Here is a 142,812-nt window from a genome sequence, read left to right as displayed (position 1 = left end):
CCTGGACCTCTTAGCAGCTTCCTCCTAAGTGCATAAACTTAGAGAATACTTGTCAAGTATCTGCCTAGGAATTGAGTGCAGAGCAGTGGGGACCCTGGCCAACTCCAGGATCTCAATTTCCTGACCCTTTGGAAAATTTTCAGAGTGTGGGAGGAGGGATTGAAGGAGAAGGATGTCCTCCAAGGTTGGGAGCAGGGTGGCTGGTCGTGGGAAAAAGCACAGGTCTAGGCCTTTGCAAGACGGTGGCACCAAAATGAGGGGGCGCCCATGTGATTTTTTTTTAAAGCATAAAGCAGTTATTGTTGGTAAAAAGGAGTGTTCTGCTGGACTTTTCCATTTACTTTACGATGTTGTAAATAGGGACACGTTGGGGTGGGAAGTACCACCAGTGTTTTAGCCCAGGGCCTCCCAAGGGTGAGCCTGGCCCTGGGGTCAGGGGTGGTGCAGGTTGGTGGCAGGGCCCCTGCCACCTAGCTGCCCACCCAGGGTCCTGCCGTCAGCCCCCAGCAGCTACAGTGGTGAGTGACTGATAGGCTTTCCTCCTGATGCTCTTCACACCCATGCTGTCCCTGGTCCTGTGGGCTACCACAGAGGCCTTTCACCCATTTCATATGTATTTCATGGGGCTTGTGACTAAGGGGCCAGCAAAGCATCTACATCCAACAGGGCAGCCATGATCGGGCCATAAAAAGTTGTTTTTTCACCTTATCACGAAATGTTTAAAAAATGAGAATTCAGTTTTTAGAGCTATAGGTGCTGATGGAGGCTCCCCTGCCACTTCTCAAGGGCAGGGAGTTTTGACAGTAGTTGGCTGCCTGAACAGAGCTGAGCTGGGCTGAGAACAGAGGCCCTGGGGTGGAAGGGGGTAGGGCCCTCTCTGTGCTATAGGGCAGGCTGGGGACGCTGGGAGCAGCCACACTCCATGCTCCACAGCAGCTTGTGGATGGAGGCCCAGGGATGCTGCTACACGTCCTGCGATGCACGGGACAGCCCCATAACAAAGAAATCTGGCCCCAAATGCCAAGAGTGCCAAAGTTCAGAGGCCTTGCCGTAGGCAGAGGGACAAGAGAATGCTAGCATCTACTGCATAAGAGGGGCCACAGGTGACCCTGCTGTGGCTGGAAGAGGTGTGGACGAGGTGGGGTTGGCAGAAGATGAGACCACAGAGGAAGGCCTGCTCCCTCCCTCCCTCCGTTCCTCCCTTCCTGCCTGCCTTCTTTTACTCAATACTTAGAGGGCTCATTCGACTGCAGGCAGTGCTGGGCCAGGGCTGGCTCACACAGGCCCACGGATGGATCTCTTCCCAACTCCACATCCCGTGACAGCCTGCCGGTCACTGAAATTGGCCACAATAGGAGTATTTACACCACGGAAATTGGCAAGCAAATGCTAAAACCAGTGTACCTCTTGAAAATATAAGAGCCAGTTGTTAAATGTGGCTGGGCCCTTGCTAGGGACTGGAGGTGTCTAGGGAGCAAAACCAGGCCCAGTGCCTGCTCATGTGCAGTTTATGGTCTGGTGGGAGACACAGACTTTCATCGAATATTACACAACTGTTCGTTTCAGCTGTGAGAGGTGTCATGCAGGAAAGGTTCCGGGAATTAATGACAGCGTGTGTGTGTGTGGGGGAGGGGGGGGGTTGTAGGGTACCCACACTAGGTGACCAGGAAAGGAGTCCCTGAAATAATCAGTATTGAAACAGAGCCCTGAGCCTGTGTAAGGTTCGCCAAGCAGAGAGGAAAGCGACAGGCCGCTGTTCAGGCCAAGGGAACAGCAGGTGCAGGGATTGGAGAGGGGGAATTAGGGGCATCGGGGAAATGCAGGAAGCCCAGGGTGCCAAGGGCAGGGGTGAGAAGCTAACGATGAGGCTGACAAGGTCGGCCTGTGAGTCACAGCAAGGACTGTGGACTTTACCAGGGAGCCACTGAAGGATGATGAGCAGAAGAGGTCCCTGGGAAGATACCATTTTTTTAAAAAATTTCCTCTGGGCTTGAAGAGGATGGAATGAAAGAGAAAGAGGGAGGTAGGGTGTTGAGATACAGCTGAAGCGCTCCGGATAGGAGACGGTGGAGCCAACTGAGACAGGGGACAGGTGATGGAGACTCAGGAGTGATGGAATTCAGCAGGGGACCTTTCAACCTTAGCCTGCCCTCACCAAGCTCACTGCCTCAACTCTGCCTCAGTGGCAGCCCAGGTCCAAGTGCTCAGCCCCCCTATCTGAGGTCTGAGACCCTATGGGGCAGCACCAGGTCCAGCCAGGTGCGGGGACACATTCAGCCACCTCACGTGATCTCCAGGGAAGCCTGGTTCCCTGCGCCACCTCCGACCCAGACACACAGGACACATTTACAACTAAAGCTTTTCCATCAGGCTCCAGGGAGCTCTGCGTCCAGGCACACATTTGACCCCAGGGATGCAGATGCCAGGGAGGTGCCAATGTGCTTGATGCTGCAGACATGAAAAGAGGCTCAGAAGCCCAGGGCATGGGTCACTCAGCCACAGGCTGGGTATAGACTCAAAATTTTAAATAGTAAAAGAAGAAAAAAATTAATTAAAATGCTAGAGCACTAAGTCTTTCCCATAGCTGCTGCCAAGGGTGTCTGTCAATGGCACTCTGAGGTCAGGGGCGTGGGGGACCAGGATGAAGAAGGCCACCTCCCTGGGGTTGGGAGATCAGGAGTGAGGGCTGCCCTCTCACTCTCCATGCAGAGAGGGCATAGGAGAATTTACGAGGCCTTTACCTCTAAGCCTCTGCGGTTTTTTTGTTTGGTTTTGTTTGTTCTGTTTTGTTTTGTTTGAGACGGAGTCTCGCTCTGTCGCTCAGGCTAGAGTGCAGTGGCATGATCTCAACTCACTGCAACCTCCACCTCCCAGATTCAAGTGATTCTCGTGCCTCAGCCTCCCAAGTGCTGGGATTACAGGTGCGTGCCACCATCCTGGCTAATTTTTGTATTTTTAGGAGAGACAGGGTTTCATGTTGGCTAGGCTGGTCTCCAACTCCTGACCTCAAGTGATCCACCTCTGCATTTGTAACCAGCTCCCTGGTAGCTGATGTCCCTGGTCTAAAGACCACTCTAGGAGCAGTCTCCCTCCTCTAAGTGCCAGCCCTACTGCAAGACTGTGGGATGAACCACATGACCTTGAGGGCACCTTTTAGCCCTAGAATTCTGAATCCCACTGGGTGAGAGGCCCAGGTGACCCCATTCAAGATGCCATTTGAGCAGCAAGTACCAGGGTGCTCCAAACGCTTCGGAGGTAGGCACCTTTCCTCGCTCTGAATGGATCCTAGACAGGCATGTGGACTCAAGCCTGTTCAGCCCCTTTTAGTTGCAAATGTCAACCTCAGGCTAGGTGGAGGAGGGACTGTTTCAGGGCAAAAATGGTGGAAAGTAGTACATAGCAAAAGCTTCTCAAAGCTTCTACCAGACACTGGTGAATGATGCACTGGGCCTGTCCGGCCATCAGCTCTGGCTCCAGGCTGCCTGTGTCACTCCAGCCCAGGGCTCACCCCCGCCAAAGTCTACCATCCTTCCATCCCGCCTTTCCATGCCACCTGTCCCCGGTAGCTTAGTAAGCATTAGGCATGAGTGTCCCTGGTCATAGAATGAATATCCAGGAGCTGTAGGGTTTGGTAGAGCAGCCCAAAGCCTGGACAGACACAAAGAGCCCCAAGTTCAGTGGCAACACCCATGTCCACATCGGCCTGTCTTTCCCCATCACAGGCCTTCAGATCCCATCAAGTCTGTCTTGGTGCTTAGGCCTGTCTCTCTGTCTCTCTCTGTGTCTGACTCTCACTCTGAGTCATGGCTGGCTTCAAGTTCCCCAGCCTGGCAGGCAGGGCCAGGAGCCATTTCCCAGCCTTTGAGAGTATCTTCCCACACCCCACACACCATCCCGCTTCTTGCCAGTTTGAGCAATCCTTGCCAATGTTCTGTAACCAAGCACAGGCGTCCAAGAACAGGCGAGAGGGCTGCTCACATAGGTTCTTCTACCTTGGGAGGTGGGGAATTCGGGGTTGAAGCAGAGCTCCCACGCTAGCCTGCTGGAAACATCGGGGGACCCCTCTGAGCCTTCACTTCCCATCTGAAATGTGCCCTTTGCCCCTTTATTCCTGGGGGAAGGCAAGAGAAACTGAGGCTTCCCAAAGGAATATCCAAGTGAATAATGGTCTCATCTTCCTTGGATGTCAAAACGAGTAGAACAGGGAAGGGCTGAGCTGGGGGAAAAGGCAAAGAAATGGCATTTCCCATAACCTGGACTTTTCCCATCACTGATGACATTGGACATCTCCATATACCAGGCCCTGGTAATACAAATATGGAAAGACTTGGCTGATGACCTAGGCAATCACTTTGTGGCAGGGCAGATGGACAGGCCATGCACAGTAGTGCCAGCAGGAAGCAGTGTGCTGGGTGGACAGTGTACACAGCCAGAGGGATGGCCACTCAGGGCAGCTTGGGGGAAGACATATTCAGAAGGGCCACCCTCTACGAAACCAATAAATCTGGAATGAAACATACTTTTTAATGCATTCCTGGTCTCACAGAAAATAAGGAAAATCCCCAAGACATCTACACACAAAAACTGAAAGCTGTAAGCTTACACCAGAACGGGAGCAATGAGTGATCACTAAAGGCAAAAGCTGAGGTTGTCCTAGAGGCAAATGCTGCTATCAGGACTGTTATCAGGGGGTTAAATTTTGGGATATGGCAAAGTGGAAGAACAGAGCCAGAGACTCTGTCATTCAACCAGAGTCTCTCAAAGGGGCATGAAGTGGCCCCTGGACCCAGGTCTCATCCCCACTCCTCTTGTCTTCTCCACCCCAGTAGAAGTTAATATAAATCCTCTCTGGAGAAAGGCATCTGCTATTTAGACCCTAAAGATTCCCGTAAATTAAGATCAAATATGTGTTCAGCATGAGTGAAAGTCAGCAAAAACAAATAACAAATTTAGACCCTCTAAGGTCTTTTCAGATATAGTAATTATCAATACCAAATACAAAATACAAAATACTATGCATAAAATACTTAAGGAAATGTTAGATGAAATCACAGACAGGAGCAAACAACAGGAAACTGTCTGACAAGACCAGGAAAACTTGAAAGAGAAAACAAATAAAACGTTTTAGAAATGAAAAAAATATAGCTGATAACATTAAAAATAAATAAAAGAGTGGATTAAACAGCAGACTAAATAGGTGAAGAGATAATTTTTAAAATGGAAAAAAAGACCTAAGGAAATTACCAAGAATGCAATGCACAGAGATGAGATGAAAACTAAAGGAGAAATTGCTGTATCGAATACAGTAGCCACTAGCCCACATGTTGTTCTTAGATTTATATTTGAATTAATTAAAATTAAATACAACTAAAACTCAGGTCTTCAGTTGTACCAGCAACATTTTACCTCTGCAATTTTTTTTTTTTTTTTTTTTTGAGATGGAGTTTCACTCTGTCACCCAGGCTAGAGTGCAGTGGCACAATCTCGGCTCACTGCAACCTCCACCTCCCAGGTACAAGCGATTCTCCTGCCTCAGCCTCCCGAGTAGCTGGGATTACAGGCACCTGCCACCACACCCAGCTAATTTTTGTATTTTTAGTAGAGATGGGGTTTCGCCATGTTGCCCAGGCTGGTCTCAAACTCCTAGGCTCAAGCAAGCCTCCCGCCTCAGCCTCCCAAAGTGCTGGGATTACAGGCATGAGCCACCACGCACCACCCACTAGCCACATTTATTAGCTCATCACCACTTGTGGTTAATGGCTATCCTATTGGTCAGTGAAGGTTATAGCAGATTTTCATCAACACAGAAAGTTCTGTTGGACACCACTAGGTCACAAGATAGGAAAAAATAGAATTAGAAAGTCCAACTTTTGTCTAACTGGAATCCCAGAAGGAGAGAACCGAGAGAATGGAAAAGAGGTAATATTGTAAGAGATAATGGTTCAGAATATTCAAAAAAAGGAGTCCAGAGATATAGGAAGCACAATTATATCATTCAGAATAAATTTTAAATATCCACATCTAGCCACATTGTAATGAAACTTCAGAACACCATGGACAAAAAGAAAAAAAATTTTTTTGAGGCAGAGTTTTGCTCTTGTTGCCCAGGCTGGAGTGCAGTGGTGCGATCTCGGCTCACTGCAACCTCTGCCTCCTGGGTTCAAGCGATTTTCCTGCCTCAGCCTCCTGAGTAGCTGGGATTACAGGCGCCCCCACCACGCCGGGCTAATTTTTGTATTTTTAGTAGAGACGGGGTTTCACCATGTTGGCCAGGGTGATCTCGAACTCGTGAAATCAGGTAATCCACCCGCATCGGCCTCCCAAAGTGCTGGGATTACAGGCATGAGCCACCATGCCCAGCTGACAAAGAGAAAATTTTAAAAGTAGCTAATGAAAGAACAATTAGGCTTGCAGTGGACTTCTCTTTAGCAGAAATGAAGACCCACGATCATGAAACAATGTCTTCAAAGCGCTAAAACAAAAGGCAAACTCTCAACCTAAAACCGTGTTCCCAGCAAAACCCTTTGAAGCACAAGGGTAAAATAGACTTTCTTCAGATAGGCAAAAGTTGTAAAAGCTAACTACCAAAACACTTTTAATCGAAAAATCTTCTAAACCATGTTCTTCAGGAATAAGAAAAGTTATTCCAGAAGGAAGGTCTAAGGTACAAGAAGACATGATGAACAAAGAAATTGGTAAACATGTAAGTCAATTATTTTAAGCAAATGTTATCAGTATAAAATAATCATCGTGACAATGTCTAAATTATGGGGTTTTAAAAGAGGACAGAATTAAAATCCTGGATGCGGTAGCATGGAAGTCAGGAGGAGTGATCAGAATTAACATATTTTAAATAATTCTTACTATTTAGGATGGCATTAGGATATTGAACAACCCTAGGTTTTATTAAGGTAAATAAGTATAGTGACTTTTCAAGGGTAATCATTAAGGCAGTGGTTCTAGAACTTGAGAATACCTCAGAATTATCTGGTGGGTTTTGAAGCAGACCACTGGGCTCCACCCCCAGAGTTTCTGTTCCAGGAGATCTGGGGTACAGTTCTAGAATTTTCATTTCTACCAAATTCCCAGATGTTGCTGATGCTACTAGTCCAGGGACCACACTTTGAGAACTACAACTACTATGCTAAAATCAGAAACAGAGAAAGCTTAACTTCCAAACCAACAGAGGGAGGCGGGGAAATGGAATGAGAAAACAAACCGAAGAAAAAATAATCTTCCATCCAGACCAGCTCTGTCCAATAGAAACGAATGCAAGCCACATGTGTAACTTTATACCTTCTATTAGCCACATTTGAAGTAAAAAGAAATAGGTGACATGACTTTTAATAGTATACTTTATTTAAACTGGTATACCCAAAAGATGATCAATATGTTATCAATTTTAAAATGATTATGAGATACATTCTTTTTTTTTTCTACCGTCTTCAAACTCCAGTATGTGTTTTATGCTTAAAGCACTTTTTTTTTTTTTTTTTTTTGACAGGGTCTTATTCTTTATTCTGCAGGAGTGCAGTGGCGTGATCTCAGCTCACTGCAACCCCCACCTCCTGGGTTCAAGCAATTCTCCTGCCTCAGCCTCCCGAGTATGTGGGATTACAGGCATGCGCCACCACGCCCAGCTAATTTTTTTGTATTTTTAGTAGAGACGGGGTTTCACCATGTTGGCCAGGGTGGTCTTGAACTCCTGACCTCAGGTGAATCACCCACCTCCTTGTCCCAAAGTGCTGGGATTACAGGCATGAGCCACCACACCCAACCCTTAAGGCACTTCTCAATGTGAGCTAGCCACATTACATGTTCAGCAGGCACACGTGGCTTGTAGCTGCTGTACTGGACACAGCAGTCTGGACAGTAAGTGACATGAGCCCGCAGGGGACAGAGGTGTCCACTCAGTCACTGAGTATCCATTCTATGTCAGACACAAGGCTGAACACTTTGCACACATCATTTCATTTCATCCTCACACCATCCTGTGAGATTAAGCGTTCTTATCATCCCCATTTTACAGAGGAGAAAACCGAGGTTGAGAAAATGTAAAACACTCCATGAGACCTTTTGGTTGATAAGCCACGGAGCTGGAATTCAAACCGAGGGCTCCCATATTCCAGTGCCAACCTCTGAACCTCTAGGCCAGGCGTTTCTCTATGTGGTCTTTTGCACTGGGCCAAAAAACTTTGTGGGCTTTAGGCTTTAGGCTTTGTGGGCCTGTCTCAACGTCTCAACTCTGCCATTGTAGCATGAAAGCAGATTTAGACAATAAATAAACAAATGGGCATGGCCGTGATCTAATAAAAACTTTATTTAGAGAAATAGGAGGGAGGGCTGGATTCGGCCTGGGGGGCCGTAGTCTGCTGACCTCTATGCTGGGCCAACACAATTGCCTCTGTAAGGCCTCATTTACGGGAGACCTCAATGGTCACACTCAGTAGTACTAACATTCTGTGGGGGGTGTGTGTGCATGCGTGCATATGTGTTGGGGTGGGTGGAAGGATGCAGAGCCTCTCATTCCAAAGTCCACAGTCTTTCTAGTTTCTGGAAGGATCCAGAGTGGCTGCCTTTTAGTGGTAGCTTCTCAGACTCCACCAGGGACTCAGCCAGCACCCCCGACTCAGCAGCCCCTCCGCTGAGCAGCCTGGCCATCAACATGAGTTATTCCCGCTCTCAAGACTGAGAAGGAGGGAAATAAAAGCCAGGATTGATGGAATCCGGACGTAAAATCTGGCCCCATAATGCCTGCATTTTGGAAACTGCCTTTAATTAATGGTTTATGACCCCAAGGCCCCCCTAGACTCCTCCCAAGCCCTTCTGTCATGTCCTCTCCTTGGCGCTCAGTCCTCAGGGGTGGGGCAGAAGGAGGCGGTGGTGAATAGGGGCGGTGAATAGCTGTCTTGCAGAAACCAAAATGTGTGGTTTGTGCACATGAACCCAGCCTGGCCTCGGGCATTCCTAGGGCCTGGACTCCATAAATAATGCGAGCTGTAAAGCCAGCTCCCCTCACAGCCCTGAGGCCTGCTCACTACAGAAAATAACTCAAATAACCCACACACACTCACAAAGACACACAGGCACACGCACACACACACTCACATTTGCACACCAGACGTTTGCCTTTTCTGTTTGTCCACGTATCTGTTATCCCCTCTCTGACCTGGACTCCCTCTCTCCCTCTCCGCCTTTCAATTTACCTTCACATCTTTATTGCATCTGGACACCCTTTCTCTCCCCAAACCCTCTTCTTTGAACCTTCCCCTCTTCTGGGGGACTCAGGAGCAGCTGCCAACTTCTGCTCCCATCTCCTTTCTCTCCTTCCCATGCTCCTTTAGCTCCCTTTCTTGGGGAGACGTAGCCAAGGGCTGCAGACACCCCCCACCCACCCACCTGGGCACAGAACGGACAGATCCACCCTCACCTCACTGAGAGCCCCACCCCTCAAACCTTGACCAGGCAAGTGTCCAGCAGGGACAGTGAATTTCTGCCCTGCCAGGCCGGACAACCAGGAGGACTTGTTCCCTCTGAAGGCACTGAAGCTGTAGCCAGGAATGTAGTTGGAAGGAGGCGGCTGCAGCTGAACTCTAGGTGTGGCCGAACAGTGCCCAAGCCCCAGGAGAGGGGCCCCTTATTTGCCAACAATAGCCAGCCTTGACTAAGTGCCTACTGTCAGCCTGAAAAAAGAGACATCAGAAAAAAATATCTCCTATATGATGAATGTATTTGGGAGTAAGCAAAATGGATTAGACTCTGGAAACATAGCTGTGGCAAGCCATAGGTGCATCTGGAGAGCGGACAGGAAAGGGAAGCTTTTATTGGCAAAAAAAAAAAAAAAGAGAGAGAGAAGTTCACATAAGCTGCTTGGAAACAGACTTCACTGGCTGCAGAGGCTCAAAGGCAGAGCTGGCGTCAGTTCATTGGTGGAGACGTCGTTACTGGGCAGTGTTCTTTAGAGAACATCTTATCTGAATTGCTGCAGTCCTGAAGAAGGAATTTCTTGGGGGCTATTTTAGAAAGTCCTTGAGACGGTCCTTATCTCAGACATGCAAGCACGAGTTCCCCTCCTTCATGCTTTCCCGGCTCTAATTCTTCTGGTTCTGACAAAAGTGATTTCATCCTGGTATCTGCAACTTTCACACTCCCATAGCTTCGCATTCAGAGTTTATAACATTCATTTCAAGCTACGAGACAGATATTCTCATTATTCGCATTTTATATATGGAGAAACGGAGACTTCAAGGAATCTGCCTGAAGCTGAGGTCTGTTCAACTCCAAAGCCTGGTCCAAATGGATGACAGGGGCCGTGTCTTGGAACTTTGGGTAACCAGATTTGGCCACATATCACCTCTCCTCTTCCCAGAAGCACATAACAGAGGTGAGACTCAGCTAGTGGAATAAAACAGAGTGAAGCCAGCGAGGCTGGAGGCCTCCCGGGGGCTCTCAGCTCTTTCCCGTCCAGGAAGGATGCTGTGTTTCAGTGCCTGTTCCAATCCCTATAGAACTCGGGGTCCTGTGCCTGATCTGAAAGACTTCCCTGCAAGCCATGCCTGTCTGTGGGAGCCGGGCACCAGCACTGGGCGCGGGCCTGCACCCCGGCCTGACAGCCCTGTCACCTGGCAGGAATCTGGGGCCCCAGCGGGGCTGCAGAGGCAGCTGCTGCCGTTTCCGCATTCCTGGGCACCATAGCAACAGGAGGCTACTCAGACGGGTGACCTGCACAGAGCTCTCTGCAACCTCTGCCATTTCCTTGGGAAAAACAAAGGGCTTGGGCCCACTGAGAAGGGAAATGTGATAATGTTGGCAGTGACCTCTCAACCCGTACTTGTCCCAGCACGGAAACCCCGTCACACTCACCCACGCTGAGTCCTCACAGCAGCCCACAGAGGAGGCAGGCAGCAGAGAACAGTACTGGGTTAGCTTTACAGAGGAGGAAACTGAGGCACAAGGTGTTTTGGGAGACAGGTTTTGGTGGAGATGGGGATGATGGATGAGTGTGTGGTCACCAGTGGACACAGTCCTTTTCAAAGAGTCCCTCAAGGAGTTTAAAATGGAGAGAGGGAAGGCCTTGTGGGGAGGGGGTTTGTAACTTGAAAAAGTGAGATTTCCAGGCTTTTTTCTCCATGTCAAACATAATATAGTCAATGCGGAAAACTTGGGAGACAGAAAAGTACGCACAGTCACAAATACTCTCGCACACTCACACGTGCACATTCACACACACATCCACACAATTACCTATCACTGCTTTCCAGAGACAGACTTTTCATGTTGATCCATCTAGTACTTTACATATTTTTTATATACTAGATTTTCTCCATCTAGTATATTGTATACACATACATGTGTATGTAATAATTATACACTTTACATCTACATATAATTTTTAAACCACAGTCAGGGTTACACTGTGCCTGCTGTGTTTTGTTGTTTTGTTGTTTTGTTGTTTTTTGCGATGGAGTCTTGTTCTGTCGCCCAGACTGGAGTGCAGTGGCACGATCTCAACTTACTGCAACCTCTGCCTCCCAGGTTCAAGCGATTCTCCTGCCTCAGCCTCCCAAGTAGCTGGGACTACAGGCATGTGCCACCACGCCCACGCCGGGATAATTTTTTGTAATTTTAGTAGAGATGGGATTTCACCGTGTTAGCCAGGACGGTCACGGTCTCCATCTCCTGACCTCGTGGTCTACCTGCCTCCCAAAGTGCTGGGATTACAGGCGTGAGCCACCGCGCCCGGCCGTGTTTTCCTTTTTCATTTGGCAATAGGTAGTGGACGTTTTCCTGTTACAGGACTTTTTATTCATTGTACATATTCCAGCATGTGAGTGGAGCGTCATTCCTTCAAACAAACTCTCATCAATAACCATTCATATTGCTTCCTAGTATTTAATTTTTCCAAAGTTTTTACTACAAAACTCTACATGTTTACTAGGGAACTTTGAAAATACAGAGACATACAACAAGAAGAAAATAACCATATTCTCCCCAGCACACAAAGGCAGTAACTATGAACATTTGTGTAGACTTATTATCTATTGTTTTAATTTTGTGTCCTGTCTCTATGGATGGATAAGCATTTTTTTTACATCCTTGTAATGATTTATAATATTGAATTTCAGCAGGGTCATTTCTAATCAGAGGTGTTTTTTTTTTTGTTTTTTTTTTTTGGAGACGGAGTTTCACTCTTGTTGCCCAGGCTGGAGTGCAATGGCGCAATCTCGTCTCACCTCAACCTCCGCCTCCTGGGTTCAAGCAATTCTCCTGCCTCAGCCTCCTGAGTAGCTGGGATTACAGGCACCCGACACCACCCAGGCTAATTTTGTATTTTTAGTAGAGATGGGGTTTCTCCATGTTGGTTAGGCTGGTCTTGAACTCCCAGCCTCAGGTGATCTACCCACCTCGGCCTCCCAAAGTGCTGGGATTACAGGCATGAGCCACTGTGCCCAGCCAGTCAGAGGTATATTTAAATACTTGTTGTTTCTCATGGTATTGAGTTTGTCTGTTTGGGGGTGTGTGTGTGTGTGTGTTTTTATTTGTTTTGTTTTGTTTTGAGATGGGGTCTCAGTCTGTCACCCAGGCTGGAGTACAGTGGTATGATCTTGGCTCACTGTAACCTCCGCCTCCCTGGCTGAAAAGATCCTCCTACCTCAGCCTCCTGAGCAGCTGGGACCCCAGGCACACGCCACCACGTCCAGCTAATTTTTTTGTATTTTTGGTAGAGATGGGGTTTCACCATGTTTCCCAGGCTGATCTCAAACTCCTGAAGCTCAAGCATTCTGCCCACCTTGTCCCCGCAAAGTGCTGAGATTACAGGCGTGAGCTATAGCACCCGGGCTGTTTAGGTTTTTATTGAACCCTGTTTTAGAGAGATTCTTTGCCCCTCTCAATTGAGTCTCTGTAACCTGAACTTTTCGTATTTACCAGGCATTGATGCGACCAACCATATATAGAAGAGTGGGGTTAGAAAATGTTGGTGGATGAACTTTTTTTTTTGGTCTGTGAGGGCCATTCCAGAAACAGCTTTCAGTGTATTAAGGAATGGAGCTGGGTTCCATTTACCCTACGAAAATAAATCACCCAGTTGCCCAAAGACAACTGCCGCTGTGTTGTTTACAATAGTGAAAAATTGGAAACAACCGCCATGCCCATCAGTAGGAGGTGAAATAAATTACGGAGCCTCCTTCTGATGAATCCTGCACAGTCAAAAGGTACCGCAGGTCTCTATGGAGATGGAACAGTCTCCTCCACAGCGAAAGTGAACAGGCATATCACAAATGCACACACCTCAAATGCATGCACCCTGTAAGCAAGCGGGTCTGTGTGTGTTTGTAAGTGTGGCTTTTCTGTATCCCAAAGAGTATTTAGCAGCCGCTGTCTCTAGGTGGTGTCAATCGAGAAGAATGATGAGACAGGTCTCAGTCATTTTAGGAGGTGTATATGTCAAAGTTAAAAACGCACGCCCGGGAGACAGGTCTGTGCCTTTCTCCGAAGATGATTTTGAGGGCTCCAAATTTAAAGGGGAAAGGATATTGAGAAGTACACAGTTTCATGTAAGAAGGGGATGGGGGAAAATAATCATTCACGCCTTTGTCTGGCTCAGTGAATCTGCATTTTTACATAAGGTAACATAGACAGATGGGGAACATGCAGGAAATCGACATTTTTACATAAGATAAAGACAAATGGGGCAGGGAACAATCAGATATGCATTTGTGCCAGGTGAGCAGAGGGGTGAATACTGTGTAAAGATAAGCTATCCATTTACATTGCCATGGTGAATTTTAACAGAAATGCTTTAGGGTAAATATCTCAAAGCTCACCAGGAATTTCCTTGTGGGCAAAATATGAGGGAGGTGTGTAGGGGTTCATCTTATTTAGGAATCAAAACGGGGAGGCAGGTTTGCATGACCCAGTTCCCAGCTTGACTTTTCTCTTTGGCTTAATGAGTTTGGGGTCCCAAGATTTATTTTCCTTTCACAGTCATGTGGGGTGATCTTCATTTTCTGTTTTATTTTTTTCTGGGATAAGCTTTTCTTCTTTTCTTTTCATAGATTACTTTTGTGATGGGGGCAAGGGCAGAAAAACAAAAACACCAAAAGCCACTTTGATTTTGAAGAGAAGAAATGCATGGTGGGGAGGATGTCTGCACCACCCTCTGCCTCCCGGGGGTACGGCCTGGCCAGCCCCTGCCCCCGGCAACCTCATCCCCCAGCAAGGCCTGCACTTGTGTGTTGCAGACTCGGACAGCCAGTGCAGCCCCACGCGGCAGAGCCTCAGCCTGTCGGAAGGCGAGGAGCAGATGGACCGGCTGCAGCAGGTGGAGCTGGTGAGGACCACCCCTATGTCCCACTGGAAGGCAGGCACCGTCCAGGCCTGGCTGGAGGTGGTGATGGCCATGCCCATGTACGTCAAGGCCTGCACGGAGAACGTGAAGAGCGGGAAGGTAGGCAACTCCGGGCCCCCTATGGGATGCCACCCATGCCCTCCGTGAGCTTTACGCACCCAGAAGCTGGCCTGCCCCCTACTCCTACCCTGGAGTCAGGAGAAGGTGCAATCTAGGAGCTAGCCAATGCAATCAGCCTCTGATGTACCTGCTCATTGTGCCTCCCGGGCAAGGCAGAGAGCCCTTCTGAGCCTCAGCTGCCTCATCCTGACAATGGACCCAAGTTTCCTTTACCTGCCGAAGGGAAAGGGCTCCTTCTGCCTGAACAGGGATTCCGCCCCACGTCAGAGTTGCAGAGGTTTCCATGTGCCCTGACCCCACTGTTTGAAAGGTGGGTAGGAGATGGGGAAGGAGCCCCAGCCAGCAGACCCCCTGTAGGGCAGGAACCCTGCTGGCAGCTGTCTCAGCCCCCATATGACACTCCTTCCCGGGGGCAGGTGCTGCTGAGCCTGAGTGACGAGGACCTGCAGCTGGGCCTGGGGGTGTGCAGCTCCCTGCACCGGCGCAAGCTGCGCCTGGCCATCGAGGACTACCGTGACGCCGAGGCAGGCCGCAGGTGAGCCCACCACGAGGGGCCCCGGGGGGGAGGAGAGAGAAAAGTCATCCTGAGGCCTTTGGTCACACAGGTGGGGTGAGCGGGGCACTGTGGGTTGAACCAGGTGGTGGGGGACATCAGGGTGTGACTAAGATGGTCCGGGGATGCCCCTGATGAGGGGGCTTGGGCATACCCCAGCCCTGCTCTGGGCCAGCCCCCTCCGTAGAAAGACAGACACATGGGGAAGACGAGAGGCCCCAAAGGCCCTAGTACACCCCCAACCAATGCGGGAACCTCACGAGCCCCCCAGCACTCCTCTGCCTCCCGGGACCAGCCCGAGCGGCTCTGCACACTGGGCCGCAATGGTGCCTGCTCCTGGCTCTTAACCATTCCAGGGTGAGGAAAGACAGTGCAAGGCAGGGCCGAGGCCGGCAGAGACCAAGTAGGCATGCGCGGGCTTGGTGAACCCCCTCCCATAGAGGAGCGCGCCGGGCGGAGGGGGCTTCTCGTAGCGAGCATACCTGGGAGTGGCCGCAGGGCCTTCCCATCAGGTGTACCCCCGCAGGCCACCCACCCCCACCTCTCATACCACTCCTGCTCTGCCTCCCACCTGCCTGCCTCTCTCGTGACTTTCTGTGAGCAAAATTTGTTGAGCAGGGGCAGCTACAGGGTAAAGGGAAGGAACCCCCACCCCCACCCCGCCCCACCCCGTTCTGAGAATGTGGAGAGGGGAAGAACTCGCTTTGTAAATCTGACACTTCTGTTTTGCATAATTATGTCCTTCACTGGTTTCTCCATCATTTTTGTGTAGTTAATTAATCAAACCTGGTGGTGTGTGCTGTAATTTGCAGAAGCAGCTTAGGGGATTTTTTTTAGAAGCAGGGTTTGGGGTGGAAAATCGGCTGGTTTGGAAGCAGGAAAACCAAATCCATATGTGTGCAGGAGAGGGGCCCTTGGTATGACTCTAGGGTGGCAGGAAGTACTGAGGTGAGACTGGATCAGAAACTTAGGGAGCGACTCAGAGCAAGAAGGTGCCAGGCTTCATTGGCACCATCAGGATGCTGGCTCATCTGAGACAGGGCTAGGCTGAGGGATGGGGAGGGGGGCCATGAGGGTAACACCTGCTGGGCTTTCCTTCCTGAGGATCCCAAAAGCACCTTACACCCAGCATCCACCTCCTAACCAGTTCCATCCCGGAATCTCCTAAAGCCATCCCCGAAACCCCTCACCATCTTTGGTCACCCAAGTTGGAAATCCCTCCTGCCCCCTTACCCCACACCCAGCAGGGTCCATAAACACTGCCTGCGTTCATTGAACAGGGTGGGGATGACTGCTTCACCTTTCGAAAACTTGAGGAGTCTGGGCTACTGCCTGGGTTCCCCCTAAATGGGGATAAGCTTTTCTTCTTTTCTTTTCATAGATTACTTTTGTAATGGGGGTAAGGGCAGAAAAACAAAAACACCAAAAGCCACTTTGATTTTGAAGAGAAGAAATGCATGGGGGGAGGACGTCCCCACCGTCCTCTGCCTCCCAGGGTGCGGCCTGCCCAGCCCCTGCCCCCGGCAGCCTCGTCCCCCAGCATGGCCTGCACTTGTGTGTTGCACAACACAGCCCCTAAATGGGGCTATCTTAGTCTGCTTGGGCTGCCATAACAAAATGCCACCACCTGGGTTGCTTAGACAACAATAACTTACGTCTCACAGTTCTGGAGGCTGGAAGTCCAAGATCGGGATGCCAGCATGGTTGGGACCTGGGGAGGGCTCTCTTCCTGGCTTGCAGAAGGCAACCTTCTTGCTGTGTCCTCACATGAGGAAGAAGGAAGAGGGAGGGGGAGAGAGTGATGTCTCTGCTCTCTTCCTGTAAGGACAATAATCCCATCATGAAAAGCACCCCTATGACCTCATCCAATCAGCTCCCAAAGGCCCCAGCCCCAAATACCATCACACTGAAGGTTAGGATTTCAGCATATGAATTGGGTGGGGGGTGTGGCAGAGGGAAACATTTAATCCCTAACAGTGGCACCATGTTAACCTCCAGGAACTAGGAGTCTGTGGTCCCAGGGATCATGGAGCCCCGCACTTAGACACCCCCAGGGCTTCCTGGAGGAGGCAGAGGACTTATTTCGAGTTTTCTACTCCCAGTGGGAATCTGGCCTGTCTCCAGTTTGCCACATGATCTTGCCCTCTTTGGGACTGTTTCCCACCTGAGAAGTGAAGGGAGTTAAATTAGGACAGTGGTTTTTAAACTTTTGAGGATCATGACCACTTTAAGAATCTAATAAGAGCTTTTGACACTTTCTCTAGAAAAAATACACAAAACTTCACAACTTTTCACTGCACTGGGTTGGTGGGTGGGACTCTCTGGCCCACCCACTTTCAGGTCTCCATGGACTCAGGGCTAAGAACTCTAAATGAGTTCATCTTCGAGAACATTTTCAGCCATGACATCTTGTGGGACCATGGGCATGATGGTGTCCTCTCTGGGACTGGTCACCTTATCTACAAAATACCAATGACAAAACCCACCAACCCCTTACCAACCCATCATCACCTTATGGATATCATTTTATTTACCCTCACAACATCAATGCAGGATAGACATGCTTACTCCCATTTTAAAGACGGAGAAGGCCAGGTACAATGGCTCATGCCTGTAATCTCAGCACTTTGGGAGGCCAAGGCAGGTGGATCACCTGACATCAGAAGTTCGAGACCAGCCTAACCAACATGGTGAAACCCCGTCTCTACTAAAAATACAAAAATTAGCAGGCGTGGTGGTGGGCGCCTGTAATCCCAGCTACTCAGGAGGCCGAGAGGTAGGAGAATTGCTTGAACCCAGGAGGCGGAGTTTGCAGTGAGCCGAGATTGTGTCATTGCACTCCAGCCTGGGCGACAAGAATGAAACTCCGTCTCAAAAATAAAGTCGGAGAAAATTAGATGCAGAGAAATCAGGAGCATAAAGTCACACTACAGAAAACCTGACTTCAAAGTCAGTTGCCTTTCCAGTATCGCATGCTGCCTTTGTGTTAAAAACAAGAACAGTGACAGCTTCTACTACTACTATTAATGGAACACTAGGTGTGTCCCAGACCCCGTGTTAGGGGTTTTGCATTCTCCTCTCTTTTAGTCGCTACAACTCCATGAGGCAAGCACGATTCTCCCCATTTTACAGAGGAGAAAACGGAGACCCAGAGGTTCAAGGTCCCAGAGCTAAAAAGTAATAGAACCAGAACAGCCTCCCGTTTTCCGTGCTGTGCCGTGACCCAGACAATATCTAAATTTTGTGCCTGTCCTCAGGTTTCAGAGTCTAATCTGGCTCCAGTTCAGGGACGGGGCAGTGACAGATTTTATAAAATGTCTGAATTCCTTTTAAAATCATGCTGTTTTATTCAACTTGGGCTCTTAACAATAAATAGCTCAAACCAACAGCTGGGAACGTATCGCCAAGCTGAGGCCCCATGGGGACACCGTTAATGAAAAGAGAACATTTCTGAAGGGCAGGAGCACAGTAATTGTGGGCACGCAGATGGAGATTGCTGATTATGGATGGGCCCCTCTCGAGTAGGTTAAGTGGGGTGCCCCCTCCCCAGCGCTCCACCCCAACTCTTGTTGCACCATTGATTTGCTGACCAAACTCTTGCTTCAGAGAGGAGAGGAGGCCATTCTAGTCTCCATCAGTGACAAATCTGGCCCAGTCGCATCTGACTCAGAAGGCTGTGGGCTCCAGCTCCTGCCCGAGAGAACGGTCCTGTAACAAGGCTGAGGCCGGCCCTTGAGGGACTGGGAGGGGGACTGCCCCAGGAGCTTTTCATCCTAGAAGGGAGGTTGTCTTGGGCCAGAAGTTTCCAGTTCAGGAGCTCCAGCTGGGCAGCCTCCAGGTGGACTGGGGCAAATGGCCCACTCACCCAGCCCTGCTCTGTCATCCACACATTCGACTATGAGACAAACACTGGTGAGTGTGAACTCTGAGCCTGAAGGGGCCCTGGACATTCACAGATAAGCCACACCCCGTCCTGCCCCCCAGGAGCTGACCGTCCAGTGAGGCAGCTGGCCAGATGCATAACCATGAACCACAATGTGACTGGTGCAGAGATGGGGACTCCCAGGGGCTTTGGGCACAGAGAAGGGCTCCTGACCCAGCATGACGTCTTGGAAGGCTTCCAGGAGACCAGACGTCTCTGCAGAGTCCATAGGAGTTCACCAGGGGAAGAGGGTGGGGTAGAGGACAGGCCCAGAGACAAGGGGGGCCTGGTGGACCCAAGTGGTTCTGGGAGGCTGATGGGCAGAGGGAAGGAGAGTGAAGCCAAGCTGCAAGCCCATCCTTCTCTTAGCCATTCTTCCAGCAAGCATTCAATCAGTGTCTACTGTGCACGTAGCACTGTGCTGTTTGGCAGTGAACACAGAACACAGTTTCTGTCCTGACAGAGCTTATCTGCTAAGGTGGGGAAGAGAGAAAATAAACTAGTGGACAAACCAGTTAATTGCTAAGATTCAATATGTGTTTAGAGCTTTGAAGGAAAGCACTAGGGACAGTGAGCAGACTTGGAGGCAACTTTAGACAGCAAATTCAGAGAAAAGGGAGATTTGATGCCCAAGGGATGAGGAGGGGTGAGCCCTGGGCAGGGCTGCAAGGAGCCGGCTGGGGAGAGGAACAGGGGGTGAAGAGCTCAGTGCCTCCAGGAAATGGTCCCCAGGAGCCCAAGCCCCATGTGCGTTGGGGGAGGGGAAGTCAGCCAGGGCCAGTGCAGGCGACTCTTGCGGACCACTCAAAGGACTTGCGATTTTACTCCTGCAAAGGGAAGCCACAGGGAGTTAAGCAAGGGAGTGCATGATCAGACTGACATTTTAAAAGGACCCCCTGGTGGTCCTGGGGGATGTGGAATAGAAGGGAAGCAAAGGCAGGAAACGGGGAGCAGCTGGGGACAGTGGCAGAAACCCACACCAGAGATGCCTGCAGCTTAGAGCTGGGAAAGGAGAGAAGTAGACAGAGGATGTACTGACCAGAGTGACTGATAGACAAAGACGGGCTATCAGCTTGGGAGCTGGGTGACAGAGAAGGGCCCCTGGGTGATAGTGACAGTGAAGGGGAACAACTGAGCCATTAAGTATGACACGTCTGTGACAGCCAGGCAGTGTTAAGAGGACAGCTAGAGGCTGAGAGAGGAAAGAGGAGCTCAGAAAAGAGCTCAGAGCTTAGATGCTCAGAAGAGAGTGGAGAATTTGGGAGCCCTCCCTCAAGGGTGCCTTCCAGAGCCCTGAAGATGGGTAATACAGAGACAGGAGTGCCTGGAGAAAGAGGGGAGGGGGTTAGGAGGGAAGAGGAGCCCATTGTATGGCAGCATGTACCCCAGCAGGGTGGTCACGGGATGCTGAATGCATATCCAGGCATGAAGGCAGGAAGGACAGAGAGGACCCACCCAGGACCCTCAGCAGGAGGGTGGCATGACCAGCTGTCTCTGGCTGCTGCCCCAGGAGCAGGGTTGAGTGGCTTTGCAAGCCCACCACTCTCCGTTTCACATACTGATGGCTTCGTGGCCCCCTGCACCTCCCACTTAGACCAGCGCTCTCCCACCTGTCAGACCTGGGGCATTTTGCAAAGTCCCTTGCAGGTGGGATGCGGTGATCCTCGTTCCTTCTGCAAGGCTGCCACTCTGTGGCGAGCAGAGGAATGACAGCCAGGCACAGTCACACATTCACCGGCTTGAAAATTCAAGCACTCGTGCACCTGCTGTATGCGTGGTACAGGGGTCATTTCTATGTGGGGCACAAGGAAATCTGAGACCCGGCAGTGCCGTGGTAAGAGAGAGGGTTTGTAATCAGTCAAACATGGACTTTAATTCTGACTCCAAGATGGGCCACTGTGTGGCTCTAGGCAAAGTTGGAGCATCCATCTGTAGAGTGAGGACGGCAGCTTTGCCTTCTTCGCGCATGATTAGGACCTGCCTGGCACCCCTGAGTGGACATCCAACATCCCTGAAACAGGAAAACAGACCTCAGAGCACTGGGGAGGGATGCGCCGATCAGGTGGGCCAAGCCCAGGCTTTGTGGGTCTCGGGGATGCTGTGGAGGCCCCCAGGGAAATGAGGGGGGCTTAGGTGGAGGGGCAGGGTCCCCAGAGGTGCTGCCTCCCACCACACATGGCCCTTCCACTCCCCACCCCTGCGCCTTCTCACCCTCACTGCGTCTGAGTGCGGGATTCTCTCTTCCTGTTCCCTTCGGTTTGTTTCTCTGTTGATCCCTTTCTGTTCTTGAGTCTTGGTCTCTCTCTCTCTCTCTCTCTGCCTCTTCCTCTTTGTTCTTCTCTGCTCCTCTCCCTCTGCTCCTTTCTCTCAATGTCTCTCCCTCTCTTTCTCTGTCTCTTTCTCTCTTTGTTCTCTCTGTGTCCCTTTCTCTCTCTGTCTCCCTCCTCCATCCACCTCTTTCCCCATCTCTGCCCTTTCTGTCTCCTTTTTTCCCTTTTTTCCTCTTGATCTCTGGGCTCCATCCCTGTCCATGTCTGTTTCTGTGGCTCTCTTGGTCCTCCCCCAACCCCATTGCTTTTCCTCTCCCTGCATCTCCACCCATTTCTGCCCGTCCCTCTATTTCTACTGCCTTTCCCGACGCATCCACTCTGTGGCTGTGTCTCCTCCCCAGCCTGTCCAAAGCTGCCGAGCTGGACCATCACTGGGTGGCCAAGGCCTGGCTGAATGACATTGGCCTGTCCCAGTACTCCCAGGCCTTTCAGAACCACCTGGTTGATGGGCGGATGCTGAATTCCCTGATGAAGCGAGACCTGGAGAAGCACCTGAATGTGTCCAAGAAGTTCCACCAGGTCAGCATCCTGCTGGGGATCGAGCTGCTGTACCAAGTGAACTTCAGCAGGGAGGTGAGGACCAGGACACAGGGTGGGGGCGCCTTCCACTGCCCACTTCTCCCCCCTTGGCATCTACTCTCTGTTCATCTGTCCACCCACCACCCATCTATCCATCTGTCCACCCATCCATCCATCATCCAGCCATCCATTTATTGATCATCCGTCCATCCATCTACCTACCTATCCATCCATCATCCAGCCAGCCAGCCAGCCATCTTCTCTTCCTCCTTCTTTCCAACAACCCCCTATTGGGCACGCGCCAGGCGCTGTGCTCAGTGCAGGGGAAATGGGAGCCCTCATCCTTGGAGAGCTCACTGCTTACCAGAGAGAACCACAAGGAAGCTGGTGGTGCCAATATTGTGGGAGATTGTCCCAGTGAGGGAAGCCCAGGGTTTTATGAATACCCAGAGAAGATATACCTACTATGTATACCCACAAAAATTAAAATAAAAATTTTTAAGTGTTTGCTATTTAAAAAAAAGAAAAAAAGAAAACCCAGAGAAATCTCCAGGGGGCTCAGGGATGGCTCCCCAGAGACAGCAACGACTAAATTGAGACCTGAAGGAGGAACCCCAGGGATCAGTAGAAGACATGAGGGGAAAAGCAACCCAGCAGAGGGAACAGCGTGGTGAAGGCCCAGAGGACTGATCCATGGCAGCAGAGTTGCTGAGAGTCCTGTTGGGTGGGGTGCTGGCTTTGAAGTGGGAGGTGGTGGGGGGTTGCTGCAGAGGTCACCAGGGGCCTGAGCTGCTGGGCACTATGGGGCTGAGTCCAGGTAGCTGACTTTTCTTAGAGTGATGTCAGAACCCAACAATTCAGGGTCAGAAGAGGGACAGAAGAGGGCGCCATCCAGCCTTTTGTCCCCCTTCTCAAACACCCACTGAAAAGCATTCACTGTGTGCCTACTGTGAAAACTGGGGTCAGTCCCTGTGGGACCCAGGGAAGCCTGCGATACGGTGGCGAGGTGGTGAGAGAGGACTTGGAATCAGCCAAACATGGGTTTTCATTCCAACTCCAAGACGTGCCACTGTGTGGCTCTGGGCAAAGTCAGAGCTCCCTGTTAGTGGAGTGAGGACAGCAGCAGTGCCTTCCCCATGCCACGCCAAGGACAGGGAGTGACAAGGACAGAGACCCTGGCCCCAGTCCCCAGTCTGCCAAGGAGGCACATGTGGGAGATCACAGCAGTTACACGTAAAAAGAGGTGCAAGGGCCAGGCCTGGTGGCTCACGCCTGTAATCCCAGCACTTTGGGAGGCCAGGGTGGGTGGATCACAAACAAGGTCAGGAGTTCGAGACCAGCCTAGCCAACATGGTGAAACCCCGTCTCTACTAAAAATACAAAAAGAAAGTAGCCCGGTGTGATGGCAGGTGCCTGTAATCCCAGCTACTCGGGAGGCTGAGGCAGGAGAATTGCTTGAACCTGGGAGGCGGAGGTTGCAGTGAGCACAGATCGCACCACTGCACTCCTGCCTGGGCAGCAGAGAGAGACCATGTCTCGGGGGGAAAAAGAGATGCGGGGCGCCCCCACTCCACACTTGGCCGCTGCGTGCCCCTTGTCCCTCCGAGTGACCCACTGTCTCCCCACAAGGCCCTCCAGGAGCGCCGGGCCCGCTGCGAGACGCAGAACATTGACCCTGTGGTGTGGACCAACCAGCGGGTGCTCAAGTGGGTTCGAGACATCGACCTGAAGGTGAGGGTGATAGCAGAGGTCGGGGTGACTCTCGGGCATACGCAAACCCCATGCAAATCTACATGCAAATAAATATGCAAATCCCATGCAAATTAATATGCAGATCTCATGCAAATCAATGGGCAAATCCCACACAAATTAATATCCCCTTTGTGTGGGCTGGAGCATCTTAACTCAGGCCCAGCAAGAATTACCTGCCTCCTGTTACTCAGGAGGAGGGAACTGCTTACCTTCCAAATAGGAGCCCCATGTCATGATGCTTTGCTCACATGGGGTAGGGAGGCTGAGCCAGGCCCACTCTCCTAAGCAAGTGTGGGGTTGAGATTCATTTAACAAATATTGATGATTTCCTGCCAGGGTCAGGGGCCAACTCAGTAACAGGAGGTCCCTGCCCTCGTGGTTCTAAAAAATTGGGGAGGGGTTCCTCTTCACCGTCAAATTAACTGGTCCCCAGGGGGTCAAGCCCTTGCTGTTGGAACTTGGAACTGGGGCCCCCTTAGGCCAGCAGCATGGCCCCTGCAGGCTAACAAGCCCCCTGCCTTTGCCCCCAGGAGTATGCAGACAACCTGACCAACAGCGGCGTCCATGGTGCTGTGCTGGTGCTGGAGCCCACATTCAATGCCGAGGCCATGGCCACTGCCCTGGGCATCCCCAGTGGGAAACACATCCTCCGGAGACACCTGGCAGAGGAGATGAGCGCCGTCTTCCACCCAGCCAAGTGAGCACGGGCTGGGATCCAGTCGTGTGGGCTGCTGGGTACAGTACAGCTCAGGGCTTTGGAAGCAGATGGTCCAGCTCCCCATCCTGGCCCATCACTTACTGCCTCCCACTCGCTCTTTGCACCATGGTGGTCTCCTTTTACAGATCAGGAAACCAAGGCTCAGAGAAGCAAAGTGCTTTAGCCTGAAGGTCATAGACTAGAAAGAGGTAGAGGAGCAATCAGGTCTTGAATTAAGTGTATATTAAATCAAAAAACACCCAGGTGTTTAGAGAAGAGATAGCAAGCAGTGCATGTGTAAGGAAAGGCCACGTGCAGGTGGAGTGTAGCTGGGAGGACTTGCATTGGCCTAATAGGTTGAGTTGGTTGGTCCAGGTGGGGCAACTGTGGGGACAAAGTCTTGGAGTCAGGAATGAGCATATTAATGATGCTCATGGACCAGGTAAGCAGACCACATCAGCCCACCTGTCCTAGTATCCTCATCTGAAAAGTGACCAGAGAATGAACACCTGGGCATAAACCAGTCCCCCTCCCAGTGGATTCTCTTCTTAAAATCATGCACTTAGGGTTAGATGACGATTTATTGAATACTTGCTGTGTGAACTATCTAATTTCATCCTCCTGGCAATGTCAAGAGATCAGTAGCACTATCCCTCCTTTATAGACGGAGAAACTTCTTCAAAGGTACCAAGCTATGTGCCCAAGATACACAGCTAGTAAGTGGAAAATCCTAGATTTGTCCTTTATTCTATCAATATGGTGTATTATATTGATTGATTGAATTTCATATGTCAAACCAACCTTGCATTCCCGGGATAAATCTCACTTGGTCACAGTGTATAATCCTTTTTATATATTGCTGGATTAAATTTGTTAGTACTTTGTTGAAAAAATCTGCATCTATATTTATAAGGGATATTGGTCTATAGTTTTCCCTCCTTGTGATGTTTTTGTCTGATTTTGGTATCAGGGTAATATAGGCCTCATAGCATGAATTGGGAAGTATTCTCTCCTCTTCTGGTTTTTGGAAAAGCTTGGAAGGATTGGTGTTTGTTATTCTTTAGACATTTGGTAGAATTCACCAGCGAAGCCATCTGGTCTTAGGCTTTTCTTTCTGGGAAGCTTTTTGACTTCTAATTCAATCTCTTCACTTGTTAGAGGTCTGTTCAGATATTCTATTTCTTCTTGAGGCAGTTTCAGTAGCTTATATCTTTCTAGGAATTTGTCCATTTCATCTAGGTTAGCTAATCTGGTGGCATGCAGTTGATCATATAATTTTTATCTTATAATGCCTCTTATATATAAAGTTGGTAGTCATATTCTCTCACTCATTCACTCACTCCTGGTTTTAGTGATCTGAGTTTGAGTTTTTTTCTTTTTTTTTTTTTAATCAGCCTATCTAAAGGTTTGTTGATTTTGTCGACAGACCCCAGATTTGACCTTGGGGCTCTCTAACTCAGGCCTGAGTGCTAAACCCCCAAACCACATGGAGCCTTAGGGAGCAGCTGGGTCACTCCCCATGTTATACAGGTGGGGAAACTGAGGCTTAAGGAAAAATTGTGCATGTATGGCAGGGTCCAGGTGTCCTGGGCTGCTCTTCCCTGTTGGCAGGCTGACACCCAAGCTGTTCTCAAAGTGAGGCCCACAGACCCCTGCAGCGGAATCATTGAAGCTATTTTAAAATGCAGATTCCCTGATCCTGCCTCAGACTTGCAGGGCAAGTATCTGCTGGCAGAGCACAGGAATCTACATTTTTAGCATTTTGGGGTGGTTCTTAAGGAGACAATGTTTGATAAGAACTCTGTTTTAGGCCAGGCATGGTGGCTCATGCCTGCAATCTCAGCACTTTGGGAGGCCAAGGCAGGAGGATTGCTTGAGTCCAGGAGTTCAAGATCAGCCTGGGCAACATAGCGAGACCTTGTCTCTACTAAAAATTTAAAAAATTCCCTGGAGGTGGTGGAGTGCACCATATAATCCCAGCTACTCAGGAGGCTGAGGCTGGGTATGACTTGAGCCCTGGAGTGTGAGGCTGCAGTGAGCTATGATTATGCCACTGCACTCCAGCCTGGGTAACAGAGCAAGGGTCCATCTCTACAAAACAGAAAAACAAAACAAAACCCTCTTCCAGGACCCATGAATCAAAAGACACAGGAAAAAGCCTTTCCTCCTCAGAATTATCCCCTTTCCCTGACCTCCCTTCTGGAGCCACATGATCTGTAACAAACTTTTTTCTGAGCCCTGGAGAGACGGCTCTAGCTAAATATTAGCAGGCATTCGTAAATCTGATTAAACCCTTGACCACCCATGAGGTGACAGGTGTGTTCAGGACTAAGACTAGTCAGGGAGCACCAGATAAGGGACTGGTGAGGACAAATAGGGTGGGTTCTTATGTTGTGGTGGGGCAGGGACTTCTTCAAGAATGAGATGAAAGCAATGAACCTCCCAATGATGAGATACAGAGGGAAATGACTCTGTCCAGGCTCCACATTCACCAAGAGCTTATGGGTCCCAATATGACATCATCTCTAGTCTCCTCCCACAACTTTGACAACGCACATGACCCAAAGGCGCCAAGGAGAAGTCTCTGCCATGGTCTCATGGTGTCTGCTTTGACACACACTGACTTCCTGCATCTCCCGATAAACCTTGGTCCGGCGCCAACAGTGTGTTAGTCATAGGACTGTTCTTTAAGGACCTGGAGAATAAAACCAGTGGCAGGAAGGATGCAGCAAGGAGCAGAGGTGACCCAAAGGCACCTGCCAGGGGATCGGAGGAGTCAAAAAAAAAAAATATGCCTTGAAGGCGATATGGCCTGTCACTAAAACAGAGTCAGGGACAGGACACACAAAGGAGCAGGACTGGAACCAGAGCAGGACTGGAACCCAGGTCTCTACTCCTAGTCAGAAGCTGTTTCTGGAATTGATCTCTCTCCCCTGGGATCTAGGCTAGAATAGTGCCCCTTTTGCCATAAAAGCCACCCTCCGCAGTCATTGAACACCTGCTGTGCACAGGCACTTGAGTGATCCATGTCCTGCCTTCGCGAAGCTTACAGAGATGGGAGAAGACCTCATAGGTGGATGGTGTGGAGTTCCAGCCCAGGGCCTGCTTCCACTCCAGGTTTTCTCTCTTTCCCTTTTTTAATAGATCTCTGAGGGTCTCTGCTCATCCAAGAAAGGCTTTGGCTCCCATCCAGGCAAGAAACTGGTTTCATAGACATCTAAGTGAAGACATAAGCCCATCCAGAACGCTTTGTGGCACTCTAGCCCCAGGCAACCCAAGTTCAAATCCCAGCAGCACCAATCCTGGCTGTGTGGCCCTGGGCAAGTTACTTAACCTCTCTGAACTGTACTCTCCTCATTTGCAAAATGAGTATGGTAATCAGTATCTGCCACCCAAAGAGTTGATGGCAAGATGAGGTAAGGCAATGCATAAAGCAACTGGCAAAGGAACCGGTACATCGTAAGACACCCAATAATATAAATATTAGTGATTTATTCCAAACCCACCCCTAGCCCCACCACCGCTGCCTCCCATTCCTCCTCTGCAGGGCAATGCTGCAATGTGGGTTCAAGCCCCAGCATCACTGCTTTCTTGCTGTGTTGAACATGAGCTAGTGGTTTTAGGTTTTACTTCTCTGAGCCTCAGTTTCGTCCTCTGTAATATGGGAATATGACTCATACCGACTTTGTAGCTTTGTTCCAAAGGTTCAGTGAGGCAAATTGTATGCAGCCTGCTTGATACCTAGATGCCCGGCAGTAACTGAGAGCTGCCCCTGCCTTCATCTGGAGGCAGAAGAAGCTCCATGCAGTCAACAATTTCCTCTGGAGTAGCTGCATAGGAGTCCCCTTCTGTCAGTTTGCTCCAGCGTTCTCATTAGCATTTCAACGGAGAAGAACAGTTCCATTACAAACTCAAATAGACTTGACCCTCAAACACATAGAATGAGAGAACCTTGTCACGTGTCCCACCTCCTCGGCTGACAGGCTTCCCAAGACATTGGCGATGGAAAACATTTATTCTCTGGTCACTGAGCAGGCCACTCGAATGGGGGTGGAAGGACACATTGAACTTAGATGAGATTCTGCCCCACCCCACCCTCAAACCATCCCTGAAATGTGAGCCCAAACTCCAGGCACTGGGTCAGCTCAGTGCCCAGAGGCGTGGGCCTGTGTGCGATGGGGCCCAGCGGGGCCTTTGAGCATTCTGGCTCCTCCACCATCATCAGTGTGATTTTAGATAAGAAGTTTACACTCTCTGAGCCACGGTTTTTTCAGCTTGCAATGGGGGTGATCACTCCTTCTTCCCAGGGCTTTGCAGAGGGTTTGCTGAGCCACCGTGGCGAGGAGCTGACAGTGTGCCCAGCACATAGTGGGTGGCCCTCGAGTACTCTTTCCTTGCCATTCATCTTCTCCGGCACAGCATCTTGTGCCTCTCCAGCCTTGTAAATCCTTGGTTAATGGGTTGAAACTCAATGCTCAGGCTGGCCCAGCTGGTGGAGGCTGACTCCCAACCCCCAACCTTCCTTCCTGTACCATGATGCCTATTTAGTGCCCGGGGTGCCCTACATTGACTCAGGAGATTCCAGTGAGATGCCCCATTCTCCACAACGTTCCCTCATCAAAGCTCTCCTTCTAACGTACCATTTCCTCCAGGTCTAAGTGACTAGAAATACTTAATAGGTTGGTTCAAAGCTTCCAAAGACCTTGGCCCTGTGCGTGGCTTATCCCCTGGAGTTTTCGTGTTTTCATCTAATCCAAAGGCCTAGATGGGGGGATTGCAGCCACTGTGGAAAAAATAAGGAGGGAGGATACTTTGGCACAGTGGAGGCCAAGGTCACCCCGTATTCCTTTGTCTACAGAAAGACAACCACTTTGTGTGCATAGGGTAGCTTGTTAAGACCAGGGCTGGCCAGGCACAGTGGCTCACACTTGTAATCCCAGCACTTTGGGAGGTCGAGGCCAGTAGGTCACTTGAGCCCAGGAGCTGGAGACTAGCCTGGGCAACATGGCAAAACCCCGTCTCTACCAAAAATACAAAAATTAGCTGGGTGTGGTGGCGTGCACCTGTAGTCCCAACTGTTTGTGAGGCTGAGGTGGGAGGATCACCTTAGCCCAGTAAGCCGAGATTGCACCACTGCACTCCAGCCTGGGCAACAGAGCGAGACCCTTGCTCAGAGAAAAAAAAGATCAGGGGTGCTTACTGGACTTTATCATACAGATGAGGAAACTGAGGCCCAGTAAGGTGTTCTACTCGCACCAGAACATATGGAGGGAATAGCTGAGCAGGAACTCCAACCACATCTGTGTCCCCAAAGCCTTTGTTGGCCACAGTAAGATGTAATTGTAGCAATTACTCTTGCTATTGTTACTCAGAGCTTAATGTTTATGTGTGTGTATATGTATGGGTATGTGTGTGTGTGTATGTGGTGTTTGTGTATGTTTGTGTATTTGTGTATGTGCATGTATATATGTGTGTATGTGCATGTGTGTGCTTGTGTGTATGTGTGTTTGTGTATGTTTGTGTATGGGTGTGTGTATTTGTGTGTTTGTGTTTGTGTATGTGTTTTTGTGTATATGTGTGTTTGCATGTTTGTATGTTTATGTGTGTATATGTGTGTTGTGTATGTGTAGATGGTGTTTATGTTTGTGTGTGTTTGTATGTTTGTGTGTATGTATGTGTGTGTGTATATGTATGTTGTGTATGTGTAGATGGTGTTTGTGCATGTGTGTGCCTGTGTGTATGTGTGTATATGTATGTGTGTATTTGTGTATGTTTGTATTTGTGTATGTGTGTGCATATGTGTTTGTGTGTGTATATGTGTGTTGTGTATATATGTTTAGGTGGTGTTTGTGTATGTTGTGTATGTGTTGTGTATGTGTATATATGTATATGTGTATGTGCACTTGTGTGTGTGTATATGTGTGTATGTTTGTGTGTATATGTATGTGTGTATTTGTTGTGTGTATTTGTGTGTATGTTTGTATTTGTGTGTGCATATTGTATATGTGTGTATGTGTGCATATGTAGTGTGTAATTGTGTGTGTTTGTCTGTGTGTTTGTGTATGTGTGTGCGCATGTGTTCATGTGTATTTGCGTATGTTTGTATGTTTGTGTATTTGTGTATGTGTGCATGTGTATGTATGTGTGTATGTGTATTTGTGTGTGTGTGTGTGTGCATATGTGTTTGTGTGTGTGTGTGTGTGTGTGTGTATCCTCTCATTTAGTCCTCACAATGACCTGACGAGGAAGTTCTGTTATTAACCCCACTCTGCTTAGCACATGACCCAGGCCATGCCAACGCTAAGGCACTGAGCCAGGCTGCTGATGTGCAGCCCACACGTGCTTCCACTGTCCTACCCTAAATCCCAAGGTTGGAAGGCCCTGGTCTAGACCTTGAACCCAGAGGCCCAAGTTCAATTTCCATCCCTGCCACTGGGTGTCTTGTGTATCTTTGGACAAGACACACCCCCTCTTTGGTCTTCTGTCTCTTCTTCAGTGAAAATAAGAGATGGGACCCTGAGGCTCTCCCAGGCTCATTTGAGTGCTAGTGTTCCATGAGCTGGGGGATCCAGCACCCCTCTATGCCAGAGAGCAAACAGCCAGCTGCCTGAGTTTACATTTTGTGGCTTCTGCAATTACAGCTGCTTCCCCACTGGACCTGGGGAATTTCGCCTCCAGGTGGAGGAGAGGGGCCATTCATGAAGACATTTCCTGACCCACCACTGAGCAAGGGCCTCCCTGTTATGTGGAAGCCTGTGGAACCCGTGAGTTTGAGAACGTAGCTCATTTGCCATTCAATCAGTGCTGTCTCCTACACACCACTCCCCTCCCTTGAACTTTCTCAGCAAAATTTGCCCCAGAAGAACTTCTCTGAGGCAGCTTAAAAGATGCTAGAAGGTCCTTTTTTTTTTTTTTTTTTTTTTTTTAAACAGAGACTTCTGCTGGAGTGCAGTGTTACGATCTCGGCTCACTGCAACCTCCATCTCCCAGGTTCAAGTGATTCTCCTGAGGTTCAATCTTAGCCTCCGAGAAACTGGGATTACAGGTGTGCACCACCATGCCCAGCTAATTCTTTTTGTACTTTTAGTAGAGATGGGTTTTGCCATGTTGATCAGGCTGGTCTCGAACTCCCGGCCTCAAGTGATCCACACGCCTTGGCCTCCCACAGTGCTGGGATTACAGGTGTGAGCCACCATGCCCGGCCTAGAAGTTTCATTTCTTTTAATGAGTCTACCTCCGTGGTGACTTCTGGCTCCAGGCTGGGCCTCTTGCCCCAATTCTGTTTATCCACAGCATCGATATGCAGACTCTTTTCTGTAAAAGGCCAGATAGTGAATATGTTAGGATCTGGGAGCCATATGATCTCTGTCAAAAGTCTACAACTCTGTCCTTATAGCAAGACAGAAAGGTCTATAGCAAGGTTGCCTATGGGCAGCCATAGACAACACGTAAGCAAACGGGCACAGCTGAGTTCCAATAAAACTTTATTTATAAAATCAGTCGGCCAGCTGGATTTGACCTGCAGGCAGGCTGTAGTTGGCCAAATCCTAACAGAAGCTTTGATGCATTTGCACAAAGAAGGGAGTCATGGGGGAAGCTTCAGGCAGAAAGCCAGGTGGGGGACACAGACGGCAAATTCAGAGCAGGGGAGACTCCTCATGCTTCTCCAAGCACAACTAATTAGCTACCATGCTGAGATTCTCATCTCGAGTCTGTTGCAGTAAGGTTCACAGTACACTGAAGAGTTAAGATCAAGACTTTGGAGTGTCAGAAGCCTGAGTTCAGATCTTGATTCTGCCGCTTACAGCTGTGTCGTCTTGGGCAAATTGCTAGCTGTCTCTGGCCTCCTTTCCCTCGTCTGTAACGCTGGGCTGGCAGTCCCAAGCCCCAGGCATGCTGTGAGAATCACACTTATAAAGTGCTGAGCACAAGGATGGCACGTGGGAGGTAATCAGTCGGTCTCAGCAGCTGTGGTCATTGTCACCAGTGTGCGTGTGTGTCTCTGGGGAGGTGACTGAGCCTCCCCTGCTGACTCGAAATGGTCCTCTCTTCAGCTCCGCAGGCATCCGGGAGGCTGAGCGTTTTGGAACACCCCCTGGCAGGGCCTCCAGCGTCACGCGGGCAGGAAAGGAGGAGAATAGCAGCGGTCTCAAGTACAAGGCTGGCCGGGTAAGTCTCTCAATGGATTTGCCTGTGAGTCCTGCAGACCCGGGAAAGGTCTTTTTTTCTCCTCCCAGGAGCTCTGTGGCTCCTGTGTTGGCCTATGAAGGTGGAGTGCCAGGCCGGGTCACGGGGGCATCCAGGACAGATGCACTGGATGTACCTTCAAGGAACCTTCACGATGCTTTGGGTACAGTGCACAAAGCCCCCGCAGGGCTTCCAGTAGCTCCTGGATCTCAAAGTGCAGGTCTCACCTGCCTGCATCAGAATCACCTGGGGCTATTACTGAAGGTGCAGATTCTGAGACCCACCTTGGTCTCCTGGAAAAGGAGTTCTCTCTGGGGCGAGGGGGATCCTGCATTCAGCTAGGCTGCCCAGAGGGTTCCAGCGCAGCCCCAAACTCTGAGCCCCAATCACTGATTTCGATTTGAGACTTCGGTGACCTGACCAATAGCAAAGATGAACCTCTGGTGGCTCCAACCAAACAGTATGAAAACATGTGCAGTTCAGGTCTGATTGCACAGACTCCAACTGACACAGATTCCTCAATGGAAATGCACAGACACAGATGGCAGAACTGGGTAATCCAAAATGTCTTCCATTTGAAGAAGGCATGATCCCCATTCATTCATAAACATGAATACATTGCCACTTTACCCTTAAGAAGCTCCATTCTAGAACATGCATTCTGGTAATTGGGGCTGATATTGCCCCCAAAGGAGTGAAAATTTGTTTTGGCGGTGGTAGGGGGTAGGGGCGGTGGCAAAAATTCTTATTCTTTCTATGTAAAAGCACAAATGTACATATGGTATATAAGCAGAGGTGTAGTATGTCTGTGGCATTACAATTTCACAGCAGGGGTGCAATTAGGAAAAAACTGTCTAAAAAGTCTCCTTAGGGAGCAATAATAATAAAAAAAGATCGGGAAACACTGGTCTGGAAAGAAAGGCAGTCAAATAGTTACAAAGCACTAACGTGACTACTTTAACACAGAGATGTGTGCAATAAGAGAGAAGTATTTTTGAAGGCCTACTGTGTGTGATAATAATAGTTAAGAGAGAGGTATTTTGAAGGCCTACTGTGTGTGATAAATAATAGTTACTATTCATCAAGTACATCAAGTGCTTACTCGGTGCAAGCACTTGCTATGTGCTTTGCAGATGGGACTTGACTGTTTTTTTTTTTTTGAGACAAGGTCTCACTCTGTCTTTCAGGCTGGAGTGCAGTGGCGTGATCTCAGCTCACTGCAACCTCTGCTTCCTGGGTTCAAGTGATTCTCGTGCATCAGCCTCCTGAGTAGCAGGGACTACAGGAGCTCGCCACCACGCCCGGCTAATTTTTGTATTTTCAGGAGAGGCGGGGTTTCACCATGTTGGCCAGACTGGTGGGACTTTACTTTTTATAACAAACCTGGGAGTTGGAAACTACTATTCCCATTTTGTAGCTGAGAAAATGGGCTCAGAGAGGGGAAGTGACTTGTCCAAGGTCACACAGCTGGGAAGTGGCAGAGCAGGGATCTGAACCTGGGTCTATGAGTCTCCAAAACTCGCATTCTTTCTGCCACACCAGGCCTTCTAGAATATTCCTCCTTGACTTGGGAGTGCAGTCAGACCTCACGGGCCTGCTCAGATATTCTCACAGGTAGTCTCCAGGACATACTTCCTCAACTCTCCACCCACCAAGGAGGGAAGAAGGAGGCTTTTGTGAATCAGGAATAATCAGATCGATGATATTTGTCCTCACCCTTGGTAACCAACTGAATCCTTCCAGGGGCGGGGGACACAAAGCTCTCCCCTAATGGTCATTCACAAACTCCCCTCAGCCTCCCTGAGCAGGGAGTATTATTACTAATAGGAGGAGCACACAGAGGTTAAGTAAGTTACTCAATCACAGAGCAATTAGAATTGGAGACATTTCCCAGACCTTCATTCTTAATTCTTGTTTCTCTTCTTCCTGTCCTTTGATCATATTCTTGTCTCCTCAGCTGCCCCTGGGGAAGATAGGAAGGGGCTTCAGCAGCAAAGATCCCGATTTCCATGATGACTACGGCTCTCTTCAAAACGAAGATTGCGGAGACGATGACCCACAGAGCAGGCTGGAACAGTGCCGTCTGGAAGGCTACAACAGCCTGGAGGTCACCAACGTGTAAGGAACCGGTGGCTCCACCAGACCCAACGTGAGAGACCCAGGAAGGCAGAGAAGTCAGATGGCCCCAGGTGTCGTTCTCACTGTACATAGCAGCTGCAGGCTGAGGATGTCCCCTGCTCCTGGGCAAAATCCCGACGGACTCTGCAGTTTCAGCTCCACAGCGCCCAGGAGAGAGAAGACACCAGCCCACCTGTCTTGGGTGGGCCATGGACTTTCCTGTTCAGCTGGAGATTGGCCCAGAGGACCTGTCACAATGTCCGGCCCTGCCTCCATCCAGGATACGCAGGCTCCACCTCAGAGTGACCGTCACTGTGGAGCAGCCAAGCAGTCCCTGGAGCCTTACCCTGAGCTGCCAATGTGGGAAGAGGCCCACGGTTTCCCAAAACACCCTTCCGGTGGGAGCAGGGGGGGACCCCAACCCCACACCCCAGCGCCCAGTGCACTGGCAGAGCCGAGTACAGGAAGTGCTGCCTCTTGCCCAGACATCGGACAGGGCGGGGGTTGGGGGACTCTCGGCTGCAGCATCCTTACCCTTGACTAAGAACTTGGGTCCTGACTTGGCTCACTGAATCTCTCTTGGGAGAATGCAAAATCCTTCCACCTGAAAAGCTCTGTGATACATGGGGGTGGACATATTGAAGAGCTGTTTGCCGATCCACCCAGGAGTGGCTACGCTGAGTGGGGAGCCGGTGAATGATCCGTGCAGGAGTGGGGCTTCGCAGCCACATTTCTAGGAGATGCAGATGTCCTATCACCAGAATGAAAGCTATTGGGACAACAGGATCGGGGATGACCGATGGCCCCATATGGTGAATCTCTGGCCTGTGGTTTGGCTTTACTGAGATTCCAAACCCCACTATCTGCACTCAGTGACAATGGTATGGAGTGTGGCGATGAGTTTGGGGTCTGGGGCAGGGAAATGCTTGACATTGTTAACTCAACAAACCTTTGTTGTGATGTCCCTGTCACCTGAAACGTAGGTGACATAGCTCACCAATGTCCTAACCAAGACACAAACCCCACAGAGCAAAATCATTTGGTATTGGTGGGGAGAACCCCAGCCCTTTTCTTGACCTGCCACTGTTATGCTGTGTGGCTTCTTCCCAGTGGCCTCACCTCTCTGTGCCTCAATGTTTTCATCTATGATACTTCTGGTTCCCTCCCAGGGACATCGTGAGGATTAACACTTGCTAATATCTGTAACACACTTTGTAACCTCTCAGGAGACAATGGGAAGTTATGGGGTAGCTAATTTCCCATTTACAACACAGAAATGACATGGAGCTAGTTCGCTCCAACTCTTTTGGTTGGAGCAGTGTGTAAAAGGAAGAAAAGAAATGTTTAATGTTCAGACCCGCCAAGAGCCTCCAACAGGGCTCAAGAAACATATAAATCCCATGAGCACAGCCTCGAAAACCAGTTTGACTCAAGGCTTTGGGCCTCAGTTCATTGACCAGATGACAGCGACGTGAGGATTAGGGAAGGATGGATGCATTGCGATTCTGCTTACACATCGGGTCAACAAAGTGAGTCACTTGTTGGAACCATGATGCTCGACCTCCTTCAAGGCTGTTTGCACTGGGGCTTGAGTTTCCAAGATTCACAACAGGTGTCAGCCTCTGAGAACCCTCAAAGCGTGTGTTCTTCAACCTGGCAAATTGTTTCTTCTCATGGGGGAAGCCAAGCTCTGACGAACTTGAGAATTACACCTCTCTCATGCCGAAGACCGTGGTGTTCCCCCTAATGACATAAACACAGCCTTTCTTGCTGTCTGAGACCAAATGTCTAGTTGGTAGACAGGTGGATGTTTGGCCTCCTAAGGGCACACTTCTGATCCTGGGCCCCAGGTGGTGAATCTCTGGCATGGGGCTTGGCTTTGTTGAGATTCCAAATTCCATTATCTTCATGACATTCAGCCTCATCCATAGGGTCCTGAAGCTGCAGTCCACAGCTCAGAAAGGAGAGGTGAGACCGCCCTCCAACCTGGTGCCACAGGTCTCTCCCAAACCACATCCAGCCTGGATGAACTGGGACCCCAGAAACTGCCTTTTGGGAGGCAGCAACGGCAACGTGCCCAGGCAGGCAGTTATTCCCACAGAGTGAGCCAGAATTTTAGCAGGGCACTTGAATGCAGAGCTGATGATTTGAAACCAACATTCACCCAAGTTGTCAGAAATGGCACTTACATGGTTCGATCTTGCTGGAGACAAGTGGACAATTGGGGGTCACTGGCAGAGATGGTATTGCCCAAAACGTTCACAGCAGGAGGCCAGCAGGCCCGGGGCAACATGGGCAACCGCAAATGTCTCTTTTGGTTTAAAATATGCCATCACATCCCTCTTTCACCCATGAGGCTCCCCATCCCTGACAGCCAGGTGAGCATTTGGAGCTGGTTTCTCAACATGAGGACGGGTTGGTTGTTAAATTAACAACCTCCACAGTGTCGGATGGGGTGAGCTTTGTCTGCTGGAAAAACCCGAAACGTCAACTCTGCTTTAAGGTGGGCAGTAAGAACAGAAGGCGGAGACTTGGCAGAGAAACTCGAGCTGATTGTCACAGGCTACAGAGGGGCCAGCTCCAGAACAGTGACCCGCTACATCCTGTCCAAGCAGCCTGAGTGTGGTCTTGGTCCCTGCAGGGCGATGTGGGCATCTGGACCTGGGGACGATGTGGATGTGCTTCTTGGAAAGCTGTTGTAGCTTGTGCCTGTGGGTGCAGAAGGCACCTGCCCGGTAGACTCTCAGCTTTCTGACCCCCAGGAGCCTCTGCAAGGCCCCTTTGTCCTTGGCTGAGCAGGACCTTTCTTTTGGAAATCTGTCTGTCTGTCAGCATCACTGTTTTCAGACCCCAGGCTGCAGAGGAGGGGAGAAGACACACAACAATCTGGACCCAATAAAGTGGAGAGAAGGGCGTCTCTACACAGCCCGACCAGTGTGGAGGGCCCCAGGACAGGGACCCAAAAGCTTGACATCACTGAACAGGGCTGGGTACGGGCAGAACAGGAAGATTTGGCCAGAGGTGACCTCAGCGTTCCCTCCAGGAGCACCCAGGTCCCTCTGACCCTGGGAGAAGAAGGCCCACGCTCAGGTCCACCCTCCCCCTTCCCATCAGAGCCCATGCGTCCTGGGCACCACCACTTCCACTCTGCTTTCCAAGGCTCCAGAGGGCTCTTCCTGCTGTGAAAGGAGAGGAGAAGAAACCCTGTGGGCAATGGCAACCTCTGAGTCTGGCATTCTTGCCGATGGCTGGCCAGCGAGGAGAGTCTCCCGAGCCCTGACAAACAAAGGCATTTTGTGGCTGCAGAGGAAATGGGTTGGCTCTGAACAAAGATGCAGTTTCTAGGGCCGTGACCCCAAATCACTTCCCCGAGAGTGAATTTTAACACTGTAACAATAAATACTACTGCACAGCACTTTATGGCGGAGGGGGCTTTTTTCTGTGTTTTCTCATTTAGTGTTCCCAGCAGACTCTTTGTGAGATTATGAACCCATTTCACAGATGGAGAAGCTGCGGTCGGAAAGGTGGAGGGGCTTGCCCAGCTCTGTAAAGCTAAGACATCCCAGGACAGGGACTCAAACCCAGTCCATCTGCCTCCGAATCCCAGGCTCATCCTCACAATTACACACTCTCCCAACCCTCGCCCCCCTGCAATGTTGGCAAACCCCCCTCCCCCCACCTCCCAGCATAGGATTTACCTTAGCAGGTAGCATCACTCAAAATGCAATTCAGGTGCACTCGGAGTGTCTAGAAAAGTCCCTGTGGGGGCATTGCCTTCTGCCCCAGAAACTTGCAGTCAGGAGGGGACACCTGACAAGTCTCCTCCCCTTGTGTCATTTGTGTCACTCTGTCACTCCTCCTGGGGGCACTTACATCTTCAGATTGCCAGACTGGATCTCTAGCGGTGGGACACCCCAGCACAGTGCCCCTCAGACTGCCCCACGGCCTCGGATCATCTGGTGGGGAGGTACTTTGGGAGTGCAGGTGCAGATGTGGGAAATCTGGAGTCCCACCTGAGATCAGCATTTCCAACAAGCTTTCAGGTGCTGCTGCCGGTCCAGGGATCTCACGTCGAGTTCCAAGGTCATGGCGCACAGATGGTGGGCCTTCCTAGCAAAGCCCTAACCACACAAGGTGGGGGCTGGTCTGTGGGCTCCACCCAGGTATCCAAAGAGCCCTGATGGAGCCCCACCTCCCCAAACCAGGCTGTGTGCTTCTCATGGGGCAGGAACCCAGCGGGACGCGCTGCCCATTGCTCATGTCGGCAGGGGCTGAGCACTCTGGAAGAGTGTATTAAATGGGGAGGAGACAAGATAAGTTAGAAGATGCTGAGAGATAGACTGGGGATGGCCAGTTTCTCTAGGCCGACCACAGATACTGTATTATTCAATCCGCCTGAGAGCCAGGGCTGGTCCTTGGTGGTGGGGATCCAGTGGCAGAACTTAACACAGGTCATGAAAGGAGATAAGAAACACACCAGTGGCCAGGGTGATTGATTTCAGGTAGTGACAAGTGTGATCGGGACTTCAAGTAGAGCGCAGGGGATCCTTGAGGATTTTTGAGCTGAGACCTAAATTCTGAGGAGCCAGCCCTGCAAAGATCTGGGGGAAGATCATCCCAGGCAGGCAGGCAGTCCCTGAGCTAGATGCTGAGGATGTAATGGTGAAAAAATCCTGCCCAACCAACCACCCTCTTGGTGGGAAAGACAGACATGAATTAAATACTCCGCCAAGTGTCATTGTGGTCTGTCTTTTTTTTTTTCTTTTTTTTTTTTTTTTGAGATGAAGTCTTGCTCTGTCGCCCAGGCTGGAGTGCAGTGGCAGGATCGTAGCTCACCGCAGCCTCAATCTCCTGGGCTCAAGCAATCCTCCCACCTCAGCCTCCCAAGTAGCTGGGACTACAGTCATGTCACCACACCTGATTAATTTTTTTTTGTAGAGGTTTCATTATGTTGCCAGGCTGATCTTGAACTCCTGAGCTCAAGCGATCCCCCTCAACATTGGCCTCCCAGAGTGCTGGGGTTACAGGTGTGAGCCACCACACCCAGCCAACTGTAGTAAGTCTTCACAGCAGTGGTAGCTGGTAGTCAGAGGGCTTTTCATATCTTTTCACATGGGGGATTTAATGTAGAAAAGAGAAGGTGAGGCCTGGTGGAGGGGAGTTCAGCAGGTGGAGAGGATTCTAGACAGGATGAACAGTGTGCAAAGGTCCTGTGGCAGGAGGGGCAGAGCCCCACGGCTACAAAGGACCCCCTGAGGCTGGAGTGCTGGGGGTGACGGGCACATCTCCTGAGGGTAAAGAAGGGGCGCCAGGCAGCAGATCCTCTGCTGGGCCTCTGCCTCCTCCCAGGACCCTCGATCAGGCTCCCATGCATCTGTGTCATCCTGGATGCAATTTGTGCTTCCTAAGTGCTACACCTGGACATGAGGCCCCGCCTTCTGCAAACGGTTCGCTCTTTCCCTTTGCTCTGGCTCATGGCTAAATCAGATTTATCAGGCTACAGCCCAATGCAATGGACCCATGAGGTGGCACTAGGGTAGCCAGGGCACAGCTGATTGGCTGCCAACTAAGGTGTCAGATAGAATCTGCCCAAGATGCCTGTTTTCAGCCATGCTGGTTGCAAGGTGTGCCACTGATTCCCAGTGGCAGTGAATGAAGCTGGAGAGGAGCTTCATCAAACCGGTGGGAAATGCCCAGCTCCCCTCGATTCACTTGAACCAAGCAGGGCTTCTTTCTGTGGTTGATCTCCGGCACCCCAGGCAGCCCTGGCATTGAGGGGAGTCAAGAAAGGAAGGCCCAACCCCCAAGGAAGGGTAGAGCCTCATGTGGGATGGAGGTGAGGGGCTGGGTCTCCCTGAGTCTAAGCCTCACAGTGCCCCCACCAGGAGGAGAGGGCTGAGTCCTCCTAATAATTGGCAGCTAAGAGTCTATGCATATGTTTGTTCCAACCACTTACTGTATGCTGAGGCTTTGCACAAGTATCTCTTTTAATCCTAAAACCATCTGGAGGGGTTCATGCTATTACTATTTTACTGATGAGAGTCGGTGAGTGAAGGAGCTCTCCCAAGAGTTCACTGCTAATAGAGCCAGAACTTGAACTTTGGCTGCATTAACCCTATTCTGCCGGGCCCTGTCCCCTCCAGCTGCCTCTCGGATGAGGACTTACATCCCAGAAGGGCTCCTCAGCAGAGCGCAGACAGATCAGTTCATCTCAGTGTTTGACTAATCGCCCTTGAGGAGTCTTACGCAGTCCCGCCCACCTCCCCACAACATCTCTCTGGACCACGAGAGAGATCCGCTGAATTCCAGAGGCTGCAATCTGGGTCTCCTCTGAGATGTTCCACATTCTCACCTTTGCATTACGGTAACTTGTGGGAGGTCTGTAGGGACTGTGACTGCTCCTGGACCACATTTCCCAGTGTCCAGCACACTCTTGTTGTCTGTTAAGCAAATGAACAGAAAAATATATAAAAATTCACAGAGCAATAGCTGCCCATGCATAGACGCTACCCTGCTGTGCCGGCCAATATGGCAGCCACAGGCCACATGTATTTACTCAAATTATGAATTGAAATTAAATTAGGATTTAAAACTCCATTCCTCAGTCACACTAGCCACATTTCAGGTGCTCTATAGCTACATGTGGCTAGTGGGTGGCTGCTGTACCAGACAGCACAGATACAGAACATCCTCATTGTCACAGAAAGTTCCACTGAACTGTGCTGCCTCGTAGCATCCAGAGGGGATTGAGTTTACTATACAAGCCCTGCCCTCAAGAAACTTCCAATCTGGCTAAGGAGGAAAAAAAAATTAAGGCTCCAGGAAAACATAGATAGAAAAACAAAAGACCGTAGGGCAGGTAGAACTTCTATATGAGCCAGTGATATAGTTCAAATATTTGTCCCTGCCCAAATCTCATGTAGAATTGTAATCCCCAATGTTGGAGGTGAGGTCTGCTGGGAAGTGATTGGATCACGGAGGCCAATTTCTTTCTCTTTTTTTTTTTTTTTTTTTTTTTTTTTGAGACAGAGTCTCGCTCTGTTGCCCAGGCTGGAGTGCAGTGGCATGATCTCGGCTCACTGCAAGCTCCGCAAGGAGGCCGATTTCCAATGAGTGGTTTAGCACCATCATCTTGGTGCTAGCCTCGTGACAGTGAGTGAGTTCTCACGCGATCTGGTTGTTGTAAATGCTGGCATCTTCTTCCTACTTTCTCTCTCTTGCTCCTGCTTTTACCATGTGACGTGCCTTCCACCACATTACATCGTAAAAGCTGGAGCAAGAGAGAGAAAGTAGGAAGAAGCCATTTTCTTTTGCCTTCCACCATGATTGGAAGCTTCTTGAGGCCTCCCTAGAAGGGGATGCTGGCACCATGCTTCCTGTACAGCCTGCAGAACCATGAGCCAATTAGACTTCTTTTCTTATAAGTTACCCAGTGTCAGGGATTTCTTTATAGCAATGCAAGAATGGCCTAATACAGCCAGTGACCAGTGACTGAAACCCCACTCAAAGAATGGTTTGAAAATACAGTAAATGGGAATGAAGCGGCATATGTAAAGAACAGTCAAGGTCAACAGCTGGCTTTGGACACAGCTGGCGCCAGGGTGTCCAATGATGCTTTCAAGACACTCAGCCTTCTTCACCTCTTGGGTTTGCTGTCCTCTATACCAGTTAATTCTCAGACAGATTGTCCCCATTTGTTGGCAAAATGGTCACAAGACAAACACTGTCTCAGCCAGCAACCCCTGCACAAGAGAGAACCTCTTGCCAGGCGGCTCTAGCAAAGTCTCAGGGTGGAATCCCATTGGCTTGGATAGGATTGCAAACTCACCAAGGGTGGAGTCAGCCCACCCAGGCCTCATGGCCTGAGGACACAATGCATGCACGGATTTTGCAGCTCTTAAGAGGTAAGAGAACAGCAGCCCAAGAGTGCCCTGTGGCTCTTAGGACTTGCGAAGCCAGTGGATCCTCTAAAGTGACCTGGCAGGAGCCTCCTCTTTCCCAATGCAGGCTTCTTCTCCCCTGCAGGTGGGGCTGGGCAGGCAGACTCCAGGGGAGAGGAGCCCCCTGATATTCAGACAGGGGAAAAAACTTAAGACCAAGCACCCAGCAGCTCACGTAAGTGCCAGAAACAGAACTGAGAATTCAGGGACATCCAACCTTGAACTGAGGACTAATAAGCACAAATACTGATGGGCCCATCACACTGTCCTTTATGCCAGCATTTCTCAGTGAGCACTACTGACATTCTGGGCCAGTTTTTGTTTTGTTTTAATTTTTGTAGAGACAGGATCTCTCTTTGTTGCCCAGGTTGGTCTCGAACTCCTGCACTCAGGCAATCTTCCCACTTGGGCTTCTCAAAGTGCTGGGATTACAGGCATGAGCCACCGCACCAAGCCCGGATCATTCTTACAGGATGTTTAGCAGTATCCCTGGGCTCTGCTCACTAGATGCCAGTAACAACATCCGTCTACCCAGTCGGGACAACTCAAAATTTCTCCAGACATTGCCAAATGTCCCCGGGGGAACAAAATCATCCCTGATTGAGAACCACAGCTGTGTGTGTTTTTGCTCATTTAGTCTCCACAACAATCTTGGGTAAGCGTTGTTTTCCTCATTGGTCAGATGGGAAACTGAGGCACGGAGCGCTCCATAGATTTCCCAGTGTCCCACCCTAGTGAGTGGCATCTAGGACCTCAGCCTCAGCAGACTGGCTCTCTGTGGAGTCTGGGCTCAAACCCACTGGGCCATTACAGCCTTGGCCCTAAAGCTGGCTGGTCACACCCAGCTGTTTACAGTAAAATTTCCTGAAGCTAGATGTCCCCAGGGTGGAAAAGACCTCCTCATTATTAAGTACTGCCCGGTTGGAAGCTGCATCCACCCCCTCTGCCTGGAAGAATATTGCTCTGTAAATTATAGGTTTAAAGGGTAAAGACAGCCCCATCAGCCCTGTGAGCTCCTGACTTAAAACAAGGTAATAATTTAGGGACTTAGAAAGGTCTGGTTCGGTGAGTACTTATAATAGCTAATCTTGCACCACACCTGCATCATCACCACCTTTTTTTTAATTTCTAAATTTTATTTATTTTATTTTTTGAGACAGAGTCTTGTTCTGGCGCCCAGGCTGGAGTGCAGTGGCTCAGTCTCAGCTCACTGCAACCTCCGCCTCCCAGGTTCAAGCAATTCTCCTGTCTCAGCCTCCCAAGTAGCTGTGACTACAAATGCGCGACACCACGCCCAGCTAGTTTTTGTATTTTTAGTAGAGACAGGGTTTCACCATATTGATCAGGCTGCTCTTGAACTCATGACCTCAGGTGATCTACCCGCCTCGGCCTCCCAAAGTGCTGGGATTACAGGCCATCATTTTTAAAAAATAGACAATAGGAAACAACCAGGACATTTTGGAAACTTGCACACGTCCAAATTGGGCAAGTGATTCGGGCCCGGCCACTAACACAGCACATTAGCCGCGGTGTCTGGCAGCAGCTGGGTGTGCCAGCCTTCCTCCCCTTCTAACCAAGGTTGGAGCTGAAAGACCTGGTGGGGCTGACTGTCTGTCACCAGGCTCTGCCACATACACCAGGCTGTATGACGTGGGGCCAACTCCTTACCCTGTCTGAGCCTCGGTGGAGTCGGAGCGGATGTTCTCTGAGGTCTTTCCCTGGCTTTGAAGTGGTAGGTTGGGTGAGGAATGGAGGTCTGGGCCTGGTGGACAAACCAGGAGGGGTCCCTGTTCTTCCATGTCCCACCTCAAGTCCTAGAGAAGGAAGAAAAAGAATGGACACCCTCCCATCACCATGTCGCCACATGGCCGTCACCAGCCACCACCACTCCACACACTCACAGGGACCTGCCTGCCTGCGCCGCGGCCGGGACCTCCCCGTGGGGGAGCGGCCTCGCGCCTTGTGGTTTGGATTTCATGGGAAATTCCTGGGTGGGAACCAATCAGGATGGAGAGGGGAAAGCATCTCTGCTGAGACCTCCCGATTGACTGGCTGGCCTTGGGGAACTGCTCCGCCCCCACTCCGTGAAGTCCTTGGAGGTGGGGGTGCTGCTGATCTTAGTGCCCTTAGGATCCTGCTGCCCCCACCTCACGCCCAACCCCGCCTTCAGGGAGGTCTCAGGATCCTGGCTGGACCAATCCAGCCCTGCAGCCCTGGCCCATGATGAAAGGCCCGGGAGTAGACTCCAAACCTGAGAGGTGAAAATCAGAACCCTTTCCAACAGGGCTCCGAATTGCAGATGGCGGCGAGCTGCCGCTTTCTTTTGGATCTTAAGCTGTACCACGAGTCCCAGAGATGCAGGCTGCCGCATCCCACCCACAAGGAGATGCCTAGAGAACGGGGCCCAGCCACAGTCGTATGCCTAGATGGGGGAGGGGGGCAAGGACAACTGATCTATTCTCAGATCCAGTCGTCTCCAAGGCCACGTCCACCCCTGCTTTCTGCGGTTTGGTTGTGATGCACTAACCACCACCACCCTACCGTTCCCATTTCTCTGTGTCTTAGTTTGCTAGGGCTGCCATAATCGAGTGCCACAGGCCACGGTGCTTGCACAACAGACATGGACTCGCCTATGGTCCTGGAGGCTGGAAATCCGACCTCAGGGTGCCAGCAGGGTTGGCTTCTTCTGAGGCCTCTCTCCTTGGCTTGCAAACGGCCATCTTCTCCTCGTGGTCCATCCAGGGTTGCCTCTCTACGTATGTGTGTGTCCAAATCGCCTCTTCTTACAGGGCAGTAGTCATGTTGGATTAGGGCCCACCCATCTGACCTCATTTAAACTTAATTACCTCTTTAAAGCTCTGATCTCCAAATACACCCTTAGGTACTCCACATCTGAATTTTGAGGGTATGCAATTCAGCGCGTAAGAGTCTCACACACTACCCCCATCACCAGCTAAAGACAACTAGAATTGGATTCCACATGCCTGACTGGAGAAGATTCCCAGGTAAATGACCCACCGTCCACTGGCTTTGACACTGAGGTGACTCCCACCCTTTCTCCCAGCAACTACATACCACACACATGCACACACACAACTCTCGCCTGCATTTTAAGGACTCTATCTGCATTACACAGAACAACTTGGAAGCATGAAAGAATCCTAAATTCTTCTGTTTTTTTAATTGACCCAGTCTTGCTGCTAGAGATGAGTAACCAAGTGCCCCCATTTTTCCAGGATAAAGACAAGGAGTTACTATTATTCTTTATTATTTTCTCTTCTTTTTTCCATTTCTCCCTGTTCTCCACTTCCTACTTAGCTCTTTAGAAATGCAGTTATAGCCTTTTACCTCCTCTTCACCACACACTCCCTACAGGGCGAGTTCACCCAACCATGTGCTTAGAAGCTCCAAAGCAAAACTCTCACCCACCAGGAGGTTTCCTTGATAGATAACAGTTGATTGATGACCCAAAGTATGCCCATGAAGATGCCAACTCGAGTCCCAGTAAATAAGGCATCAAGGTAGCATGTGAAACCCCCCTGCTCACTTCCATCCTTGTGAGGCCCCTTTTAAAAACACTCCCCTTCTGCTCCAAAGGCAAGGTGGAACCCTTAAGGCAGGAAGCCTGTACTTCTTTCCCTATGTTAGCTTTGGAATAAAAAGTCACTTTCTTTATACCAGACCTAGCTCTTGTTAATTAGACTCTGCAAGTGGCAAGGAACTGAATCCGCATTTTGGTTACAATGTCGTCCCCTTGAGCCTGTGAGAGTTGCAGAGTCAGAAGCCAGGCTGCTTTTGTGGGCAAGTTATGGCTCTGGGTCTCCTCACTGCCATGCCACCATCTGGACACCCCAGGACCATCGCCCCTCTTTTGGTTTCTTCACAGGTTTTCCACTGGGGTCTTTTCTGGCCAGGCTCCTCCCCAGGACCACTCCGGTTCTAGCTCAGGATAGAGATCAACCCAAAGCCAAGAGGATGGAGCCAACACCACCCTGACAGCACAGAGCCCTGGTACACTTGCTGCAAGATGCTCTTCCAGGAGCCTCTCAGAGATAGATGGGCATGCAACTGGCATCCCCAAACAACTGGAGCAAGTCTTATCAAAGTTGCTTCCATCATTTATTCACTCAACAAACACTTGCTGGGTGTGTGGGCCTTATGCCAGCACTATGTGAAATAGATCTACTGACAAAACAGTCTCTGGCCTGAAATAATGCACACATACATATATATCATGTCAGCAGGTGCTATGAAGAAAAGAAACACAAAGCAAGAGTGAAAGACTACAGGAGACGCATGTTAGGTGGGCAGGTTCATTTGGTTTTGTGGTCACTTAACCCAACAAACTCCAGCATCGAGGTCACCAGAGGCTTCAGACTGGCTTGCTAAAAATGGCAACTTTGCAGATGCCCTCTTGGTGACACAAGAGTGAAGGCCCTGGGGTGGGGTCCTCACTCACAGGAAAGCCAGTCCATGTCACTGATATCAGTCTCCAAACCCAAGCAGAAAGTTCCTCTATGGCTGGGTTCCCCAAGACCACCCTGACTATTCCAACCACATCCACAACCAGCTCTACTATTATTGGCATAATAGCTGCCTATTTTAAATCGGGCCAGACCTGACATCACTGCCTGTGTCTGTGTAACCACAGGCCTAAGACGCTGGCTCTTTTTTCTAATACATAGATGTAGGTACGGATATGTGTGCCTCTATGTGCCAAGTATGCACATAAATATACAAATAAATATTCCTGCAAATGCTCATCTGCATGTCCCCCAAATCAGGTCACACTCCACGAGGGACATAAGTGCCACAGTTGGGAACCACTGCTTTATGACACCTAGCAGATTTCTCATGCAGCATCGGCCTGCAGGCTCCTGTGGCTGTGAGCTCACTGTACTATGAGTCTGCCTGTGCCCTTCTTAGTTCCAGTTGCTCATGGGGACTTCCTATCACTCTGCCTCCTGGTTCCTCTTCCACGTTGACCCTCTGTTATTTGTTTTGTTTTGGGGAGACAGAGTCTCGCTCTGTCGCCCAGGCTGGAGTGCAGTGGCACGATCTCGGCTCACTGCAACCTCCGCCTCCTGGGTTCAAGTGATTCTCATGCCTCAGCCTCCTGAGTAGCTGGGACTACAGGAGCCTGCCACCATGCCCGGCTGATTTTTGTAATTTTAGTAGAGACAGGGTTTCACCATGTTGGCCAGGCTGGTCTCAAACTCCTGACCTCAGGTGATCTGCCCGCCTCGGCCTCCCAAAGTGCTGGGATTACAGGCGTGAGCCACCGCGCCTGGCCCGTTATTTTTTTTAAGCAGCATAAATGCCTCCCTCCCAAAACATCTCCTTCCCCCAACCCCATTACAGACCCTCAAGCCTTCTCCATGCCCCTTGTCCTTCTTCCACGGTCTCCCCTTCCATCTCCTCCTTCTCTGGACAATCCTCTCATAAATACATCCCTGAAATAAGGACACCGTGCTCCCAAATAGACCCAAGCAGTGGAATTGTAACACAGGGCCCAGTGCTCAAGGGTCAGGCCCTGTGCCCTTTACATGCGATCTAATTGAGTCCTTGCTGTAATCCTGGCAGACAGGTACACTTATCCCTACTTTACAGAGGCAGGAAAAAGTGAAGACACTGGCCCTGGGTTACATAACTAGTAGTATCAAAAGTAGGATTTGAACTCAGATGTTTTTAACCGCTATCCTCCCTTAACCTGGACTTTATGCTTCTAGTAATATGATCAAATATTGTATCAGCTTTTAAAATAATCCACATCCCACAGTTGCCTCATTTATCTTGTGGGCAGCTGAATCGGTGGTGTTCAAGTCAAGCTGCTCACGACAGTCACTGGAGTACTCTTGTTAAAAGTTCCGATTTCTAGGTCCTACTCCAAAGCCTATAATTTAGGGTTTTGAGATAGGGCCCAGGGAATCTACACGCTAAAGCTAAAATGTTTATTTCCAGGCCTCGGGATTTCTGATTCACTAGGTGTGGGGTAAGTCTGGAGCCTACATAGTTTTTAAACTTCCTTTGGTGATTCTGTGACATGACCAGGGGCCTGGGACCAACTGTCCTGGGATATACGGCTTCACTACAGGCAGCGCCTGGGCCATTATAGCTCGCAGTCCCAGAACTCGCCACTAGATGGCAGGACAATACGCCCCTCACCAGCCTAGCTCAGCTCAGCTCAAAAAGGACCAAAGCAGCCTAGGCCACTCAGAGATCCAGGCCCAGTAGACAGTTTCAGGTGGGCAGGGCCCCCCACCATCCCTGCCGGCTCTCTGCAATCCCAAAGGGTGGCTTTTGGTGGGGAAATGGCTTTTGTTTTGTTTCCTCCACAGGACGCCAGAAACATCAGTGGGGTTGGCAAAATTTGAAAGCTGGCCTCAGGACAAATAACACCTGTTAAGCCACCCAGATTCCCTTCCAGCCAGGAGGCCCGGATCCTGAGCCCAGCACGCTGTGAGGATGACAGACCACCCAGCAGGAGACGAGCTGAGGAATGGCCTGATCCCGGGCACTAGGTCTTCCTCTGTGTGTGCAGCTCCAATGTGAAACGGCAGCTTTTTCCCTTCCTCTGAGGGTTGGCAGGCAGGTGACCTCCTGGAGTAAAACCACAGGACCCAGGACCACGTGGGCAGCCCCAGGGAGTCAGACACACACGTGGGAACCTCGAAGCAAGACCCTGAACATCACTTTGTCCAGCCGCCTGCCTCCTCTTCATGTTCCTACACAATTAATGAGCCTTCCTCCTGGCCCCTGGGCATCTGAGGAGCGCCTCCTCCTCTGGGTGCCAGGACCCCCCCTGCCAGGGACAATCAGGCAGCCAGGTGTGGCCTGTGGGAAAGGGGAGGCCCTTGGGTCACACGAAAACTGATTCAAGGAAGGACTCCATGGTCACCAGAATGATGGGTACCCAGAGGCCCATACTCTGGTTCCTAGAACCCGTAACTGTGATACTTTACATGGCAGAGGGAGCTAAGTTGCAGGTGAGATGAGTGCTGCTCATCAGAATATCTAGATTAGATTATCCAGGGGGCCCTATGTAGCCACAGGGATCCTTAACACTGGGTGAAGGAGGAAAAAGAAGTGGGTCAGAGGTAAGTGTGGCTACTGAAAACGTCAGAACGATGCAAGATAAGAAAGACTCAACTTCCATTCCTGGCTGTGAAGATGGAGGAAGGCGCCACAGACCAAGGAGTGCTGGCAGCCTCTCAGTGCTGGAAAGGACAAGGAATTGGATTCTCCCTAGAGCCTCCCGAAAGGGACACAGCCCTGCTGACACCTTGATTTTAGCCCAGTGAGTCCCATGTCATATTTCTGGCCACAGAACCATGCAAGAATAAGCCACCAAGTTTGTGGCAATCTCCTACAGCAGCCACGGGAAACTCACACACTGGGCAAGGTGGCTCATCAAGGTAGGTAACATTTGATCCTCAGGGACGAGGCTGGGTGAGATAGAGCAATGTGTGGAACTCACACTGCTGGTGTTAAAAGATAAATGGTGGCATGTTAAAAAGTTAAAGAGTTTATTTGAGCAAACAGCAATTCATGAACTGGGCAGCACCAAATCGAAGGTGGTTCAGGGCTCCTCCAGAGGAGTTTGAAGGGAGGGCTTTGATAGAGTAAATGAGGAAAATCAGATAAATTAAATAAGGAATGTGGAAAATAAAGAAATTATTTGATTGGTTAAGGTTTGGGCAGTTGCCTCATTTAGATGATTCTGGTGGAAAGTTCCTGATTATGTAATTAATGCTTAGCTGGTCTTTTATGATTGGCTAAGGTTAAGCTTCACCTTGTTTATATAGAATCCCAGGGCATGGGAGACACCTCAGCCTAATGGCTCCCATTTTATTTTAACACTAGGTAAGAGAAACAGCTCACATTGGGCCAGACATGGCAGTTCACGCCTGTAATCCCAGCACTTTGGGAGGCCAAGGCAGGAGGATCACTTGAGGCTAGGAATTCAAGATCCAATAATAAAATTTTTTAAAAGTTGGCATCAAACTTGGTTCTAATGCCCACGATCTCAAGGTGTTGTGCCCCCGACAGAGCAGGCAGCTTCTAAATGGCTCCCAATGACCCCACCTTTTGTGAAGTCCCCTCTCCTTGATCATGTCTTGCTTCTAAGAATAGAATCCAGTAAAAATGATGGGCTGTCACTCCTGAGATTAGGTTATGAAAGACTGTGACCTCCATCTTGCTTGTGTTATGTGTGGGCGTGCTCTCTCTCTCTCTCTCACTCTGTGTGTGTGTGTGTGTGTCTCCTTATTTGCTTGCATTGATAAGGCCAGCTGCCAAGTTGTAAGCCATCCCATGAAGAGACCCATTTGACCAGGAACTAAAGTGGTCTCTGGCCAACAGCCTGCAAGGAGCTGAGTTCTACCAACAACCACGTGGGTGAGCCTGGAAACAGGTCCCTCCCCAGTTGACCCTCGGGATAATGCAGCCTGTCTGGCACCTTGACTGCAGCCTGTGCCAGACCTTGAACCAGGAGCGCCAGCTTTCATCCTGACTCACAGAACCTATGAAATAATACATACTGTTTTTCACAGAACCACTAAGTTTTGGCATAATTTGTAACATGGGAATACATAACTAATATGCCAAGGGAACAACAATTTATGGAAACATTGCCCTTCCTCCCCCAGGGTGTGCAGTTAGCTTTTAAGAGTGTGTTGAAAACCAGAGTAGGGGCCACCCCCATGCAACTGATTGAAGACAACTAGTAAGTTAATGAGATGAGTAATAGTAACAACATTGATAATAGTAATAGTTAACCTTGTGTAGTGCTTACTAGGTGACAGGCATTATTCTAAGTTCTTTAAATATAATGAAATGTATTCGGTCCTCACAGCAACCCTACAAGGCAGGTGTAGCTATTTTCACTCTTTTACAGATGAAGAAACTGAGGCACAGAAGGGTTAAGTTGTATATAATAAAGCAAATCATTTTGGTTTGGTTTTTCTAGAAACAAGGTCTTACTATGTTGCCCAGGCTAGATTTGAACTCCTGGGCTCAGCAATCCTGCCGCTCAGCCTTCTGAGCAGCTAGGACTATAGGCGTGTGCCACTGTGCCCTGCAAATGTGAGAGTTTTGTTGGGTAGAATGCAAAGGTGGCATGAATTTGTTCAAGATAAAATGCAATATCTCAAAGCAAGTCTGTGCCTGCCAGGGTGCAGCCCCAGCTAAGCACATCCCTGCTCTCAACTGCATCTCCCAAGGGCACCTGTCCCCTCTCTTGTCCCTGCTTTGGTCTGGGCAGCGACCAGATTAAGAAACAGCAGCTGGTTGACTGCTGGGGCCTCTGGCCTGGCTGAGCAGGTATCTGCACGAAGCCGTTGCCCAGGATGGTGACCCCCAGCCCTCACAGCACAGCGCCCAGACACAGACACTCCGGGCCAACATTTGGGTTAAGAGGGAGATGTGAACATTTTTCCAACAACACAAGTTCTATGAACTCTGGAATCAGTTTTTACATTTTCCCATCTAAAATCTTAGATGAGTTACATAAGTGAAAACTTATTCATGTCGTGATAGTACTTTTTTTTTTTTCAAGACAGAGTCTTGCTCTGTCACCCAGGCTGGAGAGCAGTGATGAGATCTCGGCTCATTGCAACCTCTGCCTCCCGGGTTCAAGTGATTCTCCTGCCTCAGCCTCCCAAGTAGCTGGGATTACAGGCACACGCCACCACGTCCAGCTAATTTTTGTATTTTTAGTAGAGACGGGGGTTTCACCATGTTGGCCAGGCTGGTTTCGAACTCCTGACCTCAGGTGATCCACCGCTTTGGCGTCCCACAGTGCTGAGATTACAGGCGTGAGCCACCACACCTGGGCTACTTTCTACAATTATATGAGTTGAATAGATATTTGTGGGCTAAGTTGGAAAACCACCTTGGTTTTGATAACACTGTCACTATAAGAAGAAAAAAACCATACACACACACACACACACACACACACACATTTGTAGAGATGGGGTCTTTCTATGCCCAGGTTGGTCTCAAACTCCTGGCCTCAAGCTATCCTCCCCTCTCGGCCTCCCAAAGTGTGAGGTTACAGGCGTGACCAGCCACACCAGGCCAAGAAAATATATTTTAATTCCCAGGCACCCACCTATCAAGAAACTTTTGAAATGTAACCAGCTCCGGTGTTGACTGGCCAGCACCCACAAAACGTCCCTGAATATTACAATCAGGGCATTCCGCATGCATTGTCAATTGAAATGCCATTGGGTAAATAAGGCCAGAATAACTTTTTCTCTCCCAGGCAGCCCTGCCATTAAAGAATCTCCATTTGTCTGTAGAACTGCATACTTGGGAGGAGAGAAATAATTTTTAACACAAGGGGCAAGGACTAGTTTTTTTTCCTCCAGGAATGAAAGATACCACTAATTTCATAGGAAAATGAGAATATCAAGAAATAAAACTGGGGTCTTTCTAAAGCGATCAGGGCAATTTTAAAGATTCTTAGACTCATACAAGAGACCTTGCATCAAGTTCCCCCTGCAGAATGGTCATAAGGTGCCTGAGATGTTTATTCTTTCAGCCCTCAGGTGACTAGCAGGTGATCTCAGGTGACCAGCAGGTCACTTCTGGTCAGGACAAGCCTTATCTGTTGACCCCAGGGTGCCAAGCAATTATGGGAAGTAAGGCCCTTGTGCAGAGACCCTCAAGCTATAAATGAGCAGAAGAATCACCTGGGTGGTTGCTGAAACTGCAGATAGCACACCCCAGCCACAATGAGCTAGCCGGTTTTTAGTACCAGAGTGATATGGTTTGGCTGTGTCCCCACCAAAATCTCAACTGGAATTGTAGTTTCCATAATCCCCATGTGCCATGGGAGGGACCCAGTGGGAGGTAATTGAATCATGGGAGCGGTTTCCCCCATACCATTCTTATGATAGTAAGTTTTCATGAGATCTGATGGTTTTATAAGGGTCTTTTCCCTTCGCTCAGCTCTCATTCTCCTTCCTGCCGTCCTGTGAAGAAGGACGTGTTTGTTTCCCCTTCTGCCATGATTGTAAGTTTCCTAAGGCCTCCCCAGCCATGCTGTACTGTGAGTCAATTAAACCTCTTTCCTTTATAAATTACCCAGTCTTGGGTATATCCTCATAGCAGCAGGAGAATGGACTAATATACAGAGCCAAGGCATGTTTGAAGTACCTGGAGAGTTTAAAAACCCTAATGTTAGAGTTCCTCTCCACCCCAGAAGGTTCCTATTCAATTGGTCTGAGGTGGGTCCCACAGTTATTCTTTAAAAGAAGCTCCTAACATGTGGACAAGATTGGATATCACTCAGCCCAACTGTGCACCCAAGGTAAGAGTTTCCTAAGACACCTTGACAGGTGGATCTGGCCCAGGTCTCAGATGTTTTCCAGCCTTCCTGCTGCTGAGACCAGAGCAAGCACTGTGTTAATGCTGGCTGCCATTACTATTATTGTTGTTATCATTTCTATTGTCGCCATTAGTATTTGATCATAGCTGCAACTTCAGCCCACCTGTTCCCTTCCCGTATCCCACATGGAACCCTGTGGTTTGGGTGAAGCATGGGAGCTTAGAGTTCCATTCTCCTGCCTGTCCCTGGAGATTGGGTCAGCAATGAGCATGTGACCTCATCAGAGCCAATACGATTCCATTCCAGGACTTATATTGAACTATTGGCCAAGAGAAATACTCTTTTCCCCTTGTACCTTGGAGGATGACAGCCTGGAGGAGCCACAGCCACCACAATGAAAAAGACAGGCTGCCTACGAAGAAGACAGTACAGAAGAGGTGAAGCCAAGAGCTGGAGAGAGATTTCATCTAAGATGACACCGTTTGATGTCCTGTTCTGGGCAGAGGGAACAGCAAATGCAAAGGCCCTGGGGTCAGAGGCCACTGGGGTCCAGGCTGAAGAACATTGAGGAGGACCTTTTGGCTGGAGTGAGGTGAGTGGGAGGGTGGTAGGAGCTGAGGTCAGAGAAGTGAAGCAGGCAGAGGGGATCAGTAGTGCATTATAGATTACCATAAGGACATTGACTTTTTTTTTTTTTTTTGAGACGGAGTCTTGCTTTGTCCCCCAGGCTGGAGTGCAGTGGTACAATCTCAGCTCGCTGCAGCCTCTGCTTCCTGGGTTTAAGTGATTCTCCTGCCTCAGCCTCCCGAGTAGCTAGGATTACAGGCGCCTGCCACCACACCTGGCTAATTTTTGTATTTTTAGTAGATACAGTGTTTCACCATGTTGGCCAGGCTGGTCTTGAACTCCTGACCTCAAGTGATCTGCCCGTCCACCTTGGCCTCCCAAAGTGCTGGGATTACAGGCGTGAGCCACCGCGCCCGGCCTCAGAATGGTCTCTTGAACGTTGAATACAGTAAATATGACATCTGGCGTCTACACATGGACATCAAGATGGGAACAACAGACACTGCAGGCTATGAGGGAGGAGAGAGGGACGGGGGGCAAGGGTTGAAACCGACCTGTTAGGTACCACGCTCACTACCTGGGTGACGGGTTCGATCAAACCCCAAACCTCAGCATCACGCAATATACCTTTGTAACAAACCTGCACATGTACCTGCTGAATCTAAAAGTTGAAAAAAAGAATAAATTAAAAAAATAAAAGCTTGCATCCAAAAACCGTGGAAGAATGGTTACTAGAAAACCCTAAACATCGAGGACAATGGCTTCAAAGTAGCCCAGTTATCTCTGGGGAAGACCAATGCAGCTAATTGTTCCTCCCAATTTACAGACAAAGCTGAAGGGGTGGGTTGCCCTCCACACCTGGGGGTGTTTCTCGTTAGGTGGAACGAGAGACTTGGAAAAGAGACACAGATACAAAGTATAGAGAAAGAAAAAAGGGGGCCCAGGGACTGGCGTTCAGCAGACGGAGGATCCCCGCCGGCCTCTGAGTTCCCTTAGTATTTATTCATCATTCTTGGGTGTTTCTCGGAGAGGGGAATGTGGCAGGGTCTTAGGATAATAGTGGAGAGAAGGTCAGCAGGTAAACACGTGAACAAAGGTCTCTGCATCATAGAGAAGGTAAAGAATTAAGTGCTGTGCTTTAGATATGCATACACATAAACATCTCAGTGCCTTGAAGAGCAGTATTGTTGCCCGCCTGTCCCACCTCCAGCCCTAAGGTGGTTTTCCCCTATCTCAGTAGATGGAACATACAATCGGGTTTTATACCAAGACATTCCATTGCCCAGGGACGGGCAGGAGACAGATGCCTTCCTCTTGTCTCAACTGTAAAGAGGAGTTCCTTCCTCTTTTACTAATCCTCCTCAGCACAGACCCTTTATGGGTGTTGGGCTGGGGGACGGTCAGGTCTTTCCTTTCCCATGAGGCCATATTTCAGACTATCACATGGGGAGAAACCTTGGACAATACCTGGCTTTCCTAGGCAGAAGTCCCTGCGGCCTTCCACAGTGTTTTGTGTCCATGGGTACTTGAGATTAGGGAGTCATGCCTTCAAGCATTTGTTTAACAAAACACATCTTGCACAGCCCTTAATCCATTTAACCCTGAGTTGACACAGCACATGTTTCAGGGAGCACAGGGTTGGGGGTAAGGTTACAGATTAACAGCATCCGAAGGCAGAAGAATTTCTCTTAGTACAGAACAAAATGGAGTCTCCTATGTCTACTTTCTACACAGACACAGTAACAATCTGATCTCTCTTTCTTTTCCCCACACAAAGCCACTGGAAGCTAAGGCTCTTGGTGTTCCTGACCCTGTCATTTACCAGCTGTGTGGCTTTGGAAGCATCACTTCCCTTCCCTGGACACCAGTTCCTATCTGTAAAACGGGAAGATTAGACTAGATCATCTCAGGTCAACAGGCACCATCGGGAAGGGAACCTTCTCCCAAGGCTCAGAAAACCTCTCATGCACATTTCCAGCAAAAGACCAGATGACATTTTTAAAAGGGGAAGTGCTTGTTGGCAAGAGGGTTTGTTTATTTGTTTGTTTGTTTTTAAGATGGAGTCTCGCTGTGTCGCCCAGGCTGGAGTGCAATGGGGCAATCTTGGCTCACTGCAACCTCCCCCTCCCAGGTTCAAGCGATTCTCCTGCCTCAGCCTCCCAAGTAGCTGGGATTACAGGTGCTTGCCACTGTGCCCAGCTAATTTTTGTATTTTTAGTAGAGACGGGGTTTTGCCATGTTGGCCAGACTGGTCTTGAACTCCTGACCTCAGGTGACCCACCCACCTTGGCCTCCCAAAGTGTTGGAATTACTGGCGTGAGCCATCGCACCCACGTGGCAAGAGGGGTTTTTACATCTTCTTCTGAATGTGGCTGCTGCGGCCTGGTGCCCACTCTCTTCTTTCTGCCTCTCGGCTCCCATGCCTGGAGCCAGAGCCTGGTCTAGAGTGGGTATGGGGTGGGGAGGTGAGGGACACACACTAGGTCTCTTTTCCCTTATCTTGGAGCATTTTCAAGTAGAATGACTACAAGGCTTGGAAACACTCCGGTGTGCATGCCTGGCAGAAATGAATGCTCCTGGGTGCCGAAGCCATGTGCACAAATGATCATAGCTGTTTTATTCATAATAGCCCCAAACTAGAAACAACCCTAAAGCTCATCAATGGGAGAATGAAAATATAAATTATGGTATATTCATACAGTGGAGTATTACACAGCAACAAAAAAGAATACAGCTATACAGAACACCCTGGCTGGATCTCCCAGACTCAATGATGCTGAAAGAAGCTAGAAACAAAAGAATACATCCTGCGTGATTTCTGTTTATTTGAAGTTCAAAAATAGGCAAAATTAATTTATGGTGATGAAGGTTCAAGTTGAGGTTATTTTTAGGGGTTTTGACTGGAAGAGGATACAAGGGGAACCTTCCTTGGGTCAGGGAATGTTCTTGATTTTGATCCAGGCAGTGGCTACATGAGTATATACATATGTAAAAATTCATTGGCCGGGCATGGTGGCTCATGCCTGTAATCCCAGCATTTTGGGAGGCTGAGGTGGGTGGATCACCTGGGGTCAGGGGTTCTAGACCAGCCTGGCCAACATGGTGAAACCCTGTCTCTACTAAAAATACAAAAATTAGGCAGGCATGGTAGCACACGCCTGTAATTCCAGCTACTCAGAAGGCTGAGGCAGGAGAATCGCTTGAACCTGGGAGGCAGAGGTTGCAGTGAGCCAAGACTGCGCCATTACACTCTAGCCTGGGCAACAAAAGCGAAACTCCATCTCAAAAAAAAAAAAAAATTTCATCAAGCTGTCCACCTGAGAGTTTTGCACCTCACTGAACATAAATTATGCATCAAGAAAAAAGAAGAATCAAAAAATAAGAAAAAGGCCTAGAACCAGAGGACGGTTCCAGTGCACAGAGGTTCTCAGCCACCCGTCGTCAGGGAATTTCCACAAGACTGGGTGGCAGCTCCCACCTCCCCTGGCAGCCCAAAGGTCATTAACTCAGCACATCTGGCCGTGGCTTCCTCCTCCTGAGCGACTGGGGCCCCAGCAGCCAGGAGGACACACGGCAGAGCTGCTTGGGCTCCCCACTCATCTTCTACCTCTCCCCATCTTCCCACCCCCTTCCCGAGAGCCATGGCGTCTAAGTAGCCTCCTGCTTCATCCTTTGCCCATCTCCTCCCATAGTTCTTCATAATCCAAGGAGGGATGGAGAGGAAATCTCAGCCTGGTGCCCTCCTCTTGGCCTTTATGCCTCTCTGGGTGAATCCCACAGAGCCTCCATGGTTGCTTCTCCAGCATCTGCAGAGACAGCAGAGAGTCTAGTTCAACTACCAGGACTGTGTCCTTGCCATTCAAACCACAGGTCTGCTGAGACCAACAACCCAACCCCTCACTCAAGAGCAGCAACCTCACCACTCCAACCTCTCCCTGACTCAGAACAGTCTCGCTTACATTAGGAGATTTTCTTCAATAACAACAATAAAAGCTTCCATCTATCTATCTATCTATCTATCTATCTATCTATCTATCTATCTATCTATCTATCTAATCTATCCATCTACCTACCTACCTACCTATTTATTTATTTGATACAGAGTCTTGTTCTGTCGCCCAGGCTGGAGTGCAGTGGCATGATCTTGGCTCACTGCAACCTCTGTCTCCCAGGTTCAAATGATTCTCCTGCCTCAGCCTCCCAAGTGGCTGGGATTACAGGTGCCCACCACCACGCCCAGCTAATTTTTGTATTTTTAGTAGAAACAAGTAGCTGGGATTACAGGCATCCACTACCATACCTTGCTAATTTTTGTATTTTTAGTAGAGACAAGTAGCTGGGATTACAGGCACTAACCACCACTCCTGGCTAATTTTTGTATTTTTAGTAGAGACAAGTAGCTGGGATTACAGGCACTAACCACCACTCCTGGCTAATTTTTGTATTTTTAGTAGAGACAGGGTTTCACCATGTTGGCCAGGCTGTTCTCAAATTCCTGACTTCAACTGATTCATCCACTTCAGCCTCCCAAAGTGCTGGGATTACAGGCACGAGCCGCTCTGCCCAGCCGAAAGCTTCTTTTTAGAGAGCAACTTTTCATGAGCCAAGCATTGCTTTCTGTATTTCACAGACATCTACTTGGTCAGGACTATTACTAACCCATCTTACAGATGAGGAAGTTGAGGCTCCAAAAGGTTAACTAACTCACCCAAGGGCCCACGGTCAGCAACCAGCAGAGCCGGGATGTGAACCCAGGCAGCTGAGCCACAGGACCATGCACTTCAGCACCAAGCTGGGCTACCTCATATATGCAGGACACAAAATGTAAGTACCAGCACTATCAATGGTGACCAGTATTAGCTAAAAGGTGATATAAGGTGAAATAAATGGTGACGCTTCTAACAGGGCAATATCATAATCCCAATTAGTGCAAATTTTTAAACTTTGAATTACATTGAATTAAAAAACAAAAAAATTCTGGCTGGGCACTGTGGCTCATGCCTGTAATCCCAGCACTTTGGGAGGCCGAGGCGGGTGGATCACCTGAGCTCAAGAGTTCGAGACCAGCCTGGCCAATATGATGGAACCTTGTCTCTACTAAAAATATAAAAATTAGTTGGGTGTTGTGGTACATGCCTGTAATCCCAGCTACTTGGGAAGCTGAGGCAGGAGAATTGCTTGAATCCAGGAGACGAAGGTTGCAGTGAGCTGAGATTGTACCACTGCACTAGGTGACAGCAAGTCTCCATCTCAAAAAACAAACAAACAAAAAAATAAAAAACAAAACCATTCTCCTTTCTGGTCAAATAAAGGGTCAGTAGGTCAATAGCGCCATCCAAATCAGTCCCAGGTGTAAGGGTCCAACAATATCACCCATAAGAGAACCCGAAAACATCAGAGTGTGTCTGTCTGTGCCTGGGCTGCACTGACTCAGCCACTGTTCCCAGCCCTGCAGGCTGCACAGGGCCTGGAATACCAGCCTCCAAGCAAAACCCCCTGGCCCACAGAGGGCTGGCCAGACAGATGGCTTATCAGGTGTTCCTGCCTACCAGGAGTGACAAAGGAATGCCTTCCTGCTGAGTACAAAGAGACAGCAGCTGTCACGGGGCCCACTGACTAACAAGCTCATCTGTTGCTATCAGGGCCCTCTGATGTGGGACGGCCCAAGGGCCGGCTGGGCCAGGCTCTGCAGGTTGCTGAGCAGCAGAAAATCCAGGGTGGCCCTCAAGGCTCTGAATTCTAATTGGATTTTCCGAGAAATGGCTTTGTCCAGGTTGCAGGGAGGACTGCCGATTTACAAACTGACGGCCGCCAGCCTCTCCCCCGACCCTGTAACTAGATTTTCCAAGGCTGTGACTCAGCCTCTGGTCTTGTCCTTCCATTTTGAACCCTGCCCTTCTCTGGGGAGCTGGTCTATCTGCTCCGGCTGGCTGGACTCTCCTGCTGGGGTTGAGGGAGGGGTGTCAAGGGTCAGGACATTTCACAGTGTCAGTAACTGGAACCCTATCCACCCCAATCAGCTGGGGATGAGTGAGCCACCCTCAGAGGTGGACCTTAGGAAAAGCTCGACCAGTAGCCTTTCACCGTCACCTAGGTAAGGATTCCCACCAGTCCCTGCCCTGTGGAGATGCATAGGGACCTGGCGTGTGGGAAGCAAGAAGGGGGGCTGTGAAACAAAGCCCTTGTGGGAAGTGAGTGGTAAAGAGGATGGGCTCCAAGTTCAAGTACCAGCTCTGCCCCCTCACTAGCTGTCAACTTCGGGCCAACAGCTAATCTCCCTGAGCCCCATTTCCTCTTTGACGTGAAAATGGGAGAGAATGGGTGTAAGTGCTTAGTGCAGTGTCCAGCGTGGGAAGAAAGATGATGAGGGCGATATATTTGAATTAATCAATGCGTTTTTCATTCCCAGTTTTGTCTATTGCCCCAACATCCTAAGATTCAGGCAGCTGTTAGTTTACTGCCTCCAGGAAGGGGTGAACAGCAGGAAAAGGGAAACAGTCCTGGGTTTTGATTTTCAACAGTCTAGAAGAGGAGGAGAAACAGAAAGGACTGGTGTAGGTAGACGATGGAACAGATGTGGCATTGCGGGGAAGGGGACACAGACGCTGGACCGGCAAGGCTTCAGCCTCTTGAGATCAAATAAAAGTTCCTGTATCAGGAGGATGAGGTCTGAAAGCAAGCAAGGCAAACCGAGAACGAGGTCCCTGGGCCGTGTCCCACGGTGACCCAATCCTGTGTGGAGCCCAGGGTGGGCATAGAAGGCAGCAAGACCCTAGATGGAAGGGCCATCCCTCAGCAGGTGGGTCTGAGATAGCACGGCGAAGTTTCTCTGCACCCCAGCAAGGAGCAGGAGGACAAAAATGATACCCAGAGACCCCAAAATGGGACAGAAGTGAGGAAGAGTGAGGGCTGCCACCTTGAGCTTCCATGTTGCCAGGTAGGTTTTGTAAAAGAGTGAATCCAGGCCGGGTGTGGTGGCTCACACCTGTAATCCCAGCACTTTGGGAGGCCAAGCCTGGCGGATCACAAGGTCAGGAGTTCAAGACAAGCCTGACCAACATGGTGAAACCCCATCTCTACTAATAATACAAAAATTAGCTGGGTGTGGTGGTGCGTGCCTGTAGTCCCAGCTACTCAGGAGGCTGCAGCAGGAGAATCGCTTGAACCCAGGAGGCGGTGGTTGCAGTGAGCCGAGATCGTGCCACTGCACTCCAGCCTGGGCGACAGAGCGAGACTCCATCTCAAAACAAAACAAAAAAAGAGTGAATCCAGCCAAAGGAAGGGGTCAGAAATGGTGGGGACTGTGATGAACCCACAAGGAGGCGTGCCCGGGTTCAAGAGGCAGCTGCCACACAGTGAGGTCCAGCCGATTGCTGCCCCAGGGGACGTGTGCAAAGAGGACTAGCCCAGATATCTACACTCATATGTGAAAATGCCCCATTTCAAATATTGGCAAGTAGTGATTTAAAATACTCTATGGGCCGAACAAAACACAGGAGGACTGCTTTGAATTGCAGGACACCAGGTAGTGGCTTGTCTTCCTGCCAGGTTTCCGTCGGGCACAGCAGGGTGTTGGGTTTGGGGTGATGGACAGCTTGGCAGGGGCTTGCACAGACCGAAGGCCGGCAGCCAGCCTGGGAACAGGGACCAGGTGTCCCCCTGGGGGGGCCTTTGGCACTGCATAAGGCCCTCGGAACTTAGATGCCATACCAGCCAAAGGGGGAGGGGAACATTTCCGCCACCTGGCAGAATGGAGGCTTGTAAGATAAATTAGACTGAGTCATGGAAAACTAGTTCCATTTCCTGCCAGCTTGATTTGTGATCTGAGTCTCAAACGTCCTCTGGTAATTTGGGGAATTTAACTTTTTCGACACTGCACATGCTTTTGATAATTTTTTGCCCATCTCCCTATGTATGATTTATTATGTGGGTTAAAAGTCTTTATTTTAAAGTAATCACAGATGCAAAGGAAAGTGAAAAAGTTATATAGGGAGATCTTCTGTACCCTTCACCCAGCCTCCCCCAGTGGTAACATCTTGTATAGCTATAATGCAATATCACAGCCAGGAAACTGACATTGGTATAATCCACGGAGCTTATTCTATAACATTGGTTTCATGCTTCACCTATATTCATGTGTGTGTGATGCTATGCAGTTTTATCATTTGTGCAGATCACATTCCTGTGTGTGTGTGATTCTATCAGTTTTATCATTTGTGTAGGTTTGTGTAACCGGCACCACAATCAAAACACAGAACTGGGCCAGGTGTGGTGGCTCACGCCTGTAATCCCAGCACTTTGGGAGACCAAGGTGGGAGGACCACTTGAGTTCAGGAGTTCAAGACCAGCCTGGCCAACGTGGCAAAACCCTGTCTCTACTAAAAATACAAAAATTAGCTGGGCATGGTGGCAGGTGCCTGTAATCCCAGCTACTCGGGAGGCTGAGACATGAGAATCACTTGAATCCAGGAGGCAGAGGTTGCAGTGAGCCGAGATTGTACCACTGCACTCCAGCCTGGGGGATAGAGCAAGACTCTGTCCCCGTCCCCGCCAAAAAACAACACAAAACTAAGGAGAGAATATGGAGAAAAGGGAACCCTCATACACTGTTGGTAGGAATGTAAATTAGTATAGCCACTATGGAGAACAGTTTGCAGGTTCCTCAAAAAACTGAAATTAGAGTTACCACATGATCCAGCAATTCCACTCCTAGGTATATACACAAAAGAAAGGAAATCAGTAGATTAAAGAGATATCTCCACTCTCTTGTTTATTGAAGCACTATTCACAATAGCCAAGATTTAGAATCAACCTAAGTGTCCATCAACAGATTAATGGATAAAGAAAATGTGGTACATATACACAATGGAGTACTACTCAGCCGTAAAAGAGGATGAGATCCTGGCCTTTGTCTGTTTTTGGATGGAACTGGAAGTCATTATGTTAAGTGAAATAAGTGAGGCACAGAAAGACAAACTTCACCTGTTCTCACTCATTTGTGGGAGCTAAAAATTAAAACAATTGAACTCAGAGAGACAGAGTAGAATGATGGTTACCAGAGACTGGGCTGGGTAATGGGGAGTGAAGGGGAAGTGGGGTGGGTAATGGGTATAAAAATATAGTTAGAACGAATAAGATGAATGATTACGATCTAGTATTTGATAACACAACAGGGTGACTACAGTCAACAATAATTTATAGTACATTTTAAAATAACTAAAAGATTAGAATTAGAATGTTCATAACACAAAGAAATGATGCATGCTTGAGGTGGAGACCCCATTTACCATGTGATTATTATACATTGTATGCATGTATCAACATATCTCACGTCCCCCGTAAATATATACACCTATTATATAACCATAAAATTACAAATAAGACATTTTTTAAAAATACAGAACTGCTCCATCAACCTGAGCTTCCTCAGGTGACCACATTGTAGCCACCTTCATCCCCAACCCCTGGCAATGTTCATCTATATAATTTGTTTATTTCAAAAATATTATATAAATGGAATCATAGAGTATGTAACCTTTTGAGATTGGTGTTTTTTTACTTAGCATAATTCCCTTCATATCCATCCAGGTTGTTGCATATATTGATTTGGGGGTTTTGTTTTATTTTATTTTTTGAGACAGAGTCTTGCTCTGTTGCCCAGGCTGGAGTGGAGCGTCACGATCTCGGCTTACTGCAACCTTCACCTCCCAGGCTCAAGCGATTCTCAAGCCTCAGCCTCTCAAGAAGCTGGGATTACAGGTGTGCACCACCACGCCCAGCTAATTTTTTTGTATTTTTAGTAGAGATGGGGTTTTGCCATGTTGGCCAGGCTGGTCTCAAACTCCTGACCTCAAGTCATCCACCCTCCTCCATCTCCCCAAACGTTGGGATTACAGGCATGAGCCACCCTGCCCGGCTGATTTGGGGTTTTTTTTCCTGTGTAGTATTCCATGGTATAGATGCACCACCATTAACCATTTACCATTGAAAGACATTTGGTTTGTTCCCAGTGTTTGGCTATTATGAATCTTTATGATTTATAAAATTGATTTAGAAAATGTCAGCTACTGGCTGTTGTTTTCTGAGTTTGAATGGGGTGCAATATTTCCTGTGACCCCTCAGTCATGGAAGTTCTTAGACTTTTTCATTTGAACCCTGCAGAAGCCCTGGGTGTGGGGGAGGTGGAGCAGAGATAGTTATTCAGTCAACCCATCTGTATTGAGTACTTCCTATGTGCCCTGTGCTATTCTAGGTATTGGGGGTACTGCAGTGAACAAAACAAATGAAAATCCCTCTCCTATTATTCCCCAATACACATATAGGGAAACTGAAGCTCAGAAAAGCTATATGATTTGCTCAAAATCACACAAGACGGAAGTGATGGAACTGGAGCTTGAACCTAGGTCTTCTGACCTCGAGGCCACTGATTTTCTGACTAAATTTTGCTGTCTATCCTCCTGGACATCAATTCCAGAGCAAAAGCTATATGCCGGGGATCCTGTGTTCAATGTTTTAAGCAACAGTTCTTTTGTTTGGTTGGTTAGTTTTTATTTTTTAGACAGGGTCTCACTCTGCCACCCAGGCTGGAGTGCGGCGGCGCCATCTCAGCTCACTACAGCCTTGACCTCCCAACTTCAAGCCATCCTCTCACCTCAGTTCCCCAAGCAGCTCAGTTTCCCAGGTGCTACAGGCACCTGCTACCACACCCAGCTAGTTTTTGTATTTTTTGTAGAGACTAGGTTTCACCATGCCCATGCTGGTCTTCAACCCCTGGCCTCAAGTGATCCGCCTGCCTCAGCCTCCCTAAGTGCTGGGATTACAGGCGTGAGCCACTGTACCCAGCTAAGCAACCATTATTAACTGGGGCTGATTCCTCTGCCACGAGGGGAAGCAGCTGGCAATGTCTGGAGACATTTTGATTGTCACAGCTGGGGAAAGGGGTGCTACTGGCATCTGGAGAGTAGAGCCAGGGAAGCTGTTTGGCATCCTGCAATGCACCAGACAGTCTCCCACGACAAAGAATTGCCCAGCCCGAATGTCAATAGTGCAAAACTGCAAAACTCTAATCTCAAGATCTCAAAGAGTCACAACAAAGACAACTGCTACCCAGACAACATTGTGTAATACTGAACTTCCACCCAAGTACACACAATGACAGGTAGGGTAAGAGCAGGTACACTGTTGGTTGAGGGCTTATGGTCATTATGAAGCAGGTACCAAGAACCATCCACTCTGCTATGTCAATACTGGGAGGCTTCTCTGCAGGGGAGGGGATTGGGGACAGTTTGGATGGTAGGAAGGAGAGACTTGTGGGCTGCTCACAAGAGGATGCAGAAAGGGCAGGAGGAATATTGTGACCTCTGCTCTATGATTCTGCCTCATCTGTTTTTCCTAAAGAACCCCGGTAACCTCCTTCCTTGGTGTAGAAATGAGCAAGAAAGCAGAGCAGGACATGCAAAGCCCTTTGAGAAACAGCAGGGAAACCAGAAGGACCTTCAGTCACATCCTAAATGTGCAAGAAACACAACTTCCACTCTCAAAACTAGATTGAATTTCTATTTCAAGTCCCCATTTGGCTGGTAGAAAGACATCTAGCCATAATTAATCAGGTCCTCCCTACCTCTTGCCCTGGGTTGTGTCTAGATTTGTTTTTGGGGTAGAGGAGGCTCAGAAAATGCCAAGGCCTGGGCAGGGGGCAGTGTCTGGTGTCCCCTGACACCTGCTGTGTTGGCCTCACTTCCATCTTCCTGATGGCAGATGCAGCTGCCTAGGCCTCCTGGAAGTCTCTGTGCCTGGCTTCTTCCTCCCTCCTCTGGGGCACATGGGAGATGTTGGCAGAGCTTGGTGAACCTCTGCAAGGCTGCGTCACCCCTCTGCCAATTACTCCCTCCCCCACTGCATTTGTGCCTTGGGAGGGGAGGAGCAGGCACTCTCCTGAGCCTGCCCGCAAGCTACACTTATGAAGCTAGTGTGGGACTGCTGCTTGGGCGCCACTCACCTCCCTAGCCCCACATCATCGTGGCTCATCCACTCTCCTTAGATCCTTTGCCCAGACCCCTGGCCCAGGACACTTGACCTCATCTCGGTCATGGGGAAATGACTTTTGCATCTTGCTCAGTCTCCCAGATGTCTTGTTAATGACACAAATTTTATTCCTAGAAGCCTCTGGGACTTCTACTTTTGAAACTCAAAGCCCAGGCTCTTGTAATGCCAAAGTATTGGTTCTTGAAACTCAAAAGCGTCTCTGCTTTTCTGCTGGATGTGGCTTTCCCTAAAGGAAGAAGAGCCACTGTCTGGAAAGAACAAAAGGGAGGAAAAAAGACTTTCATCAAGTGAAATATTATCCCACTACAGCAGCATGGCAGAGTACGTGGGCAACCAGGACCATGGCATGTGTGGAAGATATTGTCATTGCTTCTCCCTTTGGGCTCCTCTGTCCCCAGGTTTATGACCCATTCTCCAAACCTGGATCAAGGAGTCCCATCTGAAGGGTGTCACAAGCACCAGTTCTATGAGAGCCAGGGTAGAGAAGCTGCAAGAACACAGCCTCCAGGCAGCCTGGGTCCATGCCCAGACCCCAGCTTTGCCAGCTCGGTGTTCGTGGTCAGGTCATTTAACCTCTCTGTGTTTCAGTTTCCCCATCTGTGAAAAGGGGAAATACAGTACCTTCTTCATGTGGTGACAAGCCTGATCAAATGCAGCAGGCCTTGTACAGTGTGTAGCAGACTGCCTGGCCCTAGTCAGCACTCTATGACGGTTGGCAGCTATTATTGTTGTCACTGGCTTATCCGAGGGGTGAGTGGATTTCCTTGGAATCCCATCACACAGGGCTCTTGGGCAGTTAGTTAACTAGCAGAAGGTCAGGGACTCATGCCTGGCCTCTGGCATTACTCCTCAGCTGCTTGTCGAAGCTTCAAAGGGACTCTCTTAGCGTCCTTTTAGTGCAAGAAACAGAAACTCATCAGGAAAGGAAATTCCTGGGAAAAACAGAACTGGAGGGCCAGCAGTAATCCAGGCCTCCTGGATTACACATTAAGAGTAAGTGGGGGCTGGCGCGGTGGCTCACACCAGTGATCCTAGCACTTTGGGAGGGCAAGGCAGGTAGATCACTTAAGCCCAGGATTTTGAGACCAGCCTAGGTAACGTAGCAAGACCCCCATCTCTACAAAAAAAAAAAATAATAATTAGCCAGGTGTGGTGGTGCATGCCTGTAGTCCTAGCTACTCAGGAGGCTGAGATGGAAGAATCACTTGAGCCCAGCAAGTGGAGGCTTGCTTCTTTCTCCTGCTCCCTCTGCAGTTGGCTTTCCTGCTTCAGCGTGTGCCAGTCCAATGTGGCAGGTTCCCTGGGCTCGAGGTTACCTGCTGCAGGGACCCGCTGGGGGCTTATGACAGCCACTGGCATCCTTTCTGTTGTCAAAGCCTCCATTTGGTTCAGGTGTCTTCACCAACCCCCAGGTGACTCCAGGTGAATCCTGAGAGTCTACGCCCATTATGAGGGTCCTTGCCAGTGACAGGCATATGACCCAGTTCCGGCAAAGGAGGTATCAAGGAAGTTTACCGGGAGCTTCTGGGAAAGGTTTCGTCGCTGATGAAAAAGAGACCCATGGGAAGATGAGAGAGCATGGAGCCCGAGGGATGATGAGTAATGAGGCTGAGCTCATGAGAAGGGCCCACCCCCTTAGGAAGTCCCGCATGTCCTTGCAGAGAAGGCTGGACTGCATGAGGGGACAACGGGGACCCACTGAATTGCTGACTTTACAATATTGAGAATGGATTAAAGGGGGAGGGTTTGGGAGCAGGACACCAGTTAGGAAGCAGCCAGATGAACTGCAATCATGCTGAGGCTTAGGGGGAAGTTTCTACAAGCTGGAACACAAGAGGAGATGGGGTGATAGGGAGGTAGAATTGCTGGCTGGCTGTTCTCAGGGGTCTCAAGAACTTGTACCCCAATGCTATGATGTCCTCAGAAGCTCCATTCTGGGCTGTCTACACAGGTCCAGTTACACTGGTAACTCAGATAGAAACACATTTCTAGAATCAACATTTTTCAGCAAACGGGACAAAACTGTTTTATTTAAACTAATGTTCCAACTATCCAATTTTGCTTTGCGCTACGTGAGCACAATTTGTCTGCCACACAGACCTGATTCAACCTTCAGTGGGGCTTGGCCAGTAGGTCACTAGTGAAACCTACACGCAAGACACATCCCTTCCCGGTGACTAATGTGCACTGTCTCAGGAAAAGTCCAGGTTGAAAGTGCACATACGTGATTTACTGCTGACTTTGGCAAGAATCATACAGCAGAGACATTGCTCAGCTCCTCACAGGTTTAGAAATGAACCCACATTAAGAGTAAGTGGGGGCTGGGTGCGGTGGCTGACACCTGTGATCCTAGCACTTCGGGAGGCCAACGCAGGTGGATCACTTAAGCCCAGGATTTTGAGACCAGCCTGGGTAACGCAGCAAGATCCCCATCTCTACAAAAAATTTTAAAAATTAGCCAGGTGTGGTGGCGCATGCCTGTAGTCCCAGCTACTCAGGAGGCTGAGATGGAAGAATCACTTGAGTCCAGGAAGTGGAGGCTGCAGTAATCCGAGATTATGCCATTGCACCCCAGCCTGGGTGACAGAGAAAGATCCTGTCTCAAAAAAAAGTCAGTGGGAAGAGAGAGTGGCCTGCTCAGAACCAAGCAAGGGAAAAAAGTGACAGATGGCAGAGAACAGAGCAAGCAAGGGAGGACACAGGGACAGATAATAGGAGGATATGCTCCTGGTGGACAATACAGGTGGTTCCCAGCCAACTTTATTATTAACACATTCTCACTGAAAAATAAAATTACCTCCCCAACACACACACACACACACACACACACACACACACACACACACACACACCCCCTCAGTTTCTAAGGGTAACCTGTTTGGTTTGATTCCACCCATAGTCTTTCTGTACATAATCAAATATATATATGTGTGTCTACATCTTTTTAAAAAGCCACCTGTGAGCCAGGCACGGTGGCTCATGCCTGTAATCCCAGCACTTTGGGAGGCTGAGGCGGGTGGATCACTTGAGGTCAGGAGTTCAAGACCAGCCTGGCCAACATGGTGAAACCCCATCTCTACTAAAAATACAAAAAATTAGCTGGGCGTGGTGGTGTACGCCTGTAATCCCAGCTACTCGAGAGGCTGAGGCAGGAAAATTGCTTGAACCCAGGAGTCAGAGGTTGCAGTGAACTGAAATAGCACCACTGCACTCCAGCCTAGGTGACAAAGACTCTGTCTCAAAAAATAAATAAATAAACAAATAAATAAATAGATAAGTGGTTTGTGTAGTATCATCATATTTAGTGTCTTTCTCGGTAAATGATACAACTTGGACATTCTTCCATGTCAGATAGCTCTACCTCATTCTTTCTGGTGACTTCATAGTGTGCCAGCATGAGTCTATGCCACAATTTACTTAGCATAGCTCCTAGTGCTGGGCATTGATGTTGGTGACCGTTTTTCACCACTACAATTAATCAGCAATGAAAACCCTTGGATGTTATGTTCCTGAAGCACATGTATGAGTTGTTATGCATGATGATCTATTTATATAAGCTGATTTTCCAGCCTCACTTTCATTGCTGTGCCTGGAAAGTCAGTAGCATGACAGACTGGGGTCTTGGTCACTGACCAGGGACAGTCGAATATTTTAAAACACTGTCATTATTTACCCATTCAGCCAGAAAGAATAAAAATGTAATGCCACGGGAATTCTCAGAACAGCATCCTCTCCTCTTTGAATTCAGGCTTTCAGAACTAGACAGGCTAATGCTCCCAACAACTCATGTTCAGGCCACACTGGGTACTTTGTCACATACTAGTTCACCTGATCCCCAAGTTGGTCCTGGAAAATAGGTATTATTAGCATAGAAATGCTAATAATTTTTTTTGACACATGAGGAAACTGAGGCTCAGAGAGGACAAGACATCTGCCCAGGGTCACACAACTCACAGATGGCAGAGGATTCAGAAACCAAAGACAAAGATGATGGAATCCTGCCTTCTTTCTAAATCCATGATGTAGGCTAGATCATGGTGCCTCTTCAGAAGTTTACAGTGGACAGTTAGCCAAAAAAGTAGGTGAAGTGAACATCTGCCTAGGTGACTGAGTTTGTAGGATGTATTAGTTTCCTCCTGCTGCTGTGACAAATTGTCCCAAACTTCATGGCTTAGAACACAGTGAACTAACTTCTTACAGTTCGGGAGGTCAGATGTCCAAAACGGATCTGCAAATGCCTTCCCACTTCCAAATCATAAGGCAGACCCAAACTTGCCTTTTTGTGGATGCCAAGAGCTCCTTCTGGATGCTCTGGCTAAGACTCCATTCCTTTCCTTTTCTAGCTCCTAGAGGCTGCCCACATTCCTTGGCTACTGACCCTTGTCCAGCAACTGTATCATTCTGATCTCTACTTCTATCATCAAGTCTCCCTCTCTAACTCTCACCCTCCCGCTTCCCTCTTGTAGGAACCCTTTCGACAACATTGGACCCACCAGGAAAATCAAGGATAACCTCCCCGTCCCAACATCTTTAACTTGATCCCATCTGCAAAGTCCCTTTTGCCACGTAAAGTAACCAGTTCTGGGGATCAGGTTGTGAACATCTTTGGGCAGCCATTATTCTGCCTATCACAGAAGGGGGTTCCTAGCTTAGTGATTTAGAGCAAGGGCCCTGCAAAGACCCCAGATTCAAATACTTTGTCACTTGCTAGCAGATCCAGGTACCTAACTTCTCTGAGTCTTAACAGCCTCACCTGAAAAACTAGTATAATAGAATCTTTCTTCTAGCGCTGTTTTGAAAACCAAATAACACATTGTATGCAGTGCACCTTGAAAACCAAATAACACAATGTATGCAGTGCACGTGAAACACAGGGTTCAATAAATGGTAGGGAAGATTCAGAGAAACTAACCATGTAAAGGGAGAGGGCCATGGAGGAGAGGAGGATAAGGAGAGACATGCTTCCTTTGGTAGCTTCTTCAGTTTTGCCTGGGCCTCAGCTTTGCCTGAGAATTTCGTCAGTCTCTCCCCAGATCAGCCAGGGTGAGCCTGCTTAAATGGAACACTCGGAAGATGATATCCTGTGATAAAAAAAACCTGCCCAGTTGGGTCTGCAGCGGAGTGGGGCGGGTCTGGGATGATCCTGGCATGGAAAAGTACAGCAGCTCTTTGCCTTCAGATTAGGAGCTGGGACAGCTGTTCTGACATGATCACCCCCCGCCCCCACCCCAGGCCTCTCCAAAGTCCATCTTGCAGAGTCAAATGAAAACCAGATTCCTGGTCTTATCTGAGAGCTACATGACTGTTTCCTGTCACTCCTTTGGAGCCTGGGAAGGTCCCCACATGCATTGTCTAAACTTTGGGATGAATACACACAGCTCTTAAATGGGAGCATATTATTATAGGTACCTGCCTACACAGAGGGTCCTCCCCATTCACTAAAATCATGGGTTATTATTTAGGGCTTTCATTCATCCAACAAATATTTATTCAGCATTTGCAGGTGGCCAGGCAAGGTGAACTTTCTCTCAGGGTGGAGAGTATGTGCAGACAGGAGGAATTACGCTATGGGAGGGAGAGCAGAAGCTCTGGAGTGGATCAACTTGGGTCTAGATCCTGATACTTCCCAGCTGTGTTTTCATTGGGCAAAATGACCTCACCTCCTTAAGCCTCAGCTTTCTCTTCTATAAAGTGGGCATAACCAATAACTGCCTCCTAGGTTATGAGGATTAAATGAGATGGTTCAGGGGATGTGGGTGGTAACCCCATAGCAAGGATGTGAGGAATAGCAGTTGCTGTTATAGACATGGAGACTGTTTCCCCAAATGCCTTCCCACCCCCAAATCATAAGGCAGACCCAAACTTGCCTTTTTGTGGACGCCAAGGTTCTGTCGAGCTGTTAGGGTGCAAGTTAAGAAGCCAGAATGGCGGGGTGGGGGGAGAAATGCCCGCATGTTACAACTCTGCAGGTATACACACGTGGACACCATATGTACCCATGAATTCCGCCTTTGGAAGTGAACTTGATTGCAGCCTATTTTCGTCTGGAGGCGGTGGATTCCCGGTAGGAGGCGCTTCAGTCCTCGGCTCGATCCTGTGACTCCCGCCAGCTGCCTATCGGCTTCTCAGTGTTTGAACTTCAAAAGGCTGGACGCTCACCCAAGAAGAGGACCCCGGCCTGACCTCTCTCGGAATTCAGAAAAATCTAAGGCTGAGAGAGGGAATGGGAGCTGGCTCTTCCCTGTGTTTAGAATCCACGTTTTTTGGCGGTCTGGTTGAAACCAGCCCACCCTAGTTCGGGCGCCAGAGCAACGCGGTACGCAGGCCAAATCTCCAAAGGGCGGAGGCAGAGCCGCGGGTAAGAGGCTCCTGCGCCGACACCCGGGTTTGCACTTCTCGGAGCCAGGACTCGGCGGCGGCTCCGGGCCTCCATGGATCCGAGCAGAGACTGGCTGCCCGCCTGCCACTCGCAGGCTGGGAGAACGCCAGCTGGTGCCTCGCCGGGAAAGTTCTCGGCAAAGCTGGGGATGAGCCCTCAGCAGGGCAGGATCCCGATGCAGCGCGCCCCCATCCATTGCCCGCGCGCAAGAACCCGGAATGGGCCCCACCTGGGCCGGGACTCAGGCGTGCGATCCCGAGGGCGCCCTGGGGACCCTGGCCGAGGGCGTGAGCTGACTCGGTTTTAAAAAACTCGCTTCCTCCTTCCCTACTTGTGCCCGTCACTCACCTCGCTGGGAACCAGCCCAGGGCAGAAGGGGGAGAGGGAGGCGGTGGCCTCCCCGGGAAGGAGGAGAGGTGAGTGTCCCGCCAGGTAAAGGCGGGGCGGCTGGCAGAGCTGTGCCTCGGCGTCTGCGCCTGGTGTGGGAGGGAAGCGGGTCTCCCGGCTCCACTTAAACTCCTAAAACCTGGGACTTCTGGCTTGAGACATTCCCCGACCACCACCCGTCACTCACGCGCGCGCGCGCGCGCACACGCATGCACACCGATTCTCTGGGCCCTAGGGAGGATGGGGGGGATCAGGGCTCTATTTTCTCCCGACCGTCTCTTATCCAACTCGGCTGGCAAAGGTTGGGGAGAACTTAGGCCCAGCCCCCGGCACACACTCAACGCACTCCAGCTGCAGACGCTGGGAAGTGGGTGCCCGTCCCGCTCAGCTGCGATCCCTTGCCTCGGGCCCGGGGGTGGTGCCGAGGGCCCGGAGGGAGGGTCGGCCGTGGGCGGTGCTTCTCCGGGCTGGAGGCAGCTCCCGGCCGGCGCCGCCCTCCGCCTCCCGCGGTCCCTCCCTCCCGCACGCCGGCGCTCCCAGGCCGCGCTTCCTGCGTCCCCAGCCCGGTCCCCGAGAGGGCAGTGCGCCCTCTCCACCACCGCGTTCCCGCGGCTGAGAATCCCCCGAACCCCAGCCCCGCGATCGCGGCGTTCCCCGAGGAGGCCGCCCGGGTGGGGCGCGGGGGTCGCGAAGCCCGCAGCCCCGGACCGCCCAGCCGAGACGGAGCCGGACCCGCCGCCTCCCGGGTAAGTCTGAGCCGCCGCGCCTTGCGCCCGCCGCTTCCCGCGGAGCGCTGTGGGTTCCCCTCAGGGCCGGGTAAGGGGGCCGAGGCCCGTCTGGGTCGCCTGTCCGTCCGTCTGTCCGCCGAACGATTCCCGCCTGGGGCCGACCACCGGGAGGACTCCGCACCCCGCACCCTGTGCGGCCGCTCCCCGCCGGTGCGGGACGCTCCCGCCTCCCGGGCACCGCGCCCGGCCAGCTGGCCTCGGCTGGGGAAGGCAGCTGGCCTTGGGGGCCCCCTGTTGGCGGGGACAGGTGCTATCTGCCTGGCGGGCTTCGAACCCTTGGCTTCGCCAGAAGCGCTTTCAGAGCGTGGTTAGGAGCAGAACTTCCCAGTAGGTCCCAGAAAACCACCTTGGCTCTTTGCTCGCGCATCCCTTACTCTGTGGAAGTCGGGGCCTTTTAGGGATTTAGATTCGTGTGTGTGTGTGTGTGTGTGTGTGTGTCGCTCTACAAGCAAACACGGGGCTAAAGAATCGGGCGTGAGCAAAGTGGATTGAAACTCGAATCCTTCCCTGAGCGCATCGGTTTCTTCATCTGCGAAACTGACATGATAACGTCCCAGGGTGCGGCGGGGCATTCATGCCCAGCACCCAGCAAGCACTCGGCGGTAACTTAGGTTACCGGGCCTAGGGGAGAGCAGAGTACAAATCAGATCTCAAATCAGCACACAAACGGGAGGCGCTTGGCCCGGCGCGCCTGGTCTGCGTTACAGGATAATGGTCTCTTTCCCAACCAGGGGTGGGGGCGAGAGACCTGGCCCCTTCCCCACGGTTTCCCCAGGGAGCAGCCCGTGGGCTGCCCTGCGCAGCGCTCCGAGGTGCCTGTGACAGTGCAGGGGACTGCGGGTCCTTCCCAACAGCAAGGGAGGTCTAGCTGCTGGGAACCCGGGCGCTGCCGGAGCGAGGTGGGCGGGGGCGGGACCCGAACCGGGAGGCAGGTCAGCCGGTGGAAGGATTGCCCCTCTAGGACCGGCCGGCTTCTGGCTTTCCTTTTGAATGGGTTACCTGGAGAACAGCTTGTCTAGGGAACTGTTGGCCCTGGGACCGTGAACAGCTTTCACACCCCGGAAACCTGTCACATGAGGATCCTGACCTATTGGGACAGAGCCCCTGCCCCTCCAAATATCTCACTCCACCAATTGAGAGGTACCCCCAGACTGGGAGAAAAGGCCAAAGAGAGATGAGGCTAGTGGTGAACCTGCTCCCCATGGCTTCGGAGCTGACAGCTCTCTGATGGGGTGTCTGGGGCCTGCCCCAGTGACCCAGAGCCCAGAAGCCTCAGGGAGCCCCCAGCCTAGTGACGGAGTCAGGGATACTCATGACAAGTGTTGTAGAATTGGCGATACAGTCAGGCCACACCACTTGCTGGCTGTGTGACCTGACCTCTCTGAGCCTGTTTCTTCATCTGTAAAACGGGATGATGATCTCCAAGGGTGAGGTGGGGTATTTATGCCTAGCACATGAAGTACTCTACAGTAAGTTATGTCACAGGGCTTAGACGAGAACAGAAGAAAGGAAATAGCAGGAGGTCCTGCTAAGCAGAGTATTGGAATATTCATCAGGGAACTGGAGTCCCCCCAGGAACAGGGGAGGAAGGGTGTCTGGGCAGATGGAACAGCACAGGCAAAGGCACGGAGACAGGAGAGTGCCTGGGGTGTGCTGGGCTGGGGAAGGTGCTCAGGCAGTGGAGGGTGTGGAAAAGTAAAGGGAATGGAAGGTCCGGAGTGAGCTGGACTGGACAGGTGGGGGCTTTCTTGGAATCATTCAACATATGTTGGCTGAGCACCCTCTGTGGGCCAGGCACTGTTCTAGGTGCTCAACAAAGATGAACAGCATGGAGAAAGACGTCCCTTTCATTCAAGTCCTCTAAGCAGAGAGGTCGTCTGATCCCATCCATAAGTTAAGAAGATAATCCTGGCTGCCTGGAAGTTGGCGAGGATCCTAGAGAAGACTCCTAGGAGAGAGAGGCTGGCCTGTGGGTTGGTGGGGGCAGTGGGAATGAATGGGGGAGCTGGATGGGAGGCCCATACAGGAAGCAGAGAGTAATGTGTGGCCTTCATTCATGACTGTTGGTCAAGGGTAAGATTCTAGGGTTCTACATGAGGCCCAAACTGCCAGCCTGGTCTTCTGCCAGAGAGAAGTAATGAGTGAGTGTCTGGAAAATTGGCAGGACCCAAGCCCCTCCAGCTGCAACTCTCTGGCTCTCTGGCTCCAGATGTCACCAGGCCTAGGAGTTTCTCTGTCTGCGTGAGGGATGGGAAAGCTGGAGGCAGAGGCCAGCTGGAGCTTCTGGGGCTCCCGTTTTAATAGGTTGTGTTTCTGGTCAACGTTCCTCCCTCCCTCTACAGGCCTGGCTGTAAACCCCTCAGACCTCTTGGGCTGGAAGAGGCCAGAGTGTGAGGGGCTTTAGTGTGGATTCTCTTCCCCCAGCCCCAAATTAAGGTGGGAGTCACGCAAAAGAGAAGCGTTGTCTCCCTCGGTGCCGGGAAAGTTTCAGAAGCTCAGGTGCCTTCTGACTTGGGATGTGGTATCGGGGCTGCTGACTTTTGCTTTCACTTTTGTTTCTGCTCTGAAGCTTGGAGGAATCCTCCTCTTGCAGTGAAAGCTGTGAGAATATCCTTCTCCATGCTTCATGTCTGCCTTTGCTTGTAGGGAACAGGAAGATCCTACAATGTCTCAGGTGGAGGGGACCTTCAGGTCATCAGAGACATCATACTCATTTGACAAACAAAACTCAGAGAGGGGATGGGACTTACCCAGGGACACACAGCAGTTCAGCAGCAGAACTGGGACTGGAACCCAGCCCTCCTGACTCCCTTCTAGGGTCCTTTGCGTTAACCCAGGAGGCCTGGCCACATTCGGGACCAAGACTGTTTTGGGCCCCAGGTTTCTCAACCTCTCAGTCTTTCAAGCAGCTTCATAGAGTTGAGCTCCTCCCCAGCCTGGACAGGTGGTGCAGCCTCCCCTGCCAGTGTTTTATTCTCCCATCCCCTGGATTGAGCCCTCGCTGCCATGGCCACCCCTCCGGGGAGCTCTTGCTCCTGAGAAAGAAACAGGGCGTTTGTTTGGAAGAAACAAGCCACCTGTTTGGTTTCCCAATACCAGGCCACACAGCCCTGTCCCTCCCAGACAGCCCCAAGATGCTGACCAGAGATAGCCCTCTGAGGGTCTCTGCTGAGCTCCCCTGACCCTCGACTCCTCTTCCCCTCAGCTCCCATCTCAAGACTGCTGGTTGGTCCTCACCTTCTATCTGTGGTGTTTACTTGGGCAGAGCAACCTAAAGTCTCCACATTCTCTCTTGCCCTGGATTTATCAGACTTAGCAGCCCTTAAACCTGAATGCGTAGCTTTAGATCTTAGAATATCGGGGCCAGAGGGATCTTAGCCATCAGAAAATCCACTCTGCTTATTTGACAACTTGAGAGACCAAGACCCGGGGAAGAGGAGATTTGCCTGAGATCACAGCCAGGACCAGAACCTGAGGTTCTGGAGTTTGTCTGGAATGATTTTGAGGATGATTCTTGAAAGACAAAACAGAGCACCCTCCCCCTCCAAGATCCCCCTTTCTCTCTGCACTTCACACTACCAGGCGTTTTTGTGGCGTCCGTGGTGACATGGTCAGGAGGAGTAAGGGCTGAGGGTCCTGAAAGATGAGGCGTGCACATTGAGGAGTGTGTCTGCGCATTTCCAGGTCCTGTCTGTTCAAACTGGCATTAACACCACGGCATGAGCTAGTGAGTGCATTTATCTGGCACTCCCTTAGCCAGACTCGATAATGTGCCTTTGGATGGCAGGCTTTTAAAGTTGTTTTCGTCCACAGATTACAAAAGAAGTACGTGTTCCTTGTAAAAATGAGCAGATGACATCGTGAAGGCTGGCGACCACTGTTAATATTGTGGCATTTTATTCAGGTTTTTGTTTGCTGAGCTGCTTCATGTCCTGGTTTGTTGTTGTTGCTTTTGAAAAAATAGGGACAAGGTCTCTGTGTGTTGCCCAGGTTAGTCTTGAACTCCTGGGCTCAAGTGATCCTCCCACCTCAGCCTCCCAAAGTGCTGGGATTCCAGGCAAGAGCCATTATGCCCAGCCCGTATCCTGGTTTCTCAATTCGTCATTACAGTGCCTGTTATCTTCATGTGATAATGTGAGTAACTTCATGCAGGATCTAACCTGTGGGTCTCACGTGCTTCCACCCCTTGATGGCTAGCAGGTATTCCCTTGGCCAAAACCCTGGGACGCTGTGCAAAGTGCAAAGACGTTTCCAGTTCACCACTGTGGGAGTCCAGAGGGCTATTTTTCTGCATCACTGTGGGGTGTGGGAGAGCAATTCTCTCTGAACTCTTAGAAATGGAAGCCATGGGCCATCTGGGCGTGATGGGTGTGACCCAAATTCACACAGAGGGACGGAGAGAGCTTTGTTTCTTCTAACTTTTATGTGTTTATTTATTTTTGCTGTGTTTGTTTTAACCCATCCAAGTGCTGCCACGCCACCATCACTGCCCCTTGCCCCAAATCTCCCTGGGATTAGGCATGGGGTTAGGCAAGTGCAGGTCTCTAGAAAAATCAGTATTTGGCATGCTCATCTCCAAACCCTGGCTCTTGCAGAGTAGGTGTTTCAATAGCAAAGATGTGCAGAGAATTTGTTTCCTAGTCGGGTGGTTCAGGTAGGACACCCCACCCTGGGGACAGGATGGGGTGGGGTCTCTGTCTCTCTCTACCAGGATCACAGCTTTGTTAATGCCATAAATCGTCAGTACTGGAAGTACTCGTATCTTGGAGATTTTCTAAGCTCATGTTTAAAGACTGTGGACAGCCACTTATTAGTGGATTTTAGCATCGTTGAGTGGTTTTCCACTGGCTTTTTAAAAGTGAGGTAGAAGACAGTGGACTAGAAAATAGAATGCATTTCCTGTCACGAGAAATATTCCTTAGTAAAACTTTCAGTTATCTGTTTGTGGATGTGCACTGAGTCACTAGGTAAAAACGTATCTCCTACTGCATGGTAAGAACCTTGGGCAATGTAGCTCCAGTTCACTGGTTTTTATACTGTGATCCTGGGAAACCTTGGATGGGTCCTAGAAGCAACTCAGGGGTTTGCAGGGACAAAGTTGAGTGGTGGAGGCAGGGCCGACAGGAAGGAAGCTCGGCTTATGCTAAGGATACAAAACATCCACTTTTAAAACTCTGTGACTTTAAAAATAAAACAGAAAGTTGGAAGCCATTGTTCATCTAGCCTCCTCAATTCTTAGAAAAAGAAACTAAGGCCACAAAACAGAGAGGCTGGGGCCTTTGCTGGGGGGGAGTTAACACTCAGGCCTCACATTGAGGAGAATCTACAGATGTGGACCCTTGACCCCTCCACAAATGAGCGACTCAAAACACACGTTCACGGTGCAGCCTGTGACCCCTATAGGCCACACTGTGGTGTGCACTAGGAATTCATGTTTATCCTAAAGCCTGTCACTCTCGTGCCAACAACCCAATTTATATTGCTGAGATGCACAAAGCAGTAATTTTTTCAATGCCACACTTCAAACAAAGAAGAGTTAATAACCCTGTTCTGGCATTTCTTTGTTTTGTTTTGTTTTTTGAGACAGAGTCTCGCTCTGTTCCCAGGATGGAGTGCAGTGGTGCAATCTTGGCTCACAGCAACCTCCACCTCCCAGGTTCAAGCGATTCTCCTACCTCAGCCTCCCGAGTAGCTGGGACTACAGGCATGCACCACCACACCCAGCTAATTTTTGTATTTTTAGTAGAGATGGGATTTCACCATGTTGGCCAGGATGGTCTCGTTCTCTTGACCTCATGATCCACCCGCCTCGGCCTAGGCATGAACCACCACACCTAGCCTTCTTTTTTTAATGTCCCCAGAGCTTTACCAATGGAAGCTTCCCAGGCCCATCCCCTGGCCTGAGAGGACTTTGAGATGATAAGCTCAGGGTCACCAAATCCTGGCAGAACGAGAACTCACCACAGGGGGCAAGTTCTTTTTTTTAAGATCGTGGACTCACATGATGTGCAGTTCTAGATGTCTCCAGGAGGTTTTGCTATTTCCTCAACAGGTAAAATTAGGTGGCTCTAAATCTTGGGCAATTTTATGTCTTTTCCGTGTTTTTCTCCTCACATGTGGTCTAGGGAGGGGTGTAGAGAAGCAGGTGGAATTTACTTGCCTTACCTCATCCTACCTTTTCCTGGAACCCACAGGTTGGGCCTGTGCTGGTTAGGGTGTGGGGCATGGTTTGTTGACATTTGGTGAGGGAAAATGACTTTGTTTTATTTTATTTATTTATTTATTTTGAGACAGAGTCTCACTGTTGCCCAGGCTGGAGTGCAGTGGTGCAATCTTGGCCCACTGCAGCCTCTGCCTCCTGGATTCAAGCGATTCTCTTGCCTCAGCCTCCAGAGTAGCTGGGATTACAGGCTCATGCCACCATGCCTGGCCAATTTTTGTATTTTTAATAGAGATAGGGTTTCACCATGTTGGCCAAGCTGGTCTTGAACTCCTGACCTCAAGTGATCCACCTGCCTCGGCCTCTCAAAGTGCTAGGATTACAGGCGTGAGCCACCACACCCAGCCAGAACATGATTTTAAGAAACAAAACAAACACTCAAACTTTCTTAAGTTACCATAAGAGACCTCACATACAGCTTCATTAAAACTGCCTGCAATTTGGAGAGAAGCAGTTAGGTACTGGAACTGCCTGTGGGTAATTATTGTTTTCAAACAGTGACAGATGCAAATTCTCTTCTTTTGGGGGAAATTGCCTGTAGCTAAACACAGGCGCCATCACTTTAAACAAATCTCCTGATACTTATGGTGCGCCAGGCACTGAGCCCAGGAACAAGGGAGAGTCACTCCCTGACCCCCGTCCCGATGGAGCTGATCCCCCACGGGAGGCAGCAGGGATTGTACCTTAACAACATGTGAATAAAGATGAGGAAGCACAGCCGGTGAAGGAGGAGGCTTAACCCAAACTTGGGGAGTCAGGAAGGATTTTCAGAAAGAGTGCAGTCTGAGCTGAAATGGGGAGCGGGGAGGGCAGGTGCAGCCGCCGCCGCCAAAGGTCTTCCTGGTGGAGGCAACTGCCTGTGCAAAGGCCTCAAGGTGTGAAAGAGCTTCGTTAACACAGGCCAATACTGAGTGTAGAAACGCTGCACTCAGGGCAGATGCTGAAGGCAGAGGTGAAAAAAGTATTTTATGTAGTTTCTTCTTAAAAGTCATTTTGGGGGCTGGGCATGGTGGCTCACACCTGTAATCCCAGCACTTTGGGAGGCCAAGGTGGGTGGATTGCTTGAGGTCAGGAGTTCATGACTAGCCTTGCCAACATGGTGAAACCCCATCTCTACTAAAAACAGAAAAATTACCCGGGTGTGGTGGCAGGTGCCTGTAATCCCAGCTACTCAGGAGGCTGACCACAAGAATCGCTTGAACCTGGAAAGCAGAGGTTGCAGTGAGCCGAGATCATGCCACTGCACTCCAGCCTGGGCAACAGAGTGAGACTCATCTCAAAAAAACAAAAGTAATTTTTCTCAAAAAATTAAAATCGAATAACCGTAGGATCCAGCAGTTTCACTTCTGGGTGCATACTTGTCTTAGTCCATTTGTGTTGCTGTAAATAAATACCTGAGATTGGGTAATTTATAAAGAAAAGAGATTTATTGGCCAGATTATTGGCTCATGCCTGTAATCCCAGCACTTCGGGAAACTGAAGCGGGCAGATCATGAGATCGAGACCATCCTGGCCAACATGGTGAAACCCAGTCTTTACTAAAAATACAAAAATTAGCCGGGCATGGTGGCGGGCACCTGTAGTCCCAGCTACTCAGGAGGCTGCGGCAGGAGAATGACTTGAACCCGGGAGGCGGAGGTTACAGTGAGCCGAGATGGAGCCACTGCACTCCAGCCTAGCGACAGAGCAAGACTCCATCTCAAAAAAAGAGAGAAAGAGGTTTATTTAGCCCATGGATATACAAGGCTGTACAAGAAGCATGGCATCAGCATCTGCTTCTAGTGAGGGCCTCGGGCAGAAGGACAGCAGGTGTCATGTGGTGAGAGAGAAGAGGAGAGAAGGAGTGGGGAGCAGACTCTTTCACAACCAGATCTTTGGGCACCAAGCCATTCAAAAGGGATCCACTCCCAACAACCAAACACCCACTAGGCCCCACCTCCGACACTGGGGATCAAATTTCTCTTCTTTTTTTGAGACAGAGTCTTACTCTGTTGCCCAGACTGGAGTGCAGTGGCACCATCTTGGCTCACTGCAACCTCTGCCTCCTGGGTTCAAGTGATTCTCATGCCTCAGCCTCCCGAGTAGCTGGGATTACAGGCATGTGCCACCATGTCCAGCTAATTTTTGTATTTTTAGTAGAGATGGGGTTTCACCATGTTGGCCAGGCTGGTCTTGAACTCCTGGCCTCGAGTGATCCACCTGCCTTGGCCTCCCAAAGTGCTGGGATTACAGGCGTGGCCACTGCATCCAGCCTGGGGATCAAATTTCAACATGAGATTTGGAGAGGACCAATATCCAAACTATATCAGTACTCAAAAGAATTGAAAACAGGTGTTTGAAGAGATATTTGTACACCCATGTTTATATGAGCATTACTCATAATAGCTAAAATATGAAAACAACCCAAGTATCCATCAAAGGATGAATGAATCAACAAAATGTGGTCTATCCATACAATGGAATATTATTCAGCCTCCATGTGGAAGGAAATTCAGACACCATGCTGCAACATGGATGAACCTTGAGGACATCATGCTAAGTGAAATAAGCCAGTCACAAAAAGACAGATACTATATGATTCTACTTGTATGAGGAATCTAGACATCATAGAGATGGAAAGTAGAATGTTGGTTGCCAGGGGCTGGGCGAAGGGGAATGGGGAGTTAGGGTTTTTGGGTAAGGAGTTTCAGTTTTGTAAAATGAGAGCGTTCTGTGAATGCATGATAGTGATGGTTGCACAGCAGTATGATTGTACTTAATGCCACTGAACTGTTCATGGAAAAACGGTTCAGATAGTCAACTTTATGTTATGTGCATTTTATCACACTAAAAAGTTGGTGGGTGGGGGAGTCATTTTGGAAACAAGACTCAGATAGTCATTCGGCCATATCATTGCGTTCTCTCTACAGACCAGGTGTTCTTCCAGGCTTTGGGGGAAAACAGTGCCTAAGACAGGCTCCGTTCCTGCCCTCTTGGAGCTTACACCTTATTAGGCAGCAGGGAGGAGTCAGTCAAGTAGGAAACCAACAAGTAAAATAACAAATCAATAACATGTCAAATGCACTGATCTGAAATCTTTGCCACTTCCCTATGTTGGCAGGATCAAGCCGAGGCTAAGCTCTTTAACTTTCAACACTATAAAGCCCGGACTTCTTAGAGTCGGCCTCGGTTAATCTTTCCAGACCTATTACTGCTGCCTTGCCCCCACTTCAACTGCATCAGTCACAAGGAACTACTTTCCACCCCCACCTACCTCGTACCCCTGCTCAAAGCCAGGAACTTTGGCGGCTTTTTTCCTTCCTGTTCTTTCTGCTTTTCTTTCTAGACTGCCCAGAGGCTTTAGAAAACACCATAATTTCAGTTCCAGAAGTTTATCCTAAGAAAACAATTAATGAGTATAAGGAGTTAGTTTTGAGACTGTTATTTTTTGTAATAATAGCAACAAAATTAGAAACCCATTTTGTTTTTAATCTGTCCAGAGATGGTCCTAGCCAAGACTCTTTAAATAAATTTTTGTCTAATTTTGGAATAATTTTAGATTTATAGAAAAGTTGCAAAGGTAATATGGGGCATTTTTGTCTACCCTTCACCCAACTTCCCCTAATGTTGGCTTTTTTTTGGGGGGGGGGCGGGGAGGGGACAGAGTCTCACTCTGTTACCCAGGCTGGAGTACAGTGGCGCCATCTCGGCTCACTGCAACCTCCACCTCCTGGGGTCAAGCGATTCTCCTGCCTCAGCCTCCTGAGTAGCTGGGATTACAGGCATGCACCACCATGCCTGGCTAATTTTTGTATTTTTAGTAGAGACAGGGTTTCACCATGTTGGCCAGGCTGGTCTTGAACTCCTGACCTCAGGCGATCCACCCACCTTGGCCTCCCAAAGTGCTGGGATTACAGGCGTGAGCCACCACGCCCGGCCTAATGTTGGCATCTTACATAATTGTATTATACTTATCAAAGCTAAGAAATTGACATCACAACTAACTAAACTACAGACTTTATTTTGATTTCGCCGGATTTCCCACTGCATTTTTATTCACCAGGATCCAATTCAAGATGCCACATTGCATTTGGTCTTCTTGTCTCCTTAGTATCTTCCGAACTGTGACACCTTCTCAGTCTTTTCTTAAATTTCATGACCTTGAGAGCTTTGAAGAGTACTAGTTAGTGTTTTGTAGAACTTCCCTGAATTTGGGTTTGCCTGATGTCTTCTCCTGACTGGACTGGGCCTTTGGGTTTTGGGAAAGAATCCTACAAAGGTGAATCATGTTAGGATGGAAATAATATTAGTGTAACTTCTTATTGATGACATCAGCCTTGGTCACTTGGTTAAGGTGGTATCTGCCACATTTCTCTGCTGTAATGTTACTACAGCCCCTTTTTGGAAGGGCCTTCTTTAACATGAGAGCTAAAGGCAACATTATAAAAGAGATTATTGCAAATGATTTTTAGATTAGGCTCCTAAAATTTAAAAACTTTGATATATCAAATGATAAACTGGGGACAATATTTGCAACACAGAGACAAGGAGTTGTGTTCTGAATACATGCAGGGGCTTTGCTTTTTTTTTTTCCTTTTTTTTTTTTTTTTTTTTTGAGACGGAGTCTCGCTCTGTCGCCAGGCCAGAGTGCAGTGGCACAATCTCGGCTCACTGCAGCCTCTGTCTCCCGGGTTCAAGCGATTCTTCTGCCTCAGCCTCCCAAGTAGCTGGGACTACAAGTGCGTGCCACCACGCCCAGCTAATTTTTGTATTTGTAGTAGAGATGAGGTTTCACCATGTTGGCCAGGATGGTCTCCACCTCTTGACCTTGTGATCCGCCTGCCTTGGCCTCCCAAAGTGCCGGGATCACAGGCATGAGCCACCACGCCCAGCCTGCTTTTCTAGTAAGTAAGGAAAAGCTGAATGCCCTAGTTGAGAAATGGGCTAAAGAAGAAATGCTGAGGCCAGGCACAGTGGCTGACACCTGCAATCCCAACGTTTTGGGAGGCTGAGGTGAGAGGATAGCTTGAGCCCAGGAGTTTGAGATCAGCCTGGGCAACATGGTGAGACCTCATCTCTATAAAAAATGAACAAAATTAGTTGGGCATGGTGGCATGCACCTGTAGTCTCAGCTACTTGGGAGGCTGAGGTGGGAGGATTACATGAGCCCAGGAGGTAGAGGCTACAGTGAGCCGTGACTATGCCACTGCACTCCAGCCTGGGTGACCCTGTCTCAAAAAAAAAGAAGAAGAAATGCTGGTGGCCAATTAGTACATGGGAAAAAAAAGAATCAGTATTCAGCCTCATTGTATTAAAGGAAATGCCAATTAAAACAATGCCATCTTTCACACGGGAAATCTGAAATGTTTTAAAAGTTTTAAAATTTTAATTTAAATAATGCTAACTGGGAGGTAGTGCTTTCAGGAGCTCAGCGTAGAAGTGTAAACTGGAGAACAGTCTGAAAATGCAGGCCCAAACCTTTAAAGCACTTAGCTTTAAAACACTTTTAATTCCAAGATTTTAACCTTGTTATTAATATCTTCAATACCAAGATTTTATCCCGAGGTAACAATTTATGGTTGTATACGGAGTTAATTTCAACAGTATTTTTTATAATAGCAATAAAACTAAAAATCAAATATATTTGCAGCAACAGGGAATTAGTGACATAAATTGCAGCTCTTTCATATACTGAGGTGGTCCTCAACTGCTAAAAATGCCAGTGTTGATGAATACTGATGATATGAAAGATTGTTCATTATACATCAAATTTTTAAAAATTAAGATTATACTGGGAGGTGGAGGTTGCGGTGAGCCGAGATTGCGCCACTGCACTCCAGCCTGGGTGACAGAGTGAGATTTCGTCTCAAAAAAAAAGTTAGGGATATAAAACATATTGCAGCAATATCCCACTTTTGTAAAAAACAAAAAAGTATTTTGTTTACACAGTACACAAGAAAGCATGGAGACCATCATAGATATTTATCAGCAGTTATGGATGGGGGTAGCCATGGGGGGTTTCAATATTCTTTCTGCTAATCTATATTTAATTTTTATTTCTTAAACAAGCATTGTTTTCATAACAAAACTGTTATTGATAACACCTTCTCCTCCCATTTGGAACTTTAATGACCTGTGCTGAAGACCTATAGGCTTGTTATGCATCCCACAGGGATTACTGCCAGGCAAGGTGCTTTGGGAACTGTAGAGAGCTTTGAAGACATCAGCTGCCACTCCTGGTGGCTGGTTTACCCTTCAAACTTCGAGTATCTGGGCCTCCCTTCTTAGACTTAGGAAGCTGAGATAGGAACATGGTGGAAGCCACAGCAGCTGACTCATAGGCAACTGTGAGAAAATACTCATCCAAGGCTGGGCGCGGTGGCTCACGCTGTAATCCCAGCACTTTGGGAGGCCGAGGCGGGCGGATCACTTGAGGTCAGGAATTTGAGACCAGCCTGGCCAACATGGTGAAACCTCGTCTCTACTAAAAATACAAAATTAGCTGGGCGTGGTGGCAGGTGCCTGTAATCCCAGATACTGGGGAGGCTGAGGCAGGAGAACCCGTTGAACCCAGGAGGCGGAGGTTGCAGTGAGCCAAGATCAGAGCACTACACTCTAGTCTGGATGACACAGTGAGACTCTATCTCAAAAAAGAAAGAAAGAAAAGAAAATACTCGCCCAACATTGTATTTTATATACATGTATGTAATTTTCAATTTGAGCACAGTTTGATGAGTTTTGACAAACACAGGAAGTCATGTAACCACCACCACAATCAAGATGTAGCAAAGTTCCATCACCCCCCAAAATTCTCTCCTGCTGCTTCTTCGTAGTCTCTCTTGTCTCCACCCCCCAGCAGCCACTGATCTTTTTTCTGTCCTTATAGTTTTGCCCTTTCCAGGATGTCACATAAATAGAATCATACAGTATGGTGCCTTTGGAGTCTGGCCACTTCTACTCAGTAGAATACATTTGAGATGGCTGGGCGCGGTGGCTCACGCCTGTAATCCCAGCACTTTGGGAGGCCGAGGGAGGCAGATCACGAGGTCAGGAGATTGACCATCCTGGCTAACATGGTTAAACCCCCTCTCTACTAAAAATGCAAAAAATGAGCTGGGCGTGGTGGTGGGCACCTGTAATCCCAGCTACTCGGGAGGCTGAGGCAGGAGAATGGCATGAACCCGGGAGGCACAGCTTGCAGTGAGCCGAGATCACGCCACTGCACTCCAGCCTGGGTGACAGAGCAAGACTCTGTCTCGGAAAAAAAAAAAAAAATACATTTGAGATTTCCCCACACTGCATTTATTCCATGGTATGACAGTTTACTTATCCCTTCACCTGTTAAAAGGATATTTGGATTGTGTCTACTTTGTGGTGATTACGATTAAAGCTGCTATAAACATTCAGAGGTTTTAGTATCAACATATGTTTTCACTTCTCTTGAGCAAATACCTAGGAGTGGAATTATTGGATTTGTATGTGAGTGTATGTTTATATGAAATGACCAAACTTAGGAGGTTTGGGCCAGTTCCTCTGGCCAGCACCAGGGCTAAGCAGGGACCTAATGAAACATTGATAATATCCTCCCCTCCCATTTGGAACTTCAGTGACCTATGTTGAAGACCCGGTAGAAACCATCTGTCTTTTCTGGAGTGATGCCTTCACTTTGCCAGCTGATGTGGGTTTCACCCTGCTAGGTAGGAGGTTGACCGCCTCCCCATTGGTGACTCTCCCTTTCCCATATCACAGGCATGGAAGTGACAATGAGTAGTGACAGTTCTTAACTTAAATAACTTTTTCATTAACTCTTTTTCTTTAATTAGGAAACTAATAGATGCACATGGTATAAGAAATCAAACGGTGTAAAAGGATGTCCAATGAAAAAATACACATCTCCCTCTCATTCCAGGCTCCCAGTCCCTTATACGAGAGGTAGCCACCATCTGCAATTTCTTGTATGTACTTCTAGAAATTGTCTCTGCATATAATGATGCTTTTAGATGCTGCTTTTAGATGTTTGCCTGGTCATCAAAGCAATAAAGTATTATAGTGGTCAGGATCATTATGAAATTGTTGGGTAATTTCAAACTTGTAACTCCTATGAGGGTCCTCAGTCACCTTTAAGGACCCGCTAACCACCTGAAATTGTCTGTCAAGCATTCTCTGTCAAGTATTCTATCTCTGCATTTTTCTGTAGCAGGTCAGTAGCTTTCATCAGATTCTCAAAGGGGTCTGTGCACCAAAAGAAAGAAGGGGAATGGGGAAGAAAAGAAGGAAGGAAGGACCGTAGAGGCAATCTTTTACAGACAAATGGTAGATAAATGTATAATGAGCTTGGATACATCTGCAATTAGCTGTAACTCAGAATGTATGAGTTCCAATTTTATGTATTATTGCCCCTTGGTTTTATGATTGGAAGCTGGTAGAACCATTGATTTAACAGCATAGGCTGTTTTGTCTTGGGCTAAGAGGAACTGTGCCTGGCTGAGCCAAGAGAGATAAAGGCCAGGGAGTTCTTCAACCTCGCCTGTGTGTTCGTACTGACTCACTGCGTCTGAGGAAGTCTGTTGGTAGTTTTAGAACACACATACTGTCTCTCCCAGAGTGAGCCGGTGACTGGGAACTTCTCACAGAAAGGAGTAGACAGACTTGTTTCCCACAAGAGGGCTTCAGGCTGAAAAATATTCAAGAAGAGTTTAGGGGAATTCCTGGGAGTCAGAGCCATATCCGGCTCATGATAAAAGTTACAGATGTTTGGGGACTGTCCTTATTAGAGTCAATATCTGGAGTTAGAGTGGGGAGCAACTAAGCTTTCCCATCACTCTTAAGTCATTTGATGCTCAAAACAGTTCTATGTTGGGGAAACCGAGGCAGGAGTATGCTAGCTACAGTGCAAACTACCCCACATCTCAAGGACTTAAGGCACTCCAGTTACATTTTCATGTATTGGATGGGAAGGTGGGGTCTTGGCTCCACACAGTCATTCAGGGACCCAGGCTTCTATCTTCAGCACTTCCTCTCCAAGGGTTTAGTGAGCTAATAACAGGGCCCACAGCTAGAAAGTGAGGGAGTTGGGATTTGAACCCAGCCAGTCTCATTCCAGAGTCTGTATTCTGAACTATGATGCTATGCTGAGAAACAACAGTACTGGCATCTAACTAGATCTACCTGGCATGTAACTTCAGAACTGGGAAGTGGAAGATAACTTGGGATTCTGAGGAACATTTGTTCCTTGTTGCCAAGGAATCAAGCTCTTCTTTTTAAGGAGTGAGATGGGTAAATCTGAGAGACTTTTTTTTTACTTTGTCTTCAGGTGAGAATTTTCAGGTTCAACACATAAAAATGAGAGCCTTTTCCCCCCAAAAGTTTGCCCCTGAAATAAATGTGCATGAGACTATGTTGCCTGGTGCTTGGGTCTTTCCATTAGCAAATATCAACCCCCAAAAGCTGATCGCCCTTCCACCATGTTACTGCTCATTGCAGGGAGGAAGTTTGAGACATTTCAGCAACCTGATTAAAACATTTTTTCCCAGTTGAAATGTCTTCTTGTAGAAACAACCCAAATGTCCCATATAAAAGCCTGGAAAATCTGCTATGGTTTCTACAAGGTTATACAAGGGGAACACCACATGGCCATTCAAAATGGCAGTGATGCAGAAGGCTCTGAAAGACATAGAAAGATGAGTCTAATTTGCTAATGTAAAAAGGCAGATTACGAAGCTGTCCATTTTTTGTTTCAAAAAAACACACAATACAAATTTGACTATTTAATATGTTTCCAATGATTATTCCTAATGGATTACAAGTAATTTTTATTCCCTCTCTCCCTGTCTTCTCTTTTCTAACCTGTACTTTCTGAGTTTCCCACAGAGAAATATGTATGACTTTGTATTAAAGTAACAGCTTTAAGTTCAAATGGTCCTAATGATCTAGGTCACCTTGAGCCGTGGCTCACTTTATCGAATGGGGAGAATAGTTTAATGATTTTGTGAAGATTAAACTATAAATGTACTTAAAACAGTACATGCTCAATACATTTTTAGGTGTTAGTGTCATAATTATTTTTGAAAATCTTTCCATTCTAATAAGTCCATTCCAAATCCAAGCCAAGCACACCTGAGAGTCGTGGGGCTTTATCTCAGAATGCCTGGGAGTACAGACCCATGAGCAAGCCAACTTCCTCCTTTCCCTCCTCTCCCCGGCCCTCTGCTGCAGGGCAAGGTAAAGCTAGGTGCCTGGGATACTGCTGGGTTTTTTTTAATCTTTTTTTTTTTTTGAGATGGAGTCACTGCAACCTCCGCCTTCCAGTTTCAAGCAATTCTCCTGCCTCAGCCTCCTGAGTAGCTGGAATTACAGGTGTGTGCCACCACGCCCGGTATTTTGGCCTCCCAAAGTGCTGGGATTACAGGCGTGAGCTACCAGACCTGGCCCAGGATACTGCTTTTAAGTGTGATCAGGGCAGCTTTGGCTGATGTCTCATTTCTGTCTTCTGCATAAAGAAATAACTCACAGTTCTGCGCATAATGGCATTTTGGTTCAAAGCACGGATTCTGAAGTTAGACTGCCTGGGTTCCACATCCATTAAATGGGGAGAATAATAATGCCACCCTCCCAGGATTGGAGTGAGGATGAAATGACACTGCTTGTGAAGCCTTAGCACAGCATCTCAATGAATGCTAACTCTCAGAGATACAATGGCAAGCCCCAGAAATTCGCAGAGCATAACATCAACCATGTTAAAATGCACAATTTAGTGGTATCTTGTACACTCACAGTGTTGTGCAACTGCACCTCTATCTAGTTCCAAAACATTGTCATCGCCCCAAAAAGAAACCCCGTACCCGTTAAGCATTCCCTCCCCATCTCCACCCTCCCCCACCAACCCCTGCTGCTGGCAATCACCTATCTGCTTTCTGTCTTTCTGGACATTGCATGTAAATGGAATCACACAGTATGTGACCTTTTGTTTATGGCTTCTAAGCTTTTTTGTTTGTTTGTAAACTATTTTAACCTTTTTAAAATTTGAGACAAGGTCTTGCTCTGTCACCCAGGCTGGAGTATAGTGGTATGATCTCGGCTAACTGCAACCTCTGCCTCCTGGGCTCAAGTGATTCTCCCACTTCAGCCTCCCAAGTAGCTGAGACCACAGGCGCATGTCACCACATCGGCTAATTTTTGTATTTTTTGGTAGAAACAGGGTTTTGCCATGTTGCCCAGACTGGTATCAAACTCCCAGGCTCAAGTGATCTGCCCACCTCAGGCTCCCAAAGTGCTGGGATTATAGGCGTGAGTCACCACCACACCTGGCCTATTTTAACCATTTTTAAGTATACAATTCTGGGACATTAAGCACATTTACAGTGCTGTGTGACCATCGCCACTGTCTTTTTCCAGAACTACTACATCATCCCAAACAGAAATGGAGGCAGGTTTTCTTTTTTTGAGACGGAGTCCCGCTCTGTCGCCCAGGCTGGAGTGCAGTGTTGCGATCTCGGCTCACTGCAAGCTCCGCCTCCCGGGTTCATGCCATTCTCCTGCCTCAGCCTCCCGAGTAGCTGGGACTACAGGCACCCGCCACCACGCCTGGCTAATTTTTTGTATTTTTAGTAAGACGGGGTTTAACCGTGTTAGCCAGGATGGTCTCGATCTCCTGACCTCGTGATCCGCCTGCCTCTGCCTCCCTAGAGGCAGGTTTTCTAAATGCTTGTATGAGTGGTTCTCCATCTTCAGCTTGTGTTAGGATCCTCTGGGGTGGGGGGCTTGTTAAAACATAGATTGCTGGGTCCTCCCTCCTCCACCCCCCGCCACATCCCCCACCCCCAGTTGCTGATTCAGTAGGTCTGAGTGGGGCCCCAGGATTTGCATTTCTAACCAGCTCCTGGGTGATGCTGATGCTGTTGATCGGGGCCACACCTGGAAGACCGCTGCTTTAGGTCAAAAGGTTTGCAGGACAGAGTGGATGACGGCATCCTTCCAGGTCAATGAGAGAAGCCAAACTTCTATGACCTATGGGATAAGGGGTTTATTATAGGAATTAGATCTTATGCATTCATACGGGGGCAGCAGAAAGGAAGGTGAAAGAGTTGCCGGGGACCAGGGGCATCACCACCTGGCCCTGGGTACACGGGCAAGCTGGTGGGGAAGTCTACAGCCAGCGGTTGTCTGGTCCATCCCCAGCCAAGTGTCAGCGGGGGGCCTGGGCTGCTGTTGGTTAACAGGACCAGCAGTCAGGAGAAAGAGCTGGATGCAGAATGGAGGACAGGCTCGAATATGCTGGAACCCACGGGGCTGTCTCTCACCTCATCCAATCATGATGACCTCTAAAGTGTAATGGCCGCTGCTTCACTTCCATCTCCCAGCTTTCCACAGATTCCTCTTTTGACCAGTTATAACCCAGAACCAGTCAGAGGAGGGGATTCTGGGAAAAGTAGTTCCAGCTTAACCAAGCCCGCACAGCAGGAACTACCACAGCTGATGAATCAGTCCTTGCCGGGGAACCTCCTCCTTGAACCCACAGGTGGTTTCTGGCGCTCTGCTGGGGGTTCGCCGACTCTCTTGACAGGACCTTCTAGCAGAAACAGATGTGGTCCATCCCAGCAACCCCTTGCTCGATCATCAGCTGAGAACTTAATAAAAACAGATTCCCAGGCCCCAGCCCAGGCCTGCGGAGTCAGACTTCAGCAGTGGGACTCAGGAATCAGATTTTCAAACAAGCTCTCTAGCTGATTAAGATACCTAGCCAGGTTTGGAACTTCTGATGTGTGGAAAAGAAAGTGGACTCTGTCCAGGCACAGTGGCTCACACCTGTAATCCCAGCACTTTGGGAGGCTGAGGCAGGTGGATCGCTTGAGCCCAGGAGTGCAAGACCAGCCTGGGCAACATGGCAAAACTCCATTTCTGCAAAAAAGAAAAAATACCAAAATTAGTGCAGCATGATGACACATGCCTGTAGTCCCAGCTACTTGGAAGGCTGAGGTGGTAGGGTCACCTTACCCTGGGAGGTCAAGGCTGCAGTGAGCCTTGTGCCACTGCACTCCAGCCTGGGCAACAGAGTGAGTGAGACCCTGTCTCAAAAAAAAAAAAAAAAAAAAGGAAGGAAGGAGGAGGGAGGGAGGAAAGAAAAGAAAAGAAAGGAAAGGAAGGAAGGAGAGAGAGAAAGAAGAAAAAAAGAAAAAAGAGAAGAAGGAGAGAGAGAGAGACACAGAGAGACAGAGACAGAAGAAAAAGGAAAAGAAAAAGTAAGTGAACTCTGGGGCTAGACAGCCATGGGTTAGAATTCTGGTTCCACCACGTGCCAGCTTTGTGATCTTGGGCAAGTGACTTAACTCTTTATGATCCTATATTGTCTACAAGAGTTCCTCCTCTTCTATCATTTCACTCTCCACTGTTTCAGTTACCCATAGCCAACTACAATCTGAAAATATTAAATGGAAAATTCCGGAAAGATAGATTCATAAGTTTTAAATTGCATGCCATTCTGACTAGTGTGATGAAATCTCACACTGTCCCACTCTGTCATGCTCCAGACGTGAATCGTCTCTTTGTCCAGCAGATCGGTGCTGTCAACACTACCTGCTCGTTGGTCACTTAAGAGCGGTCTGGGTTATCAGATCAGAAAATGTCATATGTGTTAAGGTCGGGTGCTGTCTGTTGTTTCAGGCATCCACTGGGGGTCTTGGAATGTATTCCCCGAGGATATCTACTCAGCTATTAAATGGGCTCAATGCCTACCTTTTAATGGAGGGTTGTGGGAACCGAATGAGGCCATGTGTAACAAACTTCTGGCAGATGAAATATTATTGTGCTTAATCCAGTTAATAGTTGTGCCTAGACATGCCTAGGGAGTAGGTCAGATGTGCCCAGCATCTCCTCTTTCTACTTAGGAATCTCGGGTTTAACCTGATCATATTCTTTTTTTTTTTTTTTTTTCTGAAACGAAGTTTCACTCTTGTTGCCTAGGCTGGAGTACAGTGGCACAATCTGGGCTCACTACAACCTCTGCCTCCCAGGTTGGAACGATTCTCCTGCCTCAGCCTTCCAAGTAGCTGGGATTGCAAGCACACACCACCACACCCGGCTAATTTTTTGTATTTTTAGTAGAGATGGGGTTTCACCATGTTGGCCAGGCTGGTCTCGAACTCCTGACCTCAAGTGATCCACCCACCTCAGCCTCCCAAAGTGCTGGGATTACAGGCGTGAGCTACTGCGCCTGGCCAAACTAATAGTATTCTTAACACAGATTGTTTTCCTGCCATCATGAAAACTAGACTTGCTTTAAAGTCTTTAGAGTCTCAGTTCATATTCCAGGCATTGTTTTATATAAATATCATCTGTTTATTTTTTCTTTAAGCAAATTTCACAAACTCCGTCTAAAAAAAAAAAAAAACACAAACAAAATTCATCTGTCAAAGAAGAGCCTTTCAACTTCCAGTTCTGTTTATCTAAAAACACCCTTTCTTCAACCTGGAATCTTGGACATTTTGCCACATGCTGAACATTTCTATGAATTTCTTTCTGTGTCTGTGACCTTGACATTAGTTGTCACCTTAACTAGGTAAGACGGTTGTGGTCTGCATGAGTAGAACAAAGCTACTTTTTCAAGAAAGCAAGTTGGAAGGTTTCATAACACCTGCTCTTCAATGGGTCAAGGCAGTGCTCCGGGGCCAGGCCATCTGATAAAGGGAGTGGTAACTTTGAAATGTGGCTTATAAAGAAGCTGTTTATTTCCACAGCAAGCGAAAGCAGCAGTAAAGAAAACAGGGTTTTGCAGTTCCGCTGGAAGGAGGATGGGGAAGGTCAGAAATCAGGGCGGGACCTTCGACAGCAGCTGTCAGCACTGGGCAAAGGCTGAGACAGGTGAGCATTGGACATCTCTGAATGACATGCAGGGTTCTGTGCCTTAGACACACTTCTGTAGCCTTCATTGATAGAATCCCATCATTTTCCTTTTTCTTTTTCAGATGGATTTCACTCTCTTGTCCAGGCTGGAGTACGGTGGCTTGATCTTGGCTCACTGCAGCCTCTACCTCCTGGAATCAAGCAATCCTCCCACCTCAGCCTCCCGAGTAGCTGGGACTATGGACACGCTGCCACCACGCACAGCTATTCTTTAGTTTTTGTAGAAATCGGATCTTGCTATGTTGCCGAGGCTGGTCTCAAATTCCTGGGCTCAAGTGATCCTCCTGCCTTAGCCTTCCAAAGTGCTGGGGATTACTGACATGAGTCACCACACCCAACCCCATCATTTTCCTATATCGGTCTCAACTCTGAAATGTTTCAACCTGGAGACCTAGGCAAATTTCATTCGTTACTTGAGATTTTCTTATGTCAGTAAAGGGCTCAGGTTGCCATACAAATATCATACACTGGGTGGCTTACACAATAGGAATTTATTTTCTTGAAGTTCTGGGGGGTGCAGTTTAAGACCCAGCAGTGTTCAATTTCTGGCGAGGGCTCTCTTCCTGGCTTGCAGATGGCCGCCTCCTGACTGGGCCCTCACATGAACTTTCCCTGATGCACGTGTGCAGAGAGAGCTCTCTGGAATCTCTTTTTGGAGGGCTCTAATCCCATTAGACCACCTTCATGACCTCGTCTAACCTGAATTACCTACCCAAAGCCCTATCTCCTAATATGTTGGGAGTTAGAGCTTCAACATATGAATTTTAGATGGGCACAAATATTCAGTCTGTAATAGCTCCCTACCATCCTTTTGGTTGCTGACACTAAAATCCTCTGTCCCCTTCATCTCTCTTGCCTGAATCAAACTCATCACAAGTTTTTCTCCATTTGTCAACTTTGACTCTAAACTAGGGCCGTAGGTCAGGTGCAGTGGCTCACGCCTATAATCCTAGCACTTTGGGAGGCCGAGGCGGGTGGATCATCTGAGGTCAGGAGTTCAAGACCAGCCTGGCCAACATGGCAAAACCCCATCTCTACTAAAAATACAAAAATTAGCTGGACGTTGTGGCAAGTGCCTGTAATCCCAGCTATTCGGGAGACTGAGGCAGGAGAATCGCTTGAACCTGGGAGGCAGAGGTTGCAGTGAGCCAAGACCATACCACTGTACGCCAGTCTGGGCAACAAGAGCGAAACTCCATCTCAACAAATAAATAAATTAAATAAAGTAAAATAAACTATGGCTGTAACCTCCTAAGTGGTTTTCTGTTCCCCTTCTATCTTGCACATCCTCCAAGGTGATTTCTGCCTCAGGGCCTTTGCACTGGCTACCTCTGTGTATTAGTCTGTTCTCATGTGGCTAATAAAGACATACCAGAGACTGGGTAGTTTACAAAGGAAAGAGGTTTAATTGACTCACAGTTCCACATGGCTGAGGAGGCCTCACTGTCATGGCAGAAGGTGAATGAGGAGCAAAGTCATGTCTTACATGGTGGCAGGCAAGAGACAGAGCTTGTGCAGGGGAACTCCCATTTATAAAACCATCAGATCTCATGAGACTTATTCACTACAAGGAGAACAGTATGGGAGAAGCTGCCCCCATGATTCAGTTATCTTCACCTGGCCCCGCCCTTGACACATGGGAATCATTACAATTCAAGGTGAGGCTTGGGTGGGCCCACAGCCAAACCATATCACTCTGCCTGGGACTTCCCCACCTCCCCAGTCTGCTGCCACCTTGTCAGTCTCAGTGAAAATGTCCTTTCTAAAAGCCCTTTCTTGATCACTCTGTCAAAAGAACCCATCCTCCACCTTGACTCTTACATTCTTCTGTTTTCTTTTCTGGACATCTTGTGATAGGTTATCCCTTTACTTGTTTGTCTCTTTCAGGAAAAGAGAAGCTTTGTGAGAACAGGCCTTTGGCTTGTTCACTTCTGTGTTCGTAGTGCCCAACAACCCAGTGGTTGCTCAGTCAATGTTTATTGAAATCAATGAATGAAGTTAACAGAGATTTGTTGAGGCTTCCTGTGAACAGTCCTATGCCCAGTGTTAGAGAAGTCCCAGATAAATATAAAAATCCCCAGAGGCAGCAGTGAGAACACAGGTGTTCAGCCCTGCGTGTTAAACTTTAGTTAGAGAAAGCAGGAATGAAACCAGCACCCTCAGGACGACTCTAAATGGCCAGTAGCAATTGGCTGATACAAACGACATGCATGAACAGAACTCCCCGCTGGCCATGGCAGGAGGCTTCCGGAAGAAAGGGGAACAGAACCGGATGTGAAAGGAGAGGAGGCCTTCAGGATGGGGTAGGGGAGGAGAGAAAGGCAAGACACAGAGAGTGGAGGGCTGCAGAGGCTGGGAGATAGACCCAGGACCGTTTCCCTCCTTGGACACGTTCAGGACATTACCTTGGTCTTCCCCTGAGAGAGAACATGTTTTTCTCTACCCTGGATCATTGGCGCCTGGTACAGGGCCCTGCACAAAGTGGGTGTTCAAGGAATTAAAGAATTCAGGTTGGATGAGGTAGTTCACAGCCTCCCTGTGGAGCTGGGACTTTATCCTGTGGGCTGTGAGGGACACTGAAGTTCTGACAGACACAGTGGCTGGAGGGTTGGCCTGGAAGCTAGGGAAGACTTAGAGGAGTCAGTTATCACCACCAGCCAGGCCTGAGAAGTGAGAAGGAGATGCATGAGGCAGGAAGAATCACTGAAAAGGACTTTGGGAAAAAGAAGCAACATATTTGGGAGCCAACCGAACATGGATGTGGGCAGGAGTTGCAAATGTCTGAAAGGAGCCAGTGGGGGATATTAAGGAGAGAGTCTGGCCAGATGGGAGGCAGCAGGGAGTGGTGGGGATTGTGGCAAAGTGGGGTGCCAGGCCCCTTCCCTAGGACAGAGCCATGACACAGCGCCATGTGAGAATTTAGGCCAGAGACGCCAGATTTTCAAGTTTTCCATGCGAGATCGCCCATGTTCTCAATATTGGCAATTACTCCATATTACATAAAATAAATAACAAACACTTCACAGGCCGAAGAAGACACTTCCATGGGCCAGATATAGTCCTGGAGCTGCCAGTTTGAAACCAGAGAGTTGTGTGTATGTTAGAGGGGTGGAGTTAGGGAAAGGAGAGAATGCCCAACCCAGACCACCAGGAAAGTGATATGTCCTTGCACTGGAATGGGGAAGTCGGGAGGAACCAGGGGCCGGGGAGCATGGGCAGGGAGTGGAAGATGCTGCAGCAATGGGGATGGTCATTTGACAAAAGAGGACACAGACTGAGAACAGCTCATCCCGAGCAAGCAGCTGGATCCCAAAGGCAGTTGGTCACAGACTGGAGGCGGGGCCTGTCTCTGTGGTTAATTGGTGATGGGCGTGCAGTGTCTCTCTGGACCTTCTCTATGCTTCTCTTAAGCATTTGATTGTTTTAGATTTGGGGGATTTTTAAATTTGATTGATTGATTGATTAAGATTGCATGATTTGCACCCGTGTATGAAGCAACTGTAAGAACACTGGTGTTAAGCCTCAGAGAATGGGTTGCAGAATATTTCCCAGGTTATGAGTGGTCACCAACCCCATCCCCATCCCTAAAGAGGAAGCAAGATAAGCCCAGCGCTGTAGCATAACAACCGCGCATAGCATGCCTAACATCATGTGAAGTCTTCTAACCCATACGCGCTGATGAGTCCTGGCAACTCCATTAGGGAGACACCACTTATCAAACCCTTTTCATGGCCCAGCTGAAATAACACACTCAAGTTCACCCAGCCAGGAAGGAAGGAACACAGCTGGGAGTCGAACCTAGAACCAGAATCTTTGACCGTGGCTCAATAATGCCTTGCACAGACATTTAGCACTTTGCTGAGTTGACCCATCAGGCCACATGAGGTCCTTGTGGCTGGAGACCTGTGTGGCCAGGCTGGAGCCTTGCTAGGTGAGCAGGGGTGGAGGAGGGATTCCCTGGGGCAGAGCCAGGAGACAGTCCTGGTGGAGTAAAGCGGTCCCTTCGGTTGCCCATGGAGGCTCTTCCAAGGCTTAACTCCCTTCCTGGTCCTCCCACCCCACCTGTCTCTGTATCCTTGAGCTCGGCCGATTCCTCAGACACCTCTTGGGTCCACACCCCAGGATGAGGGCTCTGAGGCTTTAGTGAGCATCAGGATCACTTGGCTAATTAAAAGCAGATCCTGGGCCTTACCTCGCATTCTGATTCTGTAAGTCCTTCATCTGGCCCAAGAATCTGCATGTTTAGCAGACTGCAAGGTGGTGCTTCCGGGGTCTTCAGATAATGGCTGAGTCTCAAACTGCTGCTCCCTTTGCTTCCTGACCCCCATCTGCTGCTCACCTACCATCTCCTTTTATATACCTCATATACTCCAGTATCATGAGTTAGTACTGGTGGTGTGCCCATTTTACAGATGAGGATACTGAGGCTCAGAAAGTTGAAGCAACTTGCCTAAAACCTTCCAGACAGACCTGGATTTTTATCTCCACTGACTCTAACCACCTTGCTCTACTGCCTCTGCTAAATCGGCATTGGTCCCCTGGAGGTCCCTTAGCAGAGAGTTTAGAGGAAGGACTGAGACTGGTGCGATTTAGCAGCATGTTCAATGGGCATGAAACCTGGTTGATGCCTTGGCAGCCAGAACTTTCCTTGTGTTATCTCCATGGGCTTTTAGCCCTCATGTGAACAGCTGACATCATTAGTCAGAACAAACCATCCAGAATCGGTTCAACTTTCAAAGCTAAATGGGAATCAAAATGTGGAGTGACTCAGGGACTGCTCATTAGGAAAACTGATTCCTCTGTGAGTCAGAGCAGATCTTATAACCTCCAGGGGCTTGGCATCTGGACATGGCTCTTAAAAGAGAACAGACTGGGGAATCGCACCCCAGTTTGGCAGCTGTGGCACCTGGACAGGTGATTAAAATAACACTTCTACCTGTGACCCAGCAATTGCACTTCTGGATATTTATAGAGAGAAAGGCAAACATCTGCCTTTTTCACACAGACTGGTACACAGAGGTTCATAGCAGCATTATGCCTGACATTATGCATTTCCTCTAGTGGAGGAAACATCCCAGCTGTCCATCAGCAGGCCAACAGCTAAACAAACTGATACAGTCACACAGCTAATGGCTACTCAGCAAGTTAAAGGAAAGGAAACGGGATACAGGCCACACCATGGGTGAGCAAAGGAAGGCAAACGGAAGAGCACTTTCTGGGTGATTCCACTTCCATAAACTTTTGGCCGGTGCAGTAGCTCAGGCCTGTAATCCCATCACTTTGAGAGGCCGAGGTGGGAGGATCACTTGAGCCCAGGAGTTCAAAACCAGCCGGGCAACATGGCAAAACCCTGTCTCTACAAAAAATATAAAAATTAGCTGGCATGGTGGCGCACGCCTGTAACTTCAGCTACTTGGGAGGCTGAAACGGGAAGGATGGCTTGAGCCCAGGAGTTGAAGCTGCAGTGAGCCAAGATCACGCCATTGTACTCCAGCCTGGGTGACAGAGCACGACCCTGTCTCAAAAAGCAACACAAACAAATGCAAAACCTTCTAATACAAGCAAAACTAACCGCTGGTAAAATAAGGCAGAAAGGCAGACTGAAAGAAGGTATGCACATATGAGGGAACTTTCTGGAGTCACGGAAATGTCTTTTATCTGGGCAGTGGTTACATGGATATATACAGTTCTCAAAAGTGCATCTAAGTGTACACTAAGATCTGTGCATTTTACTATATATAAACTGCATCTTAAGTAAACAAATAAGTAAAGGGCAGATGCCTCTGCCCCAGCCCTGGCAACTGAGTCGGCGTATCTAGGGTGTGGCCCATGAGCATCTCTATGCTCAGCAAGTGCTGAGTGTTGATGCCCAGCCTGCGGTGGGCACCACCAGACACTAATTGCTAAAGTCTCTTCTAGCTTTAGCAGGATGGTTGAGTCTTTGCAGCTGTCGAGCATTTACCATTAGTCTGTTTTTAAGCATAAACCTAATTGCGGTCAAAGTCTGGTCCCAGGGCTGTCTCCTGATTGTCAGCAAGACCAGCTCTAAGCTATGGACAAAGCCTCCTCAGTCACCGGGCAGATCCTGGCCATGTGCCGGGCATCACAGGGCCCGCCGTGCTGGGAACAGAGGCCAGCACTCACTTGCAGGGCTGCAGACATACATCAGGCATTGGGCGTCGGGCAGAACCAGACAGGCACTCTGATCAGGTTCTGTCTCCCTGGAAGCCCTCCAGATGATTTTGGCTGTGTGCTGAGGAGCTATTGTGTTATAGACACTGTGCTGGTTGTTTTGGGTGCAGGTTTAATTATATGAGCGGATGCATTGTGTAGTTCTTAGGGGCTGGAGCTCAGAGCCCCCCACTTCTCCATGATTGCCTATGTTTCTCTGTATAAGTGACCTAACCTCTCTGAGGCTCAGCTCCTCTTCTATAAAATGAAGACAGTGGCTGTACTTCTTCCCTCACAGAGCCTTTAGCATGGGGAGCATTTAGAAAATGTGGGCCATTATTATCTAATTTAATCCTTGTAATAACCCTATAGGCAAGGTGCGATTCTTATCTGCAGAGCAAAAACCGAGGCTCAGAAAGGTCAAGTCCCTCGCCCACGGTCATACAGCTAGAAAATGGAGGAGCTGGGATTGAAACTTGGGTCTGCTCAATTCCTACCTCTGTTCACTGCACCGTGCTGTCATCAGCTTTGTGGGATGGGGATCAATGCAGAAGACCCCCCGCAGACTGGACGGAGAATCCATCGCTGGCTGAGTGACAGCCTGTCCTTCCAGAAGGCTGTGTGCACTGGTTCCAAGAGTGATTTCACATCCCTCTTCTACCAGCTGTGGGACCTTGGACAAGTTACTTAATGCCTCAAGCCTCAGTTTCTTCATCTTTAAAATGGGAGTGCTAATACCAGCCTTAACAGGCTACAGTGAGGATGGAATGAGTCAATAGGTGTAAGGCGTATAGAACGGCACCCTGAACACTGTAAACCTTTCGTACTTGTCAGCTGATATTTGCTGTCATCTGCGAGGTCACACACCTCTCTAGGTTTGTAACTGAGCTGGGTGGGGCTCCAGGTTGCAGTAGGATGGGAAGTTGTCCTTCATGCCTTTGAGGAAGTGACAGGATAGCCTCCAGGTGGCATGTGGCAACAGGTGTAGCAAAAAGCCTTTTTGAACTACGTCCAGGGACTCGTAAGCTCTAAAATGAAACCGTCTTTTGGATTCTCTCATTTTTAAAAACTCAAAGCCTCGTTCCCAGGCTTCAGTTCCTAACCATCTTGCTTTACTCCCTTTCAAGAGATTCGGGCTGATGGTTACAGTCATGTCTAAGTAAACGATGAGCTTCCCACCCCACTGCCCTGGTTCTCGGGTCATGGCAGCAGGTTCTCGACCAGACGGGGCTCAAGGTGGACAAACAACCTTTCTGTTTGTCTATTTTGTATGCTTGCTTTAGTGTGTTGCCTGTGTTGTGGGAACCACAGCATGGGTTTCTCAAGCTGCTCTGTTTTCTTTGGGTTGAAAACAAAAATAAAAGGTGAACCATCAAACCGTGACGTCTGGCTGCCTGCATGAAACTCCATGAGGGCTGGTTTCTAAATTTAAAATGTGTGACTGGCCGGGAGCAGTGGCTCACGCCTGTAATCCCAGCATTTTGGGAGGCCAAAGTGGGTGGATTATCTGAGGCCAGGAGTTCGAGACCAGCCTGACCAACATGGCAAAACCCTGTCTCTACTAAAAATACAAAAATTAGCTGGGCGTGGTGGCAGGTGCCTGTAATCCCAGCTACTCAGGAGGCTGAGGCAGGAGAATCGCTTGAACCCGGGAGGTGGATGTTGCAGTTAGCCAAGATTGTGCCATTGCGCTCCAACCTGGGCAACAAAAGCAAAACTCCATCTCAAATAAAATAAATAAATAAATAAATAAATAACTGCACTAGGCTGAAAGCAGAATGGCAGTACATAATAGAGCATCCCTTCTGGAGTCAAATCCCCGCTCTCTTCTTGGCTGCATGACCTTGAGAATGTGTCACTCTTCCTCTGTGAGCCTCAGTCTCCTCATCTGTAACATGGACATAGTCATGGTGCCTGCCCAATCGGACTGTTGTAAGATCAAGCAGGCAAGCTTTTGGCACAGCGTCAGCAAGCCTCAGCTTATGTGATCATCCGTATACCAGGACCACTCCGAGTTGAGCTGTTCAAGCTCCAGGTCTCTGGCCAACTGGCAGTGTGACCTTGAGCAAATAATTCACCTCTCTGAGCTTCGGGTTCCTCATTTGCAAAACTGAGGCCCAGTGTTCTATCTAAATGGATTGTCCTGCATATTAAATTCTGGAAATAACTACCTAAGGCAGCTTGGAGCAAGAAAGAGGACAGGCAAGAAGGGCCATAGAAGGAAAGTACTGGATCCCCAAAGCTGAAAGGTTATTTACCTGGTGGCTGTGAGGAGGGAAGGCCAGCCTGACAGAGGACACAGAAATATCCACTGCTTCTTTTTTTGGGGGGCGCAGAATCTCGCTCTGTCACCCAGGCTGGAGTGCAGTGGTGTGGTCTCGTCCCACTGCCACCTCCGCCTCCTAGGCTCAACTGATTCTCCTACCTCATCCTCCATAGTAGCTAGGATTATAGGCACCTGCCACTACACCCAGCTAATTTTTGTGTTTTTAGTAGAGACGGAGTTTCACCATGTTGGCCAGGCTGGTCTCAAACTCCTGACCTCAAGTGATCCTCCCGCCTCAGCCTTCCAAAATACTAGGATAACAGATGTGAGCCACCACGCACAGCCAATGGCTTCTAAATTTGAGTAGCCCCAGCATCTTCCTTGTTGGACTTGTTTTATGTCTGCTGGTAGAATCAACACTCTTTGGGAACATATGGATCTATGGACTTTGCTTAAACAGATTCTGAATCCAAGATGGCATTTACCAAAAAAGCACACAAGGGATAAATACCCCCAACAGCAGAATTCTTTATTTTATAGAAGCATTCACTAGGAAATTCCTTTCAATGTTATGCATCCCTCATGTGTGTAATATGCTACTTGATTTACAAATAAGGCATCCTGCAGAGGTAAAGAGTTCAGTTATGGGAGCGAGATCACTCCCCACCCAGCCCCAGGTACCCCGATTCTGCCAATTACCAGCTACAAAACTTTATGTCCCTTTGCCTCCATTTCCTCATTTGTAAAAGGGAGATTATCGTACATGGTATCTATCTCACCTATAGGTCGCATGAAGAATAAACAAGATAACTATAGATAACATGAAGATAATTCTTGTAAAGAAAACTTACTACAACATAGAAAAGACACAATATATGTAGCTAGTATTCCTTCCAATACTATTTTCTGAGTGCCTTCTATATGTTTGGTGCCATCTGCCCTGTGTCTGCCTTCATAGAGCTTACACCCGGGTTGTGGGCTACGGACATAGAAACAGGCAACAAATAACATAAACAAACAAGATGGTTACATGTTGTGGTCATAGCTATGTCCAAAACCAGCAAGATGCTGAGACAGAGCACTGCATGGGCAACTACTTGCAAATGTCTGGTTTGGAAAGCCTCACTGTGGAGGTCACATTTAAGTGACAGATGAGAAGAAGCCAGTGAGAAGGACAGTGGGGCCGCAGCCGCTCATTTCAAACATGAAGTTGCACGTGCCTCCTGCGAGATCCAACTTAGCAGGTCCAGGGTGGCCCTGAGTGTCTGCATTTCCTTCTTTCCTTCCTTCTTTCCTTCTTTCCTTCCTTCCTTCTATCTTTCTTTCTTTCTTTTTTTTTTTTTTTTTTTTTTGACGGAGTCTCGCTTTGTCACCAGGCTGGAGTGCAGTGGCACGATCTCAGTTCACTGCAACTTCTGCCTCCCAGGTTCAAGTGATTCTCCTGCCCAGCCTCCCGAGTAGCTGGGACTACAGGCGTGCGCCACCACACCAGGCTAATATTTGTATTTTTAGTAGAGATGGGGTTTCACCATGTTGGCCAGGGTGGTCTTGATCTCTTGACCTCGTGATCCGCCCGCCTCGGCCTCCCAAAATTCTGGGATTACAGGTGTGAGCCACCGCACCTGGCCTTGCATTTCTAACCAGCTCCCAGGGCTGTCGACGCTGCAGGACCACACCGTGAGTGGCAAGGGACTAGCAGAGGGCGGGGGGCAGAGGGTGGATCCAGGTCCAGACGACAGAGTACCTTGAAGGCAAGTGGAGAGTTTGGATTTTATTCTCAGGATAGGAGGAAGCCAGGCAGAGGAGTGACACAACTGAAGTTTGCTTCTAGAAGCTCATTTTGGCTGCTGCGTAAAGACTTGCTGGGGCCAGGGCAGCCACAGAGAGACCAGGTTGGAAACTGATATTGTTGTCCAGGTGACAGTGGCTTAGACAAAGGTGGTAGTGATGGCAGAAGCAGGAAGTAGGTGGATTTGAGACCTTTGGACCGATAATATCAACCACACTTGCTAAGGTGTTAAATAAAGCCATCCATCATAACATAAGATATGTGCTTATCTTAATTTTTAAAAACTCAGTAGTATAGAGTATAGTATAGAGCTCTCAAGCAGGGGTGATCTTGCCCTCCCATGGGACATTTGGCAATGTCTAGAGACATTTTTGGTTGCCCCAGCTGGGGAGATGCTACTGGTATCTAGTAGGTAGAGACCAGAGATGCTGTTACACTACCTACATTGCACAGCACAGCACCCCAAGCAAAGAATTATCTGCCAGCATGTCAGTGGGGTCAAGGTAAAGAAACCTTGGGTAGAAGTACAGGAAGGCAGAAATGTCCCGCCTGCCCCACCCCCATCTGACCCCCCCCACCCCAAAGATAACTACTGTTCCCAGTGTGCGTGAAGGTCCAGACTTTGTTCTGTGCATATACACAGATTTCCCATAAGCCACCTCACCGGTGAAGTAATGCTTGGGAAATGCTCAAAACCTAGGAGCCCTGAGCCCACCATAGGAAAAGACATCTGTTCATTTTGTCAAATCTGTTCTATACCTACCCCAGCGGAAGGTTACTGCCACATTGCCCAAAACTGTATTCATTCTATCAGTTGTGATATTGTTTCTTTTTCTCCAAAGAACTCTCCAAAAATTGCTATCCTTGTGACCTAGGCTGTGAATTGCAGCCTTCTCTAACTGGGACTAACTCATGAAACCTGAGAATTTCAGTGCAGGAAGAAATGTTGGGATAATATAGTCCTACCCAAGTTCTTACTGTACAGGTGGGAAAACTGAGGCCCAATACTTCTTGGAAGTGGGGAAATCGCCTTATAATAAGTAGTCTTTTCTTCATTTACTGGGATATTAATTTCAGATTTTCAGTTTAATACACAGTTATGGCTTATGTTTCTGATTTATTTTTCTTGGTCGTGTCTATATGTGAGGTTGGTTACAAATGGGTGACAAAAGGGACATTCTTAGCCTTGTACTTCCTAAGTGCTGTGACAGGTGGTCTCCAAAAGATGGGAGGAATTTTACCAGTATGTGAACTTGAACCGGAAGACCGGTTGAATCTCTTTTCACTGGCTGAACTGAGCGTCATTTTCACGTGCCCATCTGTGGGTACCACAACTGTGCAGAGGTCAGTTTTGAGTTCAAGCTCACACGTGGAATGCTGCAGCCTGTGGCAATCCTCCCATTATCCATGCTGTCATCCCTTTAAAGGTCCCACAGAGACCTCCGAGTGGAAAGAACCATGTCTACCCCATTAGAACCCCAAGCAAGGACTCTGCAGGTCAGAGAGGCCGACTCCATGGCAGCAATGAGGGCTCCAACAGCTGGAATCCAGTCTTGCCCTCCAGCTACCTGTGCCCTGAGCCCAGGGGAGGGACCCTGCCCCCTCCTCCCACTCAGCCAGTAGAGAGAGGCGGGAGCCTCTTGAGAGGCTTAGGAAGGCACCCTGGGAAGCCTCCCTACTTGCTTTCCCAGACCCCTCAGGTTGGGGGTAAAGGGCATGAAGGAGTCTGGTCTTTGGTTCTTTGGCACTGGGGAGCCATTGAATGTTCTTGAGCAGGGAGTAACCAGATAGAAAATGGCTATTCCAGGAGGATCAAAATGGCAGCAGTGTGCTGGGTGAATTGGATGGACAGGAAAGACAAGGAAGGAAGCCTGGTAGGTACAGTGAGGAATAACAGTCTACCTCAGAATGGCAGCAGTGAAAACAGAAAACGGGGAAGAGATGGGCATTTGTGACGAATGGATGTTTGTGACTTGCCCTGCGTGAGGGAGAGCCAGGGGTCATAGATGACCTTGGTTTTGACCCCAGATGAGGAAAACGGTGCTTCTGCCGATGTGGGAAATGGGCAAAGTTTACTTAGCCTCTCCCAGCCTCACTTAAGATATCTGTAGAATGGGGTTGTGTATTGAGTGGTGGGGAAGATTAAATGAAATTGTGCATGGAAATTAACCCAGGCCTGAGGGGAGTGGCAGGCACTAGGACCATGAAGAGCCTTATGAGCAGGGCTTTATCCTGGGAGGCCAGAGGGAGCCATGGAGGGATCTTGCCTGAGGGTGGGATGGTCACATTTGCCTTTTGGAAGGACCTCTCTGAGAGCAGTGGAGAGAGGGCAGGCCGGGGGGCAGGGAGACCCCAGGGGAGGCCTTTGCAGTCTGTATCCAGGTGAGGCGTGGGGTTGGTCCAGACCAAGCAGAAAGTGGGGCGCCGTCCTGAAGCGGGCGGCTGCCTTGTGTGCCTCCTCCCCTTTGTGCTTGGGGAAACCACTGGGAGGAATGCGAGATGGCCAGCATGTGTCCGGGCAACCCCACTGTGGGGGGCGGGGGTGTGTGACTGATGGGCCATCTCTACACAAACCCTGCACTGGGCCAGCCCCTCCAGCAGCTGCAGGACAGCAGAGGCTGAGTTGTTTGACCAGAGAGGCCACAGCTCTCCAGTGGGAGTGTACGGCCCCAGCCAGAGTCACCCTCCTTCCAACACAGCACCCCCATCCCCCAACCCCCGTCCACCCCTCCCCGAGTCAGATCCCCATCCCCCACTGGCTCCTTGGGGACTGAATCTTAATTCGCCCTGTTCCCACCACTTTGCCCTCATCTCTGCCTCCCCTGTGCTTCCACGGGTCCCCTGCACTTCTGCTCGCTTTTCCCTCATCTGTGCCGTCCATGCCTCTCTGTTCCTTCCGGCCCCTGGCCCCTAGCATGTGGTCTCACTGCGGCTTCTCTCTTTGCCCATCTTGGGCAAGCAGGAGGCTGAGGGCAGAGGCTGGTGATGCCTGTAGGTCCTAGCACCATGCCCGGCCCATGGAGAGGAGATGGAGCCCCAGGGGCTGTCTGCCTGCTCTGTCAATCCCTCTCTGCTTCTTTTCTCCTGTATCTGTTTGCTGGATGTGAATCATAACCTTGACAGTAACGTTTTCAAGGGCAGGCCTGGTTCTTCCACCCTCTATTTCCTGCTAACAGCCCAGAGGCATTCCCACTGTGGTGATTTATGACCCTCTCTACGGGGTGGCGTCTTGTAGGGCAGTGGCCTAGGAGACATTTTCCAACTTGCAGCCCTGGGACTCTGTCCTTATTCCCTCACTGCTGGGGCCACAGCCCTGTCTCAGTGAGTGACCTTAGCAGCCATCCTCAAAACACCCCAGCCAAGGAAAGAGCTCTGATAAAACCCTCAGAGCCTGACTCTCAGCCCCCATTCCCGAGCCCCCACTTTGCAGCTGCCAGCGACCTGACTGTGCAAGCTGAGAGGATGCATGGGCACAGGTGGCATTAGCTGCTCATGCTGTTGGCACCAAGCTGGCCTCAGAAAAGGGGGGGGGGTTTGTTTTACTGTTTTGGTCACTTATTTCATTAAAAAAAATTGATTAGATGAGAATGTTTTTGGCTCATACAACGGAAACATTGCTAGGTCCAGCTGGATTTCTGGGTCCAGTGGTACCCTCTGGAGTTTCTCTGAATCTCCACCTCAGCTGGCGTTAGCTCCCTGCTGGTCCCCTCCTCAGGCAGCCTCTCCCCTTGCGATGACAAGACGGCCACCAGCAGCTCCAGGCTGCATCCCGTCCTTCCTGCAAACCCAGAGGGACAGGGAAGCCTCAGTGTTTCCCCCAAAGCAAAGAACTGAGCCTCACAGGCGCTGCCTGGGCCATAGCCCCGCCCTGCTGGGACACAGAAGAACTGATTGGCTAGGCCTGACCACGCCCAGCCTTAGAACCTGCAAGGAAGAGGCCCTGCCTGGTAGGCAAGCACATGGCATGGCCACCGCATCACCTGAGTGCTCAGCAAGGTAACCCTGGGCAGCCCAGCTCACCCAGCCCAGCATGGCCATACCCCGGGGCCTCCAAAGACCCTTGTTGGGAATCACTTGTGCAACAGGCTCGGATAGCTTTACACTCCAGAAAGACAATAGCATTCTACTTGAAGGGTCTCTGCAGTGACTTCTTTTCTGATAACAAGAAGCATTCCTCAGTTTACCTGTTTGGGACATTCCTATTTGGTGTTAAGCTTTTGTAAAGAGAGGGTGTACCTGTGGGGGACCTGGCACTGGGTCATTTCCCTGAGATGCCATTGCCGTGTCCCCCAGCACCTGGGTGACTGCTACATCACTGCCTGTGACTTCAACTCTCTTCCTTCATCTTACAGCAGGGATGAGATCACAGCCGGGGAGTGTTGGGATGATTCCATTACAAAGATGATGTTTGTTGAATGGATGTCTGGAGAGAGACAGCAGCCAGAGGTCAGCAGCTTTGCTCCTGCCCCTCCAGAGCCCACCCTCACTGGGCAGTACCATCCAACCATCCATGCCCAGCTCATAGGGGGCACCCAGGAAATAGCAGCTGATATTTGGTCACTATATATATTTTTGGAGACAGAATCTCGCTGTGTTGCCCAGGCTGGAGTACAGTGGAGTGATCTAGGCTCACTGCAACCTCCGCCTCCCAGGTCAAGTGATTCTCCCACCTCAGCCTCCCAAGTAACTGGGGTTACAGGTGTCCTTCACCACCCCCAGCTAATTTTTTTTTTTTTTTTTTTTTTTTTTTTTTTTTTTTAGTAGAGACAGGGTTTCACCACGTTAACCAGGCTAGTCTCGAACTCCTGACCTCAGGTGATACACCTGCCTCGGCCTCCCAAAGTGCTGGGATTACAGGCATGAGCTACCACGCCCAGCCATTGTCGTTACCATTGTTATTGTGCTGGTTGTTCAGCCTGGAAGTTTCTCCAGGCTCAGGAAGCAGTCTTGACCCTTGCTGGCCTTCACCTCTCTGGCTGCCTCCATTCCATGCCTAAACCTGTGGAGTTACAATTCCTTAGCTCATCTTTTGGATCTAAACACCCCAGAGGGTAGAGATGATGCTGGCGTAGCTCCTGGCCTGAGGGAACACTCACAGATGTACCAGAGGCTAGGACACCCACCATGGGGCTTTCGGGAGGATGATCTGGGTTTGAATCTGCACAGTGCTGGTTATGAGCCTGTGATCCCCACTCCCTTCCCTCCTCTTACAGCAGGGACGAGACAGCAGCCAGGGAGTGTTGGGATGATTCCATTTACAAAGATGACGTGCAAAATGTCCAGCTCAGTGGCTGGTACCGGGGCAGGGCTCTAGGCCTGTGGGTTAAGATTCATCTGTGGAGCCCAGAGAGGGCAGAGTTCCTGGACGTAAGGCTTCAGGCAGCCCCATGAGCCCTGGATAGCAGGGGCTAACCCAAGGTGGCAGAGAGGCCCTTTCAGCATTCAGCCTTGACCCGTGTCTTCCAAGGCAGGTTGCTTAAGACATTGGTATTTGTCTTTGCTACTGACGGCCTGGGACAACCCCTTGTCCCCTTCCCTCTCTCTGTCATTAGCAAACCTCTGCTTCTGACCTTAGATAAAGGAGTGCTTTGTTCATGGAACTGGTGTGTAGATTAAAAACTCCTTCTTTTAGAGCAGGGCTTGGATTTTAGAGACAGAATTTTAGATGGGTTGAGAGGATGGACTCTGGACTCACTGTCTGTCTCACAGCCGTGTTCTGCTACTTATTAACATGAAGCTTTGGGCAGGCTAAAGAACCTCTCTGGGCTCGAGTGTCTGTGACTCTAGCATGGGATTAGCAGTGGTGGCTGCTTCGTGATGACTTGACGTCATCCGGGCTCAGAGGAAGCATTCAGTGCATGTGAGCTCTTCTGAGCACGATGTGAAGATGCATGCTTTTAAAAACAAAACGCCCTCTGATAAAATGTGTACTCCTCCCAATTTGGAACCTGACACACATTGTCTAGATCCACCTGAAGCTGCAAGAGCCCTGCTGCCAGATACCAGGGCAGGAAATCTTATCCTGGGGGACAGTCCAGGAAAAGCCAGTGAATTCCCTTTAAATTATACAGGATTGTGCCTGTGGCCCTTGTGGTAGGCTAAATAATGCCCCCCTACCCTACCCCCAAAAGATCTACATCCTAATCTTAGAATCTGTGACTATGTACATTACATGGTAAAAGGGCCTTTGCAGGTGTGACTAAGTTAAGGCTCTCGAGACAGGAACATGATCCTGGGTTATCCAAGTGAGCATGATGTAGTCCCAAGAGTTTTTGTGTTTTGTTTGTTTGTTTGTTTGTTTGTTTTCTGAGACAGAGTCTCACTCTGTCGCCCAAGCTGCAGTGCAGTGGTGCTATCTCGGCTCACTGAGACCTCCACCTCCCAGGTTCAAGCAATTCTCCTGCTTCAGCCTCCCCAGAAGATGGGATTACAGGCACGTGCCACCATGTCTGGCTAATTTTTTGTATTTTTAGTAGGGATGGGGTTTCACCGTGCTAGCCAGGATGGTCTTGATCTCCTGACCTGGTGATCTGCCAGCCTCGGCCTCCCAAAGTGCTGGGATTATAGGCGTGAGCCACCGCGCCCGGTCCCCCAAGAGTTCTTATAAGGAGGAGGCAGGCAGGCCGGAGTAAGAGAAGGAGGTGTGGTGACCAAAGCAGAAGCCGGAGGGATGTGCTTTGAAGGTGGAAGAAGGTTCCAGCAGCCAACAAGGGCAGGTGGCCTCTAGAAGCTGGCAGAGGTAAGGAAATGGATTTCTTCCTTGAAGGCTCCAGAAGGAACACAGCCCTTGGTCACCTTGATTGTAGACCTCTGACCTCCAGAACGACAAGAGAATACCTTTGTGTTGCTTGAAGCCACAAAGTTGGTGGCAGTTTGCTATATCAGAAGTGGCTGGGGAAGCAACATGAAATTAACACAGCCCTTCTTGGGGGAGGTGGGTAGCCATTTATCAGGTTTTCACCCGCGTTGAGTCAGCTGAGGAACAGTCACTGGTCCAAGTCGCCCCACCTGGCCCCTGGAGGCCCCTGCTGGGAAGGGCAGCCACCACTGCCATTCCCATGCTAGAGGCACAGACACTCAGGCCCAGAGAGGTTCCTTCATCTGCCCAAAGTCTCACATTAATAAGTAGCAGAGCACGGCTGTGAGATGACTGCTATTTTCTCTTCCTCCTCCTCAGCCTCTGTGTTCCTAGATCACTCATCCTAAATGCAAATATATTTTTCAGTAGTAATTGCTTCTCTGGGGAGGAATTTTTTTTTTGAAGTTTGCAAATCTTTTTATTTCCAGCTGTTGAGACAGTATTTTTGAGAGCTGATGTTACTCTAGTGGCAAAACCAGTGCCAGCTATTAAACAGCCAGAAAGCTGCAGTAATTGAATACATGACCATTTCTCTTTTAGCACGTTCTTTGTTCTCCTCTTCCAGAAGTTGTAGGCGTCTATTTAGTTTGATTACGTGTCGTCTTAGTGAAGCTGCATCTACAACAGTCAGGTCATCCGATGTTCCTTCAGTTGTTGCTTCTGTATTTGAAATGCCATACGTGATGTTGTCAAGATGAGAATTAGAAGTGGCCGGAGCAGACCCACCACGCGACACAGGGAGAGAATCATTTCTGACCAGCTGTCCATTTTGATGAACAGCATTTTCTCTCATAGACCATGCTCTCTTTAGTCTGCCGGCTGCACAGATTTCTTCATTTTCAGGGGTTGTAGGAGATCTTTCTAAATCCAGAAGATCTAGTGGTCTTTCACTTAGCGTAAGTGCATGGGTGGTGTTTTTAGCACCAGGGGTTTGAAGGGAGTTGATTGAATAAGGTCAAGATCTACTGGTCTTGAAAGTGGAATATCTTCATTATTTCTTGCAACACCAACTCTCTCCAGAACCTTCATGATCACACTAGCATCTGGAACTCCTTCTTGGAATCCTTGCTCCAGGTCAGCGTTTGGCAGTGCTACTTTTTTTGTTTCCTTCTTTCTTTCCTTTTCTTTCTTTCTTGTCTTTTCTTTTTTTTCTTTCTTTCTTTCTTTTTTTTTTTTTTTTTGACAGAATCTTGCTCTGTCGCCCAGGCTGGAGTGCAGTGGCATGATCTCCTGGTTCACTGCAACCTCCACCTCCTGGGTTCAAGCGATTATCTGCCTCAGCCTCCCGAGTAGCTGGAATTACAGGTGCCCACCACCACACCCGGCTACTTTTTGTATTTTTAGTAGAGACAGGTTTCACCATCGTGGCCAGGCTGGTCTTGAACTCCTGACCTCGTGATCCACCCACCTCGGCCTCCCAAAGTGCTGGGATTACAGGCGTGAGCCACTGCACCTGGCCGGTGGTGCTACTTTTAACTTTTCTGGGATCCTTATTTGCTGACTAATGCCTTCAGTCTATTCCATTTCTTACTGAATTCGACTGATTTCTGCCATCTCAGCAGCAGTGGGAGAAGGAAATGCTGTCCCACTCACGAATGTGTACTTGCTATTTGGCACGATTTGCTTCTACGCTTCATAGTAAATCCTTTGACTTGCTTCAATGTGCATGTGCTGGATTGAGAGCCACTTTTGTCCCCCTGGGCCCACAGGAGGGTCCCAGTGAGGGCTGCCGCCTGCCGGTTCCCCGGGGCGTTGGGGCGGGTGCTCTCAGAGGCTGTTGACCGACCAGGCACAGCATTGGCGTAGCAGCCCGCAGAGGGCCCCTCTGGGGAGGAATCTGAGAAGCCCACAGAACAGCCTGCACTGTCACTCTGGGGGTTTCTAAATTAGAGCCATTCCAGGTGGCCCATGGAGATACCTCTCCTAGTCCCCAATTGCACTGGCTGCTGGCCCTAGGCCTCCCTCTTCAGGCTGCCACTGCCTGTCTTTGTGGGGAAACTGGCTGTGGTTCCTGCAGTGGGATGGATATGGGCCCTTCTGTCTTGGGATAAACCTCTCAGCAGCTGCTTGAGATCACAGACTGGCACCTAACTTGGAGTTATCATTCACACACCCGGAAAGGCAACAGCCCTGTGGCACTGTTCTCTGGCCTCCCCAGGTTTCCCACAGCAAATGACAAACAACAACAGCTTGCAGTGTGCCTGTCCTGTGCTGGACCTGGACTCTCAGAAGTGGCTGGGGAAGTAGACAGTATTTTCTTTTTCTTTTCTTTCTCTTTTTTTTTTTTTTTTGAGACAGGGTCTCACTCTGTCACCCAAGCTGGAGTGCAGTGGCACGATCTCAGCTCACTGCAGCCTCCATCTCCCAGGTTCAAGTGATTCTTCTGCCTTAGCCTCCTGAGTACCTGGAATTACAAGTGCGTGCCACCACACCCAGCTAATTTTTGTGTTTTTATTTAGTAGAGACAGGGTTTCACCGTGTTGGCCAGGCTGGTCTCGAACTCCTGACCTCAGGTGATCCAACTGCCTTGGCCTCCCAAAGTGCTGGGATTACAGGCGTGAGCCACTGCGCCTGGCCAGCATTTTCTTTTTAACAGATGAGGAGGTGAAGTGCATTGCCAGGGGTGTAGAGAATTAAACCTACATCCCACAGACTCCAAAATCCATCTATATTCCACTCTACTGCTAAGCCAACTACTGATTCACTCAACAAATTCCACTATACCACTATGCTGTGCTATTCCTTCATTCAGCAAACATCTATTAAGCTCCTCTGGCCTGTGCCAGGCTTGTTCTTGGACTAGAGAGAACAGTGAACAAAAATGACAAAAATTCATACCCTTGACAGCTTACCTCCTGCAGCCACACTTTCCAACAGGAATAGAATTCAAGGCCCATATATAATTTTAAATTTCCTGGTAACCACACCTTTTTTAAAAAGGACAAAGAAACAGGCAAAATTAATTTTAATAATATATTTAGCTCGACATGTTCAAAATATGTCATTTCAACACGAAATTAATATAAAAACGTTAGTGAGGTATTCTTTTTGTCCTCCTAAGCCTCAGAAACTTGATGAAAGCTAGTTCCCTCTGACCACCCGACAGCAAGCTGGGTGTGATTGTCGTTGGCTCACCTGGAGCTCAGCCCCGCATTCTGTCCATCAGTCCGTTCCTGCCACGTGCCCCTTGGGACTGGACTGGCCACAGCAGTGGGCTCCGTGGCTCCCTGTTGCTGTGGAATTGGGGAACCACCATTTCTCTATGGATTTAGAGAGGTGCTGGGCCTCAGCTCAGAGGGCTAGGTTAATGCAACTCTCAGTTTGTAACTTGTCATTGTTACTGGGCCCTACAGAGCCACTTCCTATCTTTTCGTTGTTATTCTTTTATTCCTCTTTTCTCCCCTGTCCCATTCCATCCAGGGCACCCATCCTAACATGTGTAATGTGCCTCTTGTTGGCTGTGGTTTTGTACATTGTGTCTTTCTCGTTTCCGTGGATGATATTGGGTTCTGTCTCATTCTCATTGGTTATCCCCTACCTTATTTTTTTCAGCCAGCAATTTTATTTTCCCGGCCATAAATTCAAGAGCTCACCTGCAGCAACACTATCCAATGGAAAGAGAATTCAAGCCCCATATATAATTTTACCTTTTTTTTTTTTTTTTTTTTTTTAGACAGGGTCTTGCTGTGTGTCACCCAGGCTGGAGTGCGATGGCGTGATCTCATCTCACTGCAGTCTCCACTGCCCGGGCTCAAGTGATCCTCCCACTTCAGCCTCCCAAGTAGCTGGGACTACAGGCACTCACCACCATGCCCAGTTAGTTTTTTTGTGTGTGTATTTTTTGTAGAGATGGGGTTTCGTCATGTTGTCCAGGCTGGTCTCGATTTCCTGAGCTCAAGCAGTCTGCCTACCTCGGCCTCCCAAAGTGCTGGGATTACAAGCGTGAGCCACTGCACCGGCCTGCCCCATATATAATTTTAAATTTCCTGGTAACCACATCTTGTTAGAAAAGGACAAAGAAACAGGAAAATTAATTTTAATAATATATTCTACTTGATATATCCAAAATATGTCATCTCAACCCATAATTAGTATAAAAATGTTAGTGAGATTTTCTTTTTGTCCTGATAAGCCTTGGCAATCTCGTGTGTGTTTTACACTTTTAATAGCACATCCCAATGCAGACTGGCCACATCTTGAGTCCCATAGAGTTTATTGGGACTCTCTTGTCCCCATAGTTTGTTCCCATGAGTCCCTGACCCTCGTTCATCTTCTCTAGGCTACCTCAAAGGAACCGGTTTTGCCCTCATTCTCTAGGATGTTCTAGCTCCTTCTCTGAGTCTCTTGACTCATCGATTCTTCCTTGAGTTCTGAGATTACTACCAGCTAGGGCTTGCTATATGACATGTCACTCTGTCCTCACATCATCCTCATTCTGAGACTCAGGGAAGAGCTGGCCCAGGGTTGCACACCTAGTGGGTACTGAGCCTGATTCCAGACTCCAGCAGCCTGAGCACAGAGCCCAGCTCCTAACGAGCATCTGCTGCCCAGCTGACTGCCCTCGACCTTGACCCAGCAGGATTCCCAGGAGACGTGGCTTGTGGGAAAGAAGCCCAAGCAGTCCTGGCTGAACTTCTTTTTCTGAGATGTGTTGAGAGTATCAAATTATGTGTGGGTCCTCAGAGACCTGCAACTCCGTGGCTTACTCAAGGCAAAAATTCCCTCTCTGTCACTTAAAAGATGGAGGCAGTCCTCAGCCGTGAGTTTTTATTCCTATGACTTCGCTGTGCGTGCATCTCACTCTGCATCTGACAATTGCACGGCACTGCACGGTGTGCACCTAGCTCATCCACCCATCCATCCCCCACCCAGAGACACCCAGACTGCTGCAGTGGACAGCCTCACCCACGGGCCCTGTGTGGGATGTGAACTCAGGTGGAGACCTGCTGTGCTGTGCCAGAGTGAGCTTGGACCACTTTGCAACAGCCAATTGTGCACATCTCCTCCCTACTCTGAGTTCAGTGACAGTGTCAGTCGCTTGATAGCGCTGTGATGGGAATATTTACACCACAGCGATGGGCCGTGGCAGTCACTACAAATCTGGGCTGTGTGTGTGTATGCATGCATGTGTGTGTGTGTACATGCGTGTGCACGCACACATGTGAAAGACAGGGGGAGGGAGAGAGAGCTAGTTTACCAGCATACCACTGTGATGGAATATGTGGAGACCTTGTTTTGTAGAGACATGGTCTCACTCTGTTACCCAGGCTGGATTGCAGTGGTGTGATGATAACTCACTGCAGCCTCAAACTCTTGGTTTCAAGTGATTCTCCCACCTCAGCTTCCTGAGTAGCTGGGACTACAAATGTGTGCACCAGCACACACAGCAAGAGACAGGGTCTTTCTATGTTGCCTGGGCTGGTCTCAAACTCCTGGCCTCAAGCACTCCTCCCACTTCAGCCTCGCAAAGCACTGGCATTACAGGCATGAACCATCGAACCCAGCCCTTTAATTTTATTGAATTAAGTGCTTCCAGACTGGTACCAGAATGACCATCCAATTTTACATATGATTTCAAAAAAATTGTTTTCCCAGTTTCCAATTTAAAGAGACTTATGAACAAGTATGTGCATTAAAAAACAGTGACAACATAATTTCAAGTCACTTATTAATTCAGCTAGTTGGCCCTGGGATGTAGTGCAGAATTCTAAAGATAAGTGTTGACTAGAATTCAGTTTCTAGTTTTGGCATTCTAGGACTCTTTCAAATGCAGGGGACAGAAAACTCAGTGTAATGAATGAGCTCTTATCACTCAGCCCTCCAGGGGTTGTTCTTCAGACACAGCGGGATCCAGGTTTGCAAACAGTGTCATGAGGACTCGCTCCCTGCCGTTTGGTTCTGCTTTTTGCTGTGTTCATTCATTCCCAGGCAGGCTTTCTCTGCCCACTGCTTTGAGCTGCCTATGCAATGGAGGAGTGTCTCTTTCTCAGCAATTCCAGGGAAAGTTGAAATTTGAAACTCATTGGCCCAGTGTGGGTTACGTGTCAGTCTTGAAATTATCACTGTGCCCCGGAGTGTGGGACGCCCTGATTGGCCAGGCCTGGGCATGTGCCTGCCCCTTGAGCCAGAATCAAAGTCATATGGACTGAGAATGGGGAGGGCCCTAGAGAAGGAAAACCAGGCACTGTTCCCAGCAGGTTAGGAGTGCCTGCTGGGCAGGTAAAACAACAGCATCCTCTCAACTTCTCTGGGGTGCTTGAGACTGACTGGCGCCCCTCCCTGTTGGACACCTCTTCCTGTGACCTTTGGACCCTGCGTTTTCAGGGCTTCCCAGCCTCTCTGACTGAAGAGGCCTTCTCTGCATCTTTACCCAGGCCATCTTCTTACACTCCTTCTGGCTGAGGCTCTCTCCATAAGCCCCATACTGAATCACTCACCTCATTCCTGCCAAGCGTGTGTTGTGACCATTGCTCCGATTATGGGCACAGGCTCTGTGTACTCTCTCGTCAGGATGGTATCATTATTGCCATTTTACAGATGACGAAACCGAGGCTCTCAGTGGTGGAAGGAGCAGCTAGTGAAGCAGATGCACACCAGGGTCCTTGCCTTCAGCTGCCGTAGCCCTCCACTTCCCTGATCTCGGTGTGTCTGTCACTAGGGCCCTCCAGCTCTGAAACTATGTCCCTTTCCTTGTGGTATCTGCACCCAGCCAGCCGCCACCTTTCCTCTCACAGCTGTGAGCCTCTCAGGCTGTGTGGACAGGCTTAGCTTTGGCTATACATGACAAAAAAAAAAAAAAAAAAGATTCAATAAGATAAACCTTTATTTTTCTCTTATGTAAACAGAGTCCATAGGTCAGCAGTCCAGGGCTGAAAAGGCAGCACCGTGATCCTCAGGGACCTAGGCTCCTTCTTCTTGCTGCTCTATCATTCTCTACCTCACATCCCAGTATGGCTGCTTGAGCTCCAACCATCACATCTGCACTAGAACCGATAGGAAGTGGAAAGCAGGGGGAGACATGTCTCCTCATTTAAGAATGCTTCCCTTCCTGAATGTGCCCCACCCCCTATACACACCCTGCTTATATCCCATTGGCCAGAACTTAGTCACATGCAACAGCTAGTGAGCTGCCCAAGAGGCTGGGTACTGCTATCTTTATTCTGGGAAGCTATGGAAAGCCGAGCATCAGCTTACTGTGGAGGAAGGGGAACATGGATATCGGGAACCACAAATAGGCAAAATTAGTATTACTATTATTTTTTGAAACAGTCTCACTGTGTTGCCCAGGCTGCAGTGCAATAGTGTGATCTCAGCTCACCACAACCTCCGCCTCCCGGGTTCAAGCGATTCTCAGTGCCTCAACCTCCCGAGGAGCTGGGACTACAGGTGCCCGCCACCATGCTTGGCTAATTTTTGTATTTTTAGTAGAGACGGGGTTTCACTATGTTGATCAGGCTGGTCTTGAACTCCTGACCTCAAGTGATCTGCCTGCCTCGGCCTCCCAAAGTGCTGGGATCACAGGCGTGAGCCACCCCACCTGGCCAACCGGCAAAACTAAACCACCCTGCTGACCAAATGAAAACGTCAGACCAGTGAATCAGCAGGCTCACTGTGCTTGGAGGTGAGCTGTGCTGGGCAGGTGACATCTCAGCTTGGCCAGATCTCTCTGGTGCATTCCTCAGGAGGTCAGCCCCGTTTCCGGCCCTTAGCTGGGACCTGCTTGGTGTTTACAGATTGACGTGGCAGAGGGGAAAAACACCCAAGATGTGCCCACTGAGCCCTGTGAAATCGTTTTCCAGCGTGGAAGTTTCACCAGGGCTTCTCTATAGACAGTGAGGCCACTTCTGAATGGCATGCTGGCTGTGAAGAAAGTCGATTGTATCTTTTTTTAGTTCACGGAGACTTTTTTTTTTTTTTTTTTTTTTGAGACGAAGTTTCACTCTTGTTGCCCAGGCTGGAGTGCAACAGCGCAATCTCAGCTCACTGCAACAACCTCTGCCTCCTGGGTTCAAGCAATTCTCCTGCCTCAGCCTCCCGAGTAGCTGGGATTACAGGCGCCCGCTACCATGCCCAGCTAATTTTTTATATTTTAAGTAGAGATGGGGTCTCACCATGTTGGCCAGACTGGTCTCGAACTCCTGACTTTCAGGTGATCCACCTGCCTCGACCTCCCAAAGTGCTGGGATTACAGGCGTGAGCCACCACACCCAGCCAGTTCACAGAGATTTTAAAACCCAGGGGAGCAGGTGGTTGCGAGGGTGGGCTAGCCACGGGTCGGGGGAATCATAATGCCAGCTTTCCCTGCAGCATCATGTCTTGGCAGCACCAAACACAGATGAGGAAACTGAGGTTCTGAGAGGCGTAAGGAGCAGCTACTGAAGCAGATGCATGCCAGGGTCCTTGCCTTCAGCTGCCATAGTCTCCCATCTCCCCAGTCTCCATGTTTCTCTGTCACCAGGGCCCTCCAGCTCTGAAGTGATGTATCTTTCCCTGTGGTATCTGCACATAGCCAAACACTCCGCTGCATAACCCTCCACGTGGATAACACTCTCACCCCTCAACCCTATGAGACCAATATTGTATCCTAGCTGCTGCTGGTCAGAGGTGGGATTTAGTTCCCTCCTGTGAGCTGATGTGCCCTGACTTCTCTGCGAAGTGGGGACCATAGATAGCACTTCCTTCCTGGGGCTGCTGGGAGATGATATGTGAAACATGTTAGCAATACCATGGAGGTTGTGAGCGCTCAGTCCAGGATAGATCTTTTTTATTACCCAGTGGGAAAGAGGGGCTAAGCGAAGCAAACGTGGGCTGGATTGCATGCCCCCAAATTCCTATGTTGAAGCCCCCTGTCCCCAGTACTCAGAATGGGATTGCATTTGGAGATAAGGCATTTACATAGGGGATTAAGGTGAAGTAAAGTCATATGAGTGGGCGCTAATCCAATATCACTGGTGTCCTTGTAAGAAGGAAGAAGAGGATCACCTGAGCCCAGGATTTCAAGACCAGCCTGGGCCCTACTGGGAGACTCCATCTTTACAAAAAAAAAAAATGCCAGGCTTGGTGGGATGCACCTATAGTCCCCAGCTACTCAGGAGGCTAAGGCAGGAGGATTGCTTGAGCCTGGGATATCGAGACTGCAGTGAACCGTGATCATGCCGCTGTACTCCAGCCTGGGCAACAGAGCGAGACTCTGTCTCAAACAAAGAAAAGAGAGAGAGATTAGGACAGAGACACACACAGAGGGACAACCGCATGAGGACAGAGGGAACAGGTGGCCATCTACAGGCCACAGAGAGAGGCCTCAGAAGGAACCAACCTTGATCTTGGATTTCCAGCCTATAGAATTGTGAAAAAATAGATTTCTGTTGTTTCAGCCACCCTCACTGTGGTGCTGGTTATATCAGCCCCAGCAAACCAAGCTCTTAATCTTTCCTCCCCTCCCCTTCCCTGCAAGCTGTCCCCTTTTAATCTTAATTCCAGTTTTATGGTTAAACATCTCAGCGTCAATTATTTACAACACATCCAGATGAGTATCAGAGTTGCAGGGGACTCAATGACTCACACTGGGGAAGCTGGTTTTTATGAAGGGAAAAACGACACTAAGAAAAACAGGGAATTGTATCTGCTGACCACAGAGACTGAAACTGACCTAGGGAAAGTTTCTGGCAGCCGCAGCACAGGAAGGGTCTCTTCGTGGGAGTGGGGGGCCCGGGAGGCACCGGGCAGTGGAGTGTGCCACAGGTGCCTCACACCTGTATATGGCACCTGCCAGCATGCAGGCTGTTTACTTACCCAGTAGTTGGTTTGACTGGGCACAATTCCTTCATCCAGATAAAACTAATCGCTTGGAGTGAGTCGTGTCTAGTTTGAATCTTTGCTGCACCATTCACTGTGTGACTTTGAGCAAGTTTCTTAACTTCCCTAACTACAGGCTCCTCTTCTGTGAAATGGGGCTTATTCTAGAAACTTTTTCATCAGCTTGGGAAGTTTAAGCATGGTAATAAATAACTGAGAAATTAGACTGTGATTATATTAAGTAAATAATATTCATAATAGGTCATTAAGAAAAGTAAATATATAATATTAAAATTTTATAAATAAAAACAAAACAGAATACACAAAATTAATAAAGAAAAGTAAATATATAACGAATATTAAAATTGTATAAATAAAATTTAAAAATAGAATACATAAAATTAATAGTAATAATAAGTAATAAATAATAATAAAGGCATGTAAGGCACCCAGCACTGGCAACTTCATAGGAGCTTAGGAGAATGTTCAATGTAGTTGCCACAATTCCGAAATGTAACAGTTGGAAAAAGAATCAAGTGTGACAAGTGACTTCCTAAAAATCGGAGGCAGGAAGGAAACCCAGGACTCGAGAAAGCAGCTCTGGCTAAAATGCTTCAAGTAGGAAAGTCAGGTATAAAGTGGAGATGAGGGAACAGGGAATGGTGAGGGGAGGGGGACAAGCTCGGCTCAATACCGAAAGAGCTCTTGGCAGCAGGTTTGGGAACCACTTCTATAGAGACAGCATTGCTGTGGCTAAAAAAGAAAATGTCCAGATTAGGGCAGGACAAACTTTCTCAAACCGTGTCCTAATCTCCAGAATCAGAGCTGGTCTAAGAAAAGTCTGGGAACACAGAGGGCTTGCTTCTGCAGGACTCATGGGCCTGCAGAGGGCTGGCTGTCTGCTCCACGTACCTCGAGTTTTGGCTTAAAAGCCCTCATATAATGAGTACTTAAAATAAATGTCAGTCTTGTCCTGTCATCAGCACTTTGGAACTGCAGTTTTGAGCCCCCAGGAAGTGGGGTGCCTGCTGACTCAAGCACGAGAATACCTTTATCAAGTTTTTTTGTCCCAGCAATGTTAGAACAAGTGTAAACTTGGCTCGTTAGCAGAATCCTGGGTTAAAATGTAAACTTGGTAGAGGAGCACCGCCATGCTGAGCCTCCCTCCAACCTGGCCACACGAGGAAAGGGCGCATAATTCACCAAGCGATTGGTTTTATCAGGATTGAGAAACTGTGCCTAATCAAATCAGCTATCGAGTAGGTAAACAGTCTGTGCTGGCAGGCGCCATACACAGGTGTGAACGGGAACACCACCTGCAGGAGTTTCCTGGGTCTGCCATAACAAATTACCCCAAATTTCATGGCTGAAAACGACACACATTTATTGTCTTGCAATAAATTGTGTTCTGGAGGCCAGAAGTCCAACCTCAGTTTCATGGGCTAACATCACAATGTGGGCAGGGCTGGTTCCTCCAGAGGCTCTAGGAGAGCATGCGTCTCCTTGCCTTTTCCAGCTCCTGGAGTCACCTGCATCCTTGGACTCGTGACTCTCTCCTCACATCCTCCTGCTTCCATGATTCCATCTCCTGCTTCCACCTTTGACCTTTCCGCTTCCCTCTTATAAGGATACTACTCATTAAATTGGGCCCACCTGGATGATCCAACGTAATCTCCCCATCTCAAGATTCTTAATCATGTCCAAAAAGGCACTTTTTCCATATAGGCTAAAAGTTACAAATTTTGATTAGGACCTGGATATCTTTGAAGACCACAATTCAGCCTCCCATGTGCCCGTTCCCAAATTCCAAGAAACACAGGGTGGTGAGCAGCAAAGAACCCTGTGCAGGACCCCGCTTTTTCTCTGCCCCTAACTTGAATGGCCTTGAGTTAGTCTCTGACCGCTTCTGGGCCTCCGTAAAGATGAATGGACGCCCACCTGCCTCCACAGGCCTGTAAAGGATTTCTGGCACAATTAGAGCAGCTACTGTCTGCAGGACATCGGGTCAAGGCCCTCAATGTATTCACTCATGGATTCTTCAGCTTTATGGTCCCTGGAAACTGCCGGGCAGGCTTCTGACTTAGAGCCTTGGCTCTGTGGTTCCCTCCTCTGCCTGGAATGTTCTTCCCCAGGTATTCCCGTGATTCCTCCCTCGCATCCTTCAAATCTCTGCTCAGATACCATTTTCTTGGTGACTGTGTACCTGGCCACCGCTTTGTTTTTTTGTTTTTTTGGTTTTTTTTGACACAGAGTCTCACTCTGTCACCCAGGCTGGAGTGCAGTGGCGTGATCTCGGCTCACTTGCAACCTCCGCCTCCCTGGTTCAAGCCATTCTCCTGCCTCAGCCTCCTGAGTAGCTGGGATTACAGGCGTGCACCACCACGCCCAGCTAATTTTTGTATTTTTTTTTTTTTTTTTAGTAGAGACAGGGTTTCACCATGTTGGTCAGGCTGGTCTCGAACTCCTGACCTCATGATCCACCCACATTGGCTTCCCAAGGTGCTGGGATTATAGACATGAGCCACCACACCTGGCCTGTTTTTAAAATCACTACCCACAGCTCTGTTATTTTCTTCTAGCTTGTATTACCTTCTACCATACCACAGACTCTAATGTGAGCTCTATGGGGACAAGGCCTTCTGTCTGTTTTGATTGTTTCTATGTCCTCAGTGCTTAGATCGGGCCTTGGTCCATAGTAGGTGCTCAGTTAATATTGTGTTGGGTAAACGAATAAACACCCGTAATCAAAACTCTGAGCTCGTCACTTATAAACCCAGTGAGGGTAGATCCCAGTAAAATTCACTTTGTACAGGTGACAGAGCTGAGACTGAGCCCTAAGAATTGTCTTGTCTAGGTAATTACTAAGTTACAGAGCTGAGATACAAACCCGGCCTCTGATCTGGAACCCAGGCTCCCAGTCCCACGGCATGACAGGTGGAGTGGATACTCACCAGCACCCTCTGCAGTCCCTGATTTTATAAATTCTCATGTCTGCCCTTCTCTCCTTTTTTCTGCAAAATGCCCCTTGGGGAAGACAAACCAAATGAATCCAGTCAGTGTCCAGAACTGCCTGTCACACAAGGACAAATGCTGAGTCCAGATGGCACTGAGGTTCACACAAGCCTGGCTGGCCGCCAGGAACACTGACCACAGGCAGCAACGTGGGACAGGCTCCAGCTTCTCTTCCAGGCCCCCAGTCCTCCCACTCTTCAGATTCCAGGGCTAAGCCTCCAAAATTGTCCACCTAGGCTGGGTGCGGTGGCTCACGCCTGTAATCCCAGCACTTTGGGAGGCCGAGGCGGACGGATCACCTGAGGTCAGGAGTTTAAGACTAGCCTGGCCAGCATGGTGAAACCTCGTCTCTACTAAAAACACAAAAATTAGCAGGGTGTGGTGGCACACGCCTGTAATCCCAGCTAGTTGGGAGGCTGAGTCAAGGAGAATCACTTGAACCTGGAAGGCAGAGGTTGCAGTGAGCCAAGATCGCGCCACTGCACTCCAGCCTGGATGAGACAGTGAGACCTCATTGATGGGAACTCTGCCCTGCCTTGGTGGAAAGGCTGGCTTTTCTGATGCTCCATGGATGAGGACGGCCTAAACAAGGGGGCTTTGTGGACAGAGGCTGCCACTTACTAAACTAAGACTTTGGGCAAGTTTCTCCACCTCTGTGCCTCAGCGTATTCCTTGATAAAATGGACAGAGGTGGGGATAACAGTACCTCCCTTATATGACTGTTGGGTGGGATAAATGAGCTAAATTGTGTAAAGCACCTTGTGTGTCAGTGCCCTAACTATGTGCTGGGGGTTGGGGGACTAGAGTACTGGGGGTCTGGCTGGTGGTCAGAGCCTGTGCTTAGCCTTGTTTGCCAGGGTCGGGGGGCTGCTGATGTCATCCCCAGAGACACCAATGGCCAGAGCCCGGAGAAGGTTCGAGGTGTCAGACTCACATTGGGCTGACGGGGACAGGAGATCTGCATCCCTCAGTGTTATCCTGGCAGAGGAAGACTCTGAAATGTGAGATGTCACATTTCCCAAGAAATACTGAATGTGACTGGGTCCCCCGTGCCAGCCTTCTAAATAAGGCTGGACACCAGCCACCTGCTTAGAGAAAGACACTATGTCAAGCGCCTCCAGAAAAGATGTATGGTTCATGAACTCACTGCTTCTGCTTCTGGTCCCTGGAGTCTTCAGGATGAACTTGTCTTCCTTAATTTCTCCAACACTTACATGGATTAGCAAGGACCCTGGTGATGTCAGGTTTTATACAATTCACCGACGTCTTGTGTTTGGAGTCAGGGAGGGAAGCTGCCTCTTTTCTCTGCAAGCCATGACGTATTCTGGAAGAGGTCCACTTTCCCATCGCTGTGGGATTACTGAGGCTGAGCCCTCACCCTGGAATACCCTGATCTCTTACCCCTAAATTCCACCCACAGGAAGGCCACAGAGGCCTCAAGGCCCTGCAGAGCTGCATGCGTATCTTCCTTCTCCCCGCACTCCTCAAATTGAATCCGTCACTCTTTTTGGAAGCTCTACAGACATGCTCCATTTTGGCAGTGCTACTTGGTGTTTAAAAGCATGGGTTTTAGAATCAGGCGTACCCTACCCCTGCCTTGTACTCACTGTGTGATCTTAGATAAATTACTTTCCCTCTCGGAACCTGTGTCCTTATCTATAAAATAGAACCAATAACTATTAAATGATGATGCACATAAAGAGCTCCACAGAGGGCCTGGCACAGAATTGGCATTCAACACACGTTGACACTTTCTCTGACGCTGACTTCCCTTCTGTTAGGATCGCCTGTCTTCCTGCTCATACATCTCTGTATCCCCCAAAGCCCCTGGCATACAGTAGGGGATCGGGAATTGTTTAAATCAAAATCTTCAACAAGTCATTTTTTAAAAAATGTTCAGGTCCAGTGGCTCACGCCTGGTAATCCCAGCACATTGGGAGGCTGAGGCAGGCAGATCGCTTGAGCCCAGGAAATCGAGACCAGCCTGGGCAACAGAGCGAGACCCTTTCTCTACAAAAGACAGAAAAATTAGCTGGACATGGTGGTGTGTGCCTGTAGTCCCAGCTCCTCGGGGGCCGAGGTGGGAGGATTGCTTAAGCCTGGGAGGTCAAAGGTACAGTGAGCCATGATCATGCCACTGCAGCCTGGATGACAGAGTGAGACCCTGTCAAAAAAAAAAAAAAAAAAAGAGAGAGAGAGAAGAAAGGGAGGAGGAGGGGAGGGGAGGGAAGGGAACATTTACCTGTCACCCCCTCACACTTTTGTCCTGAAACACCTCTGGGAAGAAGGAAGGAAGGAGGGAAGGAGGGAGAGTAGGTAGGGAAACATTTACCTGTCACTCCCTCGCACTTTTGTCCTGAAACACCTCTGGGAACCTGGGTGCCTTGCCCAGAAAGTGGCCCCCAGGGACTCAGCTTTGTGGGAACCCGCACAGTGCGGGCACAGTGGACTTCACAGTCAGCTGGATTTGATTATGAGTCGACTGTGCCACTTACCAGCTGTGTGGCCCAGGGCAAATGACTTACCTTGTCCAAGACTCCGAGATGGTGGGGCGGATCATTCCTTGAAGTGTGGCGGTGAGGATCGGGTGAGTTTAGGAATGCACCTGATTCATGCTGAGTATCAGCTGCTGCTGATTTCATGATAGCTGCTGCGGAGACTGCTATTCTTGTTACCATTATTCTTCCTACCCTGCCTTGTGTATTACTTAACATCCTTTCTTCTTTTCCCATCCGCTCTCTCCAGCTGGGCAGCCCTCCTCCCCACTCGCCTGCCTCTATGACTCATTTGCACATTGCTTTTTGTTTTTCCTGAGTGCACGGTCTAAAAGATCCCTGGTGCTCTGTTGAAACAGGAACCTGACACCCTTTGACCTTGGTCCATGGGGAGGTGGCCTGAAACTCCCTCCCAGGCCGGACAGGAGCAGGGGCTCAGCACCTTTCTTCCTACCCCCACTGCATGGGACTGGAAATTGTGACAAAAGTGATTGTGGGCTGAAACTTGGCAGAGAGAGCCCCACTGAATTCCTCCTTTGTGATGTGAATGTAGCACAGCCCGGTGGAACCGGGGATCCCTTTCCCAATTATGCAGCTTGGCAGGAAGAGGTCAGTGCCGAGAGAATGCTCAAGGAGCCCCTTTGTCACGGGGGTTGGTAGCACTGCCAGCCGCCTCCGACTGGCAAGACCTCCTCCCACTAAAGCCAACTGGGCTGGGCGCTTCTGCAACTACACCTTCCGGGGCCGCAGCACAGAACTCAGTGGTCACGTGAGGGTCTAGAGCCGATTCCCAGTTTCTAAACTGTGTCCTGGAGAGTTTCTGCAATTCAGCGAGAAGAGGCAGCGGAAGGCCCAGCCATCAATGCTTGGGCCCTTTACCCCGTTTCAGCCGGGGCAGCACTGCTTTCCATTGTCCCATCTTATTTCAGTCGTTGTCTTCACGTTCAAGTTCACAGAGACTCAATCCAGATGTGCCTGGCTGTGATGGCCCCACTCAGGTCTCAGCCATTCTGATGTCTGGAGCTGGGTCTACCTCCCGGGCCCCCACTCCTCCACACCCACTGCACAGCCCCTCCCTGCTGGCTCTGGTTGGCCAAGGGTGTGCACAGGAGTGGAAAGAGCCTCTGCCCAGCGTGGAGCAGTGAGGTTAAAGGCTTCCATGTTCCCTGCTGACTTCCACCTGCAAAGGCCAGGCAACCGCTGAAACCTCCAGCTCCACCAGGGAATACTGATACAGTCACTTTTTCAGGTCACAACGGAAATCACATTTATTCTGCATATTTTTCTCATGTTGCCGGCAAATTATTTGCATATGGATACAAGATTTGGGTATCTGGATCTTCCTGCAAGTTAGCTTTTATTAATCCTCTCCCCTTCAGGCTTGGACTGGGAATTTCCCCTCATTGATATGAAACTTAGTTAAACTTTTAAACTTGCCGGATATTCATTTGTTTGTTCTATAAATATCTACTAAGTACCTGTTAAGTTCCTGGCATGCGGTGCTGGGGCCTGGAGCAGGCAATGGACAAGACAGACAAGAACCGTGTTTCAGAGTTCATACTCCAGTGGGGGAGACAGGGAGCCAACAAGAAAGCAAAATGAGATTACTACTGACTGCAATGCGTTATCATCACCCATGGGAAGGAAAGGCAAGGAACTCAGCAGGGGACCCAAGTGTAGCTGTGTGAGGGAGGAGGCATTTCCATTGGGTGGTCAGAGAGGTGCTCACTGAGGAGGTGGCATTTGAGCTGAGAGACAGAGGTCTCTACTAAAAAGTAGCCAGATAGCCAGGCATGGTGGCTCATGCCTGCAATCCCAGCACTTTGGTAAGGCCGAAGCAGGAGGATCGCTTAAGGCCAGGAGTTCAAGACCAGCCTGGGCAACACAGCAAGACCCCATCTCTACAAAAAGATTAAAAATTAAAAATTAAAACATTAGCTGGGTGTGATGGTGTGCACCTGTAATCCCAGGTACTTGGGAGGCTGAGGCAGGAGGATCACTTGAGCCCAGGAGTTCGAGGCTGCAGTGAGCTATGGGTGACAAAGAAAGACCCTGTCTCCAAAAATAATTTTTAAAAAAATTTTAAATACAGAAATAAATAAGTAGCCAGACAAGAGACAGGTGGAAGGGTGTTTTCAAGCAGTAGGCATAGCAAGTGCCAAGGCCCTGTGGTAGAAAGTAGTTGGTGCCACTGAGGAGCAGAAAGGAAACCACTGAGGGCTGGTGAGCAGGAGATACGAGCTGTGACAGCAAGACAGGAGCCTCATCCAGGCTGGTGGGGCTTGAGGGTCATGGCCAAGGAGTTTGGATTTTATGCTAAGAGTAATAAAAACACATTGATGGGCTTTTGGACATTCTTGTTACAAACTATTTCAGTCATTCAAAAGAGTATATATAAGATATATGTGAATTGTAAGGAATAGTATAATAAAATGCTCATGTACCCTTCACTGTTTGCCTCCCCAGTACCATTCTTCACTCTTCATTTCTCCAGGAGGTAGTGTGTGTGTGTGTGTGTGTGTGTGTTTGTCTGTTTGTTGAGACAGGGTCTCATTCTGTCACCCAGGCTATAGTGCAGTGGTGCGCTCAAGGCTCACTGCAGCATTTACCTCCTAGGCTCAAGCAGATCCTCCCACCTCAACCTCCCAAGTAGCTGGGACTACAGGTGTGAGCCACACACTGGGCTAATTATTATTATTATTATTATTATTATTATTATTATTATTGTAGAGACAGGTCTCACTATAGTGCCCAGGCTAGTCTCGAACTCCTGAGCTCAAGTGATCCTCCCACCTTGGGCTCCCAAAGTGCTGGCATTACAGGTGTGAGCTACTGTGCCTGGCCAGAAGGTAGCCTGAATTTGTCCTGAATTTTAGTTTCTAGTCTTTGCATTTCTTCCTAATACTACAAAAATAGAGCAACATATTGTTTGGTTTTGCCTGGTTTTGAACTTCATTGAAGTGGACTTCTGCAGTGTGTATTCTTCTGCAGTTTGCTTTTCTGTTCAACATTATGTTTGTCAGGATCATCCTCACTGGTGCACGCGGCTGCAGTTTACTCACCTTCACTGCTGCGTACGTAATACTCCACAGAGTGACAGTGTTGTGGTTTATCCTTTCTCCTGGGACCAATTTCTAATGTTGAATCAAACCCTGCATTCTTGGGATAAACCCAACTTGATTATGAAGTGTTATCTTTTTAAAAAATATGGTTGGGCTGGGTGCTCCCTTCTGTAATCCCAGCACTTTAGGAGACCAAGGCAAGAGGATCTCCTGAGGTCAGGAGTTCGAGACCAGCATGGCCAACATGGTGAAACCCTGTCTCTACTAAAAATACAAAAATTAGCCAGGTGTGGGGGTGTGCACCTGTAGTCCCAGCTACTTGGGAAGCTAAGGCAGGAGAATTGCGTGAATCCAGGAGGCGGAGGTTGCAGTCAGCTGAGATCACACCACTGCATTCCAGCCTGGGCAAAAGAGTAAGACTCAGGAAGGAACGGAGGAAGGGAGGAAGGGAGGGAGATGGGGAGGGAAGGAGGGAAGCATTGATTCCATTTGCTGATTTTTGTTTAGGCTGGTGGGTCAGACTGGCCTGTCATTTTCCTCTCCTGCCTTGTCCTTTTCTAGTTTTGGTGTCAAGGTATATACATTCCTTATAACATGACCTGAGAGTGTTTCCTCTGATATTCTCTGGAGCACATGTCTAAGATGGATAATACTATGAAAGAGTTTGATAAATGTTAGCTACCATGTTGTCATCCTTCTGCAACTCATATTTTTTGTACAGAATTCTGGCTTCTTTTGGTACCACTTGTCTTGCATAGATACCTACCCTGACCCCTGCCCTTTTCCCCCCAAAAAACAAAGAAAACACATGGCTCCCCTACATGTAACTCCAATTGCAACGCTCACAGCTTGCTTAGAAAGCTGCATCTCTGTGGTTTTTTTATAGGTGGATCTTTAACTCAAGACTCTAGCATGAAGAGTTGCCTTCTGGCCTGCCCTGAGTCTCCTCGAATAACAACAGGTAGGTACCTCTCTAACTGGTTCATAATTTTTCTTTAAAAACTCAGATATAGAATCATTCATGTCTCCCTTAGGGCCTCCTCAGACATGAGCAGTGATGGGGCCAATCCCAGGGTCTAGAGGTTGAGTTTGGCCAAGCCAGGACCCCAGACTGCCCACCACGCCTACTGTGTTTTAGGGACATATTGGAAGCCGTGTGGTCCAAATCCTCTAAGCATAAAATTAGCTTCTTTCCATATTTTTGAAAGGAAAAGAACACCATGCTAAATATAGTTCGGGTGCTGTCCAGGGTCAACAAGCCAGGAACAGGACAAACAGCTGACCAGATGCCCCGCTGGGAGCTGGGTTTCTACAGACCCCATAGACCCATCAAGATCACAGTCCCCAAAGAGAGGGCTGAACTTGAAGAACAAGTTTAAGCCACCGTTGCACACATAGCCCTGCCACAAACCCAAAAAACCAAAACTGTTTTATGAAAGCAACACATAGATATATCCGTTTTCTAATTCTTATTCTCCTTGTAAGAAAAAGAAAATGAAAATCATAGTTAATCCCATCACACAGAGAAAATGACTATAAACATCATAATATATAATCCGAGTGTTGTGAAACTTAGTATGATACACTCAACAGTGTTATTTTTTTGTCTGAGGACTTACTGTTGTGCTGGTCACAGACTGTTCTCGGTGCTTTATGTATATTATTTATTTATCATAACTCCCCTATGAGGTAGGTACTAGAGAGTTTTTGTCTCCTTTTTACAGTTGTGGAGACTGAAGCACAGAGAGGTTAAGTAACTTGCCTGGGGTCACACAGCTGGGAAGGAATAGAGTGAGGATCTGAGCCCAGGAAGCCTGGGTCCCAAGCTCACTCTTAACCACTCAGCTATGCTACCTTGCAGTGATACAATCAGATTGTGAAAATTCAAAAGAGAGAAATAGAAAGTAATGGGTACACTTTCCAAGTTTCCTTTGTCCCCAGAAGCAATCATTGGTACAAGTCTGAAAGGTGACCCCCCCCCACCCCGGGATTTTTACATACGTGTGTATATATAAAAATACATTGTCTCTTTCATTTCAATGTAAGTACAATCATCCAGGCTTTTTCCCATATATTCATCTGTGTATGGAGAATTTTTTAAAAATTAGAATCACGCTGAACATACTGTTGTTTTAACCTTGTTGTTTGATTTAAAAATATATTAGCTGCTTTGAGACCATAATTTCGTTCAGTGCATGAACCATAATTTATTACCCTGATCTGGATTATTGGCTATTGAAGTAATTTCTAGCTTCTCACCACTATAAAGCTGTGATGAATATCTCTGTACATAATTAAAAGAAGTTGGAATTACAGAGCCAAAGCGTATAAACATTTTTGAAACTTTTGTTCTATAAATGCCAAAACTTGTCATCTAAAAAAATGCCACGAAACTGCCATCCCAACACCTTTCCCCACACTGAGTATTATCACCTGTTTTTAATCATTGACAGTTTATCAGACAAAAAGAATGTATTAATCCCGACATTTTTATCTCTGCCCATGACTCATATCTGGAGCCTGTCTTTCTCTCGTGCAGCATAAGGCAAGGCTGGAATGGAGAATGAATGAGGGCAGGCAGTGAGGGGGTTAAAGCGGCTCAAATCACTAGTCTGCTAACCACAGTCTCAGCATCCCAGGTACAAGGCCTGCCTGTCAGGCACTTAGCAGGTACTCAGAACGTGGTATTTTCATCACTCCTGCTTCCAGCACAAGCCCCTGGCTGTGTACTTCTCCACCCTCCGAGTCTGACCTTGTCTCAGATCCATTTGGTAGAACCGGTGCATTCCTAAGGCTGCCAGAGCCCCCATCCTTCCTTTTGCCGGCCATGAGTGATACTGTAAGAAATAAATATCCTTGTGTATGGTCCCATCTGGTCCTACCGCAGCTGTCTGCAGTGGAATCCCTTTTCAACGCCCTGCACGCCACACGCACGCCCATCCTACCTGTTCATATTCCATACATATGCATGCATATGTACATACGTGCTCACACGTATGCACATGTGCTCGTGTGCATAAACATGTATGCACACGTGTTCATGCACCAGTGTGCCTTGGTGCTGCTTCTTAACTCCTTCAAGAGCAGAGTCAGTGCGTTCACACACGTGCACACACACAGTGCCGTGCATTCAGGGTTCAGGCCCAGTTAGGCTAGTGGGAATCCTCTCCCACATAGACTTTCTGTATGTCCCACAGCCCTAAGCTAGGACACCCTGCTGTCTAATCCCACAGATCCTGTACTTCCTTCTTACTTTATTGGTATTCCCTATAGATCATTTTCCTGCTGGCCTAGAAACTACTAATCCTTAACTTGCTCACTGTTGTTTCTCCAGTGCCTAACACGCTGCTTAGCAGGTAGTGAGATGCACAAGAAATATTTGTTGAGTGAAAAAAAGAAGGAACAGACTTCAAGCTGATAAAGGATGTTGTTCCAAATATTTTTAGAGTATCTTTTAACAAAGTGGCCAATTTCAGATAAACTCATGGTTTCACAAGAAAATATCTTCGCAGCATCAGATTTCAAGCAGCCTGGTCAGCCATCCTTTTGGAGAGACTGGAAAGAATGCAGAATTGAAAACAGGTCCTTGCCCAGCTAAACATCTTGTAAATTTTACTGTTTTGCAAAAGTTCCTGTCACAGGAATAACGTATGGGGGAACGGTTTAGCAAGGGGCATTGCTTGCTCCTCCTCCTTAGTCCTTGAAAATGTTCTAAACTAAAGCCTTAAGTGACTGCTTCTCTGGCTCGCTCTCAACCAACAAATGCTGTGGAATCCTAGGACCGCTGGCTGCTCCCTTTAGCGCAGGGTCTCTGAGCTGCTTTGTGGAAAGAAGGTTTATTTTGTCCAGCTGGGAACAGGAGCTAAGGGGAAGAATGTGCAGGCCTCTGTCCCCTTTAACAAAGGGAGAACTCGATGTGGTTTCAGAGAAGCTTGTCTTGCTGGGTGACTTCATATGGCCTCTATTCATTTCATCCAACATTGACTCTGCAAACATTTTTTTTTTGGAGACGGAGTCTTGCTCTGTCACCCAGGCTGGAGTGCAGTGGCGCAATCTTGGCTCACTGCAACCTCCACCTCCCAGGTTCAAGCAATTCTCCTGCCTCAGCCTCCCAAGTAGCTGGGATTACTGGGACGTGCCACAGCACCCAGCCTTTTTTTTTTTTTTTTTTTTTTTGTATTTTTAATAGAGACAGGGTTTTACCATGTTGGCCAGGATGGTCTCGATCTCTTGACCTCATGATCCATCTGCCTCCGCCTCCCCAAGTGCTGGGATTACAGGCGTGAACTCTGCAAACATTTTTTGAGTCCCTGCTGTGTGCCAGGCTTAGAGATGATGATGATGTGGTCATGGGAAGAGAGAGATTCACCACAGTGGTTGCTGGAGGCTTTGGGGAGCACATGAAAGGGGCATCTGAGCTATGGGTGACCAGAGAAATGTTCTGGAGGGTGGTTGGGGGTGGGTAGTGCCAAGAAAGGCAGGCTAAGAGATGCAGTAGGAGAGGCAGGAGCCAGGCTAAGGCCAGCATGAGCAGCATCATTCTAAGAAGCTGGATTTTCTCCTGCAGGAAATAGGGAGCCATTGAGGGTGGTGAACAGGTGACAGTAGGCTGTTTGGCCTGGTCATACCATTGGCTGAGGCCCTGTCCCCCAGGTGAGTCGGTTACAACCATCGATTGTGGCCCGTTCATCCCATCGCTCACTCTCCTAGAAGCCTCCAGCAAGAGCTGAGATTTTACTGCACTTCATTGAATTCCACACAATGTTTTAATGACCTGAGCTCCGACCTTTCTGGCCTCCTGCAGGGGAAGGTCTGGCTTTTCCTTTTCAGGCAGTAGCGGGGTGGGCAGACCGGCCTCCCTTCTTGCAGCCTCGCACAAGGAGCCTGAGCACGTAAGACATCTGGAATGCATCAAAGGCGAGGCCCAGCCAGAGCCGGCGTGCTCGGTGCTGCTGCTTAACTCCTTCAAGAGCAGAGCTGCCACGTTCACAAAGCGTCTGGAATCGGAACTGATCGTCCTCTCTGCTCTTTCTGCTTTCCTTCCAGGCCCTTCCGCCGCAGCCATCCACACGGGAGGCCTCGCGATTGCTGGGAACCATCCCGCAGGAGTTCAGCTGATATTTTTCTAGTGTGGGGCGAGAGATTTTGTGGAGCGCATTTAAGGGGTTTTTGTTGTGACTGCTGCTTTTTATATATTTATTTTCTTTCTTGGAACTGGGCCTCGCCGTTGTCCCACTGGCGTGATGGCCCAGTCCAAGGCCAACGGCTCGCACTATGCGCTGACCGCCATCGGCCTTGGCATGCTGGTCCTTGGGGTGATCATGGCCATGTGGAACCTGGTACCCGGCTTCAGCGCGGCCGAGAAGCCAACAGCTCAGGGCAGCAACAAGACCGAGGTGGGTGGCGGCATCCTCAAGAGCAAGACCTTCTCTGTGGCCTACGTGCTGGTCGGGGCCGGGGTGATGCTGCTGCTGCTTTCCATCTGCCTGAGTATCAGGGACAAGAGGAAGCAGCGGCAGGGCGAGGACCTGGCCCATGTCCAGCACCCGACAGGCGCTGGGCCTCACGCCCAGGAGGAAGACAGGTGAGGCCTGACTGTCGCCTTCCCTCACCGGATCGGGGATGGGCACGCACGCATGCATGCACATGTTCACACCTTTCCTTGGTGAAGAGACTGTCATCTACAAGGCTTTATTGTCCCATGTTCGCCCACGAAGGCTCTGTCAAAACAGTTTATCATTTTAAAAATAACTTTAGACTTTTCTGCCAGAGCTTCCCAAATAGCATGGTACAAATGGATTACAGGTAAACCAAGATTTTTTTTATTTTATTTTATTACAATAGATTTTTACACCATGGAGTACTATTCAGCCATAAAAAGGAACAAAATACTGTCTTTTGGGCCAGGTGCAGTGGCTCACTCCTGTAATCCCAGAACTTTGGGAGGCTGAAGTGGGTGGATCACTTGAGGTCAGGAGTTTGAGACCAGCCTGGCCAACATGGTGAAACCCCGTCTCCACTAAGAATACAAAAATTAGCTGGGCGTGGTGGCACAAGCCTGTAGTCCCAGCTACTCGGGAGGCTGAGGCATGAGAATTGCTTGAACCCGGGGGAGTGGAGATTGCAGTGAGTGAGCTGAGATAGCGCCACTGCACTCCAGCCTGGGTGACAGGGTGAGACTCTGTCTCAAAAAAAAAAACAACAAAAAAAACTGTCTTTTGCAGCAGCTTGGATGGAGCTGGAGGCCATTACTCTTAAGTGAACCAGCATTTTGACCTGCCCAGGGTCACTGAACAGGGCCTGGGGTGGCCAGCACATTTGCTTGTCCCTTCACCCCAGCATGCTCTGTGTATGCTTTAATTTGAAATGGGTGGGAAGCAATTTTCCATTTGAGCAAAAATGCCACCAACAAATTTAAAAGATAAGTGATACATTGGGGAACATATGATAATAGTTGATATCCCTATTATAAAAAGAGCTCTTAGAAATGAATATGTAAGATGAATATACCAATAGGAAGCAGACAAAAGGTTATGAATATTCCATAGATGTTCAACCAGTAGATGTTCAGCTTCATTAGTCGTGAAATGCAAGCAAAAAGATGTCTTTTCTTTTTTTTGCCTATCACATTGATCAAGATAGACAGCCCCTACTGTTGGAGAGTTGTAGGGAAGATGGATTGCTGATGAAATGTTGACTGATAGAAACTTTCTTAAGAGTTTCACCATAAGGGGCAGTACTGAAGATTTGTGTATTGATCCTATTTATAAGAGTTTCTCCCTGGGAGACAGTCCCACAGGCGCAAAGGAGTTTGTACCAGTATATTTATCAGATCGTTGTTTAGGATAACAAAAACTTAGAAACAACCTAAAAAACCACCTACTGAGTTAAATGACGTACCTATTCAATGGAGTTCTATGCACCCAGATAACATGGTGGAGTAGTTGAGAGTACAGTGTTCACTTCCTGCCCTCCTATTTCCTGAAGGTCTGACCAAGTCACTTAATCTTGATGTATCTCAGTCCATCTATAAATTGGGTATTATAATAATAGTGAGATAGAAAACAGGCATGACTTGTTTTCTGATCATAACCCTGCTGACCAAAACAGGATGTGGTCCAGATGAGATAAGGTTTAAAAAAACACTAGCCAAAGCCAGCAAACGGGAATGAGGGTGATCCCTGGCTGCCCTCATTGCTCATCAGCATGGGACACTCTCACCAGTGCCATGACAGTTTACGATTGTCATGACAACGACCTGGCAGTTACCATCCCGTTCCATGGTAACGACCCAGAAGTTACCTTTCCTAGGAAGTTCTAAATAGCTTGCCCCTCAATTTGCATTAACCCACCCCTTAATTTGCATGTGACTAAAAGTGGGTATAAATACAATTTCCAAGAGCCCCTATGTGGCTGACTCTGGGTGAACTGCCTATGAGTTAGCCCTGCTCCACAAGAAGCAGTACCCTTCAATAAAGAATTGTGGTCTAACACCACTGGCTCACCCTTGAATTCCTTCCTGGATGAAGCCAAGAACCCTCCCAGGCTAAGCCCCAAATTGGGGACTCACCTGTCCTGCATGACTAGTACTTAACTCATAGTGTTGTTAGGAATCTGAAATTGGTTCATATTTGCTAAAATACTTAGAAGGGAGCCCAGCTCATAGTAAACACTTGAAGTGTTCACTTTTATTGCCTCTGAGACCCATTTGTTATTTACAAGGCTGCTGTGTGTGGACTCTTTGGAGCCCATCTCTTTGGGATTTTGATTGACTTGAGCGCAGGCTAACACTCTCCCTGTCTGTGTGTCTTCTTGCAGCCAGGAGGAAGAAGAGGAGGATGAGGAGGCTGCCTCAAGGTACTATGTTCCCAGCTACGAGGAAGTGATGAACACAAACTACTCAGAAGCAAGGGGAGAGGAGCAGAACCCGAGGTTGAGCATCTCTCTCCCGTCCTATGAGTCACTGACAGGGCTTGATGAGGCCACCCCCACATCCACCAGGGCTGACGTGGAGGCCAGCCCTGGGAACCCCCCTGATAGGCAGAACTCTAAGTTGGCCAAACGACTGAAACCGCTGAAAGTTCGAAGGATTAAATCTGAAAAGCTTCACCTCAAAGACTTTAGGATCAACCTCCCGGACAAAAACGTCCCTCCTCCCTCGATAGAGCCTTTGACTCCTCCACCGCAGTATGATGAAGTCCAGGAGAAGGCCCCCGACACCCGGCCGCCCGACTGAATGGCCCCACTTGAGCCACGCTCCCTCCTGTCTCTCACACCTTTCACCCCCAGGACTCTAACAAAGCCACATGAGCCACGGTTGAGAAGCGGAGGGGCCAGCTGTGCATGGAGCCATTTGGATGGCAGGGGGCGATTCTGTGTATCAGGAGTGACTTTGTTGCCCCACACAGCCTCCTGCTGCAGGTGCTTTGGAAAGAGATGCTGCCTTGGAGCTGGTGAATCTGTGGACCACATTCAAAGGTGTGGCGCAGGCATCTTCCCATCCTCTTCACTCCAAATCGCTGGCGACACATTCTCCTTTCCAGCTAGGGAGGGGTTCCTGGCGGCTGGTTTAGATTGTGGTTGTTTGTTTTGCTTCTATTAAGACTGTTTTGTTTCAAAAAGGAAACAAGTTTCATGTTTGCTGTCTACGCTGGAGTCCTGAACTGTGGGTAGGAAATACGACCTGGCTTTGTAGAAAGGACACACGGCTGTTTTATGAACTAAGCAGTGAGGCTCGGGTGGCGGCTCTCACAGAGCCCCTGATGCTGTTGTTCTTTGAGGGCTTAAGGCCTGATGAACTTAGGCATGTGACGCATAATAGTCTTAAATGGTACACTTAACTAGTCTCTTCTGTGTAACAGCCAAAAAAAAGAAAAAACTGTAGGAAATGTTGTTCTTTTTGAAATGCCATGCAATGGAGCTTTTTGTAATAAAATATTTTATATGTAGTACATTTGGGTGCTGAGTTACTTTAGCAGCTCTTCCGATACTGACTTTCTTAGGGGAAAATGGCAATAATAATAGCTAATATGTACTGAATACTTACGCCCAGTGTTGTGCTAAGCATTTCACACATCACCCCATTTTGTCTGGACCCAAGTCTGGTAATAATGCCATTCTGTAGGTCAGCTCACAGAGGCTTTAGGTTAATGTAAGTGCCCTGTGTCACACTGCTAATAAGCGGTAGAGCTGGGGTTTGAGCCCAGGTTGCCTAGCTCCAAGGCCTGAGTTCTTACACACCCCCCATACAGCTCAGTGTAAAGAGCTTTTCCAGACTTTGAATGAAGACTTGCACTTCTCAAGTTCGGAGGTTGTCCCTGTCAACCCATGCGCCCAAAAGAAAGTTCTGGTTGTTTGAACAGCAGTTTTCTACCTGTCTAGGCATCCTTCGTATCTCCCTCTGCTGAGAACTGGCCCAGGAGGGAGCTCAGTGCAGCTTCTCCTCTGCCCCCAGAACTGACAAGCTATGTAAGTGTGGGGGGGTGGGTGACCATGTGCCCCTGGAGGGGGAAAGTGAGTCTGTGCAGCCCAGAAAAGCAGTGCAATGAATAAGAAATGCCCAGGGGATCACACACTGTTGAAGAGGGGACATAGGAGGGGAATGGAGACCTCTGGGGTTAGGATCTTGACCGTGGAGTGAGTGTCTGGGAAAACAGACCCAAGTCCAAAGGAAGCCTTCCTGCTATTGGTGGGCATGGAGCCAGCCTGCCGAGGAGTCTGTGTCAACCTGGTTGGAAGAGTAATTCCCAGGCCCAGATGTTTTCCTAACAAGCTCCGGTGGACAGGGAAGGGATGACAGGCACCAAGTCACCTTCTTATCTCAAGATTGGCAGCAGTGACTAAAGTTCGAAACTTTCACTTTCCTTATGCGATGCATTATTAAAAGAGGAGATGTTGGTATTGGCTTTGTGGCATGGGACAGACACCCAGAGGCCTGGTCCGTTCCCCGGCCCACTCCTGAGCTGGCCCATGGCTCTTTGTGTCTCATGTCTCTGGGCTGGGCTTGCTTTCCTGTTACTTTCTGTGCTTCTTCTGAACCAGAGGATAAATGGGAGGAAAATAGAAGAGAAGAGCAAGGACCCAGATGAGACGAGAAATGACTCTCTGGAAGAGCTCTCAATCTGGCTTCTGGTAGACACCTTTTGGGGTGTCTCTCTAGACCCTCCATGGGGGAGAAGGAGTTGTGAGGCTTGGGTGGGCTGATTGGTGGTCCCCAAAGGTATGAGACCCTAATCCCTGGAACCAGTGAATATTACCTTGTATGGTAAAGTTTTTGCAGATGTGATTAAGGATTGAAGATGATGGGATTGTCCTGGGTTTGCCAGGTGGGCCCTTAATGCCAACCACAAATGTCCTCACAAGCAAAAGAGGGGGAGAGTATATACAGAAGAGGAGGAGGCAATGTGATCCCAGAGGCAGAGATGGGAGTGATGAATCTACAAGTCCAGGAAGGCCGGCAGACACTGGAATCAGGAAGAAGCAAGGGATGGACTCTCCCCTAGAGCCCCCGAAGGATGCAGTCCCCTGCTTACACCTTGATTTCAGGCCAGTTAATATGATTTTGGGCTTCTGGCCTCCAGAACTGTGAGAGAACAAGTCTCTGTTGTTACTGGTCACCAAGTCTGTAATAATTTCTTAGAGAGTTCATAGGAAACCGATACAGAGCTCCATCTTCAACTCACTAGAGATCAGCCCCCCTTTGGCCTCAACACTTCATGACTCTTCCCACAGAGAGGAGTGCAACGGAAATAGCATTTAGGACCCCTGCTTGTATGTGTGGAAATGATCAAGTAGAAAATTATTCATATTATTCAGAGGATTATAATGGATATGTGGTATACACAATATAAAGCATAGGCTCACCTCTTTCTAAAATGAGCAGAAAGAATGTTAGCTGGAAACCTTAACCACAGGTTTGGAGTCCTAAATAGTGCCTTGAGGCAAGGAAGTTCTCTGCAGTACTGAGTTAAAACCACCTGTCAAAGCAGGAGGCCACCTTCACTCAAAATTCCCCAAAGCAGATTTGCTCTGTTTGTTTATTGGTTCAGAGCTATCATTATCATCCTCAGGACTCTGTCTTTCTCTTTGGACTTGAAAAGAAAATAAGAAAGGAAGAAAAAGGAAGAAGGATAGAAAGGAGGAAGGAAGATAAATAGAAGGGGGAAGGAAGGGAGGGAGAGAAGGAAAGGAAGGGAAGGGAAGGGAGAAGGGAGGGAAGGGAAGAAGGAAAGGAAAGAAAGGAAGGGAAGGAAGGAAGGAAGGGGAAGGGAGGAGAAGGAAAAGGAAGGGAAGGGAGGGGAGGGGAGGGGAGGGAAGTGAAGGGGGGGAAAAAAGGGAGAAGCTAAGAAGGCAAGAACCAGAAGACTCTAGTTCTTTGCTTTCCTCCCAATCATGTTTTTGTCCCTAAAGTAAACATAAGAGCACAAACATGGGGGAAATGCAAGTAGCAACCCACGTGGCCCCAGGGCTATGAAAGAGCAGCAAGAAGAAATCTGAATGAATGCCAGTTTTTTAAAGTCCCACTCAGCACTCCCACCCTACTCAAAAGGACAGATCTCAGCAGCTTGTTGGGATCATGTGACATCCATGCTTTCAGGTCACAGCTGATTGGATCTGAGGTATGTATCCGAGATACCCAGGCAGAACCAATCAGAAACTGAGTTTGGCTAGGCAAGTCTTTCCCAGGAGCCCGGCTTGGGATGGAGACGTCAGTTCTGAGTGATGTGGTCTCAGGGGTTAGGTGACTGTTTGGGGGCCGTTGGGGTGGGTCACAGACACGTGAGGCAGGAGAAGCTACTCTGCAGAGAGAGAATGGAGCTAACTGCTCAAATACGCAGCCACGAAAAATGAGCCTCAGAGACTGCTGCCTCCTGGTGACTTTCTGGTCCTTGGTCTTTGGGAAGCCCAACTGTACTGAGAGATGGTGTCCCCCGGTCAATTTCCTTCTTTAGCTTTGATCTTCTCTTTATTTTCTTTTTTGAGACAGAGTTTCGCTCTTGTTGCCCAGGCTGGAGTGCAATGGCCCAATCTTGGCTCACTGCAACCTCCGCCTCCTGCCTCAGCCTCCCAAGCGATTCTCCTGCCTCAGCCTCCCAAGTAGCTGGGATTACAGGTGTGTGCTACCACACCCAGCTAATTTTGTATTCTTAGTAGAGAAGGTGTCTCACCATGTTGGTCAGGATGGTCTCGAACTCCTGACTTCAAGTGATCCACCCGACTTGGCCTCTCAAAGTGCTGGGATTACAGGCATAAACCACTGTGCCCGGCCCGCTTTGAT

The 142,812-nt window shown here is 48.9% G+C and overlaps 2 protein-coding genes, 1 long non-coding RNA gene and 1 pseudogene across 5 annotated transcripts in view; 2 read left to right on the top strand and 2 right to left on the bottom strand.

Moving 5' to 3' along the window:
- Positions 1-37,961, top strand: part of KAZN (kazrin, periplakin interacting protein) — a 1,229,657-nt gene extending 1,191,696 nt beyond the window's left edge. The window contains exons 11-17 of the mRNA XM_054437733.2: positions 14,244-14,449; positions 14,887-15,005; positions 21,617-21,848; positions 23,424-23,525; positions 24,077-24,243; positions 32,298-32,412; positions 34,388-37,961. Coding sequence (XP_054293708.1) covers positions 14,244-14,449; positions 14,887-15,005; positions 21,617-21,848; positions 23,424-23,525; positions 24,077-24,243; positions 32,298-32,412; positions 34,388-34,552 — 1,106 coding nt within the window. The 3' untranslated portion in view covers positions 34,553-37,961. The remainder of the gene's footprint in view (positions 1-14,243; positions 14,450-14,886; positions 15,006-21,616; positions 21,849-23,423; positions 23,526-24,076; positions 24,244-32,297; positions 32,413-34,387) is intronic.
- A 34,724-nt stretch (positions 37,962-72,685) lies between these two features.
- TMEM51 (transmembrane protein 51) lies at positions 72,686-139,486 on the top strand. Of its 3 annotated transcripts, none has more exons than XM_054437755.2 (4): positions 72,686-72,793; positions 131,422-131,496; positions 135,582-136,119; positions 138,354-139,486. In XM_054437755.2, the coding sequence occupies exons 3-4, from the start codon at positions 135,779-135,781 to the stop codon at positions 138,769-138,771; spliced, it is 759 nt and encodes a 252-aa protein (XP_054293730.1). In that variant the 5' UTR covers positions 72,686-72,793; positions 131,422-131,496; positions 135,582-135,778; the 3' UTR covers positions 138,772-139,486. The 3 variants fall into 3 exon arrangements, with proteins under 3 accessions (XP_054293730.1, XP_054293740.1, XP_054293720.1); XM_054437765.2 differs by lacking the exon at positions 72,686-72,793 and adding an exon at positions 73,693-73,947 and having other exon boundaries at positions 138,358-138,421; XM_054437745.2 differs by lacking the exon at positions 72,686-72,793 and adding an exon at positions 73,706-73,947.
- LOC129007224 (uncharacterized) lies at positions 84,190-92,551 on the bottom strand. The gene is made up of 3 exons (XR_008492267.1): positions 92,488-92,551; positions 92,061-92,194; positions 84,190-84,459 (listed from the first exon to the last, which is right to left on the bottom strand). It is a non-coding gene; the product is annotated as an uncharacterized LOC129007224 (long non-coding RNA).
- LOC129007920 (mitochondrial fission factor-like) lies at positions 112,635-113,743 on the bottom strand (annotated as a pseudogene).
- Positions 139,487-142,812: the final 3,326 nt, after the last annotated feature.

The sequence above is a fragment of the Pongo pygmaeus genome, chromosome 1 (assembly GCF_028885625.2).
Source record: "Pongo pygmaeus isolate AG05252 chromosome 1, NHGRI_mPonPyg2-v2.0_pri, whole genome shotgun sequence".
Lineage (NCBI taxonomy): Eukaryota > Metazoa > Chordata > Mammalia > Primates > Hominidae > Pongo > Pongo pygmaeus.
The sequence above is the reverse complement of the archived record's forward strand: the minus strand, read 5'-3'. Positions and strand labels throughout refer to the sequence as shown.

Coding starts and splice junctions, on each gene's coding strand:
- TMEM51 (XM_054437755.2), top strand. CDS start 135,779: ATGGCCCAGTCCAAGGCCAACGGCTCGCACTATGCGCTGACCGCCATC. Junction 136,120..138,353: donor CACGCCCAGGAGGAAGACAG/GTGAGGCCTGAC, acceptor GTCTTCTTGCAG/CCAGGAGGAAGAAGAGGAGG.